The 144,179-nt window shown below is 44.7% G+C and overlaps 2 protein-coding genes across 16 annotated transcripts; one reads left to right on the forward strand and one right to left on the reverse strand.

Moving 5' to 3' along the window:
* Positions 1-218: 218 nt before the first annotated feature.
* Positions 219-45,600, reverse strand: FABP1 (fatty acid binding protein 1). The gene is made up of 5 exons (XM_055241765.2): positions 45,565-45,600; positions 5,148-5,369; positions 3,374-3,546; positions 1,700-1,792; positions 219-332 (listed from the first exon to the last, which is right to left on the reverse strand). Exons 2-5 carry the CDS (start codon positions 5,212-5,214, stop codon positions 282-284), a joined length of 384 nt encoding a protein of 127 aa, XP_055097740.1. The 5' UTR covers positions 5,215-5,369; positions 45,565-45,600; the 3' UTR covers positions 219-281.
* Positions 44,756-72,873, forward strand: THNSL2 (threonine synthase like 2). 15 transcript variants are annotated; one of them, XM_063617576.1, is made up of 10 exons: positions 44,756-45,093; positions 47,751-47,985; positions 49,351-49,545; positions 49,957-50,109; positions 53,484-53,714; positions 57,270-57,418; positions 57,519-57,644; positions 59,900-60,051; positions 60,473-60,612; positions 70,588-71,604. In XM_063617576.1, exons 2-10 carry the CDS (start codon positions 47,763-47,765, stop codon positions 70,857-70,859), a joined length of 1,641 nt encoding a protein of 546 aa, XP_063473646.1. In that variant the 5' UTR covers positions 44,756-45,093; positions 47,751-47,762; the 3' UTR covers positions 70,860-71,604. The 15 variants fall into 15 exon arrangements, 11 of the variants coding, with proteins under 11 accessions (XP_063473646.1, XP_063473649.1, XP_063473647.1 ...); XM_063617577.1 differs by lacking the exon at positions 70,588-71,604 and adding an exon at positions 61,708-64,096 and having other exon boundaries at positions 44,826-45,093; positions 60,470-60,612; XM_063617578.1 differs by lacking the exon at positions 70,588-71,604 and adding an exon at positions 61,708-64,096 and having other exon boundaries at positions 44,848-45,093.
* Positions 72,874-144,179: the final 71,306 nt, after the last annotated feature.

Genomic DNA, 144,179 nt, shown 5'->3' on the forward strand with positions numbered 1-144,179 from the left:
GAAAGGGCATTCCAGGGCCTTCCTGCAGATCTAGCCACACCTGGCTTTCCTGGCAGAACACCTGAGTGTACAGCATGGGTTTTGTGTGCAGGGAATTACTCTTCGGATTTGACCTGGTAGTGTGGATCATGTGGATTATCAACATTTACGAAAATATATTTACGAGAATATGGTGAGCAATAGCACCATCAATGAAAAGGCATTGAGAATATTTTTTCAAAACAAAGTTCACTTTATTACATTAATTCTACACACTAAAATAATATGAAATGCAGACTTGTTTAAATTCTCTTGCTGATTCTCTTGAAGACAATGTCGCCCAATGTCATGGTCTGAAAGCCAGAAAAGAAATTGTGAAGTGTTCATCTGATGTTGTATTGTAAAAAACAAAATTAAGCTTAAAAAACAGCACCAAATATGTTGGCATATGAAACAATTCAAAAATTCATCTGGTTTCCTGCAGGACCGGAGGAAAGGTTGGCAATGTTTTCCAAAATCCTATGCCAAGTCTTTGTCACTTCTCCCCCTCACCTGGAAAGTCCTCCTGCCTTTGACTGAATTCTTTTCTACATCAATGTCTGTTATAGCAAGACCATCCAAACCAGCCCGATCCAATTTCTCAAAGTTTCATTGAGTACCTACTATGCACCAAATACATGTTGAGCACCAAGGATACACGTACATGGACACAACTAGGCACACAGCCTGGAAGGCAGTGGGTAGTGCATAATTGTCCTCCTAGAGCTGTGAAGCGTATAAAAACAGTGGATGCATCAGCTTTTGAGTTTTTAAGGATGTTTTCTCCACCCCTGCCAGTTCTCTTGAATAAGACGGCTGGAATGACATACCATGGCATCAGGGTGAAAAGGAGCCCCTTAGCTTCAGCAGCAATGCAATGGTTGCTGCTTGATGGGTTTGAGCCCTGGATTTACCATTAGCTGATGACTTGGACAGGTCAACCTGTCTATTGAATCCCTCATCCAGCCTCCCTCAAAGGAGACAGGAGGATTAGATGAGATGGAGCCTATCAAAGGGCGTTGGCCAGGACTTACTGCAGGACAGCTCATCTCCTGCTCCCCTGCTCTCCTGGGAATGTGCTGGGGTGGAGGTGGAAACTGCACATTGGGTGGTTGATGCTCACACTCTCTCTAGTTTAAGGATTTTTCCATTTGAACAGAGTGATGACTGCGCCCTGAGGCAGTATTCTGTTGTCTGTGACTCCCTAAAGCATATTCTGGGGGCAAAGAAGAGTCAGAGGGACACACCTGCAGGAGAAACACTGCACCATTCACCCCCAAATAGGGTATAGGATGTGGCTGGCAGCCAGGCACAAAGGCTGACTGCATAACTGGACTGTGCCAGGCTTGTAGGCTGCCATAATATCACCAGGAATGGGATTCTCTTTATAAACGCTAAATGGGCAAAGGCATTTATGAAGCACCCTGGGCATGCAGGGCAGGTGGAGGCCTCTGTGGCTGGTTGGTTAGTGCTGAGCAGAAAAGATTAGTGATAATGTGTGTAAACTGCCTGGGACATTATGGATCCTCAGTAAGTGCTGGTGGATACTGACCACAGGAAAGAAGTTTGGGGGTTGGAAGGTGGAGCGGTGGCATTAGGGTATGTGAGCCGCTCCCCATGCTTCACCTCCCCTCTCCCCTCAAGCACTGGGAGCCACACACTCAGAGCACCACCAACTCACATTGGTGATTATGTCGCCGTTGAGTTCGGTCACAGACTTGATGTTTTTGAAAGTTGTCACCAGTTTATTGTCGCCTTCCAAGTGAACCACTGTCTGCAGGGAACAGAGAGGTGGCCTGTGAGGAAGAGGTGGTGGGAGGCAAGAGCCTTGCTAATGAAGTTGCTTCTTCTGCACAGGTCTCAGCTCATAACAACCAAAATGCTCTGGTTCCTGTGATCCCAAGCCTCCAGTTCTCTGGCTCCAAATAGAAATGAGGTGCATTAAGAACTAAATAAAATGTCAAGACTTCTTTTGTCAGAACTTTAATTTATGGCATGTGATCTAGAAATGAGCATGGAACACCTAAGTGGCCCCAAATACAAATTCTAAAATCAAATCAAGTAAAACCTCAATTCTCCCAAGCTAATGGAGGGAGGTAGTGGCAAAATTCAAATATTGACCAGTAGAGAATACATATTTTGCTTTGGTATGTATTATTCTTTTTTTTTTTTAAATTGAGATGAGGTCTTGCTATGTTGCCCAGTCTGGTCTTGAACTCCTAGGCTCAAGCAGTCCTTCCACTTCAGCCTCCCAAAGTGCTGGGATTGTAGGCATGAGCCACCCGCCCAACCAGGTATGTATTATTCTTCCCAGAGCATTAACTTTTCCTATTGTGGCCTCCTTCCAAGCCCTTATACATCCTGGAAGAGATGACAGGAACCCAGCAGGGAGCCGAAGACCCTGGGCAACATTAAACATTTTTGCCTCCAAAAAGAAAATTTGGAAAAGGCCCATAGTTAAATCCCTTGATCATGGGCACATCAAGAATATTTTCCTCCTAAAATCACCCTGACCCGTAATGTTCTAATTGGAGAGGCAGAAATAAAGAGTGACCAGAAGAGATAAAAAGACAAACACGCCCAGCCCAATGAACAGAGCTATCTGCGGGGAGGAGAGAAGACGGCTGCTAGAGCATGGAGTGTTTCAGAGGGAGGAGGAGACGGGCACTCCCATTGCTGGGATCCCCCTGCCACCATCTGCCAACCACTCACACAGCCCACACCCCAGCTGTCATTGCACACCTTGAGTTGTGCCCAGCAGGAGTGATGCTGCCTTGCCCACTGCCTTCAGTCTAGGGAGGTTGACTGTTCTTATTTTACAGATGGGGTGGCTGAAGCCAGAGACTTTGTGACCACCACTGAAGGCAAGGTCTGAGCACCTGTCTGGGGCCCTGGTATTCGGTATTGCCAGCACCTCCTTCAAGAAGTCTCTCCCTATCGCCACCAGCTCTAGGTTCAGTGAAGGCCAGTTGACTTTGGGCTCAGTTAAGGGTTTTTCAGAAACTCCCACTTGCCCCACTCCTGGGCCCTGCTTAGATGACTGTTAGTGCTAGGAGCACTGGGCCTGGGAGAACCTGAGACTTAGAATCCTGCCGCATGCCTGGTTCCCCCATATCCTCCATATAGGAGAGCTCAGGGGCTGGAACACCCCGCAGACAGTCCCTGGGAAGAGGAGAGCAGCTTCCCTATAAGATTCTTCCCTAAGAGCTGCCTTTGTCTCTCTGCTTCTCCCACATGGGAAGTGGGTTCAGAGATGGTATCTGTGGGTGGAATTGTGAGGTTTGAGCCTTGAGGAATGAGGCCCCAGGGCCAGGTTCCAAGGAAAGTTCTGACAGCAGAAGGGATGCCCTCCTACCTTGACTTTCTCCCCTGTCATTGTCTCCAGCTCACATTCCTCCCCCACGGTGAACTCGTTTTGGATCACTTTGGACCCAGCGGTGATGGTGAACTTGAAATGCTTCCCGTTCTGCACGATTTCCGACACCCCCTTGATATCCTTCCCCTTCTGGATGAGTTCTTCCGGCAGACCTGGTGGAAACAGTCTGAGGTTTAGAGATGGGCAGAGGTGGGAGTTTCATGACTGTGGTAGGTAGGTGAGAGAAACGACATGACATGCAGGGACAGAGAAGGGCACTGTGTCTCCCAAGGGGCCACAGAAACTCACTGGGGCCTGGTGAGCAGCGTGGGCTGTGGCCTCAGGAAGGAAGGGACAGTGACCTGCCTGGCCTGCTGCTATCTTGCCAGTCAATTTATAAAAAAGGACACTCTTCTGGCCTGAAGAACCATTCCCCTTGTAAGCACCGTGGTTCTTGCTCACTCTCCTTCCTCATTCCCTCCTCCTTTGATGACTTTGTTCTTGGAGTGTGAGCATTTCATTCCCCATACCCCTGGTGACCAGAGAGTTGATCTTCCAAGCTAGGTCCCTCCTGGGAGTGAAAGGGGAGCTACTGATAATCATGCCAGGCCAACACACACAAAGCGGCGCTGTGCCAGGCAAGCCTGTGTCCACCTCTGCAATCAAGGCTCTGGAGGAAGACATACCAGCAATCCCTTGCCCTGGGGTAGAGCTTTACCAATTTCAGAACTTGTCTACGCTGTTATACAAACTGAGGTTCACAAAAATTATGTGGGTGGACAGTGAGCACAGAGGGTTCTGTTGCATGAGGGAGAGATGCGAGACACAGAGGTGGTATGACTTGCCTGCAGAAGATCCATCTCCAGCAGCGCTGAAGGTCCTCCTCTCCCTGCCCCTGCTGTCTTCGGCACCCTTCTCATTCTTGGCACCCTCCCTTGCCATGCTACGCCCTTTGCTTATAGGGTTCCCTCTGCCTGGAGCATGCTCCCCGCCCCCAGTCCCCTAGACACCTGTCTTCCAAGCCTCAGCCTGAGCCTTCTCTTTACCTCCACTGAGCCATCCCCCCATGCCCTCCGTGAGCCACATCCTCCTGTACGTGACCCTGGGAGGCACAGGGGTTAAAGCAGGGTCTCTGAGAAGCAGTGCCTGCTTCCAATCCTAACTTAAACACTTCCTACTTGCATGACCTTGCTTGTGACTACTAAACCTTTCTAGGCTTCAGTTGCATCAACTGTAAAGTGGGAAAATAATGGTACCCAGCTTAGTTTTTTGGCGAGGAATAGATGGGGTATTGCATATCGCATGGTCAGCACAGTCGCCTGGCACAGTCAGCGCTCCATACACCTTAGGGAATGCCTTATTACCTTTATTTCTTCTCTTCTCTTCCCTGATAAGATAATGCCTTATTACCTTTATTATCTGTCTCCCTGATATCTATCCAGCACAGTGCTCAGTGTGTGGTTGGCCTTGAATCACTGTTTGTTTGAAGAATGAATAAATGCAGGAATAGGATCACACAACGAAGTGCCAACGACATGGCCATCAATCCAGACCACACCCTAGTTCAGTGCTCTTTCCACTTGCCTATGGGGTGGCCTTGTGCAGTGAGCACTCGCTGCAAATAACTCCAGAAGTCAGTAAAATGCCCCCTAGTTTGTATATATAGCCTGAATCTCTCCCCCCATCTCAACATTCGGACCCTAAATAGCCACTGCTGGAGAGCCAGACCCTCATTGATGTGACCCATGGCTTTGCCTTTCAGCCTAGCACTCACCGATTGCCTTCATGAAGGGTTCAAAGTTATCCTGGCTCTGCAGTTGGTACTTGCCGGAGAAACTCATGGTGGTGATAGAGCTCCCTCTTCACGACTGACCTGCAGCTCTGCCGACCAGACTGTCCACTGTAGGCTGTTTTATAGGGGGCTCCCTTCCCTTCGAATAGTGGCCAGAAGTCAGCAGCTGTTGATTCCTTTATGGCCAGGTTCAAACATTAACTCCTGAGAGCAATGGTCAATGATAAAGAACAGGATGGGCACAGCAAAGGTTTGCTGTAATTCAGCAAACATTAATGAATATCAGTCGAGCAGGAAGCCTTATGGCCCTGCAGCCTGTAAGTGACTCTCCACACCCCATGAAATGTGTGTGTATATGCATGTATGTGTATATATGCACACATGTGTGTATATATAGATGTGTGCATATGTGTTTGTACATCAGTGTTTATATATACATATATGTATTATGTATATAAAGATGTGTGAATGTGCATATATGTAATGCATATATACACATTATAGGCATAAGTGTTTATATATGCCTGTACACATATACACACACGTGTGTGGGTGCATGTGTACACACACAGAAAAATACCAGAGAATTCCTTTGAACTCAAAACCTCACCTTATTTACATAACCTTATGATCTCTTCTCACCCCCATTATTATACAAACTTAATTTTTAGAGTTGTCATCAGCTGCTGGTGCTATTTTGTATTCTGGGAATTCCTCCTTGATGATTATAGGCTCCTCCACAGGCCTTTTTGAGGTGTTAAAGCAGTCCATGCTAAATGGCAGGTGTAAAACATTGGAACCATGTGTGCGGAATTGAGACACATTTTATTAGGCAGAGACAAGGCAGGAGAAAGTGGCACCTGCTGACTTGCTCCAGCCCCGCTGAGAAGACAGGACAAGGGATCTGGGGTTATGTGTAGGAAACTGGTCTTGTAGGGTTATGTGTACAGCACTGGCCTTGGGGAGATGGCCCAGCAGGGCTTCCAGTGGCCTTGGGATGTGCCAGTTTGTTGTGAAGCACAGAGAGGCGTGGTGCCCAATGCGTGCACATGTCCCAGTTCCTGCCTCTGAGGCAGCTCTTTACAAGCACCCCCCCACCCCCAGATTCTCTCCCTTCTTTGTCTGGACTTTGGCATCAACCTTTTCACCCGCAGCCTCCAGCCTTCGTCTTCTGGGCCTCCTCTACTCTGTGGTTAGACAGATTATCCTGAAGCATAGGCTGAGTCGGGCCACCGCTCCAGGCATGAGCCTCGGTGGTTCCTATCACTTCAGAGGCCACAGGTCCTGGATGGCCTGGTGTCACGTGACGGGTCATGATGGCCACCCCCAGTAACACTTCCGTTTCCCTATCATGAGTTCTAATTTTTGGCTTGGAAAATGACTCCCATTGCCTAAACTTCTAGCAGGGCTGCCAGCCCTCAAAAGGCAACTCCAGTCTACCTTTCCATCCTTTTTCCTTCCTTCTCCTCAGGCCACAGTTCCAGCCACAGGGCCAAGTGGATACATCAGGGGCGTCCATGTCACTCTCTCTGCCCTCTGTGGTCTCCAGCATTTGGACATGTTGATCCAGCAAAGCACTTCGGAAGTTCTCCCCTCCACCCACAGTCCCAGTGCCAGGGTCCTTCTATGGCATCCCTGACAGGTGGTATTAAGGTGTACCCTACCACAGGGAGGTCCTCACCTTAGGAGCGGTGTGGGCAGAGAACACTCACTAATGGAGTGTCCTGCCATGCAGATTCTGGCACCAGCAGACCTTTCCCTCAAGCACAGAGGCTGCTCTGGCCCTCCCTGCTTGGCCCTCCTCTAACAGTGTCTAGGACACAAGGTGCCTCCCAGGCCACGAATTGGGGCTGTCCCTGCAGCAAGCGAAGTGGGCCTGCATGCTGAGAACTTATGGCTTTTTATAATCACCACGACTACCTGAGCAGCAGGCAGGAAGGGGGCAAGGTGGCTCAAAGAAGGATGGGCACACCCACAGTCCTTCTTTCATCTTGCTCCGAGCTTGGATTGCGCATCTTTTAACATGTCTCATTGTACTAAAGGGGCCCATATTAGACCCTGGTCTCCAGGTGGGATGCTGATTTTTCATTTTTGTATATGTAAGGAAGTAAAAAATCCATTATCTTAAGAACTGGCATGAGAATTCCTCGTGTGTGTGTGTGTGTGTGTGTGTGTGTTTGTGTGTAAATGACTGGATTAGCTGCCTGGGAGACAGAGTGTGTGAGACCCCAGACCTCAGACTCGTGTGTCAGCGAGAGCCAAGCTGGTGAAGAGAAGGGCAGCTCCCTCACGCAGGAGACCAGGAGATGCTGGGTGTGTCTTCCTGTCCCTCCCCCAGACTGCAGAAAGAAGAGAGAGGAATGTGGCTGGCAGGCAGGCAGGAGAGGGGCCACCAAGAGGGCATGGGGTGATGGGTCACTGAGATACCCCCAGTGACCGCAAGGCAAGAAGAGCTCCAGGATGGCATTGGCTTTGAAGCTGCTCATTTGCTGCAGTGAATCCCCATCGATCTTTCTTTAATTTCCACCCCAACTATTTCAAAAGCTTCAGTAAAATATAGTGCCTGAATCAATATGTGAGCAAGTGGAAAATGATGCAAGGCTGAGCTTCATTTGTGGATGGATGTGATGGGGCTGAGATGGCACATGCAGAAGCAGTACCAGGAAGTGGAGTGTCTGTGGGGCTGCATTCCCTACAGGGTTCCCCAGGTCCCTAGAAATCCTAGGAAGGGCTTTGGAGGAATTCAAGCTCATTTTATTTAGATCCCATCTGGGTTACATGTGACACCTAAAGCCTGCACCAATAGCTGGCATATGTCTGTCTAATGACCATGTGAAGGTTCAGCCCAGGGCTAAATTCAGCTCTATACCTGAGACCCTATTCACTACCTACCTAAAGAGCTCTTCTAGCGTTTGTCAAGGAAGGAATACGTAAACACTTGCTTAGATGGGGAGCTTAGGAGCTTTGCAGCCTAAAATCAATGAAATAGTCACCAAGGAAAATGATCATGACAGAGTCATTGCCATGCCCAACTCCCATCACACCCATCAGTTGCTTTGTTTGGGAGAATCTGCTGCAAGTGCCCATGTTCTCTCATGCCCCAGCTGCCTGCCTGACATCCCACTCAGATAAAGGGATGTCTGGCTTATACATTCCACAACTAGGCCCTCTCCCCTTGATCGCAAATGTCAAGTATCACGCCCCACACTGCTGCTTTCTGGGATCTACGGAGGGGAGTGGGAAGGAGCATCATGAAAGCTTCTCCGTAGAGCAAGTCAGCACCAACCCTGGAGGCCTCAGGGGAAGTAGGGACCAGGTGCACCTTTCCTGGTGTCTGAGGAACGGCAGGACCAGTGAGCTGTCTCCTTGTGGACCACTCTGCCTCACCCTGCACTTCCTGCCTACACTGTCCGGGCAATGCCTGCAGACTCAGAACAGCATTGGGAATGCAGCTGACCCAGAGGCTGGTCAAGGGCCTGGCACAACCACTGAAGCCTTGACAGTTTCCCTGGCAGATGGGCAGCCTGACAAGTAAATCGAGCTGATCAAAGCCGGGCCAGGACTCCCCCTCTCCCCCAGGACTGAGATATGGTCATTCTTAGGCAACCCCCGCTGACTTCCCTTTGTCTTTTTGTTTATTATTTTTTTTTGGTGAATCTTGAGGGCACAGAGATTAGTAGCCATTTCAAAAATTAATACTCATGAGTTTTTCATAAAGTTAGGAGAGGGTAATGACATCTTCCACCCACTAGCTGAGCAAACACAAGAAGAGATAAGCTTAATTGCAATGACAAAGTTCAAGTGGCTTTCAAGAAAGAAAAAAAGACACTCCCATTCTGTGGGCACAGCTTTGGAGTGTCCAAAGATTCTGGCCCCGCTCACTCCACACCAGACATCCCCTCTTCTCACATCCCTACCCAGATGGGCAGCATGCAGGTGTGGGAAAGGAGGGGAGTCACCTCTTGGTGGCCAGGGGATGACAGGTGTTTATTTTAGAACAAGCACCTTTGACCTCAGTGCCTGCAGTACCGGCCTGCCCATTTCCTGGGTGTTTTGAACATAGGAGGTGGCCCGAGGAGCCCATAATTCTGCTACAGGCAGGGCTGCAGAGGGAAAGGACTTGGGTTTGGGCCCAGCTCTTCTTTATACCCGATGTGGAGCCTTGGTGAGCCTCTACTTGCTTACCTGTTAAATGGTCATAACATTTTTTGCCTTGTGAAATAATTGTGTAAACTAATCACAACCACAATGAGATACTATCACACGCCAGTCAGAATGGTGATTATTAAAAGTCAAAAAATAACATGCTGGCGAGGTTGCAGAGAAAAGGAACACTTACAGACTACTGGTGAGAGTGTGAATTAATTCAGCCATTGTGAAAAGCAGTGTGGTGATTCCTCAAAGAACTTAAAACAGAATTACCATTTGACCCAGCAATCCCACTACTGGGTATATGCCCAAAGGACTATAAATTGTTCTACCATAAGGATGCATGCATAAGTATGTTCATTGCAGCACTATTCACAATAGCAAAGACATGGAATCAACCTAATGCCCACCAACAGTAGACTGAATAAAGAAAGTGTGGTATGTATACACCATGGAATACTATGCAGCCATAAAAAAGAATGAGATCATGTCCTTTGCGGCAATGTGGATGGAGCTAGAGGCCATTATCCTAAGCAAATGAACACAGGAACAGAAAATTAAATACTGTGTGTTCTCACTTATAAGTGGGAGCTAAACAATGAGAACACATGGATACTAGTAGGGGAACACCAGACACTGGGGCATAGTTGAAGGTGAGGGTGAGAGGAGGGAGAGGATCAGAAAAAATACCTATTGGGTCCTATGCTTACTACCTGGGTGATGAAATTATCTGTACACCAAACCCCTGTTACATGCATTTTACCTAAATAACAAACATGCACATGTACCCCTGCATCTAAAATAAAAGTTAAAAATTTTTTTTAAAAATTGTAAGTGGTTATTGTAAAAATAAAAAAATTTTAAAAAAATTGTGTAAACTGTCAAGTCCTTCAGAAATGCGACACTCATATAACAGTGGATCGGAGCACTTTGCATCTGTCAGATGTCCCAGAGGTATGACCAGCGAGGACCAATTTTTCAATCTCCTGGCTTGGGGACGAGCTTCCTTCCCATCTCTCTCGGCCAGTGGGTAGTGCCTCCAATCTCCAGTTTCCTGAAGGTGCAGCTGTGTCTTGTGCAGTGCTGAGGCTTCATCTCCTGCTCCAGATGGCAAAACCCAAGCTCCTGGCCATCTGAGTAATTTTCAATTCTGGCAACCACCTCAGGTGCCCCAGACTCAGCTCACTGCTTACTGCTCTGACTTTTAGCTCCTTCTGTGTTCCTAGCATCTGGGGTTTTCCTTTTTTCTTGTGACCTCAGCTGAAAAATTATTATGCTTCAACCTGGACACTCTAGCCATGCTGCGGGAAGAGTTTGCATCAGCTTCATTGGCCATGTCATTGGTCCTGAAAGTCTTGTGTTTTTACTATGTGCTGTTTTCAATCCTTTTGGTAGAATTTCAGGATGTACAAACTGCAACAAAAAACTATTTAGGATACTTCTAAGACTTATTTTATATACACCAATTTTGTTTCTCCAATCATGATAAGTTCTTTAAAGAATTCCCCTGTAACAGCTGTACAGTATTTAAAATGAGACCTGCTCTAATGAACCATTCAATATCCTTCGCATTTTTAGAGGCTTCCCTGCTAAAAGAACCCATGGGAGGAGCAAAAATTAAAATATGCTAAACAAAAATTGTGGGTGGTAGTTTGCACTGTCAAATGAATTATACTACACAGAAAAATGTATTGAATGAACAATCTTTTCCTTTACATGGTAACTTGTTAGGAATGTCCCTGTTGTATGACATGAGGCCTTCCCATGATTTACCTTAGGACTCCCACTAAGCTCTCCTTTACATGGTAGAGGGTAGAGCCTGTGGATGGTGTGGCAGGCAGTGGCAATCATGTGTCAGCTGATGTAATCAAGACAGAACCCAAAACTTACCTGCAAGCCTGGTTCATTAGGTTCCTGTTTTGGCTGTAAGAGCTAATACTGTTTATTTGTCCCATGTCCCTTGTCCCTGAGGGTTGAATGTCCAGTTGGCGGTTTAATGTCAGCCTGACACTTTAAAGAGAAATATCTCCCAAGCAATCATGGACCCATTTATCACCCCTATCCTGCAACCCTGCATCCTCTCTGCTTTAAAGCCATGGGTAATCAACCCTTCAGAGCCACAGCGGCACTGCCCTGGCCTCCTTGAAAACTCAGAGCTTTGGTTCCTCTCCATGAAGCCCTCCTGAGGTCTCTGCCTTCTCTGCACCCCTAGACCAACATCCCCAAAGCAATTTCTATTCTATTCTAATACACTAATAATGATAACAGCTTTCATTAATTTAACACTCGGTGCTTTCTCTGTACTATCTCATCGAATTCTCAAAGTAATACTGTAAGACAAGCAATATGTTCCCATTTTTCAGTTGAGAAAACTAAGGTATAAAGAGGTCCGTAACTGCCTCCATTTGCCCAAATTGGAAGTTGCCAAGTAGAAACACAAAACCAGCCTGCTGGACTCCAAAGCTTGTGTTTTTGACTTTTATTATTTCCATATTATAATTTTTAAAGATATTGCTTGTCTTCTCTCCTAAAAATTCTTCCAAACTGGAGCTTAGCACTACACTTTCCATGGAGTATATGACTAGAAAATGTTGACAGGACAATAGTCTAGCCACCACTGACTTCTTGAGTCATTCATTGATGGGTTACTGTTGGTTCAGAAATGTCTTGTTATTCCAGAACAAAGAGCCTGACAGTCCATGTGCATGAAGAGAGATCTCAACAAATTAAAGATCCTGGGGTGGCTGCTGGACTCTTGTGTTCATCAGAGGTTCGGTATAAAGCATATATACTGAATCCCAATTCTTCAAAGCAAGGATTTACAGTTCTTCCAATACTGTATTTACTGGAATACCCCATCTGGGCCATGCTGTAAACATATATCTTGTGTTTCATCATAATCACAAGCATCATCCTATTCCCTCCCCTTGGGTTTCATTCTTCAACTTCAGATCCTGCTGAACCCACAAGACATCAGATGACTTATCCACTACTTAATTATTCACTCATAAAGCATCCTCTGACCTATTATGTGAGATTTGTGCTGGGCTAACATTTTGAATGTATGAAAAACTTGCTATCTAGTAGGAAACATAAAGGGAGTTAAAGCTGCCTTTTGAATAGGATGAAGTTTGAATAAAACTTCAAAATCTAGAGAATGTTTGAATTAAGAGCAAGAAGAAATTTTCTGGTCAGAGAAGAAGTCAAGATGCTTTCATGAAGAAAGAGCGAAGCATGCAAAAGCATAAAAAATGCTGCAGAAGCAAGGCCTTGATTCAGGGCAGGTTAGAGAAGAGCATGGGAGAATCTGAGTGGGGAGATGAATGTGGGAGCTGGAGAGGGGACCACACTAGCTAGTGAGAGGGACGTGGACTGGACAATGCTTTCCCAGAGTGGGCATATATCAGCACTTGAGATGGTTTTAGATGGTACATGGATGAATATTTTTAATATTAATAATTAAGCATTTAGTCTAATATGTATTAGAAAAACATAGACCAACTTATGATCTCATGGATATAATTGCTTAGAATAAGGTCAAGTATTTTTAGGGAATCATTGAGAGAAAAATAGTGCATAAAATAGTATAAGAGCGTATCAGTCAGAGTCCAATATGGAAGACAGATACTAACCTAGGCATTTCAAATGAGAGAATTTAATACATGAGATTGGTTACCAAGAGTGGAAAGAGCTGGGAGAGCAGAGGAAGAAGGATTCAAAGCTGCTAATGCCTAGGCTGGAACCCAAGTATCTACAACTGCTTCTACAGTGTCTTCAGTTCTGGATTCAATAAAGTGGCGTCACCTCCACCAGAGTTTGAATCATGAAAAAGGTGCTTCCTCTGCTCAGGCTGCTGGGAGCTAGACCCACTGCATGGCTGCAGCCACAACAGCAACTACTAGAATTTCCAGCAAAGCTGCAGAAGGAAGATTGTCTCTTACTTCTGACTTCTAATTCCCACTGAGCAGGCGATTGGCATATTCAAGTCCTAACAGACACACAGCTAGCAAAGAAGTCTGGAAAATATAATGTGTAGACACCATGATACCCCAAATACAGAATAGAGTGATGAAGTGAGGGTTAGGAGCTGAGACATGCAGGTACACAACTGGCACGAGGACATACAAAGATATGACAAAAACTAAAATAGTGAATCTGATATGCTAGTGACAAAATTTTGGATTTGCTGCGGTAGGTAATGAAAAATCAGCAAAAGTTCTTAAGCAGAAGAGTGACATGGTCAGATCTGTGATTTTTGAAGATTACTTCCAAGGCAGCAGGAAAGATGGGATGGGGGGAGACCTGGATGTAGAGAAATGGGTTAGGAAACTCTGGCAAAAGTTATGGCCAGAGGATGAGGACCTGAATTTGGGAGTAGGCAGGAGGGTATGAATTGGAGGGACATTCTGTAACTGTAACAGAGAGCATTTGGGGGTCCATCATAGGTGGGCCTGAGGGAAGAGGAGAAGCTGAAGACACCCCTGGAAGCCCAGCTTGGGTGACCATGGGGATGTTAATGGCACCCACTGAGAAGAGAGATGTAGGGAAAAAAGTCATCCTTGCCCCTCCTCTTGCACCCTTCTCCTAGCTGGAAGCATTTCTCTTCACTCTGAACTGTCCTGCTCTAGAACACTGGGCCTCTTATTTTTTAGACCACTGTATCTTACAACCTCACCTAGGTTATGCCTTCCTTTCCTCTGGACGCTAAGGTGCTCAGTGGCAGGGTACAGGGTTTCATTTTGTCTCCCCTACTGGTCTTTCCTGGTCCTTGGCACAGACAGGCTCAGTGCATGTCTGGTGAATGAAGCAATGGCTGTAATATTGGGACAATGGCCATTTGTGTGTTTGCACACTACGCCTCCCCCTCTCCTCTGGTTCCAGTAGATCGTCTGTCCATTGCCAGGTGTCCTTAAAATTCTGAGAGCAAAACCCAACATCTGTGTTGATAGCTCAACAGAAATAGCTAAAGCCAGATGAAAATTGTTTAGCAGAATTCATTCAGGCTGCTGATCCCTGAACCAGGCTCCCCTTACCCAATGGGATTCCCTGGTTTCTGAAGCCCGGGACAAAATATACACAGTATGGGCTCAGTAAAAATTTATTAAGCTACAGTGAATCAGTCGCTGCTTGAAAATGTAGCTTCTTCTCATTTGAACAATTGCTTTAAGGGTCTGTGACCTGGAATAACCAAGAAGTTTGAATTTATTTGGATTCATGAAGAAATAGGTTGGGGGGCAGATAACCAAAATATCTATCATGTTTTTTCATTTATTTGTTTTTTAGAGACGGGGTCTTGCTCTGTCACCCAGGCTGGCTGGTAGCAGTTTTGATTACAGATCAATTACCTAGATTATAGGCCATCTGTGATTTGAATGGCTACCGTGTAGCCATTACCAAGGATGAATGAGTTCTGTTGGTAATGACTTGGAAATATTTTCCAAAAATGTACTGTTAAGATAACAAAAGGTAGTTACAGAAAAATATGTAGAATGATTTTATTTCAATTAAAAACCCAGTAACCAAAATTACATATGCCATACACCCATACACATCCACAAAGTCTGGAAGGGCACATCCCAGACTGTGAATAGTGGTTACCACTGAAGAGAGCAGTGGGAAGGGAAGGGGAATATAAAGGTAATTTTTACTTGTTTTATTTGATTTTTTCACAATATCTTCACATATTTCTTATATGATTACTTTTTTTTTTTATGAGGCAGTCATTGCTTTGTGGGAAATATTCAGTCCACTCTCTCCCTCTTCCTGAGAAGGATGAGTGCTAGTTCCCAACTGTAGAGATGAGAAAAGCTGCTGCCCAGTCTCCTTCCAGACCTGGACCACAGTCGCTTGTCTCACTAGGACTCAGAGGTGCACTGCTGTAGAGTCACCGCATTCCCCCAGCCCATCCTTGGCTGTTACAGCCACACACACAGCTAATACTTGCTGAATGCTCACTGCTATTAGGCACACTATATGAATTTTCCCATTTACAGTACATTATAATTCATTTTAGAGATGAGCACTCTGGGGCACAGAGAAGTAAGGGAACTTAGCCAAGGTCTCTCAAGGCAGAAACAGAGGAGCCAGGATTCAAACCCACAGAGTCCAGCTCCAGAGCATGGGCCCATCCCTACCAGTCACATTGATGCAAGATGAGAAGTCAGACTCCATCTGATTTCCCAGGTGGATTATGATCCATGGGGATCCACACTCACCAAACTCATAGGAAACGTGTATGCAGACCAGGGCAGATGGATCCATTCATGTCAAAGCTGCTCCGATCTTCTTCTCTTTATTAGTACTAGACCTAGGAGTGATCCCAGTTAGAAGAAACCACTGTAAATCCTTCATCAGGATGATTCCCATAAATGTGCCAAACATTTGGGACTGCCTCACATAAATGGTACCTCACCAAATGCTCCGTATAGTTTTTGATCTGCCGAGATCTCAGAGTGGAAGATTTCATAACTGAGCTTTCCTGCAGCATGGCCAATAGGCACAGAGGTACTGAAGGCTCCATTTGGTCGGAGGTTGAAGGGAAAATCTTGAGGTTCCCTGAATTATCTCTCCCTTTGTGCCTCAAACTCTGGTTGAACTATTAAATTTAAAACATTAGAAAATTTGATTAAGAACCAAAGTTTTCAGAAAGCACAAAAAGCAAATTTTCTACTGGTTACTTTCAGTCTGTTGATCTTTTACTAGGAGGATTTCAACTTTTAGGAAATATCAATCATAACATTAAGTCAAGGGTACAATGATAAAATTGGACAGGGAGGTTATGGGTTTGTAATGACATTTCTTTTTCTATTTTCTTCTGCTTATTACTTGTGTAAGTTTCTTGAGGGCAGGGACTGTTTTTATTTGTATCTCTGGAGCTTAGCAAAGTTGCCGAGATTAGAAGGCACTGAGAATGTGCTTACTGAATGCCTGAGTGCACGGATAAGAATAAAACAAATGTCTCCAGTTTCATCTACAAGTGCTTCTTGGCAGGATCTTTGATTACACATAAAAACAAATGCCTTGCACAGAGTGAAGATGAGAGAATAATTAGAGGTCTATGAGATAGAGCCAGGACTCTATTTAGCAATATTCTTTTAAGCATCTCATAGAAACTCTAAAGCCCACTGCCCTAGATGGGAAGTGGCCCCAGGGTAATTGCCTGGGAAGTACAAGATTGCATGATGCAGGCAGAGCTCACAAAATGCACATTGTCCATTGAGAATGGGAGTGAGACAGATCACCCCATCTGCTGATATGTGTGTGTATGTGGGATGGGTTACATCACAGGTTCAACTTTGACCCCAAATGCCTCTTTGACCAAAGCTTTTGACAGTTAGGTTAAATTTCAACTAGTATTATTTGACTAAACAGCTCCCTTATAACTTATGGGACTGGAAGCTGTCAGCCTTCATTGGATGTTTTTACTGAAAGTAGCTCTGATGGGAATCGTTTTCCAAAGTCAGAGCAATGTGAAACCCTAGTGTTTTGGGAAGGGGCAGGATTAGCCATGATAATTGGGATTCAAACCTTTATTTACAGAGATATGTGGGATAAATGGGACCATTCAGGGATTTCAAACCATTCACTTGACTCCTTTTCCAAATAAGCCAAAGTGGACAAACTCCTGACCCTGGTTTTTGTATATATTTTTGGTTAGTATCAAGTGAAAGACTGATTCAAAGAGACTTCGAATTCCTGAAGACTATAATAAAATGATGGAACCTTATCCTACATAGCACAGCTCACCAAGACTTACTCATTTCTAACTACCTATTTGGTAGACACAATGTATACACTGACTTCCATTTTACCAGAAAGAAAACTGAGACTCAGAGAGGAAAGTGTCTTGCCTGAGGCCACACAGCCGGGAAACAGCAGAGAAGGCAGGTCTTCTGAGAGTAATCTTGAATGGTCTCCACTATGTTGGAGATGCCTCCGTTTCATATCTTTATCCTCAATGCAAGGCAACTACTAACCCAGGAATGTTTCTGCACATATCTATTAATGCAGCAGACACTTTGGTTGCTTCCTAACATCCAACCCTACCTATCTTCCTTGGTAACAAGACACAATCTTTTTCATATACCAGCAGTGTATGAGGGCTCTAACTTTCCCATGTTTGCCAACTGCTGTTATAACTCCATCTTTAGTATAGCCATTCTAGTGGGTATAAAGTGGTATTGCATTGTAGTTTTGATTTATATTTCTCCCATGACTAATGATCTTGAGCATTTATTGGCCAATTATATATCTCCTTTGGGGAAAAGTCTACTGATATTCTTTGCCCATTTTAAAGCTAAGTTATTTGTCTTTTAGTTGTTGAGTTGCAAGAGATCATTATATATTCTAGACACAAGTTCCTTATAAGATATATAATTTGCTAATATTCACTCTCATTTTGTGAGTTGTAATGATGTCCTTTGAAGCAAAAAAAAAAAGCTTTTAATTTGGATTAAATTTAATGCATCATTTTTCTTTTATTACTTGTGCTTTTGATGTTGTATCTAGAAACCATTGCCTAAACCTATAGACCATAAACTTTTAAAGTGTTCATTGATAACAGTCAGGTTGAAATCTATCATTTTGCTATTTGTTTACTATTTGTCCCATTTAATGTATTCTTTATTTCCTTTCTCTGTCTTCTTTTGGTTTATTAGATATGAAATATTTATTATTTTTGTGATTCCTTTAGGGTTTAAAGTACACATCTTATCACATGATATCTTTAAGTGATAATATGTCTTTTCAGATATAGTACAAGAACCTTACAGTAGTTTTCTTTCCTTTCTTTCTTTCTCTTTCTTTCTTCTTTCTTTCTCTCTCTTTCTCCCTTTCTTTCTTTCTTTTCTTTCTTTCTTTCTTTCTTTCTTTCTTTCTTTCTTTCTTTCTTTCTTTCTTTCTTCTTTCTTGCAGTAGTTTTCTTCCACTTCCTCCCTCCCGCCCTCCCTCCCTCCTTTCTTCTTTCTTTCTTTCTTCTTTCTTTCTTTCTTTCTTTCTTTCTTTCTTTCTTTCTTTCTTTCTTTCTTTCTTCTTTCTCTCTTTCTTTCTCTCTCTTTCTTTCCTTCCTTCTTTCTTTCCTCTCTTTCTCTCTTTCTTTCTGAAGGAGTCTTGCTCTGTCACCCAGGCTGGAGATCAGCAGCGTGATATCGGCTCACTGCAGCCTCCGCCTCCCGGATTCAAGTGATTCTGCTGCCTCAGCCTCCTGAGTAGCTCGGATTACAGGCACCTGCCATCATGCCCAGCTAATTTTTGTATTTTTAGTAGAGACAGGGCTTCACCATGTTGGCCTGGCTGGTCTTTAACTCCCGACCTCAGGTGATCCACCTGCCTTGGCCTCCCAAAGTGCTGTGATTACAGGCGTGAGCCACCGTGCCCGGCCCTTACAGTAGTAGACTTTAATTTCTTCCCTCTAGAACTTTGTGCTACTGTTATCATGCATCTTACCTTTATGTATGTTATAAACTTCAGACTACATTGTTATTATTTAGGTTTAAATGACTATCTTTTAAAGAGATGCAAATAATAATTAAAATTTCATCACATAGTTACCATTTCCTTTGGTATTCATTCCTTTTGTGGATCCAGACTTACATTTGGTATCATTTTCTTTCTTCCTATAAGACTTTAATATTTCTTGTAGTGCAGGTCTGGTGGTTATAAATTCTTTCAGCTTGTTTGTCTGAAACAGTCTTTATTTTGTCTCCATTTGTGAAAGGTAGTTCTACTGATATAGAATTCTGGGTTGAAAGAGTTTTTTTTCATTCACTGCTTTAAAGATGTTGCTTCACTCTGTGCTTGTGTTGTTTTCTATGAGAAGTCTGCTATAATTTTTATCTCTATTCTTCTAGGTAACATGCCTTTTCTTTTGGCTGTGTTAAGTATTTTTCTCTTTTTTTTTTTTTTGAGACGGAGTCTTGCTCTGTCGCCCAGGCTGGAGTGCAGTGGCGCGATCTCGGCTCACTGCAAGCTCCGCCTCCCGGGTTCACGCCATTCTCCTGCCTCAGCCTCTCCGAGTAGCTGGGACTACAGGCGCCCGCCACCACGCCCAGCTAATTTTTTGTATTTTTAGTAGAGACGGGGTTTCACCGTGGTCTCGATCTCCTGACCTCGTGATCCGCCCGCCTCGGCCTCCCAAAGTGCTGGGATTACAAGCGTGAGCCACCGCACCCGGCAAGTATTTTTCTCTTTATCATTGATTTTTGAACAATTTGATTATGATGAGCTGTGGTATAGTTTTTTCATGTTTCTTGTGTTTGGGGTTTGTTGAGCTTCTTGGATCTACATGTTAACAGCTTTGGTTATTATTTCTTCAAATATTTTTCCCATACCTCTTTCTCTCTCATCTCCTTTGGGGGCTCCAATCAGACTTCTATTAGGCTACTTGAAGTCTTATAGCTCACTGCCTCATAGCTTAGTAGAGAAGGCGGGAAAGCAAGTTGGCTCTTCCAAGTGCAATGTATCATATGCTGAACAAGAGAAATGTCCAAGGGGCTATAGGCACAGAGATAAAGGGCACATGACTTGCCTGAAGGAAAGCTGGTGGGATAAGTCAGAGGAAATTTCACAGAGGCAGCTCTGTTTATTTTTAAAATTCTATTTGTCTCTGTGTTTGTCATTTGGTATAGTATTTACTGCTGTGTCCTCAAGTTCACTAATCTTTTCTTTTATAATGTCTAACTTATTTTTTTGAGACAGGTCTTGCTCTGTGGCCCAGACTGGAGTGCAGTGGTGCAATCATAGCTCACTGCAGCCTTGAATTCCTGGGCTCCAGTGATCCTCCCACCTCAGCCTCCTGAGTAGCTGAGACTACAAATGTGTGCCACCACACCTGGCTAATTTTTAAATTTTTTTGTAGAGATGGAGTCTTGCGATGTTTTCCAGGCTGGTTTTGAACTCCTGGCCTCAAGCAATTCTCCTGCCTTGGCCTCCCAAAGTGCTGGAATTACAGGCATGAGCTACCATGCTTGGTTGCTAATATTCTTTTAATACCATCCAGTTTATTTTTCATCACATTCAGACATTGCAGTTTTCATCTCTAAACATTCAATGTGGTTTTGTTTTGTTGGTTTTTAGATATTTTCTATCTTCACTTAAGATGGTAAACATATAGAATACAAGAATAATAACTGCTTCAATATCCTTGTTTTCTATTTTTAGCACATTCATAAATTTTGAAAAGGTACAATTGATTGAATTTTCTACTTTTTATGGCTATTTTTTCCTGTTTCTTTGCATGCTTGGTAATTTTTTATTGGATGCCATATGTTGTAAACTGTGTTGAGTAGAGAATAGTTTTGTATTCCCATAAATATTCTGGGTCTTTTGCTCTGAGATGCAGTTTAGTTACTCTGAAATACTTTGATCTTTTTAAATCTTGCTTTTAAGATTTGATAGGCAGGACTGTCTGGCCAGGGCTAATCCTTCACCTAGTACTAAGACAAGACCTTTTAGCATAATGTGTTCAATGCCCATAAATCATGAGGTTTTTCATTTGTGCTGGTAGAAACAGGCGCTATTCCTGGCCCTATGTGAGTGCCAGATACTGTTGCCCTCTCGTCCTTTTGGTTGGTTCTTTCCTTAGCCTTGGATAATTTCCTTGCTGATCTATTGTCTGGGGAACTACTTGAAGATCTGCAGATCTCTGGAGTTCTTACCTGTGCATCTGTCTCCTCTCCAGTACTCTTTTCTGCAAACTTTTGCTGACTTGGTCTTCCTGAACTCTTAGCTCTGTCTCCTCAACTCAGGGAATTAACCACAGTCTGCCTGGGTTTTGCCTAATTGTGCCATAACCTAGAAACTCTCTCAAAACAATAAGCTGGGGCAATTGTAAGATTCTCATAATTTATTTCCAGGTTCTCAGAGATCAGTTTCCTTCATTGTATGATGTCTAGTGTCTTGGAAACTATTTTATGTAGTTTGTTTTTCGGTTGTGTCATGCAGAATGATTAATCTTGGCCAGAAACAGGAGTTAACATTTTTTTGATAATCATATTATGTTCAAATAGCGATAATCTTAGCTCTTTCCTTCCAATTCTTTTACATATCATTTCATTTTCTTGCCTTAAAGTCTTGGCTAAGACTGCCAGGACTGTGATAACAGTAATGGTAATAGTGGATTATCTTGTTTTATTCTAAATTTTAACGTTTTCTTGCGTTTTTAACTATGGCAGTTGGTGTAGGTTTTAGCCAATCAATTTCACTTGCTTCCTTATTTTTCATTTGAGTCCAAGGGATCTCCTTAGCGCAAATGTATGCTAAGCATTGTACTTTAGGTGCTGGGTGTAGAAAGAGCCAGGTGATAGAGTCTTTGAGGAAGGGAGCTCAGAGTTTAATAGGGAAGGCAGAAAATCAAGTCAGCTTTTTCAAATGCAGTGTGTTAGATGCTAAACAAGAGATACGTCCAGATTACTATGGGCACAGAGATAAAGGACATACGACTTGCCTGAAATAAAGAGGGTGGGAGAAATCAGGGAGGACTTCACAGAAATGGTAATATTAGGCCTAATATTGAAGGATAAACAGGAGTTCAACAGTCTGACCAAAGGGGAATGGCACTATGGGCAGAAGGAAAAGCATATACCAAGCAGAAACGTGTGAAAGCAAATAGTCAATGTGACTAGAGAAGTGAGTGCTTGAGGAGATAATGGGAATGAAGTCAGGTCTTGATGGTTTTTGGATAATTTTTAACTTTTATTCTGGAGAGTACCTCCTTTCTGAGTTGATCTGTGAATCTTCTTTATTGAAATATAGGACATATAACCCTGGAAAGTATATTGCCTATTCTCATTGTTTTATGGTTTTTTGTGTCAACCAGATGAAGTGATAAAAGAAGTCTAGCAGAATAAGAAGACCTGGGCAGGGCACAGTGAAGAGGGGCATTTTAGCAATCCTGCTTTATACCCCAGTGTTTCCGGTTTTTAATATTCATAAACCAATAACATTTTCAAAAGAATTTTGGTTGCAAAGATGTTAAAATATAAAAATAATAATTACTATAGATGATCACATCATAATATAAATAACAAAAAAGGCAAGAAAGGCATAATCTGAACCCGGTTGGCAACCTGATTCTGATTTGCTCTGTAACCCAGTCACGATGTAATAGTTGGGTTTTCAGGTTGGGAATGAAAATATAGAACAGCAGGCTGATAACAAAATTAATATCTTTGGCAGGTAAGTCTTCTTATGTGTGCCTCGTGGTCAAACCAGGTCCTCTCTACTTCTCCACTCCCATGTAGATGGCCTCCCACTCTAGGCTGGGAGGAGTGGAGAACGGAGGTCAGGAGCCCGGTGCCAGCATGTATGTCCCAGTGGGGTGGCTTACACCTTTAGTGACCCTGAGCCTACTTTTCTTATCTAAAAACTTGGCCCTGTGACTATTGACCATCTGGCCATGAGCCACACATCGTAATAGTCTTATACAGATTGTGAAGCAGCAATTTAATCAATGGCTCTTTTGATTAGACCTGGACAGTATGAAGTCAACACTCAATCCCAGAGGCTTCCAGTGACCCTAGAAAATGGGCAGAGCTGTACCATGGCTCCCCTCTAGGTGAAAGGTCTTGTCAGTCTTGACAAAGTTGACTAAGGACCTTTGAACCTATGACTACACAGATTGCCTCACTTCTTCCCAGTAAATGTGAACTCTCCTAGCCCAGTTTTTCATTTATGTGTCCATGGATGGAATGAGGAATTAGCACCGCAGCCATTATCAAAACCATTACTATGAGAAATTTTGTACTTCTCCAGAAAGGCCATTTACTCTAGGATCTGAAGGAGAAGGGTAGAGCTCAGGTCACTTCTTCAGGCTGATCCATTTATCTTTCCTGATAGTCAGTTTCTGATAAATGCAACCCTTTTGAGATATTCTGCTTTTTTATTGCCCTGGATGTCCTTGGTCACTCAGCACGCCCAGGATGCTTAGTTAATATTATCTTGGTGAAGGTGAGGGAGATTTGTGTCCTGTTTGTATCTGCCAAGTTAGTGACCAGCTCTTCATCCCTGTAAAAGGCAGTATGAGGTGCTGGTTCAGTGTATGTCAGGAGACCACCCACAGGCTGGGATTCTAAACCTGCTGTCTAAAGCGAGTTGTGTCCTCTCCCCAGCCAGCTTGCCCACAGCATCCAAAATCCAGATCATCCATGAATGTCAAAGTTGACAGATCTTTGAGGACATTCATTCTAAGAAATTATAACTTAAAAGTCTTTAGGAGCCTAGAGAGCCCAGAAACACCTGAATTATGTGTAAAATTTCGGATTACATTTTTCTGATAAGGCTTTCAATAGATTCTCAAACTTAACCTTCCCAAAAGTTCAAGAAGCCTTGACTTAATGCAATCCCTTGTTAACTAATGAGCAAACAGAGAAGTGAAGTAATCTGCACAAGTCACACAGGTAGGAAGGAGTGGAGCTGGAAGAGAACTTGGGGTCTGCTACATTCCACTCTCTACTCCCACTTGGAATCTAGCGCAGAATTCCCCAAAGTGGTCCACTCAGTTCCTATATCAAGTTGAACATTCAGACGTCTAGGTCCATCACAGACCTACTGAGTCAGAGTGTCTCAGGACAGGGCCTAGGTGTTTAGCAAGCTCCCCTGGCATTTTGGGGACACACTAAAGTTTGGCAATCCAGGACCCTTCTCCAAATTAAAAAACACACAAAAAAGATAAAGTAATGAGATGGCTGTAACCAGTTTCAACTCTTTTAGCTACTTTCTCCACATTTCTAAATGAGGTGATAATATCTCAAGCTAAAAGGAAAATGAGGAGGAAAATGGGGAAGAGGAGGAAAGAAAGCTTATTTCTCATTTTCCTTTTAGCTTGAGATATTACCACCTGATTTATTATCATGAAAATTAAGGATCATGAGACTGATTTGGTTTTCAGGTGCCCACCTGGGCACACCCCTATCATCTCCATTTTCAGGGAATGCTCCAGAAGCACAACTGACTTACCCCACTTCACCTGTCACAGCAGGTTCAATCTCTGTTTATCTGGGAAAGCACTGGAGAGCTGCTCTATGACCCATATTCCTAGCTGCCTTCCACAGCTTCCCTGATCCCACAACACACTTAGGAATCATTAACAAACCTCAGTAGGAACATGCAGGTAAGGGAGGGGATCTTTGCATTCTCCTGATTTGCAAGGTCCACCTGCAACCTCTCTGCTACCCTTCTCCTATGCTCCAGTGTTTTCATTCCCCTGCCTGCACACTTTTCACTGTATATCATCTTCCCAATTCATCAGTGTTGATAAAATACTCTATAATAATTTTTCATTGGTTGTTCTTTCATTTATGTTCACTTTTTTAAAAAAGGTTCCTCTGCTAAGGACTCAGTAGTGTAATATTCTTTGTTTTCCCCACTTAGGATGGGATGGTTCACATTCTCACCACAGACACCTGCAGTTCTAGCTACAGGAGAGCCCCTTGGCCCTTACAGGCCCTGAGTGTAGTATAAATAGCTGCCTAGTGTCCCAGAGAAGGAATTTACTCTGGGTCACATCCTCCTTCTGGGACCCAGATGCTACAACATGGCACAATTTTGAAAGTGGAGCCAACACAACACAACATCGTGCCCTGGGATACATATCCACTTAGAGAGCTGCAGCATTACAACCCTGGCTGGACCCAGCAATGCGGCTGTGTTCCTAGCACCCAAGCCCCTGCAGTGGCCTACACACCAGGGAACAGAGAGTTCAGCACCTCAGGGAGGCTGCTCCTAGGACACAGGGAGCCAAAACATATGTTCCACAGAATTTGAGAGCCACCTGCTTGGGACCACTGCCACTGATCGTAGTCCCACTCCCTCCAGAGAAGGGGCTGCTGTGTACCTGTATGAGCCATCTGGGGACCCAAAACCCAGCCTGATTGGGCCACCAGTACCATCAAAGGTGCTCATGCATGCTGCATGGGGGCCTGAGGACTGGCTGTCTGCCCAGACCACCACAGCCACTGCATATATCTGCATTTGTTGCCCAGGGGCCAAATGACTGGCCTTCCTGGACCACCACTGCCATTGCAGACACCTGCATATGCTGCCCAAGAGGCTCAGGACTGGCCTTCCTGGACTCCTACCACCACTGCTCACACTCTACCACCCGGGGGCCCAAAGATTGGCCTGCCTGGCCTGCTGCCACAATCATGCCATCACCACTTTGGACACTCATGTGTGCTAGCCAGGGTCCCAAGAACTAGCTCACCCTAACTGTTGCTGTCACTTCAATTGCCTGACATGCTTCCTGGGGGCCCAAGGACTGTCCCACTCATCTCACTGCTATTGCCACCTGTGTGCCCTGCCCAGGGGTCCAAGGACCAGACTGATCAGGGCCTGCCACCACAACAGATGGTGCTCAGCCACACCACTCAGGGGCCTAAGAACTTGCCTGCCTGGCACCCCAGTTCCCAGGAAAACCTCACCACAGCCTCTACAAACAATAGTAGCCTAAGCCACTGAGAAACTCACTGACACCACTGACATTGATTATAGCCAAATAAATCATGCAGAGTACACTATGGTGCCTACCCAGAGCCATAGCAAAAGTACCCTACCCAACCAATACTATGGACATATCTATAGGAAAAAGACTTTCCCTATGAAGGCTACTCCAAAAATTGGAAGAACCAACTATTACACCAGATGCACAAATATCAATATAAGGACACAAAAAACATGAAGAAGCAAGGAAACATGACATGTGAAACACACACACGCACACACACACACACTCTAATTCTTCAGTAACAGGCTCCAAAGAAAATGAAATATATGAAATGCCCAAAAAAGGAATTCAAAATAATGATCTTAAGGATACTCAGTGAGATACAAGAGAACACAGATAGATAATACAAAGAAATAAGAAAACTGTTCTATGATTTGAATGGAAAATTTTAAAAAGAAGTAGAAATCATAAAAAAAGAAACAAACAGGAATCCTAGAATCCTGAAACTGAATAATTTAATGAATGAAAAAAATATATAATACTGCTTCAACAATTGACCAGATCAAGAAGAAAAACGAATTTCTGAATTCGAAGATAGATCTGAAATAACCCAGTCAGACCAAAAAAGAAAAAATAAATAAATAAATTAAAAAGAGTAAAGAAACCTACATAACATGTAGAACACCATCCATAGAACAAACATTCAAATTTGGAAGTTCCAGAAGGAGAATATATAGGGAAAAACATAGAAAATCTATTTAATGAAATAATAGCTAAAAATTTCCCAAGTAAATGAAGAGATATAAACATTCAGATACAGGAAGCTCAAAGGTACTCAAACAGATTCAATCCAAAAAGATCTTCCCTGAGGCACATCACAGTCAAATTGTCAAAAGTCACAGATATAGAGAGAATTCTAAAAACAGCAAGAGAAAAATGTCAAGTCACATATAAGGACATTTCTATTAGACTAACAGCATATTTCTTATCAGAAACATTATAAATCAGGAGAGAATGGGAAGATATATTCAAAGTACTGGAAGAAAAAAAAGTGGCAGCCAAGAATACTATACACAACAAAGCTATCCTTCAGAAATAGAAGAGAAAAAAAGTTTTTTTTCCAGAAAAGCAAAACCTAAAGGAATTCGTCACCACTAGACTGGCCCTACAAGAAATATTAAGGAAGTCCTACATTTGGAAGTGAAAAAACAATGTCTACCACCATGAAAACACACAAAAGTACAAAACTCACTGAGAGAGTAGATACACAAATGAGAAAAAGAAAGGAATCAAACAGCACTGCAGAAAACCACCAAATTGAAAAAGTAAATAATAAGGGAGAAAGAAAGGAACAAAGGATATACAAAACAATTAGAAACCAATGAACAAAATGACAGGAGTAATTTATCACTTATCAATAATAATGTTTAATGTTAATGGTTTAAATTCCCTAACTGAAACATAAAGACTGATGGAATGAATTAAAAAAGAGACCAGACTTTATGCTGCCTACAAGAACTGACTCCACCTAGTTTCAGACACACATAGACTGAAAGTGAAGAGATGGAAAAATATATTCCATGCAAACAGAAACCAAAATTATCCAGAAGTAGCTATACTTATATCAGATAAAGAAGTTTTTAAGTAAAAATTTAAAAAGACACTCTTTAGTTTAATTAGATCCCATTTGTCAATTTTGGCTTTTGTTGCCATTGCTTTTGGTGTTTTAGACATGAAGTCCTTGCCCATGCCTATGTCCTGAATGGTATTGCCTAGGTTTTCTTCCAGGGATTTTATGGTTTTAGGTCTAACGTGTAAGTCTTTAATCCATCTTGAATTAATTTTTGTATAAGGTGTAAGGAAGGGATCCAGTTTCAGCTTTCTACATATGGCTAGCCAGTTTTCCCAGCACCATTTATCAAATAGGGAATCCTTTCCCCATTGCTTGTTTTTGTCAGGTTTGTCAAAGATCAGATAGTTGTAGATATGTGGCATCATTTCTGAGGGCTCTGTTCTGTTCCATTGGTCTATATCTCTGTTTTGGTACCAGTACCATGCTGTTTTGGTTACTGTAGCCTTGTAGTATAGTTTGAAGTCAGGTAGCGTGATGCCTCCAGCTTTGTTCTTTTGGCTTAGGATTGACTTGGCGATGCGGGCTCTTTTTTGGTTCCATATGAACTTTAAAGTAGTTTTTTCCAATTCTGTGAAGAAAGTCATTGGTAGCTTGATGGGGATGGCATTGAATCTGTAAATTACCTTGGGCAGTATGGCCATTTTCACGATATTGATTCTTCCTACCCATGAGCATGGAATGTTCTTCCATTTGTTTGTATCCTCTTTTATTTCATTGAGCAGTGGTTTGTAGTTCTCCTTGAAGAAGTCCTTCACATCCCTTGTAAGTTGGATTCCTAGGTATTTTATTCTCTTTGAAGCAATTGTGAATGGGAGTTCACTCATGATTTGGCTCTCTGTTTGTCTGTTATTGGTGTATAAGAATGCTTGTGATTTTTGCACATTGATTTTGTATCCTGAGACTTTGCTGAAGTTGCTCATCAGCTTAAGGAGATTTAGAGCTTCTGCACAGCAAAAGAAACTACCATCAGAGTGAACAGATAACCTATAGAATGGGAGAAAATTTTTGCAATCTACTCATCTGACAAAGGGCTAATATCCAGAATCTACAATGAACTCAAACAAATTTACAAGAAAAAACAAACAACCCCATCAACAAGTAGGCGAAGGATATGAACAGACACTTCTCTAAAGAAGACATTTATGCAGCTAAAAGACACACGAAAAAATGCTCATCATCACTGGCCATCAGAGAAATGCAAATCAAAACCACAGTGAGATACCATCTCACACCAGTTAGAATGGCCATCATTAAAAAGTCAGGAAACAACAGGTGCTGGAGAGGATGTGGAGAAATAGGAACACTTTTACACTGTTGGTGGGACTCTAAACTAGTTCAACCATTGTGGAAGTCAGTGTGGTGATTCCTCAGGGATCTAGAACTAGAAATACCATTTGACTCAGCCATCCCATTACTGGGTATATACCCAAAGGATTATAAATCATGCTGCTATAAAGACACATGCACACGTATGTTTACTGCAGCACTATTCACAATAGCAAAGACTTGGAACCAGCCCAAATGTCCAACAATGGTAGACTGGATTAAGAAAATTTGGCACATATACACCATGGAATACTATGCAGCCATAAAAAATGATGAGTTCTTGTCCTTTGTAGAGACATGGATGAAGCTGGAAACCATCATTCTCAGCAAACTATTGCAAGGACAAAAAAACCAAACACCACATGTTCTCACTCATAGGTGGGAATTGAACAATGAGAACATGTGGACACGGGAAGGGGAACATCACACACCGGGGCCTGTTGTGGGGTGGGGGGCGGGAGGATGGATAGTATTAGGAGATATACCTTATGTTAAATGACGAGTTAATGGGTGCAGCACACCAACATGGCACATGTATACATATGTAACAAACCTGCACATTGTGCACATGTACCCTAAAACTTAAAGTATAATAAAAAAATTTAAAAAGACAAAGAAGGTCATTATATAATGGTAAAGGGATCAGTTGCATAAGAGGATATAACAATTGCAAATATATATGCACCCAACACTGGAGCACCCAGATATATAAAGCAAATATAATTAGAGCTAAAGAGAGAGACAGATCCCAGTACAATAATAGTTAGGGACTTCAACACCCCACTTTCAGCACTGGACAGATCACCTGGACATAAAATCAACAAAGAAATATCAAACTTAAATTCCATAATAGACTAAATGGACCTAATAGACATTTACAGAACATTTTATACATCAGCTGAAGAACAGACATTCTTCTCATGAGCACATGAAACACTTTCTAGAATACACCACATATTTGGCCACAAAACAAATCTCAATAAATAAAGAAGCAAAATCATATCAAATACTGTCTCAGACCAAAATGGTATTAAACTAGAAATCAATAACAAGAGAAACTCTGGATACTGTACAAATAAAGGAAGCTAAATAATGTGCTCCTGAATGATTATGGGTCAATGAAAATGTTAAGAAAGTCAAAAGATTATTTGAAACAAGTTAAAATGGAAGCACAACACTTCAAAACCTATGGGATACAGGAAAAGCGATACCAAAAGGGAAGTTTATAGCAATAAACACCTAATCAAAAAAGAAAAAAGAGTAAATAAATGACTTAATAATCTACCTCAAGGAACTAGAAAAGCAAAAACAGACCAAACTCAAAGTTAGTAGAAGGGAAAAACATAATAAAAATTCAGAGAAGAACAAAATGAAATAGAGACTAAAACAATAATCAAAAAGATCAATGAAATGAAAAGTTGGTTTTTGAAATGAAAAGTTGGTTTTTGAAAAGACAAACAAAGTTGACAAGCTATTAGAGTAACCAAGAAAAAAAGAGAGAAGACCCAAATAAAACCAGAAACAAAAAAGAAGACATTACAACTGATAACACAGAAATTAAAAGGGTCATTAGAGACTTTTACAAACTATATGCCAACAAATGCCCACCTAGAGGAAATGGATGAATTTTTGGACACCTATAACCTACCAAGATTGAACCAGGAAGAAATAGAAAACCTGAATAGGCCAATCATGAGTAACACTAAATAAGAACTTAAAAAAAAATCTCCCCAAAAAGAAAAGCCCAGGGCTAGATGCCTTTACTACTGAATTATACTAACATTTTAAAGAACAAGAATTATTTTCAAACTCCTCAAAAAAGTTCAGGAGAAGCAAATTCTTCCTAACTCATTCTATGAGGCCATTACCTTGTCACCAAAACCAAACAAGTACACAACAAGCAAACAAAAACTGCAGGTCAATTTCACGAATGAAAAATTAATATCACTGATGCAAAAATCCTCAACAAAATACTAGCAAACTAAATCTAACAACACATCAAAAAGATAATATGTCATGACCAAGTGGAATTTATCTCAGGAATACAAGGACGGTTCAACATACAGAAATCAATAAGTGTGATACATCTCGCCAACAGAATGAAGGACAAAAACCACATGATCATGTCAGTAGATGCAGAAAAAGCATTTTATAAAATGTAATATTTCTTCATGATAAAAACTCTTAACAAATTAGGTATAGAAGGAACACACTTTAACACAATAAAGACCATATATGAGAAACTCACTAATAATATCATACTGAATGGGAGATGCCCACTTTCATCACTGTTATTAGATGTCATAGACAGAGCAATTAGGCAAGAGAGGAAATAAAAGGTTTCCAAATTGGAAAAAAGAAACTCAAATTATCCCTCTTTGCAGATGATATAATAGCATATATAGAAAAACCTAAAGACTTCACCAAAGAATTCTGAGCTGATAAACAAATTCAGTAATGTTGCAGGATACAAAATCACCATACAAAAATCAGTAGAATTTTTGTACACCAAAAACAAGTTGGCTGAAAAAGAAATCAAGAAAACAATCCCATTTGCAATTTCTAAAAAAACTCCATAGGTGTAAATTTAATCAAGAAGGTGAAAGATCTCTACAATGAAAATTAAAAGCTGATGAAAGAAATTGAAGAGAACAGACAAAAATGGAATGACATTCCATGCTTATGTATTGGAAGAATTAATATTGTTAAAATGACCATACTGCCCAAAGCAATCTACAGATTTAATGCAATCCCTATCAAAATACCAATGGCATTCTTTACATAAATAGAAAAAACAATCCTAAAGTTCCTATGGAACTACAAAAGACACTGAATAGCCAAAGCAACTCTTAACAAAAATAAAAAAGCTGGAAGCATCACAATATGTGACTTCAAAATATATTACAGACCTATAGTAATCAAAACAGCATGGTATTGGTATAAAAAGACACATAGACCAGTGGAACAGAATAAAGAGCCTAGAGTTGAATCCACATACTTATATCTGATTCTCAATAAAGGCACCAAGAACATACATTGGGAAAGGACATCTTCTTCAATAAATGGTGCTGGGAAAGCTGGATATCCATATGCAGAAGAATGAAACTTCATCCCTATGTCTTATCATCTTCAAAAATTAACTCAAAAAATTAAAGGCTTAAATGTAAGACCCAAAACTATGAAACCACTAGAAGAAATCACAAAGGAAACACTTCAGGATATAGGTCTAGGCAAAGATTTTATAGCTAAGACCTCAAAAGCATGGACAACTAAAACAAAAATAGACAAATGGGACTATATCAAACTGAAAAGTTTCCATACAGCAAAGGAAACAAACAAGAGGGAAGAGACAACCTGGAGAATGGGAGAAAATATTTGCAAACTACTCCTCTGAAAAGGCATTGATATCCAGAATATACAAGGAACCCAAACAACTCAACAGCCAGAAGCCCAAATAATCTGATTTTAAAATGGGCAAATGGTCTGAATAAACATTTCTCACAAGAAAACCAAATTGCCAACAAATATATGAAAAAAATGCTCAACATCACTAATGTCAGGGAAATGCAAATTAAAAACACAAGGAGCTATCATCTCACTCCAGTAAGAATGGCTATCATCAAAAAGACAAAAACAAACAAACACTGGTGAAGATGTGAAGAAAAGGGAACTCTTACACCCTGTTAGTGGGAATGTAAACTAACATAGCCATTATGGAGAACAGTGTGGAGGTTCCTCAAAAAACTAAAAATGGAACTACCATAACATCCAGCAATAATATCCAGTATTTACCCAAAGGAAAGGAAACTAGCACATCAAGGAGATACCTATACCTCCATATTCATTGCAACATTATTCACAACAGCCAAAAAATGGAATCATCCAAAGTGTCTATCGACATATGAATGGATAAAGAAAATGTGGTATAGGTACACAGTGGAATACTAGTCAGCCATAAAGAAATTAAATTCCGTCTTTTGCAGTCACATGGATGATCCCAGAGGACATTATGTTAATGGAAATAAGTTGGGCACAGAAAGATAAACATCAGATGTTCTCACTCATATCTGGGAGCTGAAAAAATTGAGCTTATAAAAGTAGAGAGTAGAACTGTGGTTATTAAGTGCTGAGTAGAGTAGTAGAGAGAGGAAGATAGGGAGAGGTTGGTTATGCATACAAAGTTATAGCTCTATGGGAGGACTAAGTTATAGTATTTTGTAGCATTTTAGAGTGAATATGATTAATAATAATTTAGTGCATATTTTCAAAAAGCTAGAAGAGAAAATTCTGAATGTTTACAACATAAATAATACATGTTTGAGATGACGGATATGCTAATTACTCTGATTTTATCCTTACATAGTGTATACATGTATTGAAGTATTCTGTATCCCATAAATATGTACAATTATTACACATCAACTAGAAATAAAAGAAAAACTAAAAATAAAAGAAAAAAGAACATTTGTGATTCATGGAAGGAGGTAAAAATAGCAACGTTAATAGGAGTTTGGAAGAAGTTGATGGCAACCCTTATGGATGACTTTGAGGGGTAACGCTATTGCACACTTAATAGACTACAGGATAGTGTCTACACAGCTTTTATATGTACCTGGAAACAAAAAAATTTATATGACTTGCTGATTTCACTTTATTGTGGTGGTCTAGAACCAAAACTGCGGTATCTCCAAGGTATGCCTGTACTGGAAAAGGAGTCAGGCGACCTTGAAGATGAGCCTCAACTCTATTTGTTGCATCTGTAAAATGTAGGGGAAGGCCCAACCTATCTTCTGATTCTAATATGTTACAAACATTTTAGACAATTGTTGCTTTCTGATCATCATCTACTTAACAGAGAAGCCGAGGGAACAGGAAAAAGTGCTAAAGTCACTGCTACTTGGAGATCAAGGAAAACAAATTAAATATAACATCACTAATGTGGGTACACAACTGGTAGTTAACCAAGAGGTAGCAGGGACATAGTAAGGAAAGATGATTCAAATAGAAAAAATTCCAATGCTGATAATTTTCTGGAAAAACATTTATTGTTTCTTCTCCTCCTCCTCCTCTTCCTCCTCCTCCTTTTTCTTCTTTTTTTTTTTTCTAGCAATAGTTTCCAATCTGCTATGGCTATAGCAGCCTATAACACCTTAGTATTTTCTTGATTTTTTTTTTTTTTTTGAGACAGGGTCACACTCTGTTGCCCAGGCTGGAGTGCAGTAGTGTGATCACAGCTCACTGCAGCCTCAACCACCTGGGTCACAGTCTCCTGAGTAGCTGGGACTACAGACCCATGGGGCCATGCCAGGCTAATTTTTGTATCTGATGTAGAGACAGAGTTTCACCATGTTGTGGAGGCTGGTCTCGAACTCCTGGCCTCAAGGGATCTGCCTGCCTCAGTCTCCCAAAATGCTGGGATTACAGGTGTGAGCCACTGTGCCCAGCCAATATTTGCTTGATTTTTAAACTCTTTTGGCACATGAATATATATGACTTACGCAATTTAACGAATTAAAGAAAATTTTCTTTGTAATCCATACAATTCTATTGCCACTCCTAAGGATTTCCTCCTCCCTCCAAACCAAAACCAGACCTAGGGCTGATGTGTAATAAAACCCTGGTTTCAAGCACTTTTGACCAAGTACTGCCATCTAGTGGCAGTAAGTGTAACCAGCTTGGGTTTTTTGCTGGACCAAGGGACCAGAAAGTTTGATCTCAAGGTGCCAGTACCATGTAGGAAAGAAGGCTGTCACCGCATCAGCCAACTTTCTGCCTGGTGCAGGTGGGTAAACAGAAACTCTCTTCAGTTCCACCTATGACTGCAAACAAAGTCACCGAGGCTAGTTCAGAGGTCACCTCCTCCGAGAAGCCTTCATTGAGTCTCTCACAGGCCCCTCTACTCTCTGTGCTGTGCCAAGGCCTGTGCTTGCTTTCCTTAGAGCACTTCTCAGCTGGGCTATGTATGTCCGTCTGTCTGTCCCTCTCCTGCTCTCCAGACTATGCACTTCTGGAGGGCAGAGGTCTTGTTTCACGTTTTCTTTTATATGCCTAGAGCCTGGCATATAAATAATATATACAAAATTATACATTATACATATATATATGTAATTATACAATTTATGGAATAAAAATGAGTGAATGACAGAGTAAATGTCCATTACTTTAATAATGTCAGTTCCAAAAGAATGCGACATCTGCTTCTCTTAAATCATTTTGTAGACGTGGCAGATGCTGCAAAGCTTTGCCTAGAGGCTCCTGCAGGAAGAGAGAGCTTCTTCCCCAGGTGCTAGGGACTGCTGGCAGAAGGTCCTCAGCTGTAACCTTCGTTGGAAATTGTGTCAGCTGAAGAAACAGCCTCGCCCAAGGCCAGCGCTCCTCCTGGGGCGGCTGTATCCAATACCTGACTAGTGTGGGAGTATGAGGGTCCACAGTTAGAGATTCGCCTCTGATTCCTGAAGATGCTGTGATGTTCCTAAGGTCTGCCCTCAGGGGCTTAATGTGTCTTCCTTGTGTTTCCTTCCCCAGGCCCTGAGTAATTCACCCCATCTCTGCACCTGCAGAAACACGCCCCTCCCATGGCCCAGGACACACTTCTAGTGTCCCTGCTCCTTCCGCACTCAGGCAAGCTCAGCTGAGTGCTGTGGTTTAATTGGCAACGTTGCCCGTGTTTTCAACTGTTCTTTTGCTTCTGTATCCCTTTGTGTCTTGCATTGTTTCCTGGGTCTCCAGTGCCTTCCTTCCTTTCCCCTTCCCTTGACAAATAAACACCAAACTGTTTTGTGGAGTCTCACATTTTGAGAGATATAGAGTCCACAAGTTCTGAGTCTCCCCAGTAGTGTTCGAACAAATGCTGCCCATCTTTACTTCTCAGATAGTAGTTGTACCAAGGAGAAAGCTTCTAGACCAGAACCCAGCAAACTTTTCCTGTAAAGGGCCAGACAGTAAACACTTAAGACTTTGCGGCCTACATGGTCTACGTCGCCACTATACAATACTGTACTGTTGGAGTACAAAAGCAGCCATAGGCGATACTCAAATGGTTCCAGTATAACTTTATTTACAAATCAGGCAGTGGGCAGGATTTGGCCCATGGATCACAGTTTGCTGATGCTGTTCTAGCCAGTCAACAACTACTTCCAGCCTGGGCTTGATCTATGGCTGTCTTGCCTGACTCATGTGTTTTTTGTCTTCCAATGAGCCTTGGCCTCTTGCAGTCTCAGGCTTGTTCTTCACGACCCAGAACTATGTCATCCAGATGTCCTGTATAGTACCTGTGTCAACTTGAAGTTCACCTAAAGTTTTCCAGTCACCTGAAGTAATAAATTCTATGCTGACCTTGCCCTATTTTAAGGTGAAAAGAAACCAATGACTTTCTCCATTGTCTGGTAGTGATAAGCCTATGCAGAAGAATTAAGCCCGAGGAGAGGGTTGTTTTAGACAAAGTGCTTAGGGAAATCCTTTCTAAACAGGAAAACTTTGAGCAGAAAACTGGCTGCATTAAGAGAGAAGACCTCTAGGGGAAGCCCGTTCCAGGCAGAAGGGCAAGTGAGTGCAAAGATGTGAGGTGGCGATGTGTTTGTCACGTGGAGGAATAGTCAGGTGCCATGTGGCTTGAGCAGAGCAAGCAAAGGGTAGAGTGTAGTGGAAAGTTAGATTTTAATCCTACACTTCTAACTGCCTGTGAAAATCAGCTTTCCAAAAACACATGTGCTGTAGCTCTGGTTACTTCCTGAAATATCAATCCCGGCCTGTTGTTATGAACAATGCCAAACTCTGTATGAAGAACTCATGACTTGTCCAGGCACAGTGGCTCACGCCTGTAATCCTAGCACTTTGGGAGGCTGAGACAGGCAGATCACGAGGTCAGGAGATCGAGACCATCCTGGCCAACACGGTGAAACCCCACCTCTACTAAAAATACAAAAAAATTAGCCAGGCGTGGTGGCAGGTGCCTGTAGTCCCAGCTACTCAGGAGGCTGAGGCAGGAGAATGCTGTGAACCCGGGAGGAGGAGATTGCAGTGAGCCAAGATTGTGCCACTGCACTCCAGCCTGGGCAACAGAGTGAGACTAAAGAACTCATGACTTCACTAGCACATTCATGAGCTTCTGTGTTGGAAATTTTTACGTATCTGAACAAAGGCCGTTTGCAAACATTGTACTGCAAACATCATATTGACATCACTCTTCCTCATCATCCATAAGAAAGTACCTGTATAAAGGGCTCCTTCTCTACCATGCCTGCAATCCATTAGCTATTTCTTTAGCCACCTTTATTCAAGGCAGTTTGTTAGCTCATTACTCTTCATTATGACAAACAAATGCATAAGTTCTCTAAATATATCCACAGACCACTGGATCAGAATCACCTGGGCCACTTGTTAAAAATAAAGATTCTGGGGTCCCTCTCACTGATCATGTAAATCAGAATCTCAAGGTTGAGCCCACGAATCAGCATTTTAAATAAGCTTCCTAGGTACTTGCTACTCAAAGTGTGATCCTCAGACCGGCAGCATGAGTCCCCGGAAACTTGTTAGAAATGCAGAATCTGGCCAGGTGTGGTGGCTCATTCCTGTAATCCCAGCACTTTGGGAGGCCAAGGCGGTGGATCACCTGAGATCAGGAGTTCAAGACCAGCCTGGCCAACATGGTGAAACCCCATCTCTACTAAAAATATAAAAACTAGCCAGGCGTGGTGAAGGGTGCCTGTAATCCCAGCTGCTCGGGAGGCGGAGGCAGGAGAATTGCTTGAACACAGGAGACGGAGGTTGCAGTGAGCCAACATGGTGCCACTGCATTCCAGCCTCAGCAACAGAGTGAGACTCCGTCTCAAAAAAAGGAAAAAGAAAAGAAAAGAAAAAAAGAAATGCAGAATCTCAGGCTCTATGCCAGGTCTAGTGAATCAGAATCCACATGTAACAAAATTCTCAGGTGTTGCCTTTGCCTATTAAAGTTTGAGAAAAACAGGCCTAGATGTTTCTTCTTACATCCTGGAAAAACATTTATTGTTTCTTCTCCTCCTCCTCCTCTTCATCCTCCTCCTTTTTCTTCTTTTTTTTTCTAGCAATAGTTTCCAATCTGCTATGGCTATAGCAGCCTGTAACACCTTAGTATTTTCTTGATTTTTTTTAATGATTAACTGATTTAATGCTATTAAAGGGAGACAGCAGACTTTTTCAGAATAGGGTCTACACTGAGATTTGGGTCCCAGGAAATGGCTGCTTGGCTTGCCCAGTAGAAAAGGAACTTATGCAGTCTGCAGGTTCCCTTTCTGCATGTAAGACCACTTCAATCTACAAAGATTTTCTAGTTTTCAATGTATCCAGCTGCAGAAGTGTGCCCCCTTTCTGAAGCTTGCAATGTCCTTGTTTTCCAGGAGTGTTTATCATGGCCACCAGTTGTGGAATTTCATATTGGTATCAAATCCACTTTTGCAGGCTGGCTCTGTGCTGAGTTATTAGTGATAGATGGCTGGAAGTTTATGCAAGTCAATGTTGTTTTGTATGTATTTTATTCATTCATTCAACAAGCATTCACTAAGTGTTGCTAGTTACTGTTCTAGGTGCCGAGGAGAGTGTTGAATACAAAAAATAAGGTTTCCACTCTCACAGAGCTTCCATTAGAATAGAGAGGGGGAAAAAACTAACAAGCACATGAATCTGATAGCAATAGTGGTATGAGGGCAATAAACTGGCAGCATGATAGAGTGACTATGGACAGATGGGCTCTTTGGGTGCTCTAAGGCCACTCTGAAGTTATAAAACTATCATCTCACTCCTAGAAAAGAGAGGTGGCCATCACACCTATCAAAACCAACATTTATTAAGAGCTCAAGTATGTGGCCCAAGGGCTGTAGGCACAGCGGTGAATGGGGCAGGCTTCTGCTCTCAAGCAGGTGATGTTCCAGCAGGAGTTGGGCTGGGGGTGGGCAATAAACAAAACAAAATATAAGGAAGGCAACTTCAGGCTGCAGTAAGTGGAATAGGAAAGTAAGAATGGTGATTTCATAGAAACAGGGAAGGGAGAATGATCAGGAAATGTTCATTGAGAAGGTGATGTTAATGCCAATACCTCAGTCGTGAGAAAGAGCCCGTCATGGAAGACCCTAGGGAACAGCATTTAGTTAAGAAGGAACAGCAATGCCCAAAGGTGTGAAAAAGCTTGGCCTGTTTTAGAAAGGAAGAAAGCTAAATACTACTTGAGCATCACAGTGGGTGAGGAGAGTTTCCAGGTGAGACTAGAGAAATCACTCAGGGACATGGGCTCAGAGCTGAACGGTGGAATGGCGATGTGAATTGTGGAGGCTGTAATCACTGGTGTGCTGGGACCAGTTCTGCTGCTGGGAGAATGGACTGTGAGGTGGAAGGGCAGAGACAGTAGGGGGTAGTGGTGGGTAGGAGGTGGAGGTGGTGGTGGTGGGAAGTGGACCATACATTCTGGGGATAGAACCCATGGGGCTTGCTGACTGATTGAATATGGGTGATATGGGAAAGTGAAAAATCAAGAAGGCCTGCTTGGGGGCCTCAGCAGCTGAGCCAATGGCAGTGCTGCTTACAGAGTGGGGAAAGGGTAGTAGGGAGAATGCAGAGTTCTGTGTAGGGCATGTTGCATTGAAGACAACATGGACACTTTATTTCATACTCTAGTTTGGTAACAATTGTTTATGCCCCTTACACTTTTTTCTTTTTTGCTTCGCTTCTGTCCTGTCAGTTTCTGATAGAAGAAACGTAGCAGTTAGGATATTGTTTGGCTCCTTGCAAGAGAAAATAAGATTTAGACAAGCAAGTACAAGGCTTGTTGAGTTGCTCAAGGAAGCCACCAAGGTCCCAGGCCCCTTCTATCTTTCTGCTCTCTTATCATTAATTTGTGGCTTTCTTCTTCACGATACAAGGTGGCAGGCAGCTGTGCCTCCGGGCATTGGAAGAAAATTCTCCACGAATATTTCATAGTTTTTCATGGTTCAGGCTTTCTGAACAGAGGAAGTGTTTGGATTGCCATGGCCTTAGAAACTGGAGACAGTGTCTCCCTAAAGGTATAGAACTCCTGAGAGATTTGGAGAGTTAAATTCCTCTCTTTCTCCATCTTGGAGACATTTCTTACAATCCAGGATGATCAACCAAGTGATGCCTTCCTCTTCTCCCTTGAAGGATATTTCTTTAATGAGTAATCTCTCCCTAGAGGGAAGGATGAGCAGATGTACCAGTGGCCTCTGAAACTCCTAATTTGGGGATGTAAACTCTGCTTTTACTTAATTCTATTCAATAGGGATAAATGGGTAGACATGTCTTTCCTATCTGCTTGAACAAAAGTACCTTTGAATTTAGCACAAATGCTTTCAGGCATACAGAGCAATGCTTAGCATGGGCCAAGGGAAGGAAAAAGGCGTGACTGGAAAACCAGCACCCAGTCCTTATAACAAACATCTCTTATAAACACACACTGCTCAGATGGTGAAAGAACAGCACCAGAAGTAAAAATAACTACGGAACTATTTGTACCCTTCTCAAATGTATTCTGCTGGTTTCTCAAAAGCTATTGAGTAAAACTAGATATCAGAATACTAAAAGGCATCTCTCATCTGTATTAATTCTGCAGCATTCACTGCTATTTAATAAATTCAGCAATGGAAGAATGTATTTGGAACAGAAGGAAAGAGTACATAATATTAATACATATGAGAAGCTCCCAGCAACAGAGGATGCTTTGTTCTCTGAGTTTTTAGAAATGATTTCCAAAGTTGTTTACTAATGAATTAAATCATGCCTGAATCAGGCTTTCTCTGGTGGTTTTATTCTCTCAGTGGCAGCAGCATGCTCCTTCCCAGGACTCAGTCTACCCTGCAGGCCTTAAAAGCCTTCCTCTCTGGGCAGCTGTTTTGGATAATGCAACCTGACTCCTAGCCAATCAGTTTTTATATTTTTTGCAGATTTCAAATACAATATAATTCACATATCATAAAATCCACCTCTTTAAAGTGTACAATCCCATGATTTTTAGTAAACTCATACAAATGTGTACATCCATTCCCACTATCTAATTCCAGAAATTTTAATCACACCTGAAAGAAACTATGGAATCATTAGCAGTCACTCCCTATTTTTCTCTTGCCCAGCCCCTGGCAACCACTAATCTATTTTCAGCCTCTATAGATTTAAGTAAATCTATATGCCCAGAACAAGTTTCTGGGTATTACCTATAAATAGAACCATACAATACGCAGCCTTTTGTGTCAGGCTTGTTTCACCTGCATAATGTTTCAAGTTTCATCCATGTCATAGCATGTATCAGTTTTTCATTCCTTTTATGGCTGAATAATTTTCCACGGTTTGGATAGATCACATCTGTTTATCCATTTTTCAGTTCATGAACATTTGGGTTGTTTCCACATTTTGGCTATTATGAATAGTGCTGCTACAAACATTCTTACACTATATTTTGCATGAACCTATGTTTTCCATTCTCTTGGGTATGTACTTAAGAGTGGAATTGCTGGGTCACATTTTGAGGAACTGCCAAATTGTTTTTCCAAAGTGGCGGCAGCAGTTTACATCCTCACCAGTAATGTATGATGGTTCCAATTTCTCCACATCCTTGACACTTGTTATCTTTTTTGATTCTAGCCATCCTAGTGGGTGACAAGTGGTATCTCATTGTGGTTTTGATTTGCATTTACCTAACGACGAATGATGTTAACATCTTTTGATGTGCCTATTGGCCATTTGTCTATCTTATTCAGAGAACTGTCCATTTATGTTCTTTGCCCATTTAAGACTTAGATATTTTTATTATTGAGTTTTATTTCTATATATTCTGGATACTAGATTCTTATCAGGTATATGATTTGCAAATATTTTCTCCCACTTTGTAGGTTGTCTTTTCACCTTCTTAATACAGTCCTTTGATGCACAAAAGTTTTAATTTTGATGAAGTTCAATTTATCTGTTTTCTCTTTTGTTGCATGTGCTTTTCGTGTCATATTTAGGAAACTGTTGCCTCACCCAAGGTCACGATGATTTAAACCTATGTTTAATTCTAAGAGGTTTATAGTTTTAGTTCTTTTTTTTTTTTTTGAGACGGAGTCTCGCTCTGTCGCCCAGGCTGGAGTGCAGTGGCGCAATCTCGGCTCACTGCAAGCTCCGCCTCCCGGGTTCACGCCATTCTCCTGCCTCAGCCTCTCCGAGTAGCTGGGACTACAGGCGCCTGCCACCACGCCCGGCTAATTTTTTGTATTTTTAGTAGAGACGGGGTTTCACCGTGGTCTTGATCTCCTGACCTCGTGATCCGCCCGCCTCGGCCTCCCAAAGTGCTGGGATTACAAGCATGAGCCACTGCGCCCGGCTATAGTTTTAGTTCTTATACTTAGGTCTTTGATCCATTTTGAGCTAATTTCTGCATATGGTGTGAGGCAGGGGTCCAAACTCACTCATTTGTGTATGGATGTCCAGTTGTCCAATTATAATTTATTTAAGATTATTTGTTCCCCATTGAATAGTCTTAACATCCTTGTCAAAAATCAATTGATCGTATGGGTATGGATTTATTTCTAGATTCTTAATTCTATCCTATTGATCTGTTTGTCTATCCTTATGCCAGTACCAGGCCATCTTCATTAACATAGATTTGTACTAGGATTTAAAATTAGGAAGTGTAAGTCCTCCAACTTTGTTTTTCTTTTTCAAGATTATATCGGCTACTCTGGGTTCCTTGCACCTCTAAATGAATTTTAGGATCATTTCTGCAAAAAAGGCAGTTGGAATTATACCAGTCAGGTTTTGCTTGACAATTTGGGGTTATTTATTTGGCACTCTTGTTACTGAGTCAGGAACTCAAGAAGTGAGGGTGACTCAGCGTACTTAAACTTAAATATTACCCCATTTCCTCAAACCACCACCACATATATTTGGCAAAATGAAGGATCATCAATTTAGGAGTTCAAAAATGCTCAGAGAGAATAGTGTGTCCTGATCTGGAATGTCATCTTCTCTCCCTTCTGCCCTGCTGCCTTTGCCCAGCTTGGACACCAGAAGCAGCCTGAGTTCTGTCCTCTGCCCTGCACAAAGGCTGGAGGACTTTTAGCAGGTTGCTTTCTTCTCCAGAAGTCCAGGCCCTAACCTAATCCTTAGCAAGGGCTCTGGTCCCTAACTCCTACATCCAGTGCATGGCGACAAAGGTAAATTCTCCTGTACAGCTTTGGAGAAGCCTCTCCAAAGATAGCTCTGCCTGGGTCACGCAGAAGAAACAGCACTGCACGGACCCCAGGGCTCTGCTTCGGCATTGGCTGGAAGATCTTTGGCTTCAACGTTATAGACAGCTAAGCACTCTAATCAATAAGGTTGAAAAGAAAAAAACAAGCGGTTTCTAATCCTATAAAAGCTAAATGTTGATACTGTGTAGAAGTCTCCAAGAACTCCACATCCCTACTGTTGCTTGGCGATTCAGAATCCTGTCTTCCTCATGGGCCATGCAGAAGTTTCTCTTCTCTACAGCTGTACTGTTCTTTATGTCCCAGGCAGAGATTCCTAATGAACCCTTTTGTTCCCTGAGCGTTTTGCTCCTCTCTTTTCTGGGGAGTCAAACTACAATTCACAGAAGAGTTTCTGGCCACTCCTCCTGCCCACAGAATCGCAAGGACCTGCGGGCCTGTGTAAGTGTGGCAGAAGGCTTGCGGGAGAGGTCCGTGGAAGGTGCATCTGTCCTTATGCAGACTCTACTGGTTGAGTCTGTAACACGTGCTGTAACACACGAGTGCTGTAACACATGCTGCTGAATCTTACGGCATTTTTGCCATGGGCCTCAGTTTCCGTGGCCTCTGAGTGATTAAGTACACCTGACAGAGGGGATGAAAACCCTTTGGGGGTCCCTGCCTGGCCTATACCCATCTCTCTTGGAATGTCCCCTCTGACCCCTGTGTGAACTCTGTGACAAGTCCTTGGCCCCAGCTTGGGACAAGAAGGCCAATCCCATTAGCTGAGCAGTGACCAGTCTCGCTCTCCCTCTCTCTTTCCAGAATCTGAGACCCACCCAGACTAGGGTCAATCCATGGTAGCTGCATACACCTGTGTGGATATGTCAAGTGGGCACCATGTATGGGCCGAATTTTGGAGAACAGGTAAGTTGAGTAAGCAGAAACCACAAGTGTAAGAGGATGTCAGAGATAGGAGGAAGAAAGAGGGGGAAACAGGCAACATCAGAGGGCCGCTGGAGGCCCAGCTGGGACTGCCAGAGTGACCTGGCCCACCCAGGACTAAACCTTTGCCCGAACCTCTCTGGTCTACCTCCTCTAATTTTACTTCAGTGGGTTGGGCCCCAAGAGCTGAATGTGAATCCAGGGGCGTTTGGGCATATCTAGAGGGCGTTTTTGTTGTTGTTGCTATTTTGTTTTTCCTTCAAGTTCTTGCCATTTTTTTCTCTTAAAAAATCAATGGGGGTGATGGGCTTTCATCCTAGAATAGACCTATGCTTAATAAAAAGTGTTTCTCAAAAAATATAAAGAATTTTCATACTCCCCAAAACCACTGAATATTTTTTAGAAAGAATTTTTGGAGTTGAGCTGATGTCACCTATCTGGTGGGTTCTGAAGTCCTAACATACTAACTGCGGTTTGAGAACCAAGGCTCTCATGTTCTCCAGCTCTCCAGTGCTGCAGACGAGAAACAAGAATCCTAAAGGAACGCAGGGCCTTTCTTCTTCGCACCTTGCTGTCCATTTTCTAAACTGAAAAATGAGTTTTGTGGGACTCACAGTCCTGCAGCGAAGATTTCGAGGCTGAGTGTGAATAAAGTGTTTACTAAAGCGACTTTAAAAATGGGCCGCGGGGCCGGGCGCAGTGGCTCAAGCCTGTAATCCCAGCACTTTGGGAGGCCGAGGCGGGCGGATCACGAGGTCAGGAGATTGAGATCATCCTGGCTAACACGGTGAAACCCCGTCTCTACTAAAAATACAAAAAATTAGCCGGGCGTGGTGGCGGACGCCTGTAATCCCAGCTACTCGGGAAGCTGAGGCAGGAGAACGGCGTGAACCTGGGAGGCGGAGCTTGCGGTGAGCCGAGATCAGGCCACTGCACTCCAGCCTGGGCGACAGAGCAAGACTCTGTCTCAAAAAAAAAAAAAAAGGGCCACGGGAGGGGCACGGGCTTCTCCCTCGTGATGCTTCCGGGATCGCGCACCGCTGCCCATGCGCTCTCCTCCGTCCTCCGCCCCCCGCCCGCCGCCCGCCGCCCCCCGCCCCATTCCCAGGTCCTTCCCGCCGCGAAGCTGAGAACCGCAGCTCCGGCCCCGACCGGAAGCCCCACCCCACCGCCAGGGACGCGGAGTCGGAAGTGCGCACGTTCGCAGCCCGGGCAGCCCTGCTGCGCACCGGGCCCCTAGCCCCGCGCCCCGCACCGGTAACGCGCGCCAACCTCGCCGCCCTCCCGGGGTCGTCGCGGGCGAGATTTCCGAGCTCCTGACGCTCTGGCGGCTCCGCTCAGCCCTGATTCCGGCGGGCCGGCCTCCGTCGCCCCGCCAGTTTCTGGAACCTTTGGTTCCGGCGCTCGGATTTGGGGGAACTTGGGAGGGTAGTGCCGGGGTTTCCGATGCTTTGCGTTTTCTGCGGGGTTTGGGCAGTCCTTGGAGAACCCCGAAACTGAAGTCCGTGGTGTTTTCAGGGGCTGAGAGTGGAACCTCAGGCGCCTACGAGCCCCCTGAGGGTTTAGGCCGCCCTCCTTGGTGGGATGACTGGCACCGGTGGCCTCAGAGAGCCGGGGCCTGCCTCCACCCCTAGGGGTGCCGTCGGCTCCTGGGGTCCGAGTCTCCGCTCTGCCCCACCCCTTCTCACAAAACCCCTCCACCTCCCTGAGGAGCGCCCGTCTACCCACCTTCTCGTTCCCAGCCTTCGGGCTACTCCTATTTTCCGTATTATTTATTTATCCTGGTTATTAGAGTTTTTCTGACCTTCTCTACTCTGGAATAGAGTCCAGAGGAGTCGCAAGGGAAAATTATTAGAATATAAAATCCTAGGGGACACGTAGTCCGGGTCTCCATCCCATGCTTGGAGCCCTCATAGAGCAGCCCAACAACAGCACTTGGTTTTCTTCCCCAACTTCACCACCTCCTGTGGTTGCTATTTCCGCCTCTGGCTTACATTGAACCCAACCAGGTGTATTTCTCTTTAGCTTTGCTCAGTTGGCCTGGGAATGCTGCCCCTGGAGGGCATTGGACAGAACAGGGACAGTCCTGTTGCGTGAGGGGCATGGGTCTGTGCTAATCAGGCCAGCTCCTTTCATGACCTGCTCAGAGCCCCGCGCCAGCCCCTCTGTCCTCTGTTCCTGGACAGTTGTTCCCTGTTCTCCTTCCCAGTGCTCCAGGTGTGATGGTTCCTTCCACCCAGGGAAGGGCATTCCAAACATACTTTCTTTTGCTGTAACTTACTGCCCTGCTTGCTCCTGCCCTCACTCCTGCAACGGTTTCTTTGGCAGCTCAGGCGTAGCATTTAAGTCTGGTCCTATGAAGGCCTTCTTTCTGTTACTCTAGGGTCTTGGGCAGTTTGCGTTGGCTCTAACTCTTACTACAGAATTGCAGAAATTCCTCTCTTTACTGAGGGCACCTGTTTGTTTTGTGAAATACTGCCTGCTTTGCTTATCCACTGCAGTTAACTTTTGGAGTTACCCAGATTTCATCTCTTTGACATGGACTCCCATACGGGGTGACCTTGTGTCCTAGTTTGCCAGGGACAGTTCTGGCTTATACCATTGTGCCGGCATAATCACTTTCAAAACGTTCATGGTTTGTATGATCAAGCTTGTCTCTGTCTCTAAGTTAGACACACTTATATTTGTAGTTAAGAGAGTTGCACGTGGCAGCCCACTTGAGACTTGCAGTTGGGCCCACAGATGTTAGAGCCACAGACTAGGAAATGAGAATTCCTCCAGGTCAGTGTTCATACGCCTCATGTAGGTAGAGAGCTTTGGGTGGCTTTGCCCTTAGAGGGCAGGGGATCCCTTCCCACCCTGGCACAGAAAGTCCAAGCTAATACTGAGAGCTATGTCTAGTCAAATTCATCGCCAGAGTTACTGTGGGGCTTCGAAGCCAGTGCCCCTAAATTCACTGTCATGATCCAGAGGAAGGTGTTCAGAGTTCAAGCCCAGCTCCTTGACATGGCACCTGGTTCCTGGGAAAGTAACTGATGTGGAAGTGTGACCAGAGTTAGGCCTAAGGTGTCCTGGGCTTCCCCAGGAACCAGAGAACTCAGTCCATGCAGGGCCAGTTAGTTTTAAAGACTGCATATCAGCACTTGTAACTGTCCTAGGATTAGGCTAAGAGGTAGAACATTGGTTGTCCACTAGGATGACCAACCATCTTAGTTTGCCGGGGATTGAGGGGTTTCCTAGGACATGGGACTTGCAGTTTTAAGACCAGAAAACTCCTGGGCGAACTGGGATGAGTTGGTCACCCTCTTCTCAACCCTGGCTGCACATTAGACTCTCTTGAGGAGCCTCTCATTTAGAGTCTAATTTAATTGATTCAGGTAGTTGTATTTTTTTTAATGCTCTGAAGTTGATTCCAGCGAGCTACCAGAGTTGAGAACTACTAGGCTGTAGACAGTGTTTCCAATAACCATTGAAAATGTTTGTTTTTTGAGCAGAAGGGGACCCAGACGTCCCTGAAAGGGGTGTATGACTCTGTGTGTTGGTCTTTCACCTTAGCAAGAGGGATATCAAGCTGGCAGTCGCCTATTATTGCTATTATCTGTCCCCACCCCCAGGCCTTCTTTGTCACTGGTGAGGACCAAGCTTTCTCTTTTCCCGGCCTGCTCTGATACCCTCTCCCTCAAGACAGGAGGTCAGTGGAATTGCCTCATTTTGATTGGTGGAATCATGATTTACACAGTTGCAAATGAAGCTGGCATGAGACTTGAGACAGGACTGCCATCTGTAGGTCTGGGACATATGCCTCAGAGAGTGGTGGTCCAGAGGCTAACTGTGAGACTGGGTGTGCTTTGGCTTTGCCCCATGGGGTGTGGGAGCTTGGAGACCAGGTGCCTCTGGGACTGTCCTCTCTGCAGGCCTCCAGGATCATGTGGTACGTCAGCACCAGGGGCATAGCCCCACGGGTCAACTTTGAGGGGGCCCTCTTCTCTGGCTATGCACCTGATGGGGGCCTCTTTATGCCCGAAGAGCTCCCACAGTTGAACAGAGAGACCCTGTGCCAGTGGAGCACGCTCTCCTATCCTGGCCTGGTGAAGGAGCTGTGCGCCCTCTTCATTGGCTCTGAGCTCATTCCAAAAGATGACTTAAATGGTGAGCACTCCCACCTCTACTTCCACTCTTCCAGCCCCTGCCAGCTCAGTCTACAGAATTGCAAATCCATCACCAAACCACCAGGAAGTCTCTAGTCATGTTTCCCAAACTTTGTTTTCTTTCTTTTCCTGCCTCTAGGATCCCAGAATTGAAAATATTCTGAAAGATTTCATCCTTTCTCCAGAAAGATGAATGTTGAAATTTTCTTCAGAGAATTATTTCTTTCTCTCGTTCTTTCTCTCTCTCTTTCCTCCTTCCTTTCTCTTTTCTTTTTCTTTCTTTCTCTTTCTTTTTTTCTTTCTCTTTCTTTTTTTCCCTTCCTTCCTTCCTTCCTTCCTTCCTTCCTTCCTTCCTTCCTTCTCTTTCTTTAAAGAAAAAAAACCTCTTCAACACTAGGGATTTTAGAATCATCTTCGGTGACTTGAATGTTGGGGTGTTTCACTCCTGCACATAAAGCACCCAGACCCCTAAATTGCTATTTTATTTTTTGAATGTTAATTCCAGAAGGGACTTCAAGACTGTCCTAGACCAGCTTGTCTTAAGCTATAATGTGCCTATGGATTTCCTGGGAGATCTTGTTAAAAACCAAATTCTGATTCACTAGGTCTGGGATAGGAGTGAGAATTCTGCATTTCTGTCAGATGTCCAGATAATACTAGACTACTGGTCCATGAGCCACACTTTAAACAGCAAGAACAAAATCCATAATGTAATGGTGGTGGTTTGGGGTTGGGGAAGAGAAAGGACACTTAAAATGTAGTCTGATGACCAGCAGTGATGGCATTGCTTGGGCACTTGTTGGAAATCCGAGGCTGCCTCAGACTTGCATTTTAACAAGATCCCAGGTGCTTGGTTTGCCAGTGACAGTTTGAGAAGCTCTGCTCTAGGACTGCTCCAGTCCTGCCTTAGGGAGGGCTGTATATCAACCATCTGAAGGCTCTGGCGTCACAGGTGTGAGATTTAGTAATGCAACAAGCAAACAAAAAATTTCCTATCTTTAGGAAGGAACATTAGATGGGATGCGACATTGATGTGTTATGTAGCTATTTAATTGACCCCTGATTGGAATACATGCTCACCAGACAGTCAAACAATGAAGAAGTATAAAAAATTAAAAATAAAGTCTTCTAGTACCAATGCTGGTCTCTGAGGAAATCACTATAAGGAATCTATGAACAGTTTGGTGCATGTTTTCCCAGACTTTTTTCTAGGTTTATACAATTGTATTCAAAAATGATATCATTTAAGAGGAAGATTTTTGACCTTTTAGTAGCAGGAGTTGGAAACTTTATATTCAGAGACTGAGAGGGAACTTGAGAAAGAGACCAGGCCCCTCATTGGCTATCCACCCCACTACCCTCACAGATCTGATCGACCGAGCCTTCAGCAGATTCCGTCACAGAGAGGTGGTCCATCTGTCCAGGTTGAGGAATGGGCTGAACGTGTTGGAGCTGTGGCATGGCGTCACATATGCATTTAAGGACCTGTCCCTGTCCTGCACAGCACAGTTCCTGCAGTACTTCCTGGAGAAGAGGGAGAAGCACGTCACTGTGGTTGTAGGTGTGTTTTTGGGGCATGAACGCGGAATACCTGAGTGCTGTGACTGTAGGGTGTCCACCTATAGGATGCTGTTCATAGAGCCACTCAGGAACTATGGTACTGGTTCTTCCAGTGCAAGGTTCCTAACATTTTCTGGTGCCATAGACCCCTTTGCCAGGCTAATGGAGGCTATGGAACTTTCTCAGAGTAATGTTTGAAGTGCACAAAATGCTTAAGATGATGTGGTTCACAAGTTCACTTATGTCCTGAATTTTATCCATGGATCCATTGACCCTAGGTGGAGTGCTAGGGCCATATCCTCCAAGTATTTGAAGTAGATGTTGCTATATTTGACAACAGTGCTTTGGGGACCATTTCTTTCCTCGTTCATTCCCTTTGTTCTAAAGAGGGAGAGTTCTTCTTCCCATCCAGGAACATCTGGTGACACAGGAAGTGCTGCCATTGAGAGTGTTCAAGGGGCAAAGAACATGGACATTATTGTTCTGCTGCCCAAAGGTCACTGCACAAAGATTCAGGAGCTCCAGATGACAACGGTGCTGAAGGAGAACGTACATGTGTTTGGAGGTGTGTGCTGAGGCAGAGGCTCTAGGGACAGTGCAGCCCTGCCTTAATTGGGTTTGCTTTGGGAGATGGGCTGGAACAAAATTGCACAGTTGAGTAGCTGACTGTCCTCCTTTCATCAGTCATATTCGAGGTTGGTATATATGCCTTGGCTCAGCTCTGGGCAGGGTTCTGGCTACACAGTAAACTATTGGAGGTGACAGATGCATAAACTGATACCAACAGTACAACATGCTAAGTACGGATTGAAAACCATATCCCAAAAAATGCCACCTCCATGCATGTCCAACCTGCAAGTGTCATGTATGTCAGCAGCCATGCAGAGTCATAACCTGAGCCAAGTGACTTGGGTTTTTTTTCCCAATACTCTGAAGTTTAGAGGACACCAACGTGTTAAATAATTATTTTAAGAGAATGTGTTGCCAGGTGCAGTGACTCACACCTGTAATCCCAGCACTTTGAGAGGTCAAGGTGGGTGGATCGCTTCAGCCCAGGAGTTTGAGACCAGCCTGGGCAACATGGTGAAACCCTGCCTCTATAAAAAATACAAAAATTAGCCAGGCGTGGTGGTGTGCACCTGTAGTCCCAGCTACTCCAAAGGCTGAGATGGGAGGATTGCTTAAGCCCGGAAGGCTGCAGTGAGCCAAGATCATGCCATTGCATTGCAGCCTGGGCAACAGCGTGAGACCCTGTCTTAAGAAAAAAAAAAAGGAATGTGTCATTATATGTTGACAGTTCCCACTGTTCTTTACATTATGGGAACAACTAAGCCATGCACTGGTTATCCGGTCTAAATATTTAAAATAGGGAACTATTCCGTGGTACCCACCACTGGTTATACTGCTACCTGAGTCACATCATGAGAATCACAGCATTTTGTGCTTGGAGAAAGGCAAAAGCCATCTTTTTTAATATCAGGCCATCTATTCCTAATGGATTTAATCATTATAGGGATTAAGAGTGGAGAAAGATGGGGTGAGCGTGGGTGGAGCTGTACATTTTTATTTTTACCTCTCACACCCCACTGGACCCCAGGTAGCTGCAAGGTGGGGACTTGGATTAAGTTTTGGCCTGGGCGGGCTGTGGCTTTGGGCAGGCTTTCCAGGAGGCCTGGCTTAGTTTGGTCACTCACCTGACAGAACAGCAAGTGTGATGTCAGAGAATGTTCCTTCTACAACTAGCCTGGCTTCCTGTGATAATCCTGTAGAGGTTATTTTTGTATAACATCAACTTTGACAAGGAGCAAAAGCACAGTGAAAACAAACCTTATCCAAAGGAGCTGCATAAATATCCTTTGTCAGTTTGTTCAAGAGCAAGCAAACTGCCCCTCCGCTCTGTTCTTTAGCAGGTGCATACACTTGCCAGTGAAAAGTCCTATTGCGGGTGTTGATGTCATCTTACACATTTGCCTTGCTAATTGCTCGTATTTGGCTGCATTTTCCTGCAGTTGTTGCAAGATTTTAATGCACAAGATTCAGGCTCCTGAGGGTCCTTGTTATACCCTAAGCACCAAAATGTCTAGTTACAGATCTAGGACTGTTTTTTCCTAGAATCAAAGCAGAGAATAGCGTTTTGTGCCTCTGTCCTGCCTCCAACTCCCTTCTTGTCTTTTTTGTACACAGACCTAAGGGTGTGACTGAAAGCTCCATTCCTGACTTGTGGATTGGAGAACAGTGCCCAGTTGTAAAGTAATGGCGGAAATGTGGAATCTGATGAATGCAATAAGTCATTAAATGCTGGATCTGAAGGGGGTGTTTCTGTTGTGTACATGTTCAAGAAAATCAGAAACTAAGACAGCAGACTTCACAGAAATCAGTTTTGTTTATAAACGACACTATTCTGATCTTTTCTTTCCTTTCTAGAGCTTTCTGGTTTGGTTTTAAGGAGGATGTGTGTTAGTTCAGGATATAACAGCAAATATGTATTTTTCTGTAGACTGGTAAGCTTAGGGAGTAGGGATGGACTACTTAGATTATTGGTATGTGGACAGTTGGTTTATAAAATCATTAATTTCCATGTACATTGTATACTTGGTTTTTCTTAAGCACAGAATAATCAGCAAGTGCTAGGTATTTATTGTTATTTGGGATGCTTTTGGCTAGAAGTAGCAAAAAATTCAACTCAGACCAGCTTAAACAAGAATATTTTCTAGCTTCCATAACTGGAAGGCCAGGGGTGGAGTGGGCTCCCAGTTGCTTGATTCAGTGACTCACAATGCTGTCAGGAACCCAGGTCCTTCCCATTCTCTGCTCTGCCCTCCTCAGTCCTAAGGCTCATTCCTCTTGTGGTCATATGGTGATTCCTTGAGGTAACCAAGTCTCTGCCTTCCTGTTGCTCTTTTTTTAAAGCAGTGAATCTTTTTTTAGAACCCAGCAAACACGTCCCTGTGGTTCACTGATCTGAATTTATTCACATCAGTGGAGCCAACCCTGACCCCATGAGAGTACCAGGCACTGATTGGCTTGGTCCTGGCAAAGGAATGGAATCACCATGACTGGCCCCGGCCATTCTGGGTACACACGTGGATCTAGAGTCAGTCCCCCAGCTCCATTGCTGCTACACAGTGTTGAAGGGCAGAATGGTTAGCACCCTTAATGCCTTCTCTGGCATGTTTCCCAGTAAATTTCACCCCTCTCCCTTCCAAGTGTAGATCCAATGGAGACATACTCGGGTATCAGATAAGAAATCAATATTGGCTTGGTTGCTCATTGAGCCAGACTGGAGGATATAACTTGTATTAGTGGATAATTCACCACAAATTTATCCAGTAATTCACTCATGAATTACACTGATGTACACACCCAGCTTCAGGGAGGGGAAGTTCTGTCCATGTAAGCTTACCTGCCATGTAGGAGCAGAGAGCAGAACACCTACCCTGTGATCTAAATGAGGGCAGAGGGCAGACCACAGGGGAATGGTGACTGTTTCCACCCTGGCCCCTGATAGAGTACTGTGGAGGAAAGGCTACGTCTCTCACCGTTTTCCAATCGGGCACACAGTTCCTCCTCTGCAGAAGAGTGGGGGAAGTGGGCATGGATTACAAAGAGAAATTCTCCCAGTATCCCAGAAGGTTGACATTTGCTATCTTATTTTAGATAATGGTAGAAACATTGGAACTGGTTCTGGCTACCCTTTCTGTTCTAAGCTAGGGTAGATATTTAGGAACACAAGAATCTGAGGCATGGTTTCTGTCCTTGAGGAGCTTAATATTGAGTCTAGAAAGTGAGGCCAAGCTACGTGAAAGTAAAGAAACCTAGGCTGCGCGAAGGTCCCAGGAGGATGGGCTCAGCTTGGGAGGGCCCTGTCGCAGGTGAGTGCTGACCTCCTGGGGGTTCTACATGCTCCTGACAGCTGCCCTCTTCTCTCCCCTCTGGCAGTGGAGGGAAACAGCGATGAGCTCGATGAGCCGATCAAGACTGTGTTTGCCGATGTGGCTTTTGTCAAGAAGCACAATCTGATGAGCCTGAATTCGATCAACTGGTCCCGGGTCCTGGTGCAGATGGCCCATCACTTCTTTGCTTACTTCCAGTGTACGCCATCGTTGGACATGCATCCCCTACCCCTGGTGGAGGTGGTTGTGCCAACAGGGGCTGCCGGTAACCTTGTAGGTAAGGAGTCCCCGGGGCACAAATGGACTTTCCAGAAAAATGCCTGTGGCCCCAGTCCTTCTAGCTGCCCTTTGACTCTAACTGTGAGGAGAAAGAAGGTGGAGTCTCAGTTCTGAAGGTGACGGGAAACCCCACAGAAGAAGTTCCCAGAAGATTTCCCCTCTCATTGCCTGGGGCAGCATCCTGGGATCCTGCTGCCAGCAGCAGAGGGTGATATCTTTTTTTTTTTTTTTTTTTTTTTTATTATACTTTAGGGTTTTAGGGTACATGTGCACAATGTGCAGGTTTGTTACATATGTATCCATGTGCCATGTTGATTTCCTGCACCCATTAACTCGTCATTTAGCATTAGGTGTATCTCCTAATGCTGTCCCTCCCCCCTCCCCCCACCCCACAACAGTCCCCGGAGTGTGATGTTCCCCTTCCTGTGTCCATGAGTTCTCATTGTTCAATTCCCACCTATGAGTGAGAACATGCGGTGTTTGGTTTATACTATGCAGCCATAAAAAATGAGGGTGATATCTTAACCCCGCATGCTCCTGCAGCCTGACCTGATGTGCTCGCTGGCTCAGCAGAGTGTGGAGAGGCAAGGTCAAGGGTCAGCCGCTGTGCCTGGCTGGCAGTGCCCTCAATCAGAAATGTGGACTTTGCTCCCAACCCTGGCCAGCTACCCAATGTGAGGGCAAGCGGCTTGACTGGTACATTTGTTTCCATTCCTGGACACACCACCCTGACCCCATGTGAGGTAGAAAGAGTTCTGGACTTGGGGTTCAGACCCCAGTTCTGTCCTTTACTGAGAGGCTGTGGAGCAGTCCTTTAGACTCAACCTTTGAGCTATAAAATGAGATTGTATCACTCATCCTATCTCCCAGGACTGCCTCGATGAGCGAATAAGATTCCTGTGTGCATGCAAACTTTGTAAGGGCAAAGTGCTGTACAGCTGTATAGCATTAAAATCATTTTCTGTAATAATCGTTAATATTTATCAAGCACTTAGCATGCAACTGGCACTGTTCTAAATGCTTTTCACGTATGAACTCATTTATCCACCTGTGGAGAGGACACTTTCCATTTTATAATGAGGAAACAAAGGCACAGAGAAAGGAGTCATGCCCTGGGCAGCAGCAGAGCCAGGAGTGTGACTCAGGCAGTCTGACTGCAGAGCTGGTGAGGCTAGGGGAATTACTGTTCCTGATAGTTCCGGCAATGGCATTGGTTCTGATGGGCACCAAGGATGGTAGCTGAGAGCATGCTCTCAGTGGAAGCATCTTAGTGGTTAGGAAGCTTCCTGACTTCTGCTACTAACAGAAGGGTGGAGAGAACAGCAGGCTAGCAGGTAAGGAGGGGTAGGCTTCTTTGCCACTCATGGGGTAAAGCCTACCATGCTCCCCATTCCCATCACTCTCCAATTAGTGATGCACCGAGTTGTGCAGCCAGTGGCCCTCTGCAGCCCAGAGCCTGCCACAGTGCTCGATACAAAATAAACACATGACCAACATTTGCTGAGGGTGTTCCTATCCATCTTTGCTCTGTCAGGAACCAACTCTTTGGCTTTAAGACCCTGGACCTTCCTGAGCCTCCATTTCTCCCCTGTCAAGCAAGGATATCATGATGTTCTCATGAGGATCAGGTGAAATAAGAAAGAGAAAGTTGAGATTAGTAGTTCGAGACCAGCCTGGCCAACATGGTGAAACCCTGTCTACTAAAAATACAAAAATTAGCCAGGTGTGGTGGCACATGCCTGTAATCCCAGTTACTCGGGAGGCAGAGGCAGGAGAATCATTTGAACCCGGGAGGTGGAGGTTGCAGTGAGCTGAGATTGTGCCATTGCACTCCAGCCTGGGTAACAGAGAGAGACTCAGTCTCAAAAAAAAAAAAAAAGTGTTTTGCCAGGTTAACAGTGATGTTGGGTGGTGTGGTTGTCCCCTAACTCCCCTTAGCTACTCACCAGAGATAAACTGCTCATGAAAGCACTATTTGTAAAACCTTCCTAAACGATGTCACGTGTCCAGGCTCTACACCTCTTAGGGGGAGGAATTCCTTGCTTGTTCCATGCAAACAAGAACTGCTGTTGGGGTGGACTGAGGATGCTGCTCTGGCCTCCCCTGGTGCCTGTGCAGGGAGAATAGTCTGAAACTGGTGGCTCTAGGAGGCTGAGTCGAGGGAGGGCATGTGCTTAGGACTTAGGCATATTTTGAATCCTGACTCTGACACTTAACAGGCTTTGGACAGGTCATTTTGACCTCTTGGAACATTCATTTCCTCTTCCAAAAATTGGTGTTTTACAGTAGTCAGCCATCTGTTAAATACTTTGGCACCTGGCAGGGGACTGACACATAAAACAGCCTCAGGGCATGGTGATGTGCTCCTAGTCATTCTCACGCTCTCTCCTCTCTCTCTGTGTCTCTCTCGCTGTGTGTGCGTGTGTGTGTGTGTGTGTGTGTGTGTCTGTAACAGGTTTATTGCTAAATGATTCACATACCATTCACACATTTTAAGTGTATGATTCAGTGTTTTTTAGTATAATATATTCACAGACTTTTGCAACTATCACCATAACCAATTTTGGAATGTTTACATCACTCTAAAAAGAAACCCTGTACCCATTAGCAGTCACTCCTCACTTTTCCTTAGACCACCTCCTTCGCCAGCCCTTGGTAACCATGAATCTATTTTGTCTCTATATATAGATTTTCCTATTCTAGACATTTTCTATAAAAGGAATCATACTGTATGTGGTCTTTTGTGCCTGACTTCTTTCCCGTAGCGTAATGTTTTCAAGGTTCATCCATGTTGTATCATATATCAGTACTTTTTCGATTGTATGGATATACCGTACAGTGGTATATTTTGTTTATCAGTTTATCAGCTGATAGACATTTGGATTGTTTTAACACAGCTATTATGAATAATGCTGCAGTGAACATTTGTGTATAAGTTTTCACGTGGACATATATTTTTATTTCTTTTGGGTATATAACTAGGAGTGGAATTTCTGGGTTATATGATAACTCTGTTTGATATTTTAAGGAACTGACAGACTTTAGTTTTCCAAAGTGGCTGCACCATTTTATGTCACCACCAGCAATGTAGGAATTTTCCAATTTCTCCACATCCTCACCAACACTTTTTATTACCTGTCTTTTTGATTCTAGCTATCCTAGAGGGTTTGAAGTAATATCTCATGGTTTTTGTTTATATTTCCTTCATGACTAATGATGTTGAACATCTTTTCATGTGCTCATTGGCCATCTGTATGTCTTCTTTGAAGGAATGCCTGTTCTTTTGCCCATTTTTAATTGGGTTATTTGTATTTTTATTGTTGAGTTGCAACAGTTCTTTATATATTCTGGATACAAGTCCCTTATCAGATATATGAATTGCATTTTTCCCCATTCTGTGAGTTGCCTTTTCATTTTCTTGATAGTGTCCTTTTTAAAGCACAAAAGCTTCAAAAAGCACAAAAGTTTCTTAATTTTGATGAAGCCCAGTGTACTTTTTTCTTTTTGCTTTTGTTTCTGAAAAGCCATTGTTCTCCTCCTCTCTTGTCTTAAGCTGGGTGCATTGCTCAGAAGATAGGCCTGCCCATCCGTCTGGTCGTGGCAGTGAACCGCAATGACATCATCCACAGGACTGTCCAGCAGGGAGACTTCTCTCTCTCTGAGGCTGTTAAATCAACCTTGGCATCAGCTATGGACATTCAGGTAGGCCTGGGGGAGGTGTGCAGATCTGGCCCAGGTGTTGGTTGGGTGGGGCTGGATAGGGCTGAGATCAGTGTGGGTCTGAAACTGACTTTCTGCCCAGGTGCCCTACAACATGGAGAGGGTATTCTGGCTGCTCTCTGGCTCTGACAGCCAGGTGACAAGAGCCCTTATGGAGCAGTTTGAAAGGACCCAAAGTGTGAATCTGCCCAAGGAACTGCACAGCAAGGTCAGTCACTACCCACACACCACAGAGAAAGGAAAGGGTACAGCCACATAGCAGACTTGGGGTTTGGAAGTCTGGTCAAGGGAAGAGGACACCTGTTTCTTGAGTACCTGCTGTGAGCCCGTCACTTTTATGGCCACTTTACATGGAATAATTTATTGAATGAGGAGAGGTAATAGAGAACATGGTTTAGAGTCAAATGGGCTCAATCCCAAGTGAGCTCTGAGACGTTGGGCTAGTTTCCTAAACTCTGTGCCTCGGTTCCTTCATTTATAAAATGGGGATAGTAAGAATGCCTACCTCATAGAGTTGTTGTGAGATTTAAGTCAAATAATATATGTGAAGCACTTTGCATACTTCCTGGTAATATATGGCTTGATACATTACTTATTTTTACTTATTATTATTGTTAATTTCCAATAATACTGGCAACTGGAAGCCATTTTGCCCATCCAGTATGAACAGAGACCATTGTTTCCGTTGAGCTCTTCCTCTCTTCCTTTTCCTTCCTCTCTCTCTTTCCTCCCTCCCTCTCCTTCCTCCCTCTCTCCTCCCTCCTTTCCTTCTTTCTTTTTTCTTTCCCTCCTTCCTTCCCTTTCTCTCTCTTGTTTTTCTTGGAAAAGGAGAAATTTTATTCCTTTGGAATGGTAGGAATCTAATTGGGAAGGATTGTTTTTATTTTAATGCAACCTGGTGATGGTACTTATTCTGTGTTTAAAAAAAAAAGGATTTGTGAAGCTGCCTTTAATTTTCTCTACCACATTCTCACTGAGTGGCTATCCAGACTGTGCATACCTCCAGTGACCAGACCCTCACTACCTCACACCAGCTCTCACCATTATAAAAGTCTTTACATTGAGCTAGAATCTTCTCCTTCTATCTTACACAGTCTGATTCTACATCTGAGTGTTTCCAGTATTTAGAGAATCCTCATTTACCAAGTTAGTCTTCCCACTTCCTTTAGTGGTCTCTTGCACGACATAATTTTGCATGGTCAATATCCACCTTAAAGTGTTGTTTTCGAAGTTGGATGCAGTTTTCTAGGCTGAGCCATACCAATGCAGACTGGAGTGGAATTTCAGCCTTCTGGAATCTGTGCTTCTTTTGATGCACCCAAAGATCAATTTATTTGGTTAATGGTTTGTTTTGACATTCACATTCCTTCTCATATACATGAGGTGCTCCATGAAGACAGACACCATACCCCCGACTCCTTCATTCTCTCTCTGGCTATACACATAGGAGACACTTCACTTGCTGGAATGGCATTCATCCATTCGTATTATATATCTGTGAGTGAGGAACTGTGCTAGGTGCTAGAAACACAAAGACAAGTAAAATACATTCATTGCCTGCTGGGAACCCTAATTCACAGCAGGTAGCTATATGAAAATCTATGATACCAGCCAGGTGAGGTGGCTCATGCCTGTAATCCCAGAACTTTGGGAGGCTGAGGCAGGCAGATCATTTGAGGTCAGGAGTTTGAGACCAGCCTGGCCAACATAGTGAAACCCTGTCTCTACTAAAAAAAAAAAACAAAACAAAAATTAGCTGGGCATGGTGGCACATGCCTGTAAATCCTAGCTACTTGGGAGGCTGAGGCAGGAGAATCACTTGAACGTGGGAGGTGGAGGTTCCAGTGAGCCAAGATTGCCTCACAGTACTCCAGCCTGGGTGACAGAGAGAGACTCCGTCTCAAAAAAAGAAAAGAAAAAAAGAAAATCTATGATACTCTATGATCCCTACTGCAGTCAAGTATATGCAGGGTGTTTGGTGTATTGTAAGCATGCAATGCATTTTCAGAAGATGATCAGATAAACCAAACACACTGAGGGAGCACAGACAAGGGAGTCTTCCTCTGTCCAAAGGAAGTGGGGAGGGCTTTCTGGAGGAGGTGCTTTGTGAGCTGAATAGGAACTGACAGGAAGGAGGTGTGCCAACAACCAAGCACCAGACGTGTGGCTGCCCCGAGCCTTCTGGCTGTGGCAAGTTGTTGAACAAATCTATATTTGCTGATTAGGAGCCACATCCCAACTAAATGGATTGACATAAAACTCAAATATATCTTTCCTCTAAGTTGAGTGAGTCAGCTCAAAACTAGGAGGCCGGATTTTTACTGTGAGCCACATCTGAGCCATTCGGTCTGAATGTCCCATTGGATCCCTGGGGTTTGTGTGGGTCTGTGGTGGAGAGTGGGGTTTTGTCATCTTTCCCTTCTTCCCCCACACACCTCATCTTTCTGACCTGGGACCCTTCAGCTTTCAGAGGCAGTGACATCCGAGTCAGTGTCAGATGAAGCCATCACCCAGACCATGGGCCGCTGCTGGGATGAGAACCAGTACTTGCTGTGCCCCCACTCGGCGGTGGCCGTGAACTACCATTACCAGCAGATGGACAGGCAGCAGCGCAGGTACAGGCCAGAGGGGCCTGGGCCACTGAGGGACCATTTGAATTTCAGGGGCCCTCTTCTTCTCCAAGTGGTGGGAGAGACAGGACTATGAAAAAATGGCTGTAATGGAGTATGATGGGTGCTGTGTGGAACTGTGCCCTGGAAACTGTGGGCCCAGAAGAGGGAGTGTGACAGGTATCCCAAGGACAGCCAGGGGCAGAGGTGGTGGCTGAGCTGGCCTCCAGCCAGGAGGAGCAGTTTGCCAGGTAGCGTCATTGTAGCAATAAGTTCAAGGTGCCAATTGTCTGTCTGTGTCTCTGTCCTCCACACCCCACCCTATCCCTAAACTTCCCCTGTTTCTTCTTCCTCCTCCACCTTCTCCTTTCCCATCTCTCTATTCTCTCACTGTCCTCCTGCTGCCACCTGCCCCCATCCCCAGCAGCACTCCCCGGTGCTGCCTCGCCCCTGCCTCTGCAGCCAAGTTCCCGGAAGCTGTCCTGGCTGCTGGCCTGACCCCTGAGACTCCTGCGGAGATCGTAGCCCTGGAGCACAAGGAGACACGCTGCACCCCGATGCGGAGAGGTAACAACTGGACGCTGATGCTTCGGGACACCATTGAGGACCTTAGCCGACGGTGGGGGAGTCATACCCTCAACACCTCCCAGTAGCCTGGCTGGAGGTGGCTTTCTTTAGGCTTCAGATCCCAGGGAGGTGCACCCTCCCCATTAAGCGTAGGTTAGGAGGTTCCTGGGAGGCTGCTCAGCTGGGTCTGGAGCCAGCTGGCTTTGCTCCATTCCCTGGTTATTCTGTGCGTGGTCACCAGGGAGGCTGAGTGAGGGGCTGTCAACAGTTGCCAGAAGCACCCCCTCCCTCCCTGGCCTGTGCGGCAGTGTCTGAGCTGTAGTGAAAGTTTCAGGGCCTGCAAAAAAAGAGGCTTGGGCACAGGATTGACCATGGCTACAGGGGTTTAGGACCCCAGACCTGTGAAGGTGGGAGCAGCTCACCACCTTCACGCAGGCTTTATATGTTCTCTGAGCTTTAGTTGATTTGGCCCCCAAACCAAATCCAAAGGTTCTGGCCTACCTTGTCAGAGATTTCCACCCTGCTCACATGTTGGGAATCCCTGGAATAAAATGCTTGTTCAGTGTGATGGAGACGGCACGTCCTCTGGGCAGGTCCCTTCCTAGAAGAGCTGCAGGACTGTGGGCAGCCCTGGGGGCTGCGGAGTGGTGGGCTAAGGTGTGTGTGGCATCCCCCTGCTGCCCTGCATTGGCCCAGGCTTGAGGGGCAGCAGAGCAGGCATGGGCCAGTGGCCCCGATGGTGCTGGCATTCATAGAGGTTGAAGTGGGGCTCACCAGATGGAGTCCCTGTGGGAAAGCATTGGCATCAATGTGCAAACCAAGGCAAGGTGCCCTGTTGCTCATACATCACTTGGGATTGAGCCCATTTGACTCAGGTTCCAATCCATTTCATCAAGTTCCAGTCCTGTGTGGGCTGAGGAGAGTTTTAGACAAACACATGAACGGCAACAGAAGCCACATGCCTTGGACGCTGGGGGCCCCTAGGAGGGCAGGGAAGGCAGGCTTTGGATGGAGGGATTTTTTGCCACTAGAGGACGTTGTTGCCGCCACCCTGGGGGCTGCTGTGAAATGACCTAATGGGTATTTGTCCTCCAGAGCCCCCTTCCCCTGCCTGCCTGAGGTCTGAAGGCGCTGCTCACCCAGGTGCGATCCCTGCCTGGCATTCCCCGTCAGAACATCCCAGCCCCGCATCTCCGTGGGACTAAAGGGAAAGGCCTCTGGCGCCCTCTGCTGGAACACTGGACATTGAGGCACTGCAGTCAGTACCCCGAGGGGAAGACAGGGATGCTGGACCCCAGGAGGACAGAAGGAGTGTTCTTAAAGGAGTGACAGTGACTCCTTACCAGCCATGACACCTGGCAGTTTCTGAGACACTTTAACATCCACAGCAGCAGATACTGATGCAGTCCCTGGGGCCACTTACCCATTAGATATGATAGACCCAATGCTTAGGGGCCACCATTCATTAGAGGCCCATGAAAATGTCTTCATTTCTTTTAAAACCAAAAGAAAACAGTATAATACAGCTGGGATTTTATTCGTCTTTCTTCTAACACAGTTGTACAATAGAATTTTAAGTATTTTTTTATAGAGGAAGACACCCATGAAAGCAAAAATGCCTAATACCCACAAAAGTTACTATGCAGCCCTGATAGCACCTACTGTGTGCCAGGTGACATTTTACAAAAATTAGCTCATTTAATCCTGACAGCAACGTGTGAAGCAAGTGCTACTGTTTCCCCCGCAATATTGCGGGTGAGAACACTAAGACTCTGAGAGACGAGATAACTTACCAGGGTGGCAACACGGAACAGAGAGGCTGGAACTTGAACCCAGACCTTGTGGCCTCCAGTTTGGTGTGTAGTTCTCCTCACACCGCCTCCTGTGTCAGCGGGCACGTTCTTATGGAGCTCGCTCTGCTGCCTGTCTCCCTCCATCCTTCCCCAGGCCCTGGCCCTGCTCCTGGGTCCTCCCACCATCTTCCTTTCTTGGATGGATCTGGGAGCATGGCTGTGCTTCTCCAGGAGTCTTCCAGGGGCTGCTGCAGCCCTGCTTTCCAGGCCTCTTTAACTGGCACTGGGCACTGCTGTGGGCAGGCCCGTGCAGGTGGCTCCTTCTCTTTTGCTGCCATATTCTGAGGACCTCAGGACAGGGCCAAGGTCACAGGGAAACCCCATCCCCTGAATGGTTCTGGGACCTATCCAGTTCTGAGAGGCCACCATGCCTGTGAGGGAGGCCAGCATAAGGCCACACCAGGCACAGCGCACATCGACAGGAAACCTGAACTGAGGCTACACTGGCCACAGGGAGTCTTGGGGAAATGAGAAGAAGGACGAGAGCGAGACGAAGTCTGGAGAAGTGCCCACCCCTGTAACACACACACACACACACACACACACACACACACACAAGCTGAATTGTGTCACTTCCATTATATGTTGAATCCACAGTATCTCTGAATATAACTGTGTTTGGAGATAGGGTCTTTAAAAAGGTAATTAAAATGAAGTCTTTATGCTGGGCCCTAAACCAGTGGGACTGGTGTACCTTATTTTATAAGAGGAAATTAGGACATAGACAGAGGGAAGACTGCGTGAAGTCAGAGGAAGAAGGCAGCCATCTGCAAGCCAAGGAGAGAGGCCCCAGAATTAAAGCAACGCTGAGGGCACCTCGATCTGAGATTTCCATCCTCTAGAACTGGGAGGAAATAAATTTCTGTTGTTTAAGTCTCACCCAGTCCTGAGCAGACTAATACACACACACACACACACACACACACGCCCACCATTAATGGAAAAAAGCAAGGATCTTTGTACCAGATGAAGTGAGAATCAGGGTGGAGTCTTTTCTGAGTCACCCACTTACTGGTGGTGATCACAGCAAAGCCATTTAATCTCTGTGAGCCATGGTTTCCTCATCTGCATCTAACAATACAGATGATCCCTGACTTAAGACTTTGCAACTTTAGGATGGTGATGGTGCGAAAGCAATACGCATCCAGTAGACTGAGTTCATATGCATTCAGTAGACTTCAGATTTTGATTTTCCCCCAGGCTAACAATCTGCAGTATGATAGTCTCTTGTAATGCAGGGCAGCAGCAGTGAGCCCAGCTCCCAGTCAGCCCTGGGATGACGAGGATAAATAGCCCATATTTCCACAGTGTGCTGTGTTGACAGATGACTTTGCCCAACTGTAGGCTAGTGTCAGTGTTCTGAGCACATTTATGATAGGCTAGGCCAAATGATGATGTTTCTGTAGGTTGAGGGTATTAAACGCATTTTCAACTTAGGATATTTTCAACTTACGAAGGGTTTATTGGGATGTAACTATTGTAAGTTGAGGAACATCTGTACTTACCTTGCTGGTTTGCTTTGAGGATTACGTGAGATGAGATAATGTATTTCCAAGTGCTGGGTAAACTCTCAAGTGCCATACAAATGATTCTTACTATTAACACAATTATAGTCTGCACTGAACAATTTAGTACTTTTAAGCTATCTTGTATTTTTTACTAATTGCTTTGTGAATTAGTCTTATCTTGCCTGTGATATTGCCTCTTCCTTAAGGATAAAGTTCTTCTGTGGCCCCCCACAGTGCTGATGCAGCTTTGGGCACAGGGTTAGAGATTGACCTGGCCCAGCCAATATGCCCTGCAATAGGATCTGTTAGGGTCACTGGGGGCCATGTGCCACAGATTAGTCAGTAGTGGTTCTGCTAACCAGTTAACAAACTATGTTAATTTGCAGTGATGATGAGGATAGTACAATTCCTCTCTTGAGCACCAGTGATGTGCCGAGACCTTTATAAAACACTTTCCAGACATTGATTCCCTTAATCCTCATGAGGAGTCTAGGAAGAAGTAGAGATGAGGGAATGCAGCTCAGAGAGGTTAGGTAACTTGTCCAAGGCCACACAGCCAGTGTGTGGTGGAGGAGGGATGTGTAGGCTGGGTATAGGATCTGTGAGCCTAACCACTTGGATAGACTACCATACCAGAAGGAGTGCTTTGGGCCCAGGGCCTCCAAGTTCCTATCAAATCAGCGTGTGGTAGTCTGAAGGCTAGATGGGGAGGCAGAGGGTAGAGGAGAGGGCCCATCATTAGGAGAAGGGCCAGATGCTCTGGGGAGGGGGCATGGAGCCAGGAGCTTTGGGAAGAACTTCCCTCCGACTTAGGGCTGCATGTGGAGCTGGGCTCCTCACTGTGAGGATGGTCGGAGCAGGTGTCTGCTCGGGGGAGGGTGGTGGTGTAGGAAGAAAGTGAGAGTGGTTCTGGGGATTTCCAGCTGCTGGCAGGGAGACCCAGCTGGATGGGCCCTGCTGGAAGAGTAGGGGAGATAGACGAGGCCTGGGAGCATTTGCTGAGTTTTCTTAGCTGTGTCCCCAGAAAAACGGGGTGAGTAACACAGCGAGGGCAGGGCCATCAGCCTCCTGGAAAGAGGAGCTTCTGTGTTGGGAGCTTACTGCCTTTGCCCAAAAGAGTCTTCCTTCTCAGATCTGCCCTTTCAGATCCCACCGATCAGTCCTCCACTCCACAGCTGGGGAGCCTCCCAGGGGCCAAGAGCTGGGCAGATGCTGAGGCCTACCATGTGCTGGGCAGTGTTGGATACCAAGGGAGAGGTAAAAATTAAGAAAAGATGTGGCTGGGGTTGATGGAATTCCATGGCCGTGCCCAGGAGCTGCCCCATGGCTTGAGCGATGTGTTCTCCCGTGCAGGCATCCAGGCGCCTCTTACCCTTCCACCCCTGCACTGACCTTGGTGTTTCGGAGGTTGGTTTAGGGATCTGCTTCCCCACTACCCATTCCTCAAAGGCCACTGCCATAAACCCAGGCCCTAGCCCCACATCTAGCCTTCACTGCGAATGCTCAACTGGAGAAGAACCAGTAGGAGGAGCTGCAGGCCCAGAAAGATGCCTGGGTTGGGTGCTGGGGGTGGGTGTGCGGAGAAGAACGGTCTGGGTCTTGAAGGGCTGCGAGTGCCTGTGGAGCCTTCATAGTCAGGACTATTTTCTTCTCCTCAGTGGTGTGGTCATTGCAAAGATTTATCATAAACCGACACCCTGGAGAAGGCACAGGGCCTCCTGTTGCAGGCAGAAGTGTCTTTGTGGCTGGGGAGGGGACTTCCTTCCCCTTGAATGGATGCTCAGGAGCTAAGTAAACCAAGGCCAAGAAGCCCTGTAATAGACGCAGTTGAGAATGGAGGCAGGGCTTGGACTGTTCAGGCCAGGGTGAAACTGCGGGAACCTCCCCTTGGTTTGGCCACCAGGGAGGCCATGGAGGTCACCCTCTTGCCCTTTCCCTTCATCTCATCCATGACTTGGATCATTGTTTTCCTCCCACCATCCCTTATCCAAGGTTCCCTCCAAACAGGGACAGTGCTTGCTTGTAAAATTGGCTCAATTCAGGCCATGAGGGCTTAGGTGGGTCGAGGTGTGAGCTCTGTGCAACGGTCCTGCAACTAAAGGTCACTATGACCTGCCACCTGCCCAAAGGGCCAAACACACACTCCAGATTATCCAAGCCCAAGATAAACCCAGCAATGATTTGTGTGGCCAGAAGAGGGCAGCATAGTACACCCAAGGTCCTCCCTTCAAAGGACCCCACCTCACCCGCAGCCCCACTCCCACACCCCACAGGCAGGCAAGTCTGAGCTTGTTCTCTGGGAATTCGAGGCTCTGAAGGTCGGGGGGCGGGGTGGCGAGGAAATGGGGCCCCAAATAGATATATATTTTAAATTGATTGCTTTTCAAATTTCATATTGGGACTTCCCTCCTTTAAAAGAAAAAAAAAATCACAGATACCTCCAATGTTGTCTGAAACAGTTTTCGTTTTTGTAATAAAGCTACTTAAACATGTACAAACATAAAATTAATGAACTCCTTGTACTGATGATAGCTCCCATACAAGGATAAGCCGAAATGAACATTCAAATTAAATATGGACAAATCTACAAACAAAATTTAAAAAATTCAAAACAATCTCATTCATCTGTGCTATATCACGTGCTGCCCTCAGAACTCCAGTGCAGAGGGACTCTGGCACTTCATTCCTAGGATGTGATTTTTGTTGTAGTTATTCCGTGTATTTATCTCCCGTTTTGGTGGAATAACTTTGCTTTTCCATCCTTTTCCTATTCTAACCACAGGGAAATATCCCAAGCACAGCATCCTAAGCACGTCCCATGTCACATGGTCTTCACTTGTTGCCAGCTTGTCGTATATGTGTCCCTTCTGTCTGCTTCTCCTTACTGGCTTGTGACAGTTGAGATGGTATTTTTAAGGTAGCCAGACTGATGATCCAGAAAATGTCTTTTTTCAGGAAAAAAAAAAAAAACAAACAAACAAGATGAAATCACCCCCCCGTCCCCCGCCACACACACACACACACACACACACATCATTGATAGAGAATTCTGAAACAGCAAGAATGCATGCCTGGAGCACCATTTGAGAAACATCATCCCCCCAAGCCCTTGCTTCTTACAGTGAGCAAACTGAGGCTCAGAGAGGAGAGTTGCTTTAGCCAAGGTCACACAGTTAATCGGGGCGGGGCAGCTGGAGAACTCAAGCGCCTCTCACTTTGTACAGCAGTGCCTCCTTTCAGCACCCTCAGGCAGCCCAAGACAGGCCGGGCCCTGGGAAAGGAGCCCTGGGGATGCTTGTAGAGATCAGTTCTCCCAGTTTGGGGTTGAGTTTTCTGCAGGTTTCAAGCAGCCATCTTCCAAAGCTCAGAAAATGAAATTGCGTAGACACAGCCACTGCTGCAGTCACGAAGACTTTGTCTCAGATCTCCCTGGAAACCCTAAATCTCTTCTGGACTTCAGGTCTGGCAAGAAGGCCCAAACAAGGGCTCTGTGTGTGTTCTCATTTAGTGATTTTTTTTTTTTTTTTTTTTTTTTTTTGAGACGGTGTCTTGCTTGTTGCCCAGGCTGGAGTGTAGTGGTGTAATCTCTGCTCACTGCAACCTCCACCTCCTGAGTTCAAGCGATCCTCCTGCCTTAGCTTCCCAAGTAGCTGGGACTACAGGTGCCCACCACCATGCCCGGCTAATTTTTGTGTTTTTAATAGAGATGGGAGTTCACCACGTTGGCCAGGCTGGTCTCGAACTCCTGACCTGAAGTGATCCGCCTGCCTCGTTCTCCCAAAGTGCTGGGATTACAGGCATGAGCCACTCTGCCCAGCCTCATTAACTGATTTTTAAAAAGCCGATTAGTAAGGTCTTTCAGATACTGAGGCCATACTGGATACTATTATTAGGGCCTTGGGAAAAAAGATCCATTTTTTGCTCCAACTCCAGGGGCAGGTTTTTAACATGAAGTCTATTAACTGCCAAGGGGTCCATGGATAGAATTCAGGGGGTCTGAAAACTTGAAGGGGGAAGAAAGCCTGCATTTTTATTTTCCTTAGCCTGTAACGAAAGGTTAACACTTCCTTCAAATATACATGTCGACAGCAAACCAGTTAATCCTAGCAACACCTGTGTCTTTGTCAACAATAGAAGTCACAGACCTTTTCACGTGACATTACAGCAGTTGTGGGAATCTTGAAATATCATTAACACTCATCATCACTACTTTGATATATTATTAGACCTGACACCATATTGTGTTATTTAAGTATCAAGAAAGAGCATATGCTTCTGTGTTCAAATATTTTTAAATATTTTCATAACTGTCTTTCAATATAATTAGTTTCCTTTCTTCTCCCATGTATTTTATTTTATGCATTTGAAAATATTCCAGCCTGTCAAAGGAGTTCATGACACAGCAGAAACACTCTTTGTCTTGAGGAAACACATCTGTAAAGAGTTACCTTTTTTTTTTTTCTTTGAGACAGGGTCTTGCCCTGTCACAAGGGCTAGAGTGCAGTGGCACAATCTCAGCTGCCTGCAGCCTTAACCTCCCGAGCTCAAGTGATCCTCCCACCTCAGCCTCGTTAGTAGCTAGGACTACAGGCGTGTGCCGCCATGCCTGGCTAATGTTCATTAGTTTTTGTAGAGATGGGGTTTTGTCATGTTGCCCAGGCTAGTCTCGAACTCCCAAGCTCAAGCCATCCACCCACTTTGGCCTCCCAAAGTGCTGGGATTATAAGGCATGAGCCACGGTGCCTGGCCAAGAGTTACCATTTCCTGTGCATCACCTATAAATTGAGCACACCTGGGTTCTTCAGGTGTATTATCTCTAAATCTTGCAACGAAGAGGTGTACATTATTATACCCCTTTTATACATGAGGAAACTGAGGCTCAGAGAGATGCCTAATATCACATATGCTACAAAACATAATAAACATGTGAAGTATTATCATAGAAATATGGACAAAATGAGGGTAACTAAATGACTGTTTTTGTTCACTGCTATATTATCCATGCCTGGCGCTTCCTAGATGCTCAGTAGAGGTTTGTTGAATGACAGGAAGAAAAGATATCTAGTAGCCCTGCCAGGCACGGGACAGGAAATCCTTCAAAGGAAAGGTGAGGGTCAGGATGAGCCCTGGGATTCGGGGAAGTGCCGGGCTGGTGTAAGCCAATCATGGTACTTCATCCTCTATGATAGTTTCAGAAATGGCGTGTTACCTGGTTCTGGTCATTGAGATGGGGAAAACTCATTCAGGACCATAGCTGACTCTTGACACTGGGGTGAAAGCCAGTGCAACTTGTAGCTCCTGCAGCCACCTTGTCCCCTATAAGGATAGCAGAGTAGAGGTGAGGGGGCAAGGGCCTTGGTGATGCTGAGAACTTCTGAGCTGAGCAGCCCCGCAGCTTCTCACCTCTGCACTTTTTGTCAGGGAGATGACAAGGCTAGTTATATTTGAACCCGTTTTAGTTGGGTTTTCTGTACCTTGCAGCTAAGGCATCCTAAGTGATGGAGTGCATGTGAAGAGGGAGGCAAGGGTCACCCCGAGAATGGCATCTGTGGTGTGACATGGCTGCCATTCTAATGAGCTTGTGCTTTATCCCGATAGGTGATGGCTTGGGGTGGATGGTCTAGGGGATTGAATGACTGAGGAAGGGGCCGAGGCCAGGTGCAGTGGCTCACGCCTGTAATCCCAGCACTTTGGGAGGCCGAGGTGGATGGATCACCTGAGGTCAGGAGTTCGAGATGAGCCTGGCCAACATGGCGAAACCCTGTCTCTACTAAAAATACAAAATTAGCTGGGCATGGTGGTGGGTGCCTGTAATCCCAGCTACTCGGGAGACTGAGGAAGGAGAATCACTTGAATCTGGGAGGTGGAGGTTGCAGTGAGCCAAGATCATGCCATTGCACTTCAGCCTGGGCCACAAGAGCGAAACTCTGTCTCAAAAAAAAGAAAAAAGAGGAAGAAGAGGCAGGAGGAGGAGGAGGAGGAGGAGAAGGAGAAGAAAAGAAGAAGAGAAAAGAAGAAGCCGAAATGGTGTGATTTATGATCTAGAGAGATTACTTTGTAGGCAGTGTGGAGGATGGGATACTGCAAAGTGATAAGTAATGGCTAAAAAAGGTAAAATGGTGCAAATATGGTAAATAAGCAAATTGGGAACGCACCTTATTCTGCTCTCAGATTGATGAAAAAGAGGAACAAAACAGGTAAGCATGTTCATACTGGAGATTTATTGTAAAACTCAACTTCCAGGGAACGCGTTTGAGTTGGTGCAGTCTCACGGATCTCACAGTGGATAGGCTGCTGAGGAGGAGGCTGGAATGGTGGTGTTGAGACCCTGTCAGCACCAGCAGTGATGTCAGCATCTTCAAAGAAAGCATGACAGTCTCCCCAGTGCCATTTTAATGCTAGAAATCTTCCCTTCTAGTCTCTACGATTTTTTGAAAATTGATAATTTTTCTATGATTTAAGTGATTACTCTCAATGAACCGTCATACCTCATTTTCTCTACTCGGAAATTTTCAAGCATATAATACATTGGTATGAACTATAGTCATCATGTGGTATGATAGATCTCTTGAACTTGTTCCTCCTGTCTAACTGAAACCTCATTTCTTTTCTAGATAAAAGAAAGCGTGCTATGTTTTGGCATAGGTTCCAAGCACAGAGACCTGTCCTGGGGACGGAGGTGATACTTGTGGTGGACAGAGGAGTAGCCTGGGAGTCAGGAGGCCTCCTCCCTGCTTCTGCCCCTGCTGCTATCTGGTTGGGTGCCCTCCAATATCTCATCACCTCTCTGCACTGCAGGGCCCTGTCTGCGAATCAGTGGGGCTGGGCTATTCACAGCCCCATGTCCTCTGCTTTCTTTCTCAGTCCCCATGCCCTTGGACTCTAACAACCCCTCGTTGGGCAGCATCTTTTGCTTGTGCTGTTCCTTCAGAGGGAGAGGATGGGATTCCTCAGAACAAAAAATGCTGTTCTCCATCGCCGGTTTGGTGTCAACAGACAGTTGAACATCCAGTATTTGGCACCTAGGTAAGCACAGGGAAGCATCCTAAAGAAGGTAGGCCCTGGACAGAAGAGCTGTACACACACACACACTCTTACACATTCACACACGCACTTACACATTCACACACACATACACTCACACACGATATGCACACAGACACACGCACACACCAACAGACATGCACACATAGATGCACACATGCACACACACAGACATATACACATACACTCATAGACACAGAGACACACAGACATGCACACACATAGACACACGCACACAGAGACAGACACACACAGACATGCACACACACATACACATGTACACACACGCAGGCATAAGGAGTGGGACACTAGGCAATTTCCTGTGATGGTTCTGAGAACTCATTGGTACAGTGTTGGGCACCTAGTGAAAACTTCCTAGAGGGAGTGAGTCAAATATGTTACTAAAGGGTGGTAGGTTTTGGCTAAGGGAGGCCTTCAGCTGTTATAGGCTGAAGTGTGTCTCTTCCTTCTCCAAAATTCATATGTTCAAGTTCTAACCCCTAGTACTTCAGAGTGTGGCTATGTTTGAAGATGGGGTCTATAAAGAGATGATTGTAATAAAATGAGGTCATTAGGATGTACACTAATCCAACGTGACTCATGTCCTTATAAAGAGGAAGCTTGGGCACAGACGTGTAGAGGAAAGGCCAGGTGAAGACACAGGGAGACAATGGCCACCTGAAAGTCAAGGAGAGAAGCCTGGACCAGATCCTTCCCTCATAACCCTCAGAAAGAACCATCCCTGCTGACACGAACACCTTGATCTGGAACTTCCAGTGTCCAGAACAGTGAGATGGTAAAGCCCTGTTGTTTAAGTCTCTCAGCTGTGATACTTTGTAATGGCGGTCAAATCCTAGTTGACTAATACACCAGCCAAGAGGTAAAGCATGCTGGAATGTAGTTAAGAGATCAGCCTGCCTTGACGAGGGAAGGGAAAGGACTGAATTCTGTGGTGCAGCTGCTGTGTGCCGGGCAGGTGCAGGACACACGACCCCATGTGAGGTGCCCCAAACGCTGCCTTCAGATGAGAAACCAGAGGCTCTGAAAAGTATGTGGCATGCCAAAGACCACGCTGCTAGGTCATGGCTTCCCTCTGCCTGCTGTTCACCTCCAACATCATCATTGTCACTCTGGCTGGGCTGGTGCTGCTCACTGTGGCCCACATCCAAGAGCTCTCACTTTGCTGACCTTCCCATCTGTCCACGAACATTTACTCAGCTGTGTAATAGATGCTGTGATGCTCTGCCCAGATTCTCTCTTTGGGGTCTACACACTTATCTATCCTCCAGCTGCTGGGAATACCAGATGCTCACAGCTTACAGCTGCATCCTTTGCTGGACACTGCCCTGGGTGGCAGGGAGCTGACTCACCTAAGGCTACACCTCCTCCCAGGGGTCCAGGCTGGGATACAAAGTACAGCTCCTGGGCTCCTGCAGGGCTGTCTGAGTCCTCTATTGCAGCTGCTTTGTGAGTCATCTTCTTTCTACCTGTCCTGCCTTCCTCGCTTCCTCACGGGTATATCTCCTGAGGGTACACCCCACAAAAGTCTTTGCACACAATTTTCCGTCTCCATATCTTGGAGACTCACCTTCCACCTGAGAAGGTCCGATCTGGAAAGAGCCCTGGCGGGAAGTCAGCACTCTGGGTTCCTGCACTCACTCCGCTTAAGACAGTCTCATGACCAGAGGCGGGACATCCCATCCCTGGACTCAGGTGCCTGATCTGTAAAAGAGCCACGGCTTTTTCAGTCTTCCTCCAAAGTTCAGTAGAGGAGAGAGAACATGACAATACAATCCACCTGCCCTCGTGGTACAGCTGTTTACAGGGGCTAAATAAAAGTTCTCACCACATCTAAACAATCTATGCACATTTCCATGCCATTCCTTGTTATCAGTTGAACTGTGACCCCATAAAAGATGCAGTCCTAACCCCCAGGATCTGTGACTGTGACCTTATTTGGAAATAGGGTCTTTGCAGATGATCAAGTTTAAGATGAGGTCATTAGGGTGGGTCCTAATCCCATATGACCGGTGCCCTAATGAAAAAGGGCATTTAGACATGAAGACAAACAAACATAGAAGGAAGATGATGTGAAGACATAGGAAGAATGCTAGCTGCAAGCCCAGGAACGCTTGGGCTACCAGAAGCTGGAGACAGGCTTGGGACAGATTCTCCCCCAGAGCCTTCAAGGGAAGCCAAGTCTGCTGACACTTTGATTTCAGATTCTAGCCTGCAGAACTGTGAGACAATGCATGTTTGTTGTTTAAGCCACCCAGTTTATAATAGTTATGGCAGCCCCAGAAAACTAGTAACTCCTGAAAGTATCTTTTTGTCTTAGTAAATGCAAATGTAAAAATATTTTCCTTCGGGAGCAGTGGCTCACACCACTCCAGGAGGACGCCACAGGCCAGAGCAGGGGCTTAGGGCTGGGGAGAGCTGGGGTGTTTAAGAATCCCAGAGAAGGTAAATGTGGTTGTGGCCATGCCCCCAAGGACGATGGGATGAGAGGAGGTCCCTGAGTCCACAGGGACCTTATCAGGCAGACCCTTGTAGGCTCCAAGAAGGGCTTGGATTTTATTCCAAACAGTGGAACAGAATGGTTTAATCTGCATGTTTAAAAGATCAGTCTGTACTATATGATCCAGTAATTCCACTTCTGGGTATATACCCAAAGAACTGAAAGCAGGGATTCAAACAGATATTTGAACGCCCATGTTCACAGCGGTATTACCCACAGTCGCCAAAAGATGAAAGCAACACAAATGTCCTTCAACAGATGAATGGACAAACCAAATGCAGTATATACATATAGTGGAATATTATTCAGCCTTAAAAAGGAATGACATTGTGACACGTGGATGAATCTCAAGGGCATTACACTGGGTGAAAGAAGTCAGACACAAAAGGACAAATATTGTATGATGGATTCCATTTTTATGAGGGACCTAGAGTAGTCAAATTCATAGAGGCAGAAAAGGGAATAGGTGGTTAGAAGGGACTGTGGGGAGGGGAGAATGGGAAGTTTCATGGGTATGGAGTTTCAGTTTGGGATGATGAAAACGTTTTGGAGATGGATGGCTGTGACGGTTTCATGACAGTGTAAATGTACTTAATGCCACAGAACTGTACACTTAAGAAGGGTTAAAACGGTAAATTTTATGTTATGTGTATTTTACCACAATTTTAAAAAGCAAAAAGATCTGTTTGGTTGCACATTGGAGAGGGGAGGGAGAAGCAAGCTGGAGAAAAGTGGGCAGCCCAGGCCATGTCCCCGCCACTCCTTGCATTAACCGGCTGGCTCCAGACCGTCCATCCAGAGAACGTGCCTAGGTCCCAGCACTTTGGGTGTTGAACCTGCAGCAGAGGCCAGGACTTGGCGGACTCGGCACAAAGCTCCCCACATTCGAAATGACAGTGCAGCCTTGCATCTAGTTGTCATCTGTGGCTAAGATGGGGAGGCTATGGGGCAGAGACCTGGGACCACCAGCTGCTGCCCAGACCCCTTCCCGCCTCCCTGGAATGGAGAATCCTGATCTCCTGATCCCCATCAGAAAACTCCTGCAGGCTCCTTCCTGCACCCGGCCCCTGGCGCTGCCTGGGCAGGCCCAGCACAGGGGAATCACCTTGCCCTGGAAAAAAAAAAAAAAAAAGGCGAGAGAGGGAGAAAAGCAGCACAATTAAAATCTTAGTGTATGAATAATTACATTTTAAAAGTCCCCACTTTTTTTTTTTACATCAAAAGGAATTCTGTAATCAGAGGTTTAATTTGCAGATTTAGTGGCATTTGGCAGGTTAAAAGTAGGCGCTGTGAAGTGAGTAAGCGTGGGATTTGAGGCTGGAAGCAAAGAATGGGGGGATCTGCTCCACCAGAAATCCCAGCTTTGAGCCGCCTCTGAGCTTCGCAGCCGCACTTCCTCTGCCCAAGCCGCCCTCAACTGAGCGGCTGCGCGGGGGCGGGAAGGAGGTGCCGGTGCCGAATGAAGAGGGACAGAAGTCCAGCTCTCCAGCCCTGTGGCCTCGCTTCTTTCTTCTCCTTAAGAATAGCTTTATGGTTTTTTCCTTCTGATTATTTGATCATTGCAAAAAAAAAAAAAAAAAAATCCTGAACATATAGAAAAGCAAAAAGCAACAGAAAGAAAAAAAACAAGGATCACCTGTAGTTTCCCTGCCAGGATGGAAGAGTCCCTTTTCCTCTTTCCTAAGATAATGTGGATAAAATCCCGTTGCCAACTGGACTAAGCTTTACAAAAGCACAGTTTTATTACTCTACTTTTCCTTTCCCTCTTCTCTGCTGAGAGTCTCCCTCTTTCCTTCTCCAAGGGAAAAAATCAAAACAAAACAGGAACTTTCACAGATTAAAGCGGGAAAAGGAGGTTTTGGCCCAAGAAACTTCCCAGAGGAGATGCCTCCTGGAAGGGATTTGGAGCAGGGCAGTCCCTGGGGGTGGGGCCAGAGGGCAACAGAGAAAGAGAACCCTGGGTGGCATCCCACAGGGAAGGGAAGGAAAAGAGGCAGGAGTGGGTTTCCATCCCATGTGTCAACCAGTCGCTGGGGGCAGGCAGTCCAGGAAGGGGAGCCTTGGGTCAGGTGACATTCCTTAACGCAGGCCATTTCCACGTAGGGACCAGAGTGCTGGCTGTCCACAAAGAACTCCCAAGAGCTGGGGGTGTGCCCTTCAGCCCCAAAGAGGTGTCTGTGTGTGTGAGAGAGAAAGAGAAAGAGAGCAAGAGAAAGAGAGAGAGAAAGACAGAGAGAGGAGGAGGAGGAAGCGAGGAAAGGAGAGGAAGAGAAGAAAGAAGGAGAGAGAGGAAGCGACAGAGAGGAGATAGAGCAAAGGGAGAGAAAGAGATAGAGCGGAAAGGAGAGAGAGAGAGGAAAGAGGAGAGAGAGAGGAAAGAGGAGAGAGAGGAAAGAGGAGAGAGAGGAAAGAGGAGAGAGAGAGGAGAGAGAGAGGAAAGAGGAGAGAGAGGAAAGAGGAGAGAGAGAGAAAGAGAGAGGAAAGAGGAGAGAGAAAGAGAGAGGAAAGAGGAGAGAGACAGAGGAAAGAGGAGAGAGAGAGAGAGGAAAGAGGAGAGAGAGAGAGAGGAAAGGAGAGAGGGGAAAGAGGAGAGAGAGAGAGGAAAGAGTAGAGAGAGAGAGGAAAGAGGAGAGAGAGAGGAAAGAGGAGAGAGAGAGAGAGGAAAGAGGAGAGAGAGAGAGAGAGGAAAGAGGAGAGAGAGAGGGAAGAGGAGAGAGAGAGAGGAAAGAGGAGATAGAGAGAGGAAAGAGGAGAGAGAGAGAGGAAAGAGGAGAGAGAGAGAGGAAAGAGGAGAGAGAGAGAGAGGAAAGAGGAGAGAGAGAGAGAGAGGAAAGAGGAGAGAGAGAGAGAGAGGAAAGAGGAGAGAGAGGAAAGAGGAGAGAGAGAGAGAGGAAAGAGGAGAGAGAGAGAGAGGAAAGAGGAGAGAGAGAGAGGAAAGAGGAGAGAGAGAGAGGAAAGAGGAGAGAGAGGAAAGAGGAGAGAGAGAGAGGAAAGAGGAGAGAGAGAGAGGAAAGAGGAGAGAGAGAGAGGAAAGAGGAGAGAGAGGAAAGAGGAGAGAGAGAGAGGAAAGAGTAGAGAGAGAGAGGAAAGAGGAGAGAGAGAGGAAAGAGGAGAGAGAGAGAGAGGAAAGAGGAAAGAGAGGAAAGAGGAAAGAGAGGAAAGAGGAGAGAGAGGAAAGAGGAGAGAGAGGAAAGAGGAGACAGAGAGAGAGAGAGAAAGCTGGCGCTCACTAAGGCACACGCGCCAAAGGCTCCTGGAGAAACTGTGTAGTTGCTGGGCTGTTTCAGATGCATCCGCGAAGACAAAAGGCACCTGCAGGAAGAAGACGGTAGTTGGGCTATACTGCAGCCTCACAAAGCCATGTGGCAATCTGGTAGTTTGAGGGAACAGGACAGGCACTTTTAGGAGACATGAAGGTGGTAGCACAGAGATACCTTCCTGAGGAAGCTGAAGCTGCTGGCCCCACAGCCGCTCCCTAAGCCCTCGTGGGGAGAATAGCTGGCACAGATACTACAGATGCCTGGCAGATATTAATGGTTACCATTATTTTAGCATGGCCATCTCCTCCCCCAGGAAACTGGGGTTCTGCCCTAAAGCCAGAAAATGGAGATGTAGGTTGAGGAGCTTGTCCCAGGACTCACAGTTAAGAAATGGCCGAAAGGGCCGGGCATTTTGGCTCCCGCCTGTGATCCCAGTGCTTTGGGAGACTGAGGCAAGAGGATCCCTTGAGCCCAGGAGTTTGAGACTGCAGTGAGCCGTGATGGCACCATTGCACCCAGGCTGAGCAACAGAGCTAAACCCAGGGAAAGAAAGAAAGTAAGGGAGGGAAGGATGGAGGGGGAGAGAGAGAGAGAGAACTGTGTCTTTCTGAAATACTTTTTACAAGTACAATGTATTGAAGGGATACGAAGATGATTAACATGTAGTAATGTTATTGGATCTCACTAGACAGCAGAACATGGTCTCACAGATTATTTGCAGCAAGAAGTTATCAAAGGGAGGTTTATATTTTTACTTTAGAATAGAATTGTGAAATTCCAGAAATTAAACTATTTTTATTTTGTTAATAACTAAATAGATCAAGATTTTTTAAATATAGGTATATTTTTTGGCCTAAAGTATGATCCCTAGAAATTTTTTAAATTGAAGTAAATCTCTTTGCATTATTTAAAAACCATCTTTCCATTTAATATAAGGAGCAAGGTAGCTGCTTTGGATCTTTGTTATCAGGTTCAATATCAAGTCTATTTTTATATTTTATTTTTCTCACTGCACAATGTAGCAAAGAAGAAAAGATCAACTGCCTATTTTGCAACATTGGTACAGTGCTTTATTGTTGTTATTATTTTTAGCAATTATTTTGTTTTGAACAGCTCTCCTTCCAGCTTTTTAGAAACTGAAGGGTGTCTCTTCATTTGGAAGCTGCCTGACTTTGTGGTTGTCTGTCAGAACCAGTTTGGGAGCACGGGATTCTGCTTTTTACTTAAGAACTTCTTATAGAATTACCATATGACCCAGCAATTCCACTTCTGGGTATATATCCAAAGGAATGAAAATCAGTTTGCTGCAGATAGATGTTTGCATTCCCATGCTCACTGCAGCACTATTCATACTGGTGAAGTTATAGAATCAAACTAAGTGTCCATCAACGAATGAATGGGTAAAGAAAATGTGGTATGTATACACAACGGAATACTAGTCAGCCTTAAACAAGATGGAAATTCTGTCATTGGTAGCAACATGAATAAATCTAGAAAAAATTTTGTTTGTTAAGTGAAATAAGCCAGGCATATAAAAACAAATATCACATGTTCTCACTCATATGTGGGAGTAATATGGTTTGGCTCTGTGCCCCCACCCAAATCTCATCTTGAATTGTAACTCCCACAATTCCCACGTGTCATAGGAGAGACCCAGTGGGAGGTGATTGAATTATGAGGGCAGGTCTTTCCTGCACTGCACTGTTCTCATGATAGTGAATGAGTCTCACGAGATCTGATGGTTTTAAAAAATGGGAGTCTGCCTGTACAAGCACTCTCTTTGCCTGCCACCATCCATGTAAGACGTGACTTGCTCCTTCTTGCCTTCTGCCATAATTGTAAGGCTTCCTTAGCCACGTTAAACCTTAGTCCAATCAAACCTCTTTCTTTTGTACACTGCCCAGTCTCAGGTATGTCTTTATCAGCAGTGTGAAAACACACTAATACAGGGAGCTATATCAAAACATCACATTGAATCCCATAAATATATACAGTTGTTATCTGTCATTAAAAATGAAATAAAATTCTTCTAGATCCATGAAAATTATGAGGTAGTAGAAATGTTTTCAATACAAGAAATACTTAATTGCCTCACAAATATATTTGGATCTTATGGGTCTGAACATAGAGCATGGGTTAATAATGATCATTGAAGAATCACGCAACACAAGGATCAATTATTATATGCCACACATAGATGCAGCTACATCGGATGTCACATGTTTATGATCAGGTAATGCTGCCTGGGATTCTTCAATAAGGCACACTATTTTTTTTTTACTTCAATAGATTTTTGGGGAACAGGTGGTGTTTGGTTACATGAATAAGTTCTTTAGTGGTGATTTCTCAGATTTTAGTGCACCCATCACCTGAGCAGTGTACACTGTACTCAATGTTTAGTCTTTAACTCCCTCTCACTACCATTTCCCCTGAGGCCCCAAAGTCCATTATATTCTTCTTTTTTTCTTTCTTTATTATTATTATTTTTTTGATGAAGTTTCATGCTTGTTGCCCAGGCTGGAGTGTAATAGCACAGTCTTGGCTCATTGTAATTTCCACCTCCTGGGTTCAAGCAATTCTCCTGCCTCAGCCTCCCAAGTAGCTGGGATTACAGGCACCTGCCACCACACTCAGCTAATTTTTTTTGTATTTTTAGTAGAGATGGGGTTTCACCATGTTGGTCAGGCTGGTCTTGAACTCCTGACCTCAGGTGATCCGCCTGCTCCAGCCTCCCAAGGTGCTGGGATTATAGGCGTGAGCCATCACACCAGGCCCATTGTGTTATTCTTATGCGTTTGCATCATCATAGCTTAGCTCCCAGTTATGAGTGAGAACATATGATATTTGGTTTTCCATTCCTGAGTTACTTCACTTGGAATAATGGTCTCCAGTTCCATCCAGGTTGCTGTGAATGCCATTATTTCATTTCTTTTTATGGATGGCTAGTATTTCATGGTATATATATATATACATATACATACCATAGTTTCCTTATCCACTCATTGATTGATGGGCTTTTTGGCTGGTTCCATATTTTTGCAATAAGGCACACCATTTTTAAAAAGCATATTGTCGCATGATAATATCAACAGCACCTATATAAATGACCAGTATTTTTCTTAGGTAGAGATTTAAAATTTTTTTAGAGCAAAAGTATAGCTAATATAGCTTGGAGGGTTTTTTTTTTAATGTGTGTGAAACATCTATTAACATCCCACGGGACATGATAAATTGGTGAAATCATGCTAATTTCACCTGAGGTGCAAAAAAATAGCAAATACTCTGGATGCCTTGGTAAAAGACATGTGCTCTAGAGTATAGCAGAAAGGCCATGAAAGATTCGGGGACCTGCTATGTTGATAAAGTTTTTAAGGGTCTAGTGCTCTGTAACATGGTTAGGATATTCCCTCCAAAGTAAAGGACAACCTATTGTACCTTAAAACTCCTACCACTAAGAAAGAAAAATAGCACCTAGTAGATATCTTGGGGTTTTGGAAGCTGCATATTTCATACTTAGGAATACTGCTGTGACCCATTTATTAGTTGATACAGACGCCACTAGCTTCGAGTGGGGTCCAGAGTGAAAACAGGCCCTATAGCAGCTTCAGACTATAGGACAAGCAGCCTTGCTGCTTGGCCCATATAGCCTAGAAGATTGCATGATATCAAATATATCTGTGGCAGAGAAAGATCGAAAGATGCCATCTGGAGCTTCCAGCAAACTCCCATGAGAAGTGGCATGGGAGGTCAAGGCATTTGCAACAGAGAATTACACACCATCAGTTCAAGAACAGCTCCTGACATGTTCCTGGGCCTTTGTAGAAATTGAGCCTCTGACCACAGGAAGTCAAGTAGCCATGAGGCCATGAGCTGGATATTGTTAGAGCTACCAAGTCATAAGGTGGTGGGAGGGAGGAGAATGGGCTGGGCAGCAGAAATCTATTGTAAATGAAAGTGGTACACTGGAGACTGGGTCTACGCAGGTTGGGGTAGGGGGCAAGTAAGCCACACAGATAGATGGTCCTGACATCCATATCCCTTACCCCTATTGTTCAATGCATCTTCCTCAGCTCACACCTACGGTCTTGGGCAGGAGGGAGGGTGCTCCCTATGACCAGCTGACAGAGGAGGAAAAAGTTCAATCTTGGTTGATGCATAAGTCAGCTTAGTGGTAGCTACAGGCCCAAAGTGGACTGTGGATGCACTACAGCCTCTCTCAGCATGACCCTAAAAGACAGCAGTCAGGAGACCTCCCAATGGACACCTGGTGCGATATGATGTAATAAGATACACACATTCGGTCTCTGGCTCTGGTTCCTGGCACACAACTCCTAAAACCCTTGGAATCTCCAGAATAAGAATGCTTGTGTATGCTAACGAGGTGACTGTTGGCTCCTAGATAGCTTCAGGATTGGGGCTGGTCACCAGAAGACTTTCAGCCCACCCCTGAAACTCTGGAGACGGGAGAGAGGCTGAAGGTTAAGTTGATCGCCAGTAGCCAATGATGTAATCTATCATGCTTACATAATGAAGCCTCTATAAAACTCCAAACAAACAGGTTTGCAGAGCTTCAAGATAGCTGAACACATGCCTGGAGAGTGGTGCACCCGGGTAGGGCATAGAAGCTCTGTGCCCCTTCTCTCCTGTACCTTGCCCTATGTATCTCCTCCATATGGCTGTTCATCCATATCCTTTGTAATATCCCTTATAATAAACCAGTAAATGTGTTTCCCTGAGCCTTTCTAGTAAATTAATTGAACCTAATGCAGGGGTGGTGGGAACTCTGATTTATAGCCTGTTAGAAGCACAGGTCACAACCTAGAGCTTGCAATTGGCATCTGAAGTTGGGGCAGTCTTGTGAGGCTGAGCCCTCAACCTGTGAGATCTAACTCCTGGTAGATAGTGTTAGAATTGAATTTAATTATAGGATACCCAGTTGGTATCTGCTGGAGAATTGCTTGGTTGGTGTGTGAGGAAAAATCCCCATATACATATCGGTGACTTCTCTCCATTCCATACACGCAGGTGAAGTGTTCCGTGTTAACTGTATAGGAAAAGAAAAAAAAAAAAACTTTGTTTTTTCCTGTATCTCCTACATCTGGTCATTTTCTTTTTGTGGACAGAGCAGTTGCCTAAAGAAAGAGTACACATAGACTTCTGGGCTGTGGTGAATTGCTTGGCTGGCTTGTCAGGAACCTAAAATAAGCAACATTGGAAGATCAGGGACAAAGAACTTTGGAGAAAAGGTTTGTGGATGGATCGATGGGAGTGGGCCCAAAGTGTGAGGAATTTTTTTGTTTTGTTTTGTTTTCTTGAGATGGAGTCTTGCTCTGTCTCCCAGGCTGGAGTGCAGTGGTTCTATCTCGGCTCACTGCAACCTCCACCTCCCAGGTGTAAGCAATTTTCCTGCCTCAGCCTCCTAAGTAGCTGCCATTACAGGCACGTGTGGCTAATTTTGTACTTTTAGTAGAGACGGGGTTTTTCCACGTTGGCCAGCTGGTCTTGAACTCCTAACCTCACGTGATCTGCCTGCCTCGGCCTCCCAAAATGCTGGGGTTACAGGCATGAGCCACTGCACCCAACCAGGTGTGAGGATCTTTATATTGACCCCTTAATGCTCAGCAAGCAGCTTTCACTGCAAAAGAGGGGACTAAACAACTGAGCAATTAGAATCACTCAGCCAATGCATCTCAGCCTACTTCTGTCCTCAGCTAGCTCAGTGTTTGCACAATGGCTCATGAACGGTAACTGGGATGGCAGGGATGGAAGTCATGCATGGGACCAACAGCATGGGTATCATCACACCAAGGCTATTTCCTGCTTTCCATAAATATCTATGTGACCCAAATCTGATCATGCTTCTAGAACCAAATACTAGTTTACAGGGAATACGGAGGAGGGAGAGAAGAGAAGAACACTTAAGTCACACCAGAGGGATCCAATCGGGAAAGTCCAAACTGTGAGTAACTCCATAGGACAAATGCCTGAATTTCTTCAACAAATAAATTGCAAGATGAGATAGAGAGTATAGATTAAAAGACTATTTAAAAATTTATCAACAGATTGAAATGTGTGGTCCTTACTTGGATCATGATTTAAAAAAAAAGAAAAGGAAAAATTCTGACATTTATCAAACAATTGGAAACATAAACCCCAAAGAGATATTTGATTATATTAAAGAGTTGTATTTAATTTGGGCTGTATGATAATAGTATTGTGATTATGTTTTGAAAAAAGAGAGGAATCTTAATCTTTTAAAGATACACACAGAAATACTTATGAATGAAATAATACAACAGTTGGGATTTGTTTCAAATAAAACTAGAAAGAGAACTTGGGTGGGGTATAGATAAGGTACCACTGGCCAGGAGTTGATGGTTGTTGTCAGGGATGAATAATAGATAATTAGGGTGTATTAGTTCCTTCTTGCACGCTATAAAATACTGAGACTGGGTACTTTATAAAGAAAAGAGGTTTAATTGGCTCATGTTTCCTCAGGCTGTGCAGGAAGCACAGCAGCATCTGCTTCTGGGGAGGCCTCGAGGAGCTTACCATCATGGCAGAAGGCAAACGGGGAGCCAGCACTCCACGTGGCCAGAGCAGAAGGAAGAGACAGTGAGGCAGGAGGTGCTACTCACTTTTAAACAACAACCAGAACTTATGAGAACTCCATCACAAGAACAGCACCAAAGGTTTGGTGCTAAACCATTCATGAGGACTCCACCCCCACAATCCAATCACCTCCTACAAGGTCCCGCGTCCAACACTGGGGATTACAATTTGATGTGACGTTTGGTGGGGACACAGATCCAAACCGTATCATCAGGGTTCATCATACTCTTCTGCCTCCACTTTTTACCTAATATAAATTCCCCCACTGAAAAATGTTGTGTGATCTGGATCCATTTCCTCATCTGTAAGATATAGATCAAGGAGACACTCTTCAACCTCCCTCAGGGAATGTTATAAAAGTAGAACTAAGATAATAGATATGGAAGAAAAATGGAAAAGTTAAAATTATTAAGCAAATTTAAGTTAAATAATATCATAGATGAAACGCTAAGCAGGGCTTGACGTAAGCCAGTGCATGTAATAATGGCAAGAACTTCCCCTCACCTCCCCACCTTCCGTCTAGACAGAATCTCTGGGACTCTCTAAGGGTCTTGCTGCTACTTTCTCCAAAACAGCTCTGCTTGTCTGTTTGTTATAATGGGTTCAGGACCCAATTAAGACTTTCAAAGCCCTGAATTCTGAGTACTGCCAAGGTCGTGGTGCCCCCGTTCCTACATACAGCTTGTTTTTAATTGCTGCCATCAAAGTAACTCATTTTTAGGTATGCCAATTGAAAGATTCCAGCTCATTTATTCGAATGGAACTTCTCTCTTTCCCTTTCCCTACTTCGCTGAGGCTCGGAGGATGTGCTTGGTATGCCTTTTGGGTAGTCACAGCATTGATTGGGTGTCACAGAATATTTCATTTAAAAAGGAGGTTTCACTGCTTAAACTTTAGATCAAATCAGATGTCTATTTAATCCTCTCTCCAATAGCTCACCAAGCATTTCTCCAGTCTTGGCTTAAAAACCTTCCATACTGGAGATTTACGCTCTCCACGGAGCGAGCCTGGCACATCTTCCGATGTTTGTTAGAAAGTCTTACATCCAGGCCAAACACCTTCAGTTCTTCCTCTGCCCTCAGGGCTCCACTGAGTAGATTTAATCCCTCTTCCATTGTCTGGCCGGCTCAGCCAGGCATACGTCCAAGTCTTTGGAGTCAGCCTGTCCCTTCTCCTTCTCTCCCACCCTGACTCCGCAGTCTCCTCAGTTAGTTACAGTAATAGTAGCCACAATGAACAGAACTCGCCATGTGCTAGGTACCAAAGTCACACAGCTGGAGGGTTTTAGCGCAAAGTGCTAGTTTCTCTGATCCTGGGGTCCATGTTACTAGCCTCTACGTTATGATTTTAACTTCTTATCTAGTATAAAACAGCCTCAAAGTGCTGCCTCCTTAAAACATTCAGAGAATAATAGAATAGAAAAAAATTCTCAGGTACTCTCTGGCCTTTGACAATGCAGCATTGCCTACAACCTGAAATATTGAATCAAGAAGTCTCTGTTGTGAATTTGAAGTCCTTCTGAGTTGAGTAAACGTGGTGGATCTGCTCTGCTTCTCCTTTAAGGGGGCATCTCTTGGTATGGACAGAGCTGAGGCCACTGTGACCTGTGGCAGCAGGGAGGGAGGAGTCCTTGGATCTACTGAGTGCTCTTTGGATGTCGCTGAAGTCTGCAGTGATCCATGGTGGTATTTGTCCTGTAGGAAGTTCATGACTGGGGTATTGAATGGGAGTCATTGACGCCTCATTAAAGTCCAGGGAGGTGGTGGCATCTGGTTGGCTAGCTTCAGTCCCTGTGAGTACTCTGGCTGCAAGGAAGGCTGGGTAAGAAATTTCTTGGGTTTCTGTCTCTTTAATGTGAGATGGGCTCTTTTCAATAAGATTCATAAGGTGGGGAATTTCTCTAACGTAGGAAGGAGGATCAAAGGTCTATACTCCCAAAGTCATGATACTCCCCAGGCCTCTTCGTTTAATGAATCAACAAATATTTACGGAGTCCAAGGTCCCTGTAAAGCACAGTGAATGGAAGGTGACTGTCACGTTAGCCCAAACCTCAGACCTCCAAGAGCTCAAGCGTTCTCAGATTCTATATGCACCAAGCCCCAACATGGCTATTTATTTTTAAGAACAGGGTAAGAGTTGAGAGTGGAGGAGGATTAAAGTGACTTGCCCTATCCTCACAGATTTAGGATGCCTAGCTAAAATTCCCAAACCCTCATCCTACTGCAAAACCTATATAGGGCTATCAAGGGGGTATTTCTAAACCATATATAAAATTCCATCATCTCCACAGCTCAGAAATCATGGATGAGTCTCCATTACCAGGAGAATAGCCATTCGTTATTCACTCATTCACTCACTTGTAAATTTCAAGCGAAAATCTGGCCTGAGAAGGACTCTGTACTCCTATACTTGGGTCCTTATTGTTGAACCATAACCTAATTTGGTGGGTAGGCAGACTGAAAACCTAATTTAGGAGTATGCCTCTGTAACAATAGCTGAGTCTCAGCCAACCCCAGCAGTCATACTCCAACCACTCACAGGCAGCCAACTGTTCAAATCACATGCAAATAAGACACATGCTGAGCTGTAACCACTGTGGCTGTTTCTGTACCTGGTCATTTTCTGTCTGCCACTTTCCTTTTTCTATTCATAAATTTGCTCCCACCACGCGGCAACACTGGAGCCTCTCTGAACCTATTCTGGTTTGGGAGGCGGCCTGATTCACTCGTTTTTTTGCCCAATTAAGCTCTGTTAAATTTAATTTGTCGAAGGTTTTTCTTTTAACACACTCAAAGTTTATTGGTGCCTATTATGTGCCAGTTACAGTGCCAGACACTTGAGATCTAAAGATGAAAGCCAGCTAGGCATGGTGGCTCATGCCTATAATCCCAGCATTTTGAGAGGCCAAGGAGGGGGCATTGCTTGAGCCCAGGAGTTTGAGATCAGCCTAAACAACATAGTAAGAGTCCCATTCCTACAAAAAATAGAAAAATAATTACCCCGATGTGGTGGTGCACACCTGTACTCCCAGCTACTCGGGAGGCTGGGATGGGAGGATCGCTAGAGCCCCAGAGGTTGAGGCTGCAGTGAGCTGTGATCTTGCCACTGCACTGCAGGCTGCGTGACAGAGTGAGACTCTATCTCAAAACATTTTTTAAATGAATAAATAAAAAGAAAAAAAGACGAAAGCCATGGACTCTGCCCTCAGGGAGCTCAGGGCATAGCTGAGGAGATGGCTATAAACCCAATTACATACATCTGGAGAGACAGGACCACATGCATCAGAGTATGCATGGTCCCTCTTGCTGAAATGCCCTCCCCAGCACAGCAAATAACCCCACTCCCATTACCACTCCAATCCATGTATCCTGCTAAATCCTGAGCTGCTTTCTCATCAACACAGACTCCTTACTGGGAGACTCTCCATGTTCCTCTGTGTGTCCTGAATGCTGGAATCTCCTGGAGACCTGTGTGGGGAGGGAGGAGGTGAGGCCCATGGCATTTTTGTTGTTTGTCTTCTTCAGTTTCTAACAGGGCAACCCCTCTGATTTCTTTTTAAAAAAATCAGCATGTGTTTGATAATGCCTTTCGGGAAGATTAAAACACATTTTAATTTTTTCAGTGCCTCACTGTGATGGGGTTCCCCCCCAAAGCCACACTGACCCTGCCCTGTACCTGGTAGGCACTGAGTGACCATCTGTGGGGTTTGTTTGGCGGCTCACCTCCCATCTCAGTCCCGCCTGCTCACGATAGGACTCTCCAAGTTGGGGGCTCCCTACGCCAGCTCAGAGCTTAGGAAGAGCTTTGCTGCTTGGGAGATGCTCTGCCTCCATCCACTCTAGTGAGGAATCTGGGCCCAGAGGATAAAATGGTTTTCTACCTGATGAAACTTGCTGCTTCTCAGATTGGCCAGCAAGCTTTGGTTTCTGGCCAAGTCCATGGTGGGCTTCCCTGCTTTGATGTGGTTTTGCAGGGAAAACATCCGCAAATGAGCAGCAACCAACAGAGCCGCCTTTCTCTCTTAGTCCACCCTGAGTTTTTGAAAAGCAGTGCTAATTAGCCTCTTGGAGTTGGTTGGGGCTGGGAGGCCACAGCACCTCTAGAGGAGGGAATGGGTGCAGGCTTCAGAGCCTGAAAATCTGAATACATTTAAGTTACTTCAGGATTTCCAAACAGTTACCCAAACTGTCATTGGTGGAAAAGGGTAAGAGGAAGAATTTAGAACTAGGAGACCTGGGTCCTGAATCATTCATGCTCTACCTCTCCGTCAAGTATCTATTAATATCTATCCATGTTAGATATTAATCAGGTAGAAATGCCAATTCAACAATAAGACAAAAGGATCGTTCTTTGATATTAGAGGCAAAGCACATTGCTCAATTATTGTTGCAAAAGGCTTTTCATTGCATCAGATATACTTTATATCACAATGGCAATAACAATATTGCCTACAAATTAATTTAATATTTAAAATATTTTCATTTGTCTTTTTTTGAGTGTGCAGAGGTTTAAAAAAACTTGTAAATTTTGAAGTAAATGTAGATTCGTAGGAAGTTGCAAAAAAAGAGTACATAGGGAGGTCTCATGCACTTTTCACCCAGCCTCCCCCAATGTTAACATCTTGCATAACTAGTACACTATCAAAAACAGGAAATTGACTTCAATACAATCCATAGAACTTGTTCATATTTCACCAGTTTTGCAAGCACTCATTTGTGTACATACATGTATATAGTTCTATGCAATTTGATCACATGAGTAGCTTTGTATAACCACCTCCACAATCAAGATACAGAAGTGTTTCATCACCTTAGGGGTCCTTCATGCTATCCCTTTGCAGACTCACGTTTTCTCCCCTGACCCCAGTCCCCAACTTCTGGAGACCACTAGTCTGTCTTGATAGTTCAAGAATGTTGCATAACTGGAATCACACAGTATGTAACCTTTTAAAATTGGCCTTTTCCCCCAACTCAGCTTAATTAACTTGAGATCCCAGGCAAGTTTTTGTGTTCATCAATAATTGCCACCTTTTCCTTGCTCAGTTGTATTGGTGGCATGGATGTACCACAGTTTGTTTAACCATTCACCCATCGAAGGGCACTGGGGTTGCAATTATCCTTTATAAAAGAAAGGAATCATTTATTGATTCATTCAGTGAACATTTATGGAGTTGCCCTTGTGTGCCAGGTGCTGCAGTGTGTACTGGTGATGTAGCAGTAAGTGAGAGAAGACCGTAGACCCATAAACAAAGAGGATGATTGCAGGGGGTGTTAAGGGATATGAAAGAAACAGACAGACCAAGTAGAGAATTACCAGAGTACATGACTCCTTCAGACAAGAGGTGGATGGAGGCCCTTCTGAGAAGGCAACATTAAAATTGAGACCTGAATGATGCGGAATCAACTCTTCCAAAAGTCAAGAGTTTTGCTTTTATTATTTGTATACATTTATGGGGAAAAGCTCTTGACATATGTATATATGTAAAGAGTTTATATATATGTATATACTATACACACACACACATATATATTTATTTATTTATTTATTTTTAGAGAGGGCACCTCACTATGTTGTCCAGGCTGGACTTGAACTCCTGGGCTCAAGTGATCTTCCCACCACAGCCTCCCGAGTACCTGGGACTACAGGCCACTACGCTGAGCTTGGAAAGAACTTTTAGGCAAGGGGAACAGAGAATGCAAACATCCTGAGTGGGGCATAAGCCTGATTATTGAAGGAATAGAAAGGAGGACAGGAAGGCTGTGGTCAATGTGAAGGCAGGGGTAGGAGTGGGGAGAAACAGGCAGGGGCAGCTCTGGCTGCAGGGCTGTATGGCTGCGGGGCTGTAGTCTGAGGGGAGGAGTTGGGATTTTATCCTAAGGATATCAAGCAGGGGGAGGCATGATACCATTAATGTTTTTAAAAGATCACTCTAGACTTTATTGTCTAGAGACAAGCTCTATTTTAAGCCCCTGGGTATAATTTCATTAAGTGACGGTTCATTTATTATTACAAACCCTTGAACAAAAATTGAGTGAGAACAGCCTCTGTTGCCACTAGCCATGTGGAGCTACCTTTCCTCCCAGTCCAGTGGGAGCCGCTGGAGGAGACACCAAGTCAAGTCAAACTCAACTCCTCTCCTCTCCTCCCCTCCCTTCTGCTCCCTTTCCTTTCCTTTCCTTTCCTTTCCTTTCCTTTCCTTCCTTCCTTCTCTCTCTTCTTTCTTTCTCCCTTCCTTCCTTTCCTCTTTCTTTTTCTCTTTCTTTCTTTTTCTCTTTCTTTCTTTCTTTCTTTTCTTTCTTTTTCTCTTTCTTTCTTTTCTTTCTTTCCTTCCTTCCTTCCTTCTTTCTTTCCTTCCTTCCTTCCTTCCTTCCTTCCTTCCTTCCTTCTTTCTTTCTTTCTTTCTTTCTTTCTTTCTTTCTTTCTTTCTTTCTTTCTTTCTCTCTCTTTCTTTCCCTCTCTCTCTTTCTTTCCTTCCTTCTTTCTTTCTTTTTCTTTCTTTCTTCTCCAAAGCAAAAAGCTCAGCAAGCATTTATTTGCCAAATGCTTCCTTTGTAGATACCCTCATTGCATTTCACTTGGACTCCTAGAGAACTTGCTTCCCTCCTCCCACCTCTTGCTGTGCATGGACCCCCCACCTGCTATGCCCCAGTCAATGCCTGGGTGAGAGAAGGCAAAGGGGATAAGCAGTCTGGATGTAGTGGCTCACACCTGTAATCCCAGCATTTTGGGAGGCTGAGGTGGACGGATCACCCAAGGTCAGTAGTTCAAGACCAGCCTGGCCAACATGGTGAAACCCTGTCTCTACTAAAAAATACAAAAAATTAGCCAGGCATGGTGGTGCAAGCCTGTAGTCTCAGCTACTCGGGAGGCTGAGGAATGAGAATCACTTGAACCCAGATGGTGGAGGTTGCAGTGAGCTGAGATAGCACCACTGCACTCCAGCCTGGGTGACAGAGTGAGACTCCATCTCAAAAAAAAAAAAAAAGTAGGATGAGCAGACAGAAGAGAAGGGAGGCACTCTACCAGGCCCCTGGGAGCTTTGAGTAGGCTTTGGGGATTGGAGGTGGGGTTAGGATGCACACACAGATACAGAAAGAGAATGAGAGTGAGAGTGAGAACAAGGAAAGATCAGAGTGTGCTGACATGGCAGACAGGAAGACCACGCACTGGGCTGCGGGAGGCTGGGTGTCCAGTCCTCTCCTTGTCAGTGAGGAGCAGTCACCTTGCCCCTCTGGACTTGGGTTCCTAATTTGTGGCCTGTATATTCTGATCAGAGGTCACTTCCTAGCCTCAGAACAAGTCAGTTCAAGACCAATATGCCGGGCCGGGCGAGGTGGCTCATGCCTGTAATCCCAGCACTTTGGGAGGTCAAGGCTGGTGGATCACCTGAGGTCAGGAGTTCGTGACCAGCCTGGCGAACATGGTGAAACTCTGTCTCTACTAAAAATACAAAAATTACCCAGATGTGGTGGAGGGCACCTCTAATCTCAGCTACTTGGGAGGCTGAAGCAGGAGAATCGCTTCAACTCAGGAGGCGGAGGTTACGGTGAGCCGAGATTGTACCACTGCACTTCAGCCTGGGTGACAGGGCAAGACTCCATCTCAAAAAAAAAAGACCAATTCGCCTTTCTGCATGCCTAATGTACCATATTGAAAATGAGAAAGGAATTGAGGCTTAGGAAATGCAGGGATTATCTCCCTCCTTCAAAACAGAGTCACAGAGTGTCTAAACTGAACAATTGCAATGAGCGGAAGTTGATCACGGAGAGAGGCTGTCCCGAGGCCTCCAATTCTGGAGTAACTCATAAAAAAATTTGATATGCAAAAATTTAATTTTTCCAACTAATAAATTAGGGCAGGGATTACTAAACAATGGCCCATAATCTAGCCCACTGCCTGTTTTTGTCTGGCCTGCAAGCTAAAAATGGTTTTTACATTTTTAAATGATTGGGGACAAAAAAATCAAAAGAATATTTTGTGACATGTGTAAATTACATAAATTTCAGACGTTGATGTCCATAAATAAAGTTTTATTGAAACATAGTCATTGGTTTACATATTGTCTACAGCTGCTTTTGTGTGATAAAGGCAGAGCTGAGTCGTTGCAACTGTCTTATAGTAGAAACCGTCTGATGTATAAGCCTAAAATAAATGCTATCTGGCTTGTACAGAAAAAGAAGGCTGACCCCTGTGGGGACAGACTCTAAATGGCCCGCTTCCTGGTATGCCTATCTTTGTGGCATCCCTTCCCTTGAGTGACGGTAGAACTTGCGACTTGCTTCTAACACATAGAATGCAGCAAAGGGCGTCACTCCTGTGATTACATAGGATTGTAACTTCCATCTTGCTAGGAGACTCTCTTCTTGCAACTTTGGGAAAGCCACCTACCGTGTTATGAGCTGCCCTGTGGAGAGGCCCATGTGGCAAGAAACTGAAGGTGGCTTGAGACAACAAACAGCAAGCAACTGTAGCCCTTTGTCTTGACAACCTGCAAGGAACTGAATCCTGTCAACCACCACATGAGCTTGGAAGTGGATTCTTCCTCCCCTCTACACTCAACCAAACGGCATACCTATTTCTCCTGTGAATACACATTGAGCCACTTCATCTGTTTTGGAAACCGTGTAGAATTCCATTAATGGCTGTTCCATAATTTTTAACCAATTCTTCATTGATGGGCAGTTGGATTGCAAACAGTCATTTGCAAGCAATAATATGCAGGCAATGTTGTGATCACCCTTGTACAGAAATGTGTGCCTTCTTTTATAAAAATATTCCTGTGGGACAGAGTCTTAGAAACTGATTTTTTTTAAAACCTAGCATTAGTTCTGATAATGAGCTGTAGTAGAAAGAGCACCAACCATGAAGTCAGGAATCTTTAATTCAATGTTTCATCACTCACTTACAGGTGACCTTGAACAAGTCACTTGATCTCCCTGAGCCTCAGTTTCCTCATCTGTGAAATGAGGATAATAGTCCCCCATTGGCCTATCTCGGGGTGCTGAGGAGATCAAATGAAATGAAGAATGCAAGAGTGCTTTGAAGGAAATGAAGGGCTACACAGATGGGGGAATGGGTACCAGTGGTATTATTATACCTTAGGTATTGAAGCATGGGAGAGGTTATAAAATTCTCTATCTGAACTTAATTAACTGTAATTTTTTTTTTGAAATGGAGTCTCGCTCTGTTGCCCAGGCTGGAGTGCAGTGGTGTGATCTTGGCTCACTGCAACCTCTGCCTCCTAGTACAAGCAATTCTCCTGCCTCACCCTCCTGAGTAGCTGAGATTACAAGTATACACCACCATGCCCAGCTAATTTTTGTATTTTTAGTAGAAACGGGGTTTCACCATGTTGGCCAAGCTGGTCTCAAACTTCTGACTGTAAGGGATTCGCCGCCTCTGCCTTCCAAAGTGCTGGGGTTACAGGCGTGAGCCACCTCGCCCGGCCCAATTAACTTTAATTTTTAAACAACACCAGAACATTCTAGGGGTGAGGTGTTGGGTAGTTATGAGTGCCAGGGCAATGGACTGAAAACAAACAGGAGCCTTTGCTAGTGGAGACACCAGTGCTTGTCTGCAAAAACCCAGAAGGCCGTTGGCTGGGACTTACCATGTGGCCTCCGAGGCTAGAGTGAGACCAAAGGCATGGGGTCCCAGGGAGGCTGGTTCTGGCTTGCTCTACAGAAAGGTTTTCTAACAATCAGTGCCATCCAACCTGCAAGAGTTTAGCCTATGAGAGGATCTCCTGTTTCTGGAAGTATTCAAGGAGAGGCAGATGAGCCCCTGCAGGTATAACACAGAGAGGTGCCCCACAGGAAAACTTGCCACCAGGAGTACTTGGATCAACCCTTTTCTCCTCTGAGAGAAAACCACTCCCAGTCCAAAGGTGGGCTGAGGGCTCTGGCTGGCATCTGTGGATTGGCACGGTCCCTAATCTTTTCATCATTTGGAATGCCTTTCTTATTTACCTTCTACTCTATGGAATCTATTCCTCAAAGATTTTGCCTATCAAATAAATCACTTTTATTATGAAACAGTGAAGCTCCATTCATTTTATTTATCAAATCGGAGCCAATCAGAGTTTTCTCTCCCCATAAAATAACCAGGGTTGCCGCTTCAACTTATGCATTTATAGCCTCAAACAATGACACTTGCTTCAGAGAGGTGTCCAGTGACTTGTCAAAGGACACACAGCTGAAAAGTTGCTGTGCCAGGACGGGAAGCCAGGCTATCTGAACCTGTACCCTGCCAGCTGAAGCAGAGACCCCTCCCCAGGGCCCTCATGCTGGCCTCACTGCAATGCCTCTAGCGTCACAGGACACCCTTGGGAGCTCCAAGCAAAGCACACTGCATTTGTAGTTAGAAGACAGGAGTTCAAATCCTAACCCCACAGCTTTCTAACTGTGCAAGCTTCTAGAAAACTGGGAACAATGACGCCATGCTCTCAGAGCAGCTCTGAGGAGCAAATGAGATCACAGAGTTTCAGGCATTGGTCACTGGACACATTGTTTAATTTTTAAAGGGAAGGTTTTCATCCTGTGATTGAATATGAGAGGAAACAGCACGTGCAGCAGGGGTTGAAACCAGTATACACATCCAGTGTCTGCCTCTTCCTAAAGCCCAAGAATGGCTGAATGTGAGGGGCCGCCTCTGTGAGGATCAGGTTCCCACCCTGGAGCCGCATCCATCAAGGAGGAAGTGATTAGGGACTTGATACTTCCTGCTACCTTTTAGAGGGGCCGCAAGGGCAAAACTCGCTGTGGCAGGACAGCCAGGTGCTCAGGGCCAAGGAACCTGAGTTTCCTCAGTTTGGAAACCCACACTGTAATAACTCTGAGATGTTACAGTGGATTGAGTGCATCTGGTGTAGTTGTTCTTTTATGTTGCACGGGCCCTGAAATGAATCTGTTTTCACTGGTGCCCAGGTAGCCTCGCGGCCTCCTCCACACAGAGCCCAGGGAGCCTCCTCCAATCAAGTGGATAAGCTCTGAGCACATTTAGCCCCTTCTCTTTACAGGAAACCCAGGCCCAGAGAAGATGAATGAGGAGTCCAGAGTCCTGAAGCCAGAGGCATGGGCAGCAGCCTGGGAATCCTGTGCCTTCTCTAGAATTCTGGAGGGTGCTCTACTAGCAGGGAGCAGAGTAACAGCTGGGGCACTATGCTTCCTTCCCAGGTTCTTGAGGGATTGGACCTCAGGCAGTTAGAGAGGCAGCCTGGGTTAGTCTTCAGAGCCTCTCCATTCTCTGGGAGCTCTGACCAGCCACAGCAATGACATGCACCGACTGTTTCACAGGCAGTTGCTGTGACCGGCATGGCACTGGACTCCTGGCGTAGCATCTGCTTTAACCTGAGATTCAGACCTTGGAGGTGGGGGCACAGGATCACCTCATTTGCAGACAAGGAGCATAAGGCACAGAAAGTATGTGACTTGGCCAAGGTCACACAGTTAGGGAATGGCAAAGTCAGGATTTGAACCCAGCATTTTTCAGAAACTCTTATCAGAAAAAAGAAGGCCGTGATATGCATTATCCTTGTAGTTGGTCTGAGGGTTTGGTGAATGAGGTCTGGAAAGGGGCTTTGTGAGTGAAAGAGGCTTTGTGAGTGAAAGGGGTTATACTACCCCAGGCAGTGTTACTTACTATATATTAGGGTATGAGCCTATGTTCAGCCCTTTTAACCCTAGATCCCCCACATCCTCAGCCAGGTCATCCTGAGGCCATGCCTAGAGAGCCATAGCTTTTTAGGCCAGTGGTTCACAAACTTGAGCACATACCAGAATCACCTGGAGTACTTGTTGGGTTTCCGACTCAGGAGGCCTGGAGCGGCATAAGAATCTGCATTTCCAATGAGGTTCCAGGTGATGCTGATGCTGCCAGTTGCACCACACTTTGAGAACCACTTCACTATGTCTTGCTTCTCCCCCTCACCCCCACGCACACCCGAGCCCCATCTGGTCCAAGCCAGGGGGATTTAAATAAGCAAAAGCCTCCAGGTAGAGAGAAAGGACTTGCCAGTCAGGCAGACTGGGTTTTGATTTTCTTATTGGCTTTTTAGTCCTCTAACCTCTCTGAGCCTCAGACAATTCTCTAGAAAGTACAGATGCTATGACTGATTTCATAGGGTTGCTGAGATTATGCATATAAACCCACCTGGTACACAATACAAGCTTAATTCATGACAGTTACCCTGTGACTGGACGTAGTAGGAGCTCTTTGATTTCTGCTTTTCCACCAGCCTCTGGACTCCAGGACCAGGCTGCTCAAATCCTGTGTTCTTTAAAAATTAATCCTAAAAAGCCGCATTGGCCTTATTAAGAGGCCTGTATTCCAAAACCTGCTCCAATCCCAGAGCCTTCAGTAGAAAGCATAGCCAGGGAGAGCAGGGGGAGGTGGCAGAGAAAGCTGGGGGAGTCGGCTCAGGTGGCAGAGAAGGTAAAGCGCCTCTAGTTTAACAGCTTAGTGACCCATGGCAGCGCCCTCTAATCCCTGACAGCTGTAGGCTCTGGGCTTTGTCATATGGGAGGAAGCAGCTGGCTGTTTGGTCTGTACCTGCTGCAGCAGGGCTGGGCTGCTTGGTGCACAGGTGGTGGAGACTGCAGGGTTTTGATCTTGCACAGGGCCTGGCAGCTTACAGGTGGGGTCACTGGCATATGCCCAGTGGACTGGGTGCATGGCTAGCTCCATCTGCTCATCTTACTTCTGCCTCTATTTCCTCTCTCCTGGAGGTGACTAGGAGGAGCCCTGGTGACAAGCTAGCTCCTTCCTGCCCAGGCTGGGAGAGAGATGCATAGGACATGTTGCCAATGTGCCCACACCCCTGGCCAGTGCCCACCCTTTAACACAACTGAGTTCCAACCCTCCAGGGGCCACCACACAGGCCTGTGAATGAGCCTCCCCTCCTCTACCAGCCAGGCTTCTGTCAGAGAAGCAGGACCCTGGAGTTCATCGCAGGATGCGTCCTTATGCTGTTGTGGGAGCTGGCTTAGCAGTCTCTAGAAGGCTTGTCTTCTCAGTTGCCAGAGCCTGAAGTGCACAGGGCAAGCAGCTTGGAATGGAAGATGGGTGATAAGTGGGGAACGTCAAGCATAGCCTGGATTCCACACACATGAGTTGGAACCTGTGTCGGGCCTTGTATTAGTTTGCTCGGGCTGCCATGACAAAATACCATAGGCTGGGCAGCTTAAGCAACAGAGATAGATTGTCTCACAGTTCTGGAGGCTGGAAGTCCAAGATCAAGGTGTCAGCAGCTGTGGTTTTTCCTGAGGCCTCTCTCCTTGCCTTGCAGGTGGCCACCCTTTCTTGGTGTCCTCACATGGCCTTTTCTCTGTGCACCTGCACCTCTCTGCTGTCTCTCTTCTTATAAGGACACCAGTCCTATGGGATTAGGGCTCACTCTTACAACCTCATTTAACTTTGCCTCTTTGAAGGCCTTATCTTCAAACACAGTCATGTTGGGAATTAGAGCCTCAGTGTAAGAGTTTTGTGGGGATGCAGTTCAGTCCACAACAGGCCCTCCCTGCCTCCCACAGCCACCATGAGGCTGTCCTGCAGGAGCAGCTAGTGCCCTTCATTGTGAAGCTGAACACACACTGGCTGTGGAGTTGGGGAAGCCAAAAGGAGGGCAGACGGAGCAGCCACAGATGTAGCCACTGTTCCATTCCAACAAAGTGAGCCAGGAAATAAGTGACAACATACGGGAGTTGCAACAATGCCTGGTGCCCCTGAAGCTTACACACCATACAACTACTGCTTCACTTCATCTTCCAAAACTCAGGAAAATCTTGTGGTCTACCCTAACCAAAAACGTACAGGAAAGAGGAATTGTCAACACCTTGCAAAGCCACCACAATACACCCCTGTCAATTTGGCACTTATATATGCCTCTTAAAACCACACTTTGCAAATAGAGGCAATAGCAAAGTCATACTATTGTCTGACATGGTACAACTATTCCAACATACAACCGATGATAACATGTAAAGCTCTTTCCCCAAAAGGAGGATACAGGGTGCCTTTTCCTTCTTTGGGTGGTGTTCATTCTTCTAGCTGATTCACACTCCTTCTTTGATATCCTATAACTTAAATACTGACACATAAAGTTAACTACTATAGTGCATCTTATAGTAGATGGTGGGGGAATGGGAGAGGAGTAAGAAATTAGTTAATATGTGCTCAAACATATTCATATCAAAAAAGAAGGAAGAAATATTCATAAGTATTACGGCCCTTGTTTTTGCAACTGGGTCTTGTGGTGGCAACTGGTATTTATAATTATCTTCTTCCACTGCCCATTCCATTTCTGGTGACATGATCCTTTCTTCCTGAGGGGCCAGGAAGTCCTGGCAGTCCTGCCTGAATTGGGCTGTTGTAGTTTTCCATTGAATTTTATCACAGCATGTGGGAGTTATAAGAGTCACTCTAGGGAAGCCCCACATTTCAGACATACTCCTTACTGCCATTGTGTAGTTGCGACCTGGTTTCCCCTTGAGAGTCAGGATCAATCACATTATCATGGCCGCTTTGCTTGTTGGTTCTCTAGAGTGAGAATCCAGCAAGACCAGGTGGCAGCCTCAACTTCCACTTCAATGGAACCCCTACTGTGTCCACTGTGGAAGAGTCCCCCTTGGGGACTGCTGTGGTTTGAATGTTCCCACCAAAACTCATGTTGAAACTTAATCCCCCATGTGGTGATATTGATAGGAGGAGCCTTTAAGAGGTGATCGGATCACGAAGGCTCTACCCTCATGAATGGATAAATCCATTCATGGGTTGATGGATTAATGGGTATCATGGGGGAAGGAACTTATGGCTTTATAAATAAAGGAAGAGATACCTGAGCTAACATGGGAGCACTCTCAGTCCCCTGTCATGTGATGCCCCGCACCACCTCAGATTCTGCAGAGCCCCCACCAGCAGGAACGCTCTCACCAGATGTGGCCCCTCGGCCTTGGACTTCTCAGTCTCCAGAACTGCAGGAAATAAATTCCTTTTCTTTATAAATTACCCAGTTTTAGGTATTCTGTTATAAGCAACAGAAGATGGACTAATACAGGGACTAAGACCTCCAGACCAGCAAGGCCCAAAGTCGTGGAGTTGGGAAGCAAAACACTGGGTGTGGATCACCAGGGACTAGTGAGAGAAGCGGCTCCCATTTCCACTCCTTCATCGGGACCTGGGAATCCCGGCTGTGGGAGAAACAGCCGTGTATATTGGCCACTGATTTAGCACACATGTCACATGCTGGAGGACACTTGCCCCAGCCACTGGTTTGAGAACCAACCATCTTCTGTCTTTCATCCCAGGGTTCTCTGGAAGGAGGGTCTCTCTGCCTCTCCATCTCTGTCTGTCTCTCTCCCTCTCTCTGGATAGGCATCTTGTTTAGTCAGATACTGGGTGAGCCTCCAGGCGCACAGCAGCATCCCCTCATCCTTCAGCTCCACTTTCTAGCCTTGGTTCATCCTCACAGCTGCCCTGTGATGGAGGAAGGGAACGAAACTTATCCTTGTTTTTCCTTTTGTTTTGTTTTGCTTTAATTTGTTTGTTACTTCGTTTTATAAACAAAAGAGTAATGAAACAATAGGTTCACTGATGTGCCCTGGGTCACCGAGCCAGCTGTTGGAGAGTCTCATATGTGGAGCCCCTGACCCCTTGCTCGTGGCGCCTATCTAGCCAGCAGTGAATTTCCCTGCCTCTGGAAATTTCACTGCCAATAATGACAATATTCATTGAGGGCCACCTGTGGGTGTCACACCGTGGCAGCTTCTAGTCACATGGCTTTGCATTAACAGGTGTCACTTCCCCAAGCCTCCCTCGGTCTGGTGAATCTAAGAACTGGAATTTCTTCCCGGCCCACCTGTCATGTGGTGGGAGGAGCATGGAATTTGGAGGCAGGGCCCCACTGCTTATTGTGGAGGAATTTTTGGGCTATCTTTCCCTTTTCTGAGATGGGATTTTCACCTATAAAATGGCAGAGATAGTGCTTTCTGCATTAAAGCGTTGTTGGAAAGATGAAGGGATATGGTGGATGTGAAAAAGTTTTAAAAGTTTAACTCGTTTGTTCTCAGTAAGAGTGTTTATCACCAGTGTTAAAGGCTTGCATTGTAAGGGACTGAAATATCTTCCTGGCACTGTGTGTGGGTTGCAGAAGGCAGTCAAGGTGGTTAGCAGCCTCCGGAAACCGGCCTCTTTGGAGAGGTGATGGACAAATTGTATAGAACCAATGGGCTCCAAGTTTACCTGTGCTGCCAACAATGTTGGGAAAGGGGCAGGAGAACATTTATGGAATACCTACAGTATACTAGGCCCTTTCTGCAGTTTCTGACTCTTCTCATAACACCCCCCTTCAGACAGTCCCTCAACAAAACACTGTTTTGTTGAGCCCTACTTGAGGTAGGGTTCAGCGCTATAAATCACAGAAGCTGGTAACAAAATGACAAGCACCACAGACACCCTCCCAAACTCCACGTAGCCTGTCCTGAGGAAGGCAGACTCACTCCAGAGTGTGGCTGACTCTCATTATGGTCTTGGCCTCCCTCACTGCCCTGCAGAGGCCTTTGATGACCACCCATTGTGAAGGCACCTCAACCTTTCCCCTCTCCTCTCCATTCTCCAGGACCGCTCCTTCTCTTGCCCATTACATTCCTCTATACCATTTGTCACTATCGGAAATTGTCCATTTATTTGTTTAATGTGTTAAACAAATTGTCTCTCCCAGACCTCGGGAACAGAAAACTCCTTGAAGGTAGAGATATTTTGTGTCCGATTCAATGACATATCCCTCAGGCCTGGAACAGTGCTTGGTGGGTAATAGGTGCTCAAAAGCTAGTTTTTAAATGAATGGATGGAAGAAGGAAGGAAATCATGCTCCTTGCTTTCACTGAAAGTCTGCTGTGTCCCACGTGGAAGTACTCACACCCCCCACCCCATCAGTGGAGTGGACAGACGAGTGAATCGTCCATCCCAGTACTTTGGGGTGAGTGTGGGAGGTGGCATGCACAGGTGATGTGGGAGCACAGTATTGGCGTGGTGGTGGCAGCGTGAGTGTTGGCCAGGCTGGTGCAGGAGCGGCTTCCTGGAGGAGGGGACTATGCCCAATTGTAAAGGAGAAGGTGTTTGCTAGGGCTGCTATAACTAAGTACCACAACTGAATGGCTTAAAACAAGAGAAATGTATTCGCTCATAGTTCTGTAGACCAGAAGTCTGAAATCAAGGTGTTGTGAGGGCCATGCCCCATTGAGCTTCTCAGTAGAATCGTTCCTTGAGTCTTCCAAGCATCTGGTGGTGACTGTCCATCCCTGCTGTCCCTTCACTTGCAGCTGCCTCACTCCAATGTCTTCTTCTGCAGCCTCACTCCTGTGTGTCTCGCTTTACATGGAGGTTTCCTGTTCTTTTAAGGATACAGTCATATTGGATTAGATCCCACCATAATGACCTCATCTTAACTTGATAACTCTAGCAAAGACTCTATACAAGGTCATCTGTGTAGGTGCTAGAGGTTAGGACTTCGTATCTTTTTTTTGGGATACAATAAAACTCATAACAGATGGTGAGCTTGGCTAGGAGAGGATGTGGAAAAGCCATCCAGGCCAGCCAAGAGACAGGAAGACCTGTCAGGAAGCCATTGCTGAAACCCAGGTAAGAAGTGAAGACATCTACCTTAACTAAAGCACTGAGGGTGGGGACTTGGAAGCAGGTGAAGTGGGTGTAATTATGTTGATTTACAGGTGAGGAAACTGAGTCATGGTGAAGATATGTTACCCTGTCTAAGGTCCCATATGTACAGGTGTGAGCTCAGATTAGTATCACTTGATCACTTTTCCAGAGATGAGCCAAGTAATGGTAAATTACCCCTTGACTGAGGTCTCACCACTAGTAAAGAGATAGAGACAGAGCTGAAAGTGCTGGTCTTGTGCCTCCAGGTCCAATGCAACTTAATCACTGGAAAGTCTTATCTCTGCCCCAAACTGGGGATTATACTACCTTTGCTTTAACAGAGACACTTGTTTTCCTTGGGCCAGCACTTTGTTCTTGGATTACATTGGACCAGAGTCCAATTGAGGGACATGAAAAGGCCTCACCATTCCCAAACCCCTTTCTTCATGGCCTGCCGTGGTGCTCACTATCACAGCCAATGCAATCAGTGGGCCTTAGGTGGGCTGCTGATTTGGGAAATCCTTCCGATTGCTGGCTGCCTGGAAGGCAGGGAGTTCACTCTTGCCAGAGCAGGAGCACAGTAGGAGCCTGTCCCATGGCTCACCCATGCCTGAGGATGCGACTGAGTAGTCGTGGAGCGAAGTGCAGCTTGGAGGACAGAAGACTCAACATCTGAGTGTGCCGTGGTCTGGGCTTTTCAGAGCCTCAGAATCTTTATTCAAAAAATGTGGGTCCTATTGTCTATTTCCCATGATTGGGGATTAAATTAAACATTTTTGCAACAGTGCTGGGCCCAGCGCTTGGGCCATAGTAGAAACTTACGCAATAAATGTTGGGTTCCTCCCTTTATACATCTTGGAACCACTTAAGCCTGTGTGTTTGGATCAGACTTGTGTTTTAATTTGAGTTTTATGGGTAGCTGAGCTGGGTGTGACTATGAACAAATGACTTTGCTCTCTGAGCCTTAGTTTCCCTCGTATATGAAGCAGTTGGAGAAAGGTGGTTAAAAACAAAAGATCTGGAGCCAGAGGGCCTGGATTCAGATCGTGATTTCTCTGCTCACTAGCTATGTGACTGGGAAAGTTCCATAGATTTTCTGTGCCTTGGTTTCCCCATCTGTAAAGTGGGGATTATCATAGCACCTACCTCATAGGAGATTTTGAAATTAAATGAGGTAATGCACATAAAGCACTTAGCATAATGCTTGACACACAATGAGCATTTAATAAATCTTAGAATATTATTATTAATTGTGAAATATGAATAACAGTACCATTTGTAAGACTGTTGTGGTATTAAATGAGAAATATTCATACACCCTAACACGCTTAGAGCTGCCTGGAGTATGATAGGTCGCCCCTACTCTCTACCCTAAGCTGCCTCCCTAGTGAATGCTTTTTTTCTTCTTTTTCTTTTTCCACTTCCCTGTCAGTTTTGATGAGGATATAAGCTGGGCTGGTGACTCTGGGAGCAGGAATGTGCATGTTGGCCTCAGTCACGGGTGACAGGATCAGAAGAAGTCTTTGGTTTGCCTCTTGGGGAGAGGTGGATTACGACTCCCCAGGGCTCAGCCCAGGCATTAGCCTGCAGTCACTTCCTGACAGGGAGCTACTCTCCCCCAACTTGGTCTCAGGGCAAAAGGCAAAATGGAAAATGCAAGAATGGAAAGGAAACAGGAGCCACAGGGAAGCTGCTGGGAGATGGCTGGGCCACACATTTTTATCATAGGCCAGCCTTCGAGAACTCCTGTGCTGGGTGATCTGAATTATAACCTTACATGATCATGAATAAGAATTGAACAGAGCTCTCCCTTTCTGAACTCTTTCCTGTGTGCCCCTTCCTTATCCTAAGAGAAAAACAAGAACAAGAGAACGGAAACTAACCAAGCCCAAAATGACCTCTCTTCACACACATTTCTGTCAAAATGGACAGTAGACTGAAAAGTATGTTTCTCTACCAGGTGATTCCAGGACGTGATGGTGAAGCCTCAGCATCAGAAAGGACCTTAATCATAATACAGGACATGCTTTCAGATGGGACTTACACCCACTGAGGTATTGCAGCCATTGAGGAGGGGGTGTCTTTGAAGGTGCAAAAATAAATATGGAGCATTCAATTTAGTTAAAAATTTGGGACAAAACTTTCAGCTTTTTCTTTCTCATGCACTGTTTTTTCCTTTTATGCTTTAGTTTGGGTGACTTACATTGATCTGCTTTTGAATTTCTGATTCTGTAGCTGTAGTTAACTGATTTGGTAGCTATTTTAGATAAAAAAAGGACTGCCAAGCTGGAGGCAGTGTCCTTATGAGATGACAACAATGAAGGGGTCAGATGACAAACATGAACATGCAGTTAAGTCACTCTTTGCCAGAAATAATGGACAATTAGCACCCAATTTCTTTGTCCAGTCCAAAATTTACAATGAGAGGTCTGCGAAAACATATCAATTTGCAAAATGGTGGATGCTGAGGTGAATGGTGAAAAAACTTTCAACACTTCTCTCATTTTCCACATCTGGACACTCATAGTAATAAAGTCTTCTCTGCCACTTTGTGAGGGTTTTCGAGAAGGACAAATCATAACCAACAATTTTTTATGTATGTGCTAGGCACTGTTCAAGGCACTGAGTTCTCAGCATATTAGTTGGGGCACAGTTTTCTTATAGCCACAGAGGACAAGTAAAATAATCATCTAAAAAAAATCAGAAGTTACTAAAAATCATTTGTACTTTTGTATACATTTTATTAAGGGACTTCTATTATGCAGGGCACCAAGGCCAGAGTAAATGACATTCACCAAAATCTAGAACCATAGATTTTATCTTGGTGGAGTGTTCTGTAATTGCCAGTTAGGTCTTTTTGGTTGTTGGTGATGTTGAACTCAGTATCCTTGATGATTTTCTGTCTAGTAGTTGTATCAATTGCTGAGAAAAGGGTAGTGAAGTCCATCAGGAGTTGTGGGTTTGTCTATTTCTCTGTTCAGTTCTATCAGTTTTTGCTTTATATATTTTCATGCACTGTTGTTTGGTGCATACACATTTAAGATTGCTGTGTCTTCTTGGTGGACTGACCCTTTAATTACATTACATACCTCTTTGTCTCTGGTAATTTGATTTGCTCCAAAGCCTACTTTATTTTGTAGTAATATTGTCACTCTTACTCTCCTTTGATTAGTTTTTGCATGGTATATTTTTGTATCATTTTACTTTTAATCTATCTATATCGTTATATTTCAAGTGAGTTCCTTGCATATAGTTTATAGTTGAGTCACACTTTTTTATCCACTGTGCCAACCTCTGACTTTTAATTAGTGTATTCAGACCATTTATATTTAATGCAATTATTGATATATTAAGGCTGATATATGACATTTCATTATTTGTTTTTGTTTATTGCTTCTGTTTTCCATTGTTCTATTTCCCCTTTCCTGCATTTCTGTGGATTGCATGAACATTTTTTTCAAGCCAGTCAAATTTAGCAGTGGGAGATTGTATACCAACTTTAATGACACTAATGTTAATAAGTTCTGATAGCCCACTACCATCAAACCAGCCTACTTGAACATTTTTAATAGTGTTTTTGAATATATGTTTTTGCATAGTTTTTTAAAAATGGTGGTTGCTCTAGGTATTACATATACATATGTAACATTATAGTCTACTGGTGAAACATTTTATCACTTAATGTGAAATGTAAAAATATTACCTCCATTGAGCTTCCATACCCTCCTCCATTTATAATTGTCTTATGTATTTCCTCTATGTTGAGAAATACATCATACAATGTTTCAATTTTAATTCAACCATCAAACATAATTTAGAAAGCTCAAGAGGAGGAGAAACATCTATTGTATTTACCTACATTTTAACTTTTTCCCTATTATTCTTTCTTCTTTCTTGATGGTCTAAGATTTCTTCTTTCATCCTCTCCTTTCTGCTTAGAGAACTTCCTATAGCTTTTCTCATACAGTAGGTCTTTTGGTGACAAATTCTCTTAGTTTTTCTCCATCTGACAATGCCTTGATTTTTTTTCCATTCCTTGAGGATATTTTTGCTGGCCATAGACTTCTGAGTTAGCAGTTCTTATCTTCTAGCATTTGAAAAGTGTTGTGCCACTTCCTTCTGGCTTCTATGATTTTGAATGAGAAAATCTGCTGTCATTCAATTTTTTTTCTCCTCTAGCAAGGGGTCATTTCTCTCTTATTGCTTTCAAGATCTTTTTTTTGTCATTAGTTTTCATAAGTTTCACTATAATATGTTTTGCTATGTATTTTGTTGGGTTTTCCTGTTTGGGGTTTACTCCATTTAATTTAAAATTTTAGGACAATTTCAGCCATAATTTCTTAGAATATTTTTCAGTTCCACAGTTTCTTTTTTCCTTCTAAGACTCCAGTGACAGAAATGTTAGATCTCTTGTTATTTTCTGACAGACTCCTGAGGCTATGTTCTTTTTTAGTCTATTTTCTCACTGTTATTCAGATTGGGGAATTTATTTTGATTTATCTTCAGGTTTACTGATTCTTTCCTCTCACTACCATTCTGCTATTGAATTAATCTACTGAGTTTTTCTTTCAGTTATTATTTTTTTTTCAGTTCTAAAATGTTCATTTTGTTCTTCTTTACATGTTCTATTTCCTTGCTGGGGCATTCCAGTTTTTCATTTGCTTCAAGTGTGTTTATAATTGCTTGTTGGAGCATCTTTATGATATCTGTATTTAAAATCCTTGTTAGATGATTCCAATGTCTGTGTCATCTCCATGTTGGTGCTTTTTGCTTGCCTTTTCTCATTTGAATTGATATATTTCTGGTTCTTGGTATAAGGGGTGTTTTTCTATTGTATCCTAGACATGCTGGATTTTATGAAACTCTGGCAATTATTTAAACACTCTATCCTAGCAGGCCTCTGCTGACACTGAACCAGCAGGGTAAAGCAGGATGCCACTTAATTACCACCAAATAATAATTGACTTCTGCAATTGGTAGATGCCTCATTTTTCCCATGGTGTTTGGATGGCATAGAGTGAATAACTTCAAAAATGTTTTTTATCTGCTAGACTGCCCCTTTTGTTATCCTTTGCCTAAACAGAACAGTATTTTCTTGAGGATTATTTTGTCTACACCTTTTTGTATTTCTAGGTTGTAAAAGCCATAATATACGAAAGATGAAGGAATAAAAAAAATCCGGGAACTTGCCACCATGTCATTCCTCAAGTCTTGAGGCTCCTAGTCAGTTCTTTTTTTCCACCTTTCAGAGTCTTCTTATATTTGTCCTTTCAATTATGTCCAGGGTTTTTAGCTGTACTTGGAGGAAGAGAAAGAAATGTGTCTATTACATCTTGTCTGGAACCAGACATTGTTATTCAATAATATTAAAGAATTATTATTAGTTTTTTAGGTGTAATAATAAAATTATGTTTTTAAAGGTAGTCCTTTTAGAGATACATATGGAAATATTTACATACAATATAATATGATGTCTGGGATTTACTTCAGTGGAGGCAGAGGCTGGTGGGAATATAGATTGAACAAGAGTGTTCAGAAGTTGGTAATTATGGAAGCTAAGTAATTATTCAAACTGTAGATTCTTTATTCTACACCAGCTTAATTCAATACAAATATATGAGCCATGTATGTAATTTTAAAATTTTCTAGTATTCAAATTTAAAAAGAAATAAAAGGTATAATTAATTATAATATTTTAAACCAAACATATCCAAAATAATTACTATAAAAATTACTAATGAGATATTTTACATTCTCTTTTATACTGTATTTGAAATTGATGGATATTTTACACTTACAGCACATCTCAATTTGAACTAGTCATATTTCAAATGCTCAATAACCATATGTGGCTTGTGGTTACTGAATTAGACAACACAGTTTTATATTTTCTTCTGTTGTTAGTATTTGGAACTTTAAATAATAAAGGTTTATTTTTAAAATCCAGGTCTGAATTCAAAGTCTATGCTCTTAACATCTGGCCTCTCCCACTGATGCTCCTTGCTGTGTGATTTTGGACTCCCTCAGTCACTGCCCAGTAAAGTATGACTCATGAGGCTCTTGGAAGAAGCAAAAACCCTGCCATCCTCCTCTAAGTTCTCTGCTACAGCCTCTTGCCTGGCCTGTTGTCCACCTCTACCCTCTGTTGTGTGTTTGAAGGTGGATAGAGTCCATGTACTGCCTCTCCTGCAGCACCTTATATGGTAGTCAGCACATAGTTCATGTTCCATATATATTTGCCAAATAAATGAATGTTCGGAAGGAAACAAAAGTTGCATCTTGTAAAGTGAGCAATGGTAGAAGGACATTAAGCATATTTGGAATACGTTAGGCATTTTCATACATAATGTCTTGTTGAATTCTTGCTAAAAATATGTGACTTAGGTATTAACATCACCACCCTACAAATGAGGAAATATCACAGTGTGGCTGTTAACCAGTCATTAAGTGTTAAAGCCAGACTTCGAATCCACTTCTGCCTGATAACAAAGCTACATCATACCATCTCCCAGGAATTTGCCCAATAACTAGAATGTAGTGCAGGTTGTGATCAGTTTTCTATAGTGATCTGGCCTCTCATGCCCTTACTTTTACCCTGGTTGACTTCTGTCAGCCTGTGGTAACAGAATAATGGGCCCCAAAGATGTCTCTGTGTTGATAATCCCCAGAACCAGTGAACATGTTAGGTTAGTTGGCAAAATGGAATTAAGGTTGCAGACGGAATTAAGGTTACTAATTAGATTATCTTAAAATAGGGAGATTATCCTGGATTATCCAAATGGACCCAGTCTAATCACAAAAGTCCTTGAAAGTGGAAGAGAAAATTGGAAGGGAGAACCAAAGAGATGACAGCGGGAGAAGGACTCAGCCTGGAGTTGCTGAAGGAAGCCAAAGAGTGTGGGCAGCCTGTAGAAATAGGAAACATCCAGGAAATGGAATCTCCCCTAGAGCTTCCATAAGGAGCAGCCCTGCTAACACCTTGGTTTTAGCCTAGTGAGGCTCATGTCAGACATCTGCTCTCCAGAACTGTAATATAATATGTTTTTATCATTTAAGCCACTAAATTTGTGATAATTTCTTATAGCAGCAACAGGGAACTAACATGTAGCCCTGGCCCTGGCCTAGCCCCAGTTAATGTTCAGAATGAGCTGCTGTTTCCCTCTGTTGCCCTGCCTTTCTTTCAAACCATGATAGCCAGCTGGGCACTGGGTGATGGGTAGCAGGTGTCTCATTATCTCTGGTACGATCAGGCTCCTTTCTGGTCCCTTTTGCCCAAAGCTCTTGGGGTTTCTGAGGTGTCATTGGCCCCCTTCAGTGGTCTTTGTTTCGTGAGTTCTGCCTGGTGCCCGAACTTTCTGGGGTTGGCTTGGTGTTTTGTTATATTTACTCTGTTTTCCAGTGGGTAGATCTATCCCAGCCTGCCCTTGCCAATGTTCTGGTGGAATTTCTACAATAACTTGGCATGCATATCACTCCTATATCCACTTGATGTGTCCTAGAGCTGAGCTGTCTCCTTTTGGGGCAGAAACATTCTCTTCCCTGCAGAGCTATATAGAGTAGGAGGAAGGGCCTGGCATCCACTCTCAGAAGGCCTGAGCCCATGGCCTGGAGTGGCATGGCCAGCCACCAATCCACTCTGCTTCCTAGGGTATAAAATGAGATTATAATAATGATACCCATCTCACAGGGTTAACAGTTCAATTTAGCTCACAAATCTCTGGAATTAATATAATAATTACTAGTAGTTACTGAGTTTATGCTTTGAATATGCTAAGTATTTTGTGTGTTGTTTAATTTAATCATCAAAACAAGTAGGTTTTATAGTTGAAGAAACAAAAGAAGAAATTTTATTATGCATACACATCCTCTATCTTCATCCTTCTGATGATATTTGCTTCAATTAAAAAAATGGAAAGAATCGATCTTTATACAATTAATTTATGGTGACAATTACTGTTAGAATTGACCTGTACAAATAATAACCAAGAAAGAAATTTGATACCAGCTAAAATGGTGCACAGTGAAATCTGGCAGAGAGAAAAACTGAAGAGTCATATCTTGTGGGAAACATCAAAGCTACAAAAATTTGATCTAAGAAAAATTGGGCTGTGTAAAAATATTCAACATCTAATTAAACTGTCAACAGCTAAAGCTGTATATGGTAAAATTTGTTATGGATTAAAAATTGACAGAATAATTAAATTTTCTCAGCAAAATTGAGAATTACAGGATCTCACTAGGAAAATTAGATTTGGCAGACATAAAACCACAAAATAAAAATCACAATGTTAGAAGATAGGATAAGTATTATTGAATTTGACAAAAATAAAACCCCCTTTGATAACTGAATCTTTCATTAAGTTTTACAGCAAAAAGAGAAGAAAACACAATCCTGATAAAAAATTTTCCATAAAATAAAAATGAAAATGGGAGAGGGAGGTGTGTAACTATGCCATATAGAAAATCAATCTAGAAATTATATTGGCTTAATGAGATTTGATCCCAAAAATATTCTCTTGGTGAAAATGTTTTAATATTAGTATAGTTCTATTTTAAAAGTTTTCTGTTTATAAACCCAGAGTTCAAATAGTTTCAGGTCAGTATAATGTTGTATCATCCAGATTCAGTGCAGAAAAAGAAAAAAACACTTTAGGTATTTCAAAAAGAGAGTGTATTGCAGGGAATGAGGTACTTAGAGTAAAGGGGTGGAGTCAGGGACCACCACTAGACTCTTGGTCAGGCTCCCTGGGAAGTTGCAATCCAGAGGTCAGAAGGCTGCAGGAACCTGCTGCTGCTAGCACAGATGACAGGCAGAGCACGGGAAATATCGCTGGCCACCGTAAAACTTCCATCTGCTAAAGCTGCCAAATCTCTTGCAAATTTGGCCATTGGCAGAACCTTGACCTTGATGGCAAGGGAGTTGGGGAAATGTAGCTCTCAGGCTTCTAGCCTCTGCAGTACACTGGAGTGCATAGAAGGGGATAGGAACAAATGCAGGCCACCTTTAAACAATATCCAGCACAGGAGGATCAAAATGTCTTGGGTCCAGATAAAAAGTCTCTGCAACGTTAACTTGACCAAGGTCGCTCTTGGAAGCATTGGGGTTGTGGGGATTTGTGGAGAGAGTGTCTGTCCTCTCAGAGCTCATAGTGGATGGAGGAAGACAGATACAGACAGTCTCTTATAAAACATGGCAACATTTGCAAAACCGATTAGCTTAGAGTAAAGCAATGAGAATGGAGCAATTCACACTTCTTGGAACAGGTGGAGTCAAGGAAAAGCTGGAAACATCAATAGTCTTTAGTTGGCTGTTGAAAAGTGGCTGCATTCACATGGTGGGGAGAACTGGGGCTTGCCAAGAAGAGGAAACAGCCAGAGCAAAGGTTGGCAGTGTCTTCTGCATTGGACACACCGTGTCCACCATGTCCAACTCACCAACATAGGACTTGGTGAGTAGGGCTGCGCTCAGTAACCAGGTTAGAGAGACCACTGTGAGCCAGCTTCCCCAGGGGCATGGCTTTGCAGGGCCGACTTCAATCCTTTCCTCCCCTGCACAAATTCAGCCCTTTATTGTAGTTAATCCACCTCCCAATACCACTTTTCTGCTTTCTTGGCTCCAATTTCCTAAACCTCCAACGAGTAAGTGCTTTTTATAATCTTCAAGATCTTTCAAATATCTCTCTCCAGTTAGCAGTTCCTGGGGCATGGCTGCTCCAGCTGTTGCAGCACTGAGAGATGGGTTGGATTTTTCCAAGCATAACTAGATTCTCACAGCTCCCTGACCCTGGCCCAACATCCCCACTGATTCCATGGGACCAGATGTTAACTACCTTGAAGAAAAACTGGCTGGCTTGAAACTGAGAAATGAAAGTAAAACAAATCATTAAAAGGAATGGCTGCAGAGAACAGAACAGAGCTTAGTAAGGCCATTCACATTTGACAACTCTGAAGTGGGTACAATCATGCCCATTTTACATATGAGACAACTGAGTCCTACCTAGGCAGAAAGTGGTACAGTTTACCACTTAAGTGATAAATTTAAGACCTCTTCTTCTGAGTCTAGTGCCCTTCCAACTGAGCCACACGACAAACCTCTCATTTGATGGTCCTTGTCACCTGTTTTCTTTGATGTTCAACCTTGGAAGAATGTACTATAGTTAATGTCTAAATAGGAACACTTTTGATGGTGACTAGTGGCAAACTGGATGAGGTGTCAGGACAAAAGATGCGAGCCTAACTATCCTAGTCAAACTGGGCTATACGTGTACTGGGCTGCACTCTATTATATTGGGTAGAATTCGACATGCAGAAGGAAAAAAGATGCATGCACATCATCTATCTAGAAAAACAAGGGTGTGGGCAGATTTGTCCTAGACACAGTTCAGGACATGGGTTAGTTCTAGGCATCTCTGGGAAGGGCCCACTACATCCCATCCTGCTTCCAGTGAGTGCTTCAAGATCATCCATGGAAGGCCTTTACCTGGATACCTAGCTTCTCTGCCAGGCAGCTCGCTCCCCTGCACAAATCTATCATTCTTCTTGCTGTAATCTCCATTAATATTCTGGTCTGAACTGCGTCCTGTAAGGAGGCAGCAGGAAGCTCTGCCTGAATTAGCCAGGCAGAGTGAGACTCTCAGGGGAACAAAAGACATCCAAATCTTGCAGGTGTGGGCTGAATCCCAAGTCTGCTTGGCAGAAGGAAAGCTCCAGAGGTTTCCAGGGATATGCACATTCTCTCTCTCTCTCTGTTTCTCTCTCTCTCTCTCTCTCTCTCACACACACACACACACACCCACACACTCAAGCATAAGATCTTAAGGTTTGAAAAGTCAGACTCATGAGGTATGATGGAGTATATCAAACATCACTGAAGAACACTTGCAGGTTCCTACCTCAGCCATGTGTAACCTGAGCTGGCTCGATGATATACCTACTAAAAACCTAGGTTAGGCTCCTGCTTTTGAAGATTATAGCTCTGTGAACCTGAGTCACTTTGGTTCTCTGAGATTCAGCTTCACCACCTGTGGTCATTTCCCCAGTGCCAGAATGCATAATTGGCATAGACATACTTAGCAGCTGGAAGAATGCCCACATGGGCTGACTGGTAGGGTGAGCACTATTATGGTGGGAAAGGTCAAATGGAAGCCATTAGAGCTGCCTCTACCTAGAAAAATAGTAAATCAAAAACAATATCACAACCCTGGAGGGATTGCAGAGATTAGTGCCACCATTAGGAACTTGAAAGATGCAGGGATGGTAATTCCCACCACATCCCCGTTCAACTCTCCCATTTGGCCTATGCAGAAGACAAATAGATCTTGGAGAATGACAGTGGCACAAGTGATGACTCCAATTGCAGCTGTTGTACCAGATGTGGTTTCATTGCTTGAGCAAGTTAACACATCTCCTTGTACCTGGTATGCACCTATTGACTTGGCCAATGTCTTTTTCTCCATTCCTGTCCATAAGGCCCACCAGAAGCAATTTGCCATCAGCAGGCAAGGCCAGCAATATACCTTTACTGTCCTAGTTCAGGGGTGTATCAACTCTCTGGCTTTGTGTCATAATCTCATTCAGAGATACCTTGATCGATTTGTGCTTCCGCAAGATATCACAGTGGTCCATTACATTGATGACATTATGCTGATTAGATCCAGTGAGCAAGAAGTAGCAAACACACTGGACTTATTGGTGAGACATTTGCATTCCAGAGGATGGGAAATAAATCCGACTAAAATTCAGGGAACTTCTACCTCAGTAAAATTTCTAGGGGTCCAGTGGTGTGGAGCCTGTAAAGAAATTCCTTTTCAGATGAAGGATAAGTTGCTGCATTTGGCCCCTCCTACAACCAAGAAAGGGGCACAATGCCAAGTGGGCCTACTTGGAATTTGGAGGCAGCACATTCCTTATCTGAGTGTGTTACTCTAGCCTATTTATTGAGTGACCCAAAAGGCTGTCAATTTTGAGTGGGGTCCAGAACAGGAGAAGGCTCTGCAACAGGTCCAGGCTGCTGTGCAAGCTGCTCTGCCATCTGGGCCGTATGACCCAGTAGATCCAATGGTGCTTGAGGTGTCAGCAGCAGATAGGAATATTGTTTGTAGCCTTTGGCAGGCCCCACAGGTGAATCACAGCAGAAACCTCTAGGATTTTGGAGCAAGGCCCCGCCATCTTCTGCAGATAGCTACTCTCCTTTTGAGAGACAGCTCTTGGCCTGTTACTGGGCTTTGGTGAAACTGATGTTTGATGATTGGTCATCAAATCACCATGTGACCTGAAGTGCTTATTATGAACTGGATGTTTTCTGACCCATCTAGCCATAAAGTGGGTCATGGACGCCAGCATTCCATCATCAACTGGAAGTGGTATAAACGTGATTGAGCTCGAGCACGGCCTGAAAGCACAAGTAAGTTACAAGAGGAAGTGGCTCAAATGCCCATGGTCTCCACTCCTGCCACCCTGACTTCTCTCCGCCAGCCTGCACTGATGGCCTCATGAGGAGTTCCCTATGATCAGTTGACAGAGGAATAGAAGACTAGGGCCTGATTCACAGATGCTTCTGCATGATATGCAGGCACCACCCAAAAGTGGACAGCTGCAGCACTACAGTCCCTTTCTAGGACATCCCTGAAAAACAGCAGTGAAGGGCAATCTTCCCAGTGGGCAGAACTTCAAGTGGTGCACCTGGTTGTGCATTTTGCATGGAAAGAGAAATTTCCAGATGTGTGATTATGTACTGATTCATGGGCTGTAGCCAATGGTTTGGCTGGATGGTCAGGGACTTGGAAGAAGCATGATTGGAAAGTTGGTGACAAAGAAATTTGGAGAAGAGATCTGTGGATGATCCTCTCTGAGTGGTCAAAAACTGTGAAGATATTTGCATCCCATGTGAGTGCTCACCAACAGGTGACCTCAGCAGAGGAGGATTTTAATAATCAAGTGGATAGGATGACCTGTTCTGTAGACACCACTCAGCCTCTTTCCCCGACCACTCCTGTTATTGCCCAATGGGCCCGTGAACAAAGTGGCCATTGTGGCAGGGATGGAGGTTACACATGGGCTCAGCAGCATGGACTTCCACTCACCAAGGATGACCTGGCTACAGCTACTGCTGAGTGCCTAATTTGCCAGCAGCAGAGACCAACAGTGAGTCCTCGATATGGCACCATTCCTCGGGGTGATCAGCCAGCTACTTGGTGGCAGGTTGATTACCTTGGGCCTCTTCCATCATGGAAAGGACAGAGGTTTGTCCTCACTGGAATAGACACTCCAGAAATGGGATTGCCTATCCTGCACATGATGCTTCTACCAAGACTACCATCCGTGGACTCATGGAATGCTTTATCCACCATCATGATATTCCACACAGCATTTCCTCTGACCAAGGCACTAATTTTATGGCTAAAGAAGCGCAGCAGTGGGCTCATGCTCATGGAATTCTCTGGTCTTACCATGTTCCTCATCATCCTGAAGCAGCTGAATTGATAGAAGGGTGAAATGGCCTTTTAAAGTCACAATTGGAATGCCAACTAGGTGACAATACTTTGCAGGCCTGGGGCAAAGTTCTTCAGAAGGCCATGTATGCTCTGAAGCAGCATCCAATATATGGTACTGTCTCTCCCATAGCCAGGATTCACGGGTCCAGGAATCAAGAGGTGGAAGTTGAAGTGGCATCACTCACCATCACCCCTAGTGATCCACCAGCAAAATTTTGCTTCCTGTTCCCGTGACATTACATTCTGCTGGCCTAGACGTCTTATTTTCAGAGGGAGGAATGCTGCCACCAGGAGACCCAACAACAATTCCATTAAACTGGAAATTAAGATTGCCACCTGGACACTTTGGGCTCCTCCTACCTTTAAATCAGCAGGCTAGGAAGGGAGTTACAGTCCAGGTTATTTACCCAGACTATCAAGATGAAATCAGTCTACTACTCCACAGCAGAAGTAAGAAAGAATATGCATGGAATACAGGAGATCCATTAGGGCGTCTCTTAGTATTACTATGCCCTGTGATTCAGGTCAATGGGAAACTACAAAGGCCCAATCCAAGCAGGACTACAAATTCCCCAGGCCCTTCAGGAATGAAGTTTTGTGTCACTCTACCAATAAAAAACCCACCACCTGCTGAGGTGCTTGCTGAAGGCAAAGGGAATATAGAATGTGTAGTAGAAGAAGGTAATCATCAATACCAGCTATGACCACGTGACCAGTTGCAGAAACGAGGACTGCAATTGTCATGAGCATTTCTTCCTTCTTTTGTTAAAAACGTGTTTGTGGGCCAGGCACGGTGGCTCACACCTGTAATCCCAGCACTTTGGGAGGCTGAGATGGGTGGATCATGAGGTCAGGAGATCGAGACCATCCTGGCTAACATGGTGAAACCCTGTCTCTACTAAAAATACAAAATTGACTTTATATCAACATTTAAGTATTGTTAACTTTGTGTAATAGCATTTGGGTTGGGGATTGGTACATTTCTGGTTGTAAGAAGGATAGTTGTATTATGTTAGGCATAATCATGACTTTATTAGTGTATTAATTTAAAGGTTATGTATGATCTCAAGAGATGTGTATGGGTTCAAGTTGACAAAGGGTAGACTTGTTATGGTTAATACTGAGTGTCAACTTGATTAAAATGAAGGATGCAAAGTATTGATCCTGGGTATGTCTGTGAGGGTGTTGCCAAAGGAGATTAACATTTGAGTCAATGGGCTGGGAAAGGCAGGCCCACCCTTAATCTGGGTGGGCACCATCTAATCAGCTGCCAGCAAATATAAAGCAGGCGGAAAAAAGTGAAAAGACTAGACTGGCCTAGCCTCCCAGCCTACATCTTTCTCCTGTCCTGGAAGCTTCCTGTCCTTGAACACTGGACTCCAAGTTCTTCAGTTTTGGGACTCGGACTGGCTTTTTTTTTTTGCTCCTTAGCTTGCAGACGGCCTATTGTGAGACCTTGAAATCCTGTGAGTTAATACTTAATAAACTTCCCTTTAAATATATATCTATCCTATTAGTTCTGTCCCTCCAGAGAATCCTGACTAATACACATGGTAAATTCTAGTATTAATTCAAGTATATGGAGTGACAATGGTAACAAAGAGAATAATGTTAGAAGATGATGACATTGGTGAGGATGTTGATAAAGATGATGATGAGGAGGATGTTGGTGCTGCTGATGAGGTTGATGCTGCTGCAGTTGTTAGTTATGATGACTAAGAAGAAAATGAGGATGAGGAGGAATGTGATATGAATGCTAAGAGTTTGGCAACCACTTGAATGTTGTCTTCAGCGCTGACAGAAGCACAGAGTAGGTGTAATCTCCTAGCTCCAGATCAGCATAAGGGAGGAAAAAAACCTATGTTTCTTGAGCACCTGCCATGATCCAGGGGTGCTGACAGCTTCCACAGCCTTACGCTTCTTCCCCTTTGCAGCAACTCCACAATGTCTCCACATTAGTTTAAGCATGGCAAGGTGATTTGCCCAAAGTCATATAGGCTAAGAAAAAAAAAACAAAACAAACCCAGAAACGAAGCATTTTATAAAATAAGAATTGTATAAATTTTTAATCTTTATATTCATCATTTCCTATATAAGGAGACTATTTACAAGCCAACAGAATGAGCATCCTCAAGGGGAGTGAGGCAAACATCACTGGAACATCCAGACATGATATAAATATCTGCTTATGAGTTATCACCCGGCACATTGAACCAGATGACCTCCTGAGCCTGTTAGCTGTATGATTTCAGGACACATATATGCTACTTATGCCCTGTATCCCCAGGAATGGCAAATCTCTTCATCTCTTCGGCAATATATAATGGTGGTTAAGATCAGAGACTGAAGTCATGCCAACCTGACTGCAGGTCCCAGCTCTACATTTTATAAACAGGCAAGTGAAGGCCCAGAGAGGGTAAGGGACTTGGCTGAGAATGCACAGTGAGTTGGGCAGCAACACCAGGTGCAGGACCCAGGTGCCCTGATTCATCAATATTCTTCTCTAGGAGACCAAGCCCTTGTTTGTGGATGCCAATCCGTGCCATCCACGATGTCTCTCAGGTGGCAAGTCTGTCCCACATTTGCCCAGTTTGTGAGCTGTTGATCTCATCTGCTTCTAACAGCTCATCCTAGGCCTGGCACCTTCTTCAGAAGTAACCAGGGTCCTGGGAAACTGACCATGGTGCTGGTCTGAAGGCAGAAAGTAGTCTGTGTGTTGCCATGACCATGATGGCAACTGGTCTGCCTAAGTGATTTATTGACTTCTCAAGCACAGCTTGGTGAAGCAGGCAGGGTAGGCATATTTATCTCGTGTTTACAGATGAAGTAACTGAGGTTCAGTGGGGTGAGGCACTAGTCACCACCCTCTGTGGGCCTCAGTTTCTTCATCTGGCCATAAGGTCTTTTCCAATTCTTATAGCCTACGCCTCTATAATTTGTCCAAGGGCACACAACTAATTAGAAGCAAAGTCAAACTATGAGGTCTTGGGGCTCCTATACTAATGATCTTTTTAATACTAATTACATTACTTTTCTAGGGCTGCTGTACGTACCACAGACTTGGTGACTTAAAACAAGAGAAACTTATTCTCTCACAGGCTGGAGGCCAGAAGTCTGAAATCAAGGTGTCGGCAGGGCCACGCTCCCTCCAAAACCTCTAGAGGAGAGTTCTTCCTTGCCTCTTCCAGCTTCTGATGGCCCCAGGAGTTCCTTGGCTGCGGCAGTGCAACTCCAGTTTCTGTCTCCATCTTCACGTGGCTGTCTCCCCTCTGTGTCTGTGTCTTCACACGGTGTTTTCCTCTCTGTGTCTGAATTTCTGTCTTCTTATAAGGAAACCAGTCATATTGGTTTAGGGCCCACCCTAATGACCTCAGCTTAACTTGGTTACATCTGCAGAGACCCTACTTCCAAGTAAAATGACAGTCACAGGTCCTGGGGGTTAGGGCTTCAATGTATCATTTTGGGGATGCAATTCAACCTATAACCCTAATCATACCTAACCTTTAAACAAAAGATTTTCCTGGATGCCAGGCTCTTTTGCATGGGTAATCTCATTTAACATGTAGGTGAAGTGAGCTCAATTATTATCTTCCTTTTTATATGGGAAGAGGCTGAAGAGAGCAGCTGGGTAACTTGCTCAAGGTCAAACAGACGCTAACCCCACCTCAGCTGACTGCTGAGGCTGCACCCTTAGCCAACTGGCAGTGCTGCCTCTGCTGTGGCCCCTGAGCCTACGGTTTCACGTGGAGGTGGCTGTGAAGAAGGCTGTGTCTGTGTGGTGAGGAGGGCCAAGCACGGCTGGCCTGGTAGTTTTGTTTTGTCAGCTGAAACGCCAACACACAGTGAGTCGATATTGAGTCTGGCATCCTCCCTGCGACTCTCCAAGTGGCTGTGGTTTCCCACAGCAGCCCATGGCCCAGGGTGAAGTCATCGGGAGAAAGTGGGCACGATGTGAGTCCCAGTGAGACAGGAACACTGGGAACTTCACCTCGACATTGAGCTTGGGTGGAGAAGGAGTGCAAAAGGCAGGGACCAGCTCACAAGGAGGGCCCAGTGTGGGTGGTTAGAGGCAATGTAGGTATAAGCAGTGCCTGTGGATTCAGGCAGCCCTAGGATGGGGTCCCTGATCCATTGTCTATTATCTGTGTGACCTCAGGGAAGTCGCCTAAATTCTCTGAGCCTCAGTTTCCCTCAGCTATCCTCACTGTGCTGTTGTGAAGACTCAGAAAAAACCTAAGGCCAGTGTCTCACCCAGAGGAAGGGCAGCCAACGCCCACAAATGGCTGGTGTGGCTGACTTGAGGAGGGCCAAGGAGTAGGAAAGAAAATGGAATATTGGTGACTTCAAGGAATTTATAGGCAAAAGGTTACACAAGAAAGTGGCCTTAGCGTGTCTATAGCAAAAGCAGATTGGATTAAGGCGAAGACTTAGAGCAGGCAGAGAGTAAACAGAGAGGCTTTCATGGAGGAACAGAGTCCTGAGAAGGACTGTGAAGGAGAGCAGGAAGGACTGGAAGAAATGAGGCCCACAAGGGCCCAACACCCCGAGGGCCCTGAGCCCTCCACCAGCAGCAGCAGGTCCTGGGGAAGCTCATTCCCCTCTGGGGATTGCACTAAACATCTTCTGAGATGGCCAAGCTCCTCCTCCCCTCTTCCTCCTCCACAAATCACAGTGTGCCCCATGCCCAACACACACACACACACACACACACACACATCGTTTTTTGTTTGAAGAATCACCAAACCTGGGTTTTCCCTGGGAAGAGCCTGTCAGTCAAGAAGTGTGTTACCCAGAGCTAATGAGTAACTCGAGAGAGATCAAAAGATAGAAGTGATGCCTTTTATTAAGCTCACAGATTTATTATAAGTGAGCCGGCAGGACCACACAGGTCTCCCGTTCCAGTGCAGGAAAACTGAGTGTGTGTGTGGTCTGGAGCAGTCGAAAGGCAGCGAGACGGCGGGTGTGAGTCTAATAAAGGCTATAATTGGCACCTCTTTTCCAGCAAAACCCACCGGCCACCTTCTCCCCACTGCTAGGCTCTCTCCTTGCAGGGAGGAGTGTAGATGGGGAGGCTCCGCCCAGAGGAGGAGCCCAGGAGTGAGCAGGTCATCCAGGTACAGTCTCCAACCCCAGCCCTCCAGCTGAAGCCCCAGTGGCTCTGAGTGTAAGTCAGCAGGGGAGTGGGCACTTCTTCCTGTGAGACTATCTGAAGGGGTGGTTGGGAGTTGTGTTTTTGCAGACATCCAGGCTGGTCACAGGCATCCAGTGACATGCCCCTTTCTCAGCACAGAGGACCAGGGAGACTGAGTCATTTCCATAAACTGGTGTCGGGTTCATATCAGTGTTAGTATTTTATTATAATAAATATTGTAAACACTTGTTGGAGTAGCAACAAAAATATTTTAAAAAGCTAGAACAGTGAGCTTCAATTCCCACGATCTCCAAATTCCAAAAGAAAGACTGCAGTGGTATGTGTCTGCGTATGAGACCCTCTGTCTGTGGAACATTGATGGGCAAGCAGCTGGCATTGTTCTGGGACTTTTCCAAGATGAGCTCAGCATTTGCTGGACCTCTATTCTACTTTGGCTGAAACATGATGGTGGACTTCTGTCTCTGAGGATGACCCCTACAAAGCCAGCCATATAAAATGAGGCTCTTTCTTTAAAAAACATGTGTGTCCTTGGGCAGTCCAAACACCTTAGGGCCTCAGTTTTTCATCTGTATGAGAAGTTAGAGCCACCTTAACCTTGAGGCCTTTTTCAGCTCTGACACTGAATATTGGGCCTTATAAGCAAGGCTCATTTGTAACTCCAGGGCCCAATTCCTGGTCCCAGTGCCCCACCACTTTCCTTCACAACCACGGCCCCTATTTCCCACAGTCCTTCAAGCCCTCCCCTGCAGCCTCCCACCTCCTCCCATCCTGCCTTGTTTCCAGCCATCTTCCCATCTGCACAGCACCCCCCAATCCACCTGCACACATTATAGCCTGGCTAATTCTGCCCTGGCAAACCCACAAGCCTGATAATTCCCCCCCAACATTCCTTGGCAGGCTCCCCCTTCTTCTTGGCAGAGGTTTAAGAGCCAAGAGCAGCCATTTGCTCATGTCCTGCTCTGGCTTTGTTACTTCTAGAAAGCCAGCTTCATTTATTAATATGCTATTAATTATTGCTGCAAGTAATTGAATCTAAGTTGAACATTCTGAGACAGCCTAAAAAAAATTATCTTCCTTCTGTAAGGCTTTGCTTTGAATGCTTTTTAAAACTACTTGCTCTGCTTTAAGATTTTACTCCTATATAAAAAAAAAAAAATTGCAGGATTGTGATTCCTCTCTTCTGCGAATACAATGGTGCTCACAGTAAGTTTTAACAGATTGACAGGAGATTCGGAGAATCTCAGACATAGAAAGCATGAAGAACACTAAAATTAACTGGGCACTCATATTTGTGAGCTCATTTAAACATGAGAACAATTGACCACTAGTATTTCCATTTCACCGGCAAACGGACCAAAGCTTCCAGAAGTGAAGTCCTATAGCCAATGGGAGAACTGGGTTTGGGCCGGGTGTGGTGGCTCACGCCTGTAATCCCAGCACTTTGGGAGGCCAAGGTGGTAGGATGGTGATGTGGTTTGGCTCTGTGTCCCCACCCAAATCTCATCTTCTAGCTCCCATAATTCCCACGTGTTGTGGGAGGGACCCAGAGGGAGATAATTGAATCATGGGGACAGTTTCCCCCATACTGTTCTCGTGGTAGTAATGAATCTCACAAGATCTGATGGTTTTGTAAGGGGTTTCCACTTTCGCTTCTCTCTCATCCTCTCTTGCCACTGCCATGTAAGAAGTGCCTTTTGCCTTCCACCATGATTGTGAGGCCTCCCCAGCCACGTGGAACTATAAGTCCATTAAACCTATTTTTCTTCCCAGTCTCAGGTATGTCTTTATCAGCAGTGTGAAAACCAACTAACACAGTAAATTAGTACCAGTAGAGTGGGGCACTGTTGAAAAGATACCCGAAAATGTGGAAGCGACTTTGGAATTGGGTAACAGGCAGAGGGCGGAACAGTTTGGATGGCTCAGAAGAAGACAGGAAAATGTAGGAAAGTTTGGAGCTTCCTAGAGACTTGTTGAATGGCTTTGACCAAAATGCGGATAATGATATGGACAATGAAACGCAGGCAGAGGTGGTCTCAGATGGAGATGAGAGACTTGTTGGGAACTGGAGTAAAGGTGACTCTTGCTATGTTTTAGCAAAGAGACTGGTAGTGTGTCCGGAATTGGTGGGTTCTTGGTCTCACTGACTTCAAGAATGAAGCCGCGGACCCTCGCGGTGAGTGTTACAGCTCTTAAGGTGGCGCGTCTGGAGTTTGTTCCTTCTGATGTTCGGATGTGTTCGGAGTTTCTTCCTTCTGGTGGGTTCGTGGTCTCACTGGCTCAAGAGTGAAGCTGCAGACCTTCGCAGTGAGTGTTACAGCTCTTAAGGTGGCACGTCTGGAGTTGTTCTTTCCTCCTGGTGGGCTCGTGGTCTCGCTGGCTTCAGGAGTGAAACTGCAGACCTTCGTGGTGAGTGTTACAGCTCATAAAAGCAGTGTGGACCCAAAGAGTGAGCAGTAGCAAGATTTATTGCAAAGAGCAAAAGAACAAAGCTTCCACAGTGTGGAAGGGGACCCGAGTGGGTTGCCACTGCTGGCTGGGGCAGCCTGCTTTTATTCTCTTATCTGGCCCCACCCACGTCCTGCTAATTGATAGAGCCCAGTGGTCTGTTTTCACAGGGCGCTGACTGGTGCGTTTACCATCCCTGAGCTAGACACAAAGGTTCTCCACGTCCCCATCAGATCAGTTAGATACAGAGTATTGACACAAAGGTTCTCCAAGGCCCCACCAGAGCAGCTAGATACAGAGTGTCGATTGGTGCATTCACAAACCTCGAGCTAGACACAGGGTGCTGATTGGTGTATTTACAATCCCTGAGCTAGACATAAAGGTTCTCCACATCTCCACCAGACTCAGGAGCCCAGCTGGCTTCACCCAGTGGATCCCCACCGGGGCTGCAGGTGGAGCTGCCTGCCAGTCCCGCGCCGTGCGCTCGCACTCCTCAGCCCTCGGGTGGTCGATGGGACTGGGCACCGTGTAGCAGGGGGTGGCACTTGTTGGGGAGGCTCAGGCCGCACAGGAGCCCATGGAGGGGGTGGGAGGCTCAGGCATGGCGGGCTGCAGGTCCCGAGCCCTGCCCCTTGGGAAGGCAGCTAAGGTCCCATGAGAAATTGAGCACAGCGCCGGTGGGCTGCCACTGCTGGGGGACCGAGTACACCCTCTGCAGCCACTGGCCCGGGTGCTAAACCCCTCACTGCCCGGGGCCGGCAGGGCCGGCCGGCTGCTCCGAGTGCGGGGCCCACCAAGCCCACGCTCACCCGGAACTCCAGCTGGCCCGCAAGCGCTGTGCACAGCCCTGGTTCCCACTCGCGCCTCTCCCTCCACACCTCCCTGCAAGCTGAGGGAGCCGACTCCCACCTGCAGCCCAGAAATGGGCTCCCACAGTGCAGCAGTGGGCTGAAGGGCTCCTCAAGTGCCACCAAAGTGGGAGCCCAGGCAGAGGAGGCACCGAGAGCGAGCAAGGGCTGTGAGGACTGCCAGCACGCTGTCACCTCTCAGTAGCATTTTGCCCCTGCCCTGGAGATCTGTAGAACTTTGAACGTGAGTTAGATGATTTAGGGTATTGGGCAGGAAAAATTTCTAAGCAGCAAAACATTCGAGAGGTGACTTGGGTGCTGTTTAAAGCATTCAGTTTTAAAAGGGAAACAGCATAAAAATTTGGAAAATTTACAGCCTGACAATGGGATAGAAAAGAAAAACCCATTTTCTGAAGAGAAATTCAAGCCAGCTGCAGAAATTTGCATAAGTAACAAGGAGCCAAATGGTAATTGCCAAGGCAACGGGGAAAATGTCTTTAGGCCATTTCAGAGACCTTTGAGGCAACCCCTCCCATCACAGGCCTGGAGGCCTACAAGAAAAAAATGTTTTTTGTGGGCTGGGCTCAGAGTCCCCCTGCTGTGTGCAGCCTAGGGACTTGGTGCGCTGCATCCCAGCCATTCCAGCCATGGCTAAAAAGGGGCCAAGGTACAGCTTGGACCATGGCTTCAGAGGGTGCAAGTTCCAAACCTGTGGCACTGAGCCTGTGGGTACACAGAAGTCAAGAATTGAGGTTTGGAAACCTCCGCCTAAATTTCAGAGCATGTATGGAAATGCCTGGATGTCCAGGCAGAAGTTTGCTGTGGGGGTGGGGCGCTCAGTGAGAACCTCTGCTATGGCAGTATGGAAGGGAAATGTGGAGTCAGAGCCCCTAGACAGAGTCCCCACTGGCGTCCTGCCTAGCGGAGCTGTGAGAAGAGGACCACCATCCTCCAGACCCCAGAATGGTATATCCACTGACAGCTTGAAACATGCACCTGAAAGAGCTGCAGACACTCAAGGCCAGCCTGTGAAAGCAGCTGGGAGGGAGGCTGTACCCTGCAAAGCCACAGAGGTGGAGCTGTCCAAGATCATGGGAACCAATCTCTTGCATCAGCGTGACTTGGCTGTAAGACACGGAGTCAAAGGAGATCATTTTGGAGCTTTAAGATTTGACTGCCCTGCTGGATTTTGGACTTGCATGGGGCCTATAGCTCCTGTGTTTTGGCCAATTTCTCCCATTTGGAATGGCTATATTTACCCAAAGCCTGAACCCCCATTGTATCTAGGAAGTAACTAACTTGTTTTTGATTTAACAGGCTCATAGGTAGAAGGGACTTGCCTTGTCTCAGATGAGACTTTGGACTGTGAACTTTTGAGTTAATGCTGAAATGAGTTAAGATTTTGGAGACCTATTGGGAAGGCATGATTGGTTTTGAAATGTGAAGACATGAGATTTGGGAGTGGCCAGGGGCAGAATGATATGATTTGGCTCTGTGTCCCCACCCAAATCTCATCTTGTAACTCCCGTGGGAGGGACCTGGTGAGAGAGAATTGAATCATGGGACACTTTCCCCCATACTGTTCTTTTGGTAGTGAGTAAGTCTCACAAGATCTGATGGTTTTATAAGGGGTTTCTGCTTTCACTTCTCTCTCATTCTCTTTTGCCACCACCATGTAAGAAGTACCTTTCACCTTCTGCCATGATTGTGAGGCTTCCCCAGCCACATGGAACTGTAAGTCCATTAAATCTATTTTTCTTCCCAGTCTCAGATATGCCTTTATCAGCAGCATGGAAATGGATTAATACAGATGGCTGAGGCCAGGAGTTCAAGCCTGAGTAACACAGCAAGACTCTGTCTCTACAAAAAATTTTTTAAATTAGCTGGGCATGGTGGCCTGCGCCTGTAATCCCAGCTACTCTGGAGGCTGAAGCAGGAGGATCACCAGGAGTTTGAGGCTGTAATGAACTATGATCATGCCACTGGACTCCAGGCTGGGTGGCAGAGTGAAATTCTGTCTCAAAAATAATAAATAAATAAATAAATAAATAAATAAATAAATAAATAAATAAATAAAAGAGATGGATTTGGACCAGCTGTTTGACTCCAAACATGATGCCCACTGCCTTTATTTACTCAGGCTGAAGTTTCTGGAAATATAGTAAGTTCAAATGCATTAGCACACAATAAGTATGTGCAGTGAGGCCTTTCCTTTATTGTGAGTTACAGTATCTGACATTTGTTTCATCCAAAAGTGAGATGAATGAAGAATTTCAGATCCTAGAGAAGCTCATTTAACATTTTGAGGAGGTAAGAAAAATAAAATACAGGCACTATAATTAGCAAGAAATTAGTTTCACTTCACAGTATAGCAATAGAAAGAAAATTTGAGTGAACCTAAAATTTATACAGCTGAATTTTTTTCCATTCTTAAAAATTGTGTTAGTTTGGGCACAGTGGCTCACTCCTATAATGCCGGCACTTTGGGAGGCCAAGGTGGCTGGATCACCCGAGGTCAGGAGTTCGAGACCAGCCTGGCCAACATGGTGAAACCCCGTCTCTTCTAAAAATACAAAAATTAGCCAGGTGTGGTGGTGCACACCTGTACTCCCAGCTACTCAGGAAGCTAAGACAGGAGAATCCCTTGAATCCAGGAAGGCAGAGGCTGCAATGAGCCAAGATCACACCACTGCACTCCAGCCTGGGTGACAGAGCGAGATTCCATCTCAAAAAAAAAATTGTATACACACTAGAGTTGAATTTTAAAAGCCACTTTTCCTTGACAGGTCTTACCACCTCCATGTTTCTGTTTCTCCACCTATCCACCTATCCTGTTTCTTAAGGACCTTACTCTGTAGAAAGTCTGGCTTTTCCTTAATCCTTCTGCTATGAAAATGGAATGTGTGGTTAAGGACCAATTTCTTGAATGCTAACACAAATGTAAGTATTTGTGAGAAGATAGGCAAGGTAAGCTAAGAGGAAATGTAAGAATACTTGTTACAGGATAAAGTTTAAATATTATGGGGTGAAAGGTGGGGTAGGGGAGAGAAGGCAGCAAGGGGGAAGGGAGGCTTAGAAGCTTCTTTTGATGGTTTTCACTCCTGTCCTTGCTTTAGGTCAGAAGTCAGCAAACTTTAGCCCATGGGCCAAGTCTGCCCCACCACCTGTTTTTGTATAGTGTGTGAACCAAGAATGCTTTGTGCATTTTTTAATAGTTGGAAAAATCAAAAGAAGACTTTGTGACACATGAAAATTATACAAAATTCAAATTTCAATATTCATCCATACAGTGTTATTGAAACATGGCTACGCTCATCTGTTTGCGTATTGTCTGTCTGCTTTTGCTACAGCAGAGTTGAGTCCTTGTGATGGAGATTTAAATGGTTTGGATTTGTGTCCCCACCCAAATGTTGTGTCAAATTGTAATCCCCAGCGTTGAAGGCAGGGCCTGGTGGAAGAGGATTGGATCATGGGGGTAGGTTTTCCCCTTTGGTGCTGTTCCGGTGATAGAGTTCTCACAAGATCTGGTTGTTTAAAAGTGTGTGGCACTGCCCCCCTCGCTCCCTCTTCCTCCTACTCTGGCTAAGTAAGCGTGCCTGCTTCCCCTTCGCCTTCTGCCATAACTGAAAGTTTCCTGAGGCCTCCCCAGAAGACGTCATGCTTCCTGTACAGCCTGTGGAACCATGAGTTCATTAAACCTTTTTTCTTTATAAATTACCCAGTCTCAGGTATTTCTTTATAGTCATGTGAGAATGGATTAATACAGAGACTACGTAGTCCATAAAGCCTAAAATATTTGCTATTTGGCCCTTCACAGAAAAAGTTCACTGACTCCCGGTCTAGATAATCCCCTTTCCCAACCATGCGTTTCCCACTCCTCCACCACCCCCCTTACCCATTGAGGAAGGAAAGAGGGAAGGCAGTTGTGTGGAGTTGTAGGTTGCAGCCAGAGTGAGTGACATGTGTGTGTTCAATTTGATATTGCTTAATTTATTTTTTCATTTTTTAGTGTTCAGTGAGCACATTTCAGTCATCTGGACATTTAGCTTTCTGTCTCAAACACTTACTTTGATAGACACTGTGTTAATAATGGCCACATTTGTCCCTCATTCAATATTGCCAGATAGGATTTCAGGCTCAGCTAGACACGTGAGTTAGAGGCTGAACAAAAAGTAGGTGGGAAAACAATTATCAGGATAATCTAAGTCCCTGCCTCAGCTATTTAAAGAAAAGAGAAGGTGGAGCCTGCATTCTCCATGTCGATGGCACTCGCTGGGTGCCTGGGCCACCCTCTCAGGACTCTTTTGCAGTCAGTGCAGCCTTCTGGTTGGCAGTGATGGATGCTGCAATTAGATCTGCGTTGGGAGAAAACCCCCTTTCTTGTTAAAAAGTGCTGTGATTGGCACTGTCTTCAAAGGCTACACTTCCACTGTCTGCCTCATCCCCATGCTGACTGGGTGATATGGGGCACAGGGAGGCGGGTGTCAGGAGGGGAATGACTCATCCTGGTCCATTAACTTCATAAGGAAGAGTAGCTCACATGCCCTTCTCAGGTCCCACACTCTGAGTTGCTGTTCTGCAGCCTGGCTTGGTGGGTACACTTCCTGCTTGACATCCTGAGAGCCACATCTTTGCATGCACAGTGCTTGTCACTTCTCAAGCAGCTGGAATTCCTTCTGAGAGCCAAATGACCTTGGCATTATAGGCTGTCTTGCTCATCATCTGTGAACCCCCTCTGCTGGATTCTCTTTCTCCCCAATCTCCACAGATTGGTCATTCTCAAGTTTCACCCTCACTTCCACATATTTTTTCCTGGGAGAGTCACACATTCCCAGGAGGAAGTCAAATATGCCTTCTATACTGCTGACTCTGAAATCTATCTACTTAGTTCTGGCCTTTCTCTACAGCAACCAATGTATATTTCCAATGCATTCATTCATTTCTCCCTAATTATTCACTGAGATCTTGTCCTGCTCCAGCATGTGTCCAGCACTGTGGATATGATGCAGGGCAGATGACCCCCAAACTGGGGCTTAGCCTGGGAGGGTTCTTTGCTTTGCCCAGGTAAGAATTCAAGGGTGAGCTGGTAGTTGAATAAAACAGCTTTATTGAAGCAGCAGTGTTACAGCTTTAGTGGTGTTACAGCTTCAGCAGTGTTATGGCCCTTGTGACTGCTCCTGCAGAGCAGGGTTAGCCCACAGGCAGAGAGCAGCAGCTCAGGGCAGTTCTGCAGTCATATTTATACCTACTTTTAATTACATGCAGATTAAGGGGTAGTTTATGCAGAAATTTCTAGGAAAAGGGTAGTAACTTCTGGGTCATCAGGTCATTGCCACGGAAAGGGGTGGCAACTCCCAGGTGTTGCCATGGCAATGGTAAACTGACAGGGCACACTGGTGGGCGTGTCTTATGGAAAGCTGCTTCTGCCTTGGCCCTGTTTTAGCTAGTCTTCAACTCGGTTCCATGTCCAAGCCCCACCTCTGGAGTTGAGTCCCGCCTCCTACCTCAAATACAATGGTGCCCAGGAAGATATGAGTCCTGTCCTCAGAAAAGAGAGACAGAAATAATAGACTGATTCCATAAAGCTAATTCTCCACTGTGTTTAAATCCCCAGAGGAAGATACAAGTGCTATGAAAAGCACGTCAAAGGGGGACTTGATGTAATTCAGACGGAGGTTGGGGAATTTTGCCAAGGAAGGGGGAAAGTATTGTCAAATGCTGCTGGAGAGGCAGGCTACAGACAGATAATGTGCAGCCTTATTTTTTATCAGTTAATGTGCTTTTACCTGCAAGTAACAGAAACCCAACTTAAGTTGGCTTAAGAAATAAGAAAATGTATCGTCTCATATGACCAGAAGTCCTAAGCACAAGCAGTCTGCAAAACTGACTTAATCTAATATCTCCATATTAGTTATCTATTGCTGCATAGCAAATTACCTCCAAACTTGGCAGCTGAAAAAAATATATTTTTTCTTCACAGTTTCTCTGAGTCAAGAATCTTAAGAATGGCTTAGCTGGATACCTCTAGCTCAAGATCTTTCATGAGGTTGCAGCCAAATTGTCAACCAGGGCTGTGGTCATCCCAAGACCTGACAAGCTGAAGGATCTGCTTCCAAGATCTGTTGCATGGATGTTGACAGGCTTTAGTTCCTCATGCACCATCACGCCGAAAACCTGTTTTTCACCATTTAGGCCTCTCCATAAGGATGCTTGCAACATGGAAGCTTTGCTTCCCCAATTGCAACTGAGGAGAGAGTGAGAGGGAAGGACAGATAGAGAAAGAGAGAGGGAGAAAGGGAGTGAGAACCCAACACAGAAGGTGTTATCTTTTTATAACTTAATATCAGAAATAATATGCCATCACTTCCGCCCTACTCTATGCATTAGAAGAGAGTTCTTAGTCCTGCCCACACTGAAGGAAGGAGATTACACAAGGGCATGAATACCAGGAGGCAGGGACCACGGGGCCATCTCAGAGGCTGCTGGCCACAGGCTCCATCTGTGCTTCTCTGATCTCTCTCATCTCTCAACTCTGCCCCGCTTCTGTTCATTCTTGTATATCCGGCTGGAAGCAAGATGGCTACAGGATTTAAGAGCTTTACCTCCATGCAAGACTACATCCTAAGGAAGAGGTCAAGATCACATCCAAATGCTCTCCTGGAAAAATAAAGGAAGAACTTTCCCAGAAGTCTCTCCAGGCCTCCCTTCATGTCTCATCAGCCCACTAAGTCAGTTACTGGCAGAGGGATGAAATTGCCATTTGATGACTTGGACCCACCATGGGAGCAGGGGATGAGGCCAGCTGCCCTGAAAACATGGGTGGTGGGGTGAGAGCGTGGAGACCTATGGCAAATTCTGCCACTGTCTCAACTGCTAATTCCATCCCGCAACCCCGTACACCTTCTTTCCTGCTAACAGAACCACCAATTCTGCTAGGGTAGAGGACAGAGAAGATAGGCCCTTCCCTCTGCCCCAGGGAATGAATCGTGGTTGAATTAAGTCAGTGATGGCAATAACCTTTTCCCTTTCCCATATTTTTACATTCCCAGGTGCTTTAGTAGTTGGAAGGTGCCATGTGGCACAGTCCTGCCCATGAGATTTAAGAAGTCTGCTGGGGAGCTTTTAGGAATATTTCTTTTGTTTGTGAAAGGATACTACACTTGAAGCAATGCCCCCTAACCACTCAGAGTCTTCCCCAGGCTTCTTATCTTTAAATGCAGCTGTAACATTTGGTGCTGCACCAACCCTCTTGCACCCAGGAGGTGACAGATTACTGAGGGCCAATGGCCAACATACCGGAGATGACAGCAAGTAAAAGGCCTGGGCCTTTGACAGCATTGTCAAGCAGCAAAACCAAACGTGAAACATAAATGAGATGATTCAAAGTGTTTATTGCTTAAGCTGCTGTGAGTTGGGTACTCTGTTGCTTGCGTAACACACCGTAACTGATAACATTTCTCATAGGAAGGAGGAAGAGGGTTATGCTTGCTGCTGGGCAGCCAAGAATATCGTTTAGAGTCATGTTAAGAATTTGGGTTTTTATTCTAAGAACAATCAGATTTGTGTTTTGAAAAGATCGCTCTAGGTACAATATGAAAAATAGATTGGAGAGGAGCAACTGTGCATGTGCAGGGAAAGAGTAGGAGGTGATTATAATATTCAGGAAAGAGATAATAGAAGGTGACTTGTCTAGGGTTGGTGGCAGTTGAAGGCAAGGACTTGAGACATAGAAGGTGAAAAGCAGGAGGTAAACAATTGCAGTGAGGGGCAGTGGGGAATGGTGAAGCAATGAAGTGGGAACTATGTATTTAGGAAAACACTCCTAACCTCGTGATAACGATTCAGTGTCTTCCTCTTTCCTGATAATATTTGAGTTGGGTGGAAACATATATATTATCAAATCCTTTGTTTTTTGAGGAGTTCTGTTTAGAAACTTTCAAAGAGTTTGTCTTATTTTGTTTCTGGCAAAGTATATAAGTGTCTTACAAGTGGTTTCCCCATGAATGTGTGAGAGAATTAATTGAAAAGGTAAAATTGGGGGTGAATTCTTCCTTATTGTTTGATTCCTACGAATGTTGTCATGTTTATGTAACAAATTATAACTTAAAAATAAAACACATAAAATGTCTAAAAAGACACTGTTGATTTTTTTCTTTTTCTTTTTTTCTTTTTTTTTTTTTGAGATGGAGTTTGTCTCTTGTCACCCAGGCTGGAGTGCAATGGCGCGATCTCAGCTCACTGCAAACTCCACCACCTGGGTTCAAGCGATTCTCCTGTCTCAGCCTACCGAGTAGCTGGGATTACAGGAGTGTGCCACCATGCCTGGCTAATTTTTGTATTTTTAGTAGAGAAGGGGTTTCACCATGTTGGCCAGGCTGGTCTTGAAGTCCTGACACCTCAGGTGATCTACCCTCTTTGGCCTCCCAAAGTGCTGGGATTACAGGCATGAGCCACTGTGCCTGGCCTACTGTTGATTTTAAAAGTACTTGTATAGCATTAGGTGCTTACCCGTAAATGGAATAATGTTTTTGTAAATATCTCTGAATTGCCTCCAGAAGCTTCTAAGTCTTGCAGAATTGCTTAGATTTTAGGAGAAAGCAATAGAACTACGGAGGACTCAAGTCATCAAATTTGCCTTCTATGAACCAGCACTGTAAGGACTGCACTTGCCTGCCTGGTTAATCCTTGAAGTGTAAGTTGAAGATGAACAGCTCAGTGATAGAGGCTTCAGGTTTTGGAGTCAGCCAGTTCTGGCTTCCAAGTCTGACTAATACCGACTAGTTGCACGATTTTGAGCTGGTTACTTATTGCCGCTGGACCTCAGAGAAGTTTCCTTGCTACAACATTGGTGGTGATGGTGGTGGTGGTGTATGTGTGTGTGTCGGGGTGGGGGGTCCTGACAGGGATTTCAGGGAAAAGAGTGTGTGGCAAGGTGCCTGAAGCCTGGTGACTGATACAATACCAGGCGCTCCATGAGTGTAGCTGATTATTAAAGTTCCTAATAAAATCACCATGGGAACATCCCCTTATTAAATCTCATCTCCTCCAGGCTAAACGTGTTAAACATTTCATGTGGATAATTCAAAGAGTCTACTGTGTTTATACTAGGTTTTCTTAGACTTCAGAGCAGAAGTGAGTTTGGCAGTTCTTTCCTCTGCTCCTGGGAGACACAGCACCCTTCCATGCACGAGGAAGTGTGTGGGCACAAGGCTTGCCCAGGGTTCCCTCTGGCTGAGGTTGGCATCTGGGACTTTACCACCAACTGCACTGACTTGTTCCCCTAGCAGGCACTGATGGGGGTCCCATGGCCCCTGGCAGGGCCTCCAGAAGGGCTGGAGCTGAAGCTGGATGGGGGTGAGGAGGAGCAGGGATTCAGGGATTCTGCCGGTAGGACACCCCCAGGACCCTTCCCCAGTGGCCCTGGGCATCTTCCTTTGCTCTTTCAACGAGGCCTCATCCTTGGTCCTCCCCTTTGCCTCTGTCGCCTGTTGCTTCTGACAGGTTTTCTCTCCTCCTGTGTTACTGCAAAACAGAAGGCAGGGGGCATTAAAGGATGGCCTGAGCACGGTGCTGTGAAGCCAAACCCCACTCCTTTGAGAGCTTCTAAGGCTTGTTGTGGCCAGTTACAAAAATGATAGTTCTGTGGGTGAAAAGCCCCAGCCTTCTCATTTCCTTCTTCCCTCCCTTCCCTCCCTTCCTCCCTCCCTCCCTCTCCCCTCCCCCTCCCTCCCCTCCCCTTCCTTCTCCTTTCCTCCCCTCCCCTCCCCTCACTTACCATCCTTCCTTCCTTCCTTCCTTCTTTCCTTCCTCTCTTTTTTTCCTCTTTTCACCTAAACCCTGTGGGAAAAGGCAGGCATTAATGATGATGAAGCTATGGGTGATTCTCTTGAGAGGGAAAACAGGTATAGTATGCCTCACAAGATGTTTAGCCCAAGAGCTGGGAAGGGGACTTGGGGATGAGGAAAGGATGAGTGTTTCCACAGGTGGGGAACAAGAAGGGTGTGTGGACATGTCTGTAGGGCCCCTTGGCAGTGAGTGGCTACAAGGGAAAACAGGAGAAGTGACCCTGAAGATGACCTTTCTTCCTCTGTCTCCCTTCCAGTCACCTTGACAGACTCGGAGGGTCCAGACTAGCACAGGGTCAGTGAGAGCTTGGGGGAAGAGTTAGAAGCTGTCCTCATTGCAGTGAGGTCTGCAGTTATGAGCAGGAAGGGAAGGCAATGATCAAGCTGCAGTGGGGGAGGACAAGAGTTTGTCTTGTCAGCCAGCTGGTGAATGGCCATGGGATCAAGGTGCATCTCTATCAGGAGGTCAGGACCGATCCTACGAAAACACCCTCACGCGTGTGTGCATTTACCTACGTAGAGATATGTACACTGCACACAAAAACGGTGTCTATACACAGGATGGATGGGTGTGTTTAGATGTTGGCAGCTGCCAGGTTGCTGATGGCACCAATAAAATCCACCCCACTACAAGCTTCTGCTTAAATATCACCTTACCAATGAGTTATTCCCAATAAACCTTCTTAAAATGCCATCCTTGCCCACCCTAACTCCTTGCCTACCTTCCCTGCTTGATTGTTTACCCATGGTCTTCATCAGCACATATTTTTGCTGTGTTGTCTCTCTCCCCAGATTAATTTAAGCCTCTTGAGGATGAGGGCATTGTTTTGTTCACTCCTACACTCCCAGCTCTAGAAATACATCTGGCTTATAGTAGATGCTCAATAAATATTTTTTAAAAGAAGGAAGACAGAGAGATGAGAAAAAGTATGAGAAGAAGGGGGAAGAGAAGATAACAGGGAAGGAGGGAGGGAGGGAGGGAGGAAGGAAGGAAAGAAGGAAGGAAGGAAGGTGGGAGGGAGAAAAAAAAGTAAAGAGTCTGGATCAAGCCCAACAGGCGTCTGACTAGTCCCTGACTATCGTTTGTGACTCCCAGCCCAGAATTCTACATTGAGAACAGCTCAAATTGTCCTCAAACAGAGGCATGAAGGACTCTGGAGGCCAAGAAACCCTCTCATGGGGCGGGGCCTGGGCTGACAAGGAGCTCCCTGGAGGCAGCCCCTGGAATTAGGCTCTTTTCTTGTTGCTGCCTGATGAAGCCTCCACAGTGGGCAGAGGGGACAGTCTCACCAGCCCCTTTGGTCTGGCTAGGAGCTAGCATTTCCTACAGCAAAAGTGGCAAGTGCATTGTTAAATTTAAGCCTCCTAGCATTGCTATGAGATGAGTACTATTAATATCCTGCTGTTCCTGAAAATTAAGGTCAATAGAGGTCAGGTGACTCACTTGCCCATCGCCACAGAGATGGTCAGTGGAGGCTGTTGAGCCTTGATCCAGGTTCAGTGGAGCCCAAGGCTTCCCTCTTCCTGCCACTCCTGGCCCTGCCGGTGCCCTAACTTGGCTTTCCCAGGAGCAGCCCATCCCATGGACCTTTGCAAATCTAAAAAGCCCTGTCCTGTGGATCCTGATAAATTCATTCCCACAGAGGTGCTAGTTGATGACAAAAGGCTGAGGTGTAATCCTTCGAGAACTCAATGAGAGAACCCCTGTAAATCTCAAGTCACCTGCTCCAAGCACAAAATAGATAGAAGCTAATAATCACAGCACATTGACTGGCATGTAGTAGGAATGACATCAACGTTTGTGGCTGCTGTTATTGTTTGTCAGGTGGGTGGGAAACCAGGATCCCACTTTCCTTGCTGATTTTCTCCTCTCTCCAGCTATTTTCATTGCGCTGAACACTGAACAGCCTTCCATAGTTGAAAAAGTTCTCTCACACATTATTTCTTTTGGGCTTGTCAACGAGCTGATGAAGTGGCTTCGTAGTCCCATTTTTCAGATGAGGAAATTGCGGCTCCCAGGCCAGTGCTGTTTCTACCATTCACCCCAGCCCCACTTTCTGTTTCCTCTCCCATTTCCCCAGTCCAACAAGAGCCACTGGACATTGGTGGGGGTGCAGAGAAGAAGAACAATGACATTTGTCCTCTGTCATCTCTGTTTTCTTCTGTGATTCTGGGGTGCTGGGTGTAGTTTCCATGTCTGGTAGGACAGAAATCATGTTGTTTCCACAAAACAGGAAATGTCTGTCCAGCTAGTCTGATGAATTTCTAGCTTTCACTTTTCACATCAGAAGACGTAACAGCTCTCTAGCATTGTGTTTGGGGACTTGCTTGAAGCCCCATTTCTTCCAGGAAGTCCTTCCCACGTGAGGAGAGTTGGGATGGGAGCAGAAGGCCAGAGATGGGTGTTAGCATGACTTGGGGCTGTCCTCATGATTTCTGTATTGTTTGAAGCTTGATACACTTTGTATTTTTTTATGAGACTGGTCATAGATCATGATGCACGTTTATTATTCATGGGGTGGATTTGTGGACTGCAGAGGTAGCAGCAAAGTGGATGCATGATGCCATTAATCACGGTTAATGTCTGTGGTAACTGAAAGTTGAACCATGTTGTCAGGGGACTGGTGTTAAGAACTATATCTTGTAACTGAAATTTACATTTGTCAGAACCATGCAAAGCAAGAACTACCTGTGTTCAGTTGGTTGCTAGACATCGCCACCTGGAAATCCAACAAGCACCTCAAACTTGCCACTGCTCCCTTTAAATCTTCTCTCTTTTCTGATTCCCCAAAGCACCCTCCATGTAGAAACTCAGACTAGGAATGTGGGAATCCCTTCATCTCCTGATCCCATTCACTCTACATCCAGTTTCCAATCCCTATCATTCCACATCCTAAATATTTCACAAATCCGTCCTAAACTCCTCCTACCAGCCCACTTCAGGTCGCCGTCTTGCTTGTGGGTGTACTGCAATATTGACTCACTATTTCTGTAGTTGCCCATTCAACCAGTCCTTCACACACTGCTGTTAACTAAAACGCAGATCTGATACTACTATGATGTCCTTGCTCAAAGCCCTTCCGTGTTACCCTGTCACCTAGAGAATAAACTCTATCACCATGGTAGAGAGGACCATGCAAATTGGCCCAGTATAGATCAACCATGCAACTCCAAACTTTGTATTTAGTTATGTGACAACATTCATTGAACACCTACAATAGGCCATCTCTTGGATTGTGCAGATGAATAAGATACAGTCTGCAGGGCCTACCTTATGGAAGGCATTTTCTACCATCGGCTCTGTTCTTCTAGAAGTCCTTGTGAATATTCAATGCCGTAGAACCACAGAACCTTGCTGTAGTTAGTTTACATTCTTTTGTTCACAGTACCTTTTAATCAGAAATGTCCTCTCCTCCATGCTCCCATAGCTCTCTTCTGTGGCTGTGTCATTGCTCTCACTGCATAGCTTTATAACCAACTTCTTCTGTGTCTCTACCAGAAGACAGGGGCTGTATCATAAGATACATATTCGTACACAGATGAGTAATCATCTGTGCAATCCAAGTCCATGGCATATTGTAGGTGTTCAACGAATGTTGTCATGTAACTGAATACAAAGTTTGAAATTGCGCAGTTGATCTATACTGGACCAATTTGCATGGAATGTTGCAGCATAACAAATGTTTCCTTCTTTTCTTTTCTCTTCTTTTCTTTTCTTTCTTTTCTTTTTTACAAAGTCTCTCTCTGTCACCCAGGCTTGAGTGCAGTGGCATGATCTCACTGCAACCTCCACTTCCCAAGTTCAAGTGATTCCTACCTCAGCCTCCCGAGTAGCCTGGATGACAGGTGCGCACCACCATGACCAGCTAATTTTTGTATTTTTAGTAGAGGTGGGGGTTCCACCATGTTGGCGAGGCTGGTCTCAAACTCCTGACCCCAGGTGACCCGCCCCCCTTGGCCTCCCAAACTGCTGGGATTACAGACGTGAGCCACCATGGCTGGGCCCAAATGATTTATTTCCCTTCATTTTATTGCAACGGCAGTGAATGAGCAGGTCATACTATGTCTGCTCCAGACTGAATGTTTGTGTTTCCCCAAATTCACAGGTTCAAACCGCCAATGTGATCGTACTAGGAGGTGAGGTCTTTGAGAGGTGATTAGGTCATGAAGGTGGAAACTTCACAAATGGAATTAGTGTCCTTATTAAAAAAAAAAAAGCCCCCAAAGAGCTCTCTCGCCCCTTTCCTCTATGTGAGGACACAGTGAGAACTTGGCCATCTGCAACCTGGAAAGGGCCCCTCACCAGAACTCAACCATGCTGGCACTCTGACATCAGACTTCCAGCTTGCAGAACTATGAGAAATAAATGCTTATTGGATAAGCCACCCAGTCTATGGTAATTTGTTACAGTATCCCAAACTGACTCATGCACATTTTACGATGAGGAAACTGAGGTTCACGGAAACTAAGTGGTTTATCCAAAATCACACGTCTTTCACTTGTCAGAGCTCTCTCTCAAGCCCAACCCTTCTGACTTGAAGTCCAGACCTGTCTCTCTGGCTGATTTCAGTCCTGATCTTTCTGTTAGCTACGTGTTGGGGGTGCACGTCATGGAGAGCAGGTGTTTGCTCATCGTGTCCACTGTCCTTCCCGTGCCTAGAATCCAGGGTAAGTACGCAACACATATTTGTTGGATTAATTAATTCACAAGTTAGTGAGTGTCACATGGGGTCAAGTTTTGCTGGTTGGAATAGAAAACCAGGGAATTGGGAACTCAATAAGCGTCTGTGAAAGGGATATAAAAATCTTCCTCAGTTCTAGCGTCAGCAGGTAGGAAGAGGGCCACTGTCTCTCCTATGCCCAGATAATAGGACGTCTGTAGGGTCCCCCAGGGCTGAAGCTCCCCAGACACTTCAGTCTTCCTGAACAGGTGAAAGAAAACCTTAGCGGACAGACGGCTCCTACCACCCCAGGAGTGGGGTTCTTGGAAAGGTATTATCATTCCCATCCGTCAGGATGGGGCTGGAGCTCATCGCCTTCCAAGAATGTGACTGACGGCAAATTTGAGTTCAAAAGAAGATTAGATTTCAAGGCAACTGGAAGCTATTCAGTTGAAGCCAAGTTTTACAGGGAGAGTTTCCTCCCTCTCCTCTCTTCTCCTTCTCCCTCCAGGGCAGCCCAGGGCTTGTTGGGACCTGAAAAAGAACTGACAGTGCCTGACTGTTCCCCTAATTGAGGAAAGGAGAGATGGAAAACCAGGCTCTGGACTTGTTCACAGCCCAGGGAGGATCCAAGGATCACATCTCCCTGGGTGCCCTGGGGGGACTGAGGCAGCTGCTGGGAGTAAGTCCCACACAGTGGTGGGGGATGCCTGGGCACAGCCATGTTCTCCGTTGACCATAATAAAAGAGGTCATTAATAACAAATGGAAGCCTTATGTTTGTACAGAACTTTCTAATTTAGAAAGCCCTCTTGCAGTTTCCATTACAACACCACGGTGAAGCAGGCGGGCAGATGCTGCCAACCCTGTGCCGATAAGAAGTCTGGGGCCGGCTGGGCACAGTGGCTCATCCCTGCAACCCCAGCACTTTAGGAGCCTGAGGTGGGAGGATTGCTTAAGCCCAGGAGCTTGAGACCAGCCTGAGCAACATAGCAATACCTTGTCTTGACAGAAAATTTAAAAATTAGCTGAGTGTGGTGGCACACACCTAGCTGTTCCAGAGGCTGAGGTGGGAGGATCGCTTGAGCTAGGAGGTTGAGCCTGCAGTGAGCCATGATTGCACCACTGCACTGTAGCCTGGGTGACAGAGAAAGACCCTCCAAAAAGAAAAAAAAAAGAAGTCTGGAGCCAAGAGAAGTTTAAGGACTTCAACGGGTGACAACCACTGGATGGAGCACCTCCACTATACCTGGCATACTTCTAAGCACTTTCATGTATGAGCATTTAATCCTCACAGCAACCCTATGAAGTAGATGCTATTTTTATTCCCATTTTATAGATGAGGAAACTGAAGCTCAGATACACTAAGTAACTTGCTTAAGACCCTGCAGCCGTTAATGGTGGAGCCAGAATTTAGAATATGGGTCAGCTATTTAACCACTACTTGATTCTAAATTTCTGAGATCAGAGGAAAATCTCATCCATAGTTGTTTGGAGGGGAGTCCCTGGGTTTGAGCTTTGTTTGAAGATGTGGTCACAGCCGCACCCCTCTAATCCCCGCTGAAGCCTCGCCAAGCCAGCCGTCATGCTTGGCCATGGCAGACTAAGGGCACTGGGGAGGAACCCAGACCAAAAGGTACCAAACACACAAATGCAAGAAGCAGCGCACCGATGGTCAGAGGGCAGCTCGACAGAGAGAAATCAAAAGAATACAGTACCAGGAGGGCAAAACAAGGATAGTCAAAGCCCACCTGGTCAGTCAGCAGCCAGAATGTCTGGAGGAAGGGAAAAAAGAAAGCGACAGTGTAAAGGAAGCACATGTTCCATCGTCTTGTTTATTTTGTGCACTGCCCTGTCATACAACCTTATTTAAACCTCACATCAATGCTGTGAAGAAACTGAGTTCTAAGAGGTTGAGTTACCACCCGTTAATCTTACTACAGTTTTGGCAAAAACCTACTGTCAACATAAAGTGATCTAAATTCTAAACTATCATTATAAATTCCCAAGTTTCCTCCCTTCATGGGCTCCATGGGCCAATCAATCAAAAACCCTTAGCTATTTAGCATTCAAGACTCTTTGCAGGGAGTCCAAGGAACTTCGCACTTGGCACCGTCCCCACCTACCAGAAGCTGGCAAATTCACTGGGAGAAGATTCCTCCCAAGTTCATCTTTCCATCTGCAATCAACCGTGGATGAACTGGTGCTTTGTTTGAATAGCAAAGTAGAGTGTTTTCGGCCTGGAAAACTGTAGACACAAAGCAATGAAAACAACAAAAAAATAACAAACAAACAAATAAATGGAAATAACTTTTCATTCCCTCATTAGTATTAACCTTAAAACATCTATTAATAGTAATAAAACAAGCTTACTTAAAATCTACCCCTCATTATGAAATAAGAAACAACATACGCTGTTCAAAAGCTTTTGTGCAGAGGAGTAAAATTCCTTTGAGTAAAAGTGGTACAATCCTCTAACTGCTCACTTAATTAAACCTAATTTTATTTATGGATTCCTCCTGGCCTTTCCCTTGCTTTGGTTCTCTTCCCATTTAAGCTCTTCTAGTTCTTTCAGATCCAACTGCTGGTCACTTTTTCTCCTTTCTAGTAGTGCCTTTGGGTCTTGCAGAGAAAACTTTCTCTTATTCCTCTCAAGCCCAGCCCAAGGGGAAACCAAACAAACAAGCAGAAAAACCTAGCTTGTTTTGCAAGTACACACACGAGAAGATAAAAAAAGAATTCACATCTTAAATGCTATGGGTGTCTAGTGAATGTTCTAGACCAGAAGTTTCCAAACTTTCTCCAGTCATGGAAACTTAGTGTCTCTGTAATTTTCTCATGGTGCCCCAGGCCAAAAGAAATACCAACACTTCTGTTTATTAACTAATTAAGTAATTAGGTCCAAACGACTTAATAAGTGTTTGTGGCTTAAAAATTTAGTAGCCATTTGAAAAATTAATGCACAAAAAGTAGAAAGAAAAAAGGTTTGTATTCCATTATTAAATAATTACAATGACTTATTTATGGGCACTGCACAACTTCTCAGATCTTGGAATCAGGCTGTACAGAGCCACCCTCATTTTCTGTTCCACATTGATTTTCACATGGAACTTGTTTTAATCACAGCAACTGCAAAAAAAATATTCCATCAAAAGGAATGTGGTAGAATCTAATGTTGAAACTGAGCACTACCTTGAGTTAGGAGTTTGTGTGATGTTTGACAGATGTTTTCTTGGAGAAAATGGAAAATATTCCATAGCACCCTGGGAATTCAATGCAGTGCCCTAAGCACATCGGCACACAGTTTGAGAACCACAGTTCTACACAATAAATGCAGTGAGCACTCAAAGGAGAAACAAAAACTTTCCACTAAGATGGTTCACAGAAGATTTTGTGGAGGAGGAGAAATTGAAGCTGGGCTTGCTGGCTTGGCTGGGTAAAGAGGAAGGGATGGGAGCAGGCCAGGAGCGAAGGGGCTGTCTGCAGGGAGTCATAAGTAAAGTGCGATGGAAGCCAGCAGAAGACCGGACTAGCTGGAGAAAGATACGGAGAGGAAGCAGGCAGGTCTTAGCCATCAGCCTGAGGGCTGGGCCCTGGCTCACCTCCTCTGGGGTCCATCCTTAGTCCTCCTTCACTTTCTGAATTTTTACCAGTTTATGTCTTCAATTAGGCTGAAAGCTCTGAGAGAAGGGACCGTCTGCCTTCCTTTGAATCTTCCATACCTAGTAGCACAGAGCTTTATGCAGTGTCCAACAAATATTGACCCTATTGACACCAACCCCTACTGAGTGCTAGTATCTGGGCCTTTGCAGACCAATGGCACAACCAAAGGGGTAAGAGGGAGTGGTGGGGATTCCAGTCCCTGGACAGGCTACTGGATGAGCTGTCTGATTCCTGCTTCACATTCCCCTATGGCTAATTTTTAGAGAAATGATAAGTAAGGAACTCAGCCCCCATGTTGTTTTCGGAGAGTGCAAGATTGTGTGTTTCCAGATCTCTTATCTGTCGCATCTCCCAAGTTTTGCCAGGAGGGCAGATCTTAGCACTCCCAGCCAGCCCAGCCCTCCCTAACCCACCTCCATTCCCACGAGGCAGCCCAGATGTGACAGTAGCTCATCAGAGAGCTGTTTGTGTCTTTCTTATTTACAGTATAAACAGCATTTAGACTGCAGCTTTGGAAGGCCTCCGTCTATTTGTTCAGGTAAATCCACAGCCCTGGATGTGGTTTCCCTGTGAGATCTCAGGCCGGCAGCTTCTGGATTGCTCCTCTTTGCTGGCCATCACAGGAAGAAGAAATCCTCTGGTCTTCATTGCCTTTGCATGTATTCTGTTGACTAACATCGTTCCTAGCAGAAATTCTCCCAGGAGAAAAGATGGGGTTTGTTTTTCTGTACCTCCATCCGTTCCTTCTCACACACAGCACTACTTTAAATAACAAATCCCTCGGGAACATAGCTTTATAACAAAGTTCATTGGATTAAAAGCAAAGTCAACAATAACAAAAGAAATTTTCATAATCAGAGACTGTAGAACAGACTGCTTCTGCAGCTATGTGACCAAAAACTCTCTGTTTCTGATAAATAGATGTGTTGTTGGAATTTCCTGGCTTTGTTACCACAGGTACATTTATAACCGGCATCTTTTACTTTACAGAAGAGTTGAATTCTAGCAAAGCTAACTCATAATAGATTCTGTTTCCGAGGGAAGCCTATTGTTTTTCTCTTAATTTTCTTTGTAAAATTGAAAATGCTTTCTCTGCTTCTCAAAGTCTTTTTAAAGTCTGGGTTTCGAAAGTAACAATCAAGAGGCATTTCCATTCCTCCTAGGTATTTTGTCTTCAATAAGAATAATTACCACCATTTGGATAGTAATGCTTCATGATTCCACCACCCAAGCTTCTCATAGGGTCCTTGCCCCAAAGAAAAAGGAACACAATTCTTTAGATGTACCTTTGAAAGGTAAAAGCCTTAACATTGGTTATGACCACTAAGCAAGAGTCCCAAAGGAGAAAATTATAAGAAAAATAAATCTAGATAAAATTTTGGAACCTTTCCACAAACTCTTTTTTATTATTAATCAATGCTTAAGATAGTTCTGACTTTGGTTTTCCTCCAGGGTGAAAGAAGGGTCTCTTTTAACTCACCCTTAATGTGAACACTTCCTCAAGTCCAAAGCCTTTCCTGGGGCTGCTACTGGTGACTTCAGTCTTCATCTGAGCTGGGCATTAAAAACAAAAACAAACAAAATTCTGGCTTTTGTTACCTTCTTCAATTACTTGCCTTCTCTGAACTCCCCCCACCAGAACTCCAGCTCCATGAAGGCAGGCCTTTCTTCACTGTCTGATCACTGGTTTATCTCCAGTGCCTTGGAAGTGGGCCTGGCACATAGTCAGTGCTCAGGAAATACTTCTGCAGAAAGGAATGAACGAAGTAGCAAATGGAGAAGAGTGCTGTGAGGCTGACACACGGGGGACTTGAGTCAGAGCAGCCCTTGGCCAGTGTCACTGTCTTTCCCTGTCTTCTCTGGCACTTTCCTCTGAAATATGTCAAGACCTCAGTTCTATTCTCCTTAATCAGAACATTAGTTTAGTTACCTTTCTTGTGGTGCTTATTGATTTATTTACACATCTGCATAAATAGGATAATGGGTGTTTTAGTTTCCTGGGAATGCCACTGACAAACCTGGTGGCTTAGAACAACAGAAATTTATTCTCTCACAGCTCTGGAGGCCAAAAGTCCAAAATCAAAGTGTTGGCAGAAGCTCACTCCCTCCAAAGGCTCAATGGGCAGATCACTTGTTGTCACTTCCAGGTTCTGGTGGCTCCCAGCAATCCTTGGCTCATGGCTGCATCACTCCAACCCCTGTCTCCATCTTCACTCATCCCCCTCCTCTCTTTTTAAAAGGACACCTGTCATTGGCTTTAGGACCCACCTTGAATCCAAAATGATCTCACTTAACTTTACCCACCTTAATTACACCTGCAAAGACCCTTTTTCCACATAAGGTCACATCCACAGGTTCCTGATGAATGTGTCTTTTGAGGGACCGCAATTCAACCCTCTACAGTGAGAATCAAGGAGAACCCTCCAATGAGGTCTTACTGGTGCTGAATACAATGAGACCATTACTTAAGATCATCGGATAACTTAATGCATGCTAAAGTTTTTAAATGTGTCCATTGCCAAGAACAATCCTGGTTCAAATTAACTTTGTTGTCAAGTGAACTTTGATTTTACAAGAATGCTGCTAAGCCAGATTTCCCAACTACATTTTTGTCCTTGCTTATTAAGCAAAAAGAGCTCATCTTTTTTTCCTTTTTAATCTTTTTTTTTTTTTTTTTTTTTTTTTTCAGAGACAGGGTCTCACTCTGTCACCCAAGCTGGAGTGCAGTGACGTAAGCATAGCTCACTGCAGCCTTGGACTCTTGGGCGCAAGAAATCCTCCTGCCTCAGCCTCCCAACTAGCTGGAACTAGAAATGTGTGCGTCTATAGTCCCAGCCTGCTAATACTTTTCATTTTTTTGTAAAGACGAGGTTTTGCTTTGCTGCCCGGGCTGGTTTCGAACTCCTGGCCTCAAGTGATCTTCCCACTTCCCAAAGTGCTGGGATTACAAGTGTAAACAACCACACCCAGCCTATCTTCTTATTCCTCCTTGATTTCATGTAGAGAATATTTAG

The sequence above is a fragment of the Symphalangus syndactylus genome, chromosome 14 (genome assembly GCF_028878055.3).
Source record: "Symphalangus syndactylus isolate Jambi chromosome 14, NHGRI_mSymSyn1-v2.1_pri, whole genome shotgun sequence".
Lineage (NCBI taxonomy): Eukaryota > Metazoa > Chordata > Mammalia > Primates > Hylobatidae > Symphalangus > Symphalangus syndactylus.

Bases quoted from the DNA above. Each gene is read 5' to 3' on its own strand.
- FABP1 (XM_055241765.2), bottom strand. From the start codon at position 5,214: ATGAGTTTCTCCGGCAAGTACCAACTGCAGAGCCAGGATAACTTTGAA. The intron at 3,547-5,147 runs GTGAGTGCTAGG...TGTTTCCACCAG, and splicing joins ACCCTTCATGAAGGCAATCG to GTCTGCCGGAAGAACTCATC. The intron at 333-1,699 runs GTGAGTTGGTGG...TCTGGCTTTCAG, and splicing joins ACGGCGACATAATCACCAAT to ACCATGACATTGGGCGACAT.
- THNSL2 (XM_055241768.2), top strand. From the start codon at position 47,763: ATGTGGTACGTCAGCACCAGGGGCATAGCCCCACGGGTCAACTTTGAG. The intron at 49,546-49,956 runs GTGTGTTTTTGG...CTTCCCATCCAG, and splicing joins GCACGTCACTGTGGTTGTAG to GAACATCTGGTGACACAGGA. The intron at 53,715-57,269 runs GTAAGGAGTCCC...TCTTGTCTTAAG, and splicing joins GGCTGCCGGTAACCTTGTAG to CTGGGTGCATTGCTCAGAAG.